This window comes from Chlorocebus sabaeus, chromosome 5 (assembly GCF_047675955.1).
Source record: "Chlorocebus sabaeus isolate Y175 chromosome 5, mChlSab1.0.hap1, whole genome shotgun sequence".
Classification (NCBI taxonomy): Eukaryota; Metazoa; Chordata; class Mammalia; order Primates; family Cercopithecidae; genus Chlorocebus; species Chlorocebus sabaeus.
The window spans coordinates 32769832-32914010 of record NC_132908.1 but is presented as its reverse complement, the minus strand read 5'-3'; positions in this window follow the sequence as shown (position 1 = coordinate 32914010).

The window sequence follows — 144179 nt, the reverse complement described above, 5'->3', positions numbered from 1 at the left end:
TTCACCTTAGCCCTCTATGGGCTTCCAAATATCACTTTGCCAATTACTTAAGAACAGCCTTAGCGAAAGGCTGCTTGAAGGGAAAGATGTAACTCTGTGAGATGAATTAAGAGAACACAGAGCAGTTTCTCAGAAAGCTTCTTTCCAGTTTTGAACGGAGGATATTTCCTTTTCACCATAGCCCTCTATGGGCTTCCAAATATCCCTTTGCCAATTCCACAAGAACAGCCTTAGCGAAAGGCTTCTTGAAGGGAAAGATGTAACTCTGTGAGATGAATTAACAGAACACAGAGCAGTTTCTCAGAAATCTTCTTTCCAGTTTTGAACGGAAGATATTTCCTTTTTCACCATAGCCCTCTATGGGCTTCCAAATATCACTTTGTGAATTCCACAAGAACAGCCTTAGCGAAAGGCTTCTTGAAGGGAAAGATGTAACTCGGTGAGATGAATTAACAGGACACAGAGCAGTTTCTCAGAAAGCTTCTTTCCAGTTTTGAACGGAAGATATTTCCTTTTTCACCGTAGCCCTCTATGGGCTTCCAAATATCCCTTTGCCAATTCCACAAGAACAGCCTTAGCGAAAGGCTTCTTGAAGGGAAAGATGTAACTCTGTGAGATGAATTAAGAGAACACAGAGCAGTTTCTCAGAAAGCTTCTTTCCAGTTTTGAACGGAAGATATTTCCTTTTTCACCATAGCCCTCTAAGGGCTTCCAAATATCCCTTTGCCAATTCCACAAGAACAGCCTTAGTGAAAGGCTTCTTGAAGGGAAAATGGAACTCTGTGAGATGAATTAACAGAACACAGAGCACTTTCTGAGAAAGCTTCTTTCCAGTTTTGAACGGAAGATACTTCCTTTTTCACCGTAGCTCTCTATAGGCTTCCAAATATCACTTTGCGAATTCCAAAATAACAGCCTTAGCGAAAGGCTTCTTGAAGGGAAAGATGTAACTCTGTGAGATGAATTAACAGAACACAGAGCACTTTCTCAGAAAGCTTCTTTCCAGTTTTGAACGGAAGATATTTCCTTTTTCACCATAGCCCTCTATGGGCTTCCAAATATCCCTTTGCCAATACCACAAGAACAGCTTTAGCGAAAGGCTTGTTGAATGGAAAGATGTAACCCGGTGAGATGAATTAATAGAACACAGAGCAGTTTCTCAGAAAGCTTCTTTCCAGTTTTGAACGGAAGATATTTCCTTTTTCACCATAGCCCTCTATGGGCTTCCAAATATCCCTTTGCCAATTCCACAAGAACAGCCTTAGTGAAAGGCTTCTTGAAGGGAAAATGTAACTCTGTGAGATGAATTAACAGAACATAGAGCACTTTCTGAGAAAGCTTCTTTCCAGTTTTGAACGGAAGATACTTCCTTTTTCACCGTAGTTCTCTATGGGCTTCCAAATATCACTTTGCCGATTCCACAATAACAGCCTTAGCGAAAGGCTTCTTGAAGGGAAAGATGTAACTCTGTGAGATGAATTAACAGAACACAGAGCACTTTCTCAGAAAGCTTCTTTCCAGTTTTGAACGGAAGATATTTCCTTTTTCACCATAGCCCTCTATGGGCTTCCAAATATCCCGTTGCCAATACCACAAGAACAGCCTTAGCGAAAGGCTTGTTGAACGGAAAGATGTAACCAGGTGAGATGAATTAACAGAACACAGAGCAGTTTCTCAGAAAGCTTCTTTCCAGTTTTGAACGGAAGATATTTCCTTTTTCACCATAGCCCTCTAAGGGCTTCCAAATATCCCTTTGTCAATTCCACAAGAACAGCCTTAGTGAAAGGCTTCTTGAAGGGAAAATGTAACGCTGTGAGATGAATTAACAGAACACAGAGCACTTTCTGAGAAAGCTTCTTTCCAGTTTTGAACGGAAGATACTTCCTTTTTCACCGTAGCTCTCTATGGGCTTCCAAATATCACTTTGCCAATTCCACAATAACAGCCTTAGCGAAAGGCTTCTTGAAGGGAAAGATGTAACTCTGTGAGATGAATTAACAGAACACAGAGCACTTTCTCAGAAAGCTTCTTTCCAGTTTTGAACGGAAGATATTTCCTTTTTCACCATAGCCCTCTATGGGCTTCCAAATATCCCTTTGCCAATTCCACAAGAACAGCCTTAGCGAAAGGCTTCTTGAAGGGAAAGATGTAACTCGGTGAGATGAATTAACAGAACACAGAGCAGTTTCTCAGAAAGCTTCTTTCCAGTTTTGAACGGAAGATATTTCCTTTTTCACCATAGGCCTCTATGGGGTTCCAAATATCCCTTTGCCAATTCCACAAGAACAGCCTTAGCGAAAGGCTTCTTGAATGGAAAGATGTAACTCTGTGAGATGAATTAACAGAACACAGAGCAGTTTCTCAGAAAGCTTCTTTCCAGTTTTGAACGGAAGTTATTTCCTTTTTCACCGTAGCCCTCTATGGGCTTCCAAATATCCCTTTGCCAATTCCACAAGAACAGCCTTAGCGAAAGGCTTCTTGAAGGGAAAGATGTAACTCTGTGAGATGAATTAACAGAACACAGAGCAGTTTCTCAGAAAGCTTCTTTCCAGTTTTGAACGGAAGATATTTCCTTTTTCACCATAGCCTTCTATGGGCTTCCAAATATCACTTTGCCAATTCCACAAGAACAGCCTTAGCGAAAGGCTTCTTGAAGGGAAAGATGTAACTCTGTGAGATGAATTAAGAGGACACCGAGCAGTTTCTCAGAAAGCTTCTTTCCAGTTTTGAACGGAAGATATTTCCTTTTTCACCATAGCCCTCTAAGGGCTTCCAAATATCCCTTTGCCAATTCCACAAGAACAGCCTTAGCGAAAGGCTTCTTGAAGGGAAAGATGTAACTCTGTGAGATGAATTAACAGAACACAGAGCAGTTTCTCAGAAAGCTTCTTTCCAGTTTTGAACGGAAGATATTTCCTTTTTCACCATAGCCCTCTATGGGCTTCCAAATATCCCTTTGCCAATTTCTTAAGAACAGCCTTAGCGAAAGGGTTTTGAAGGGAAAGATGTAACTCTGTGAGATGAATTAACAGAACACAGAGCAGTTTCTCCGAAAGCTTCTTTCCACTTTTGAACGGAAGATTTTTCCTTTTTCACCATAGCCCTCTATTTGCTTCCAAATATCCCTTTGCGAATTCCACAAGAACAGCCTTAGCGAAAGGCTTCTTGAAGGGAAAGATGTAACTCTGTGAGATGAATTAACAGAACACAGAGCAGTTTCTCAGAAAGTTTCTTTCCAGTTTTGAACGGAAGATATTTCCTTTTTCACCATAGCCCTCTATGGGCTTCCAAATATCACTTTGCCAATTACTTAAGAACAGCCTTAGCGAAAGGCTTCTTGAAGGGAAAGATGTAACTCTGTGAGATGAATTAAGAGAACACAGAGCAGTTTCTCAGAAAGCTTCTTTCCAGTTTTGAACGGAAGATATTTCCTTTTTCACCATAGCCCTCTATGGGCTTCCAAATATCCCTTTGCCAATTCCACAAGAACAGCCTTAGCGAAAGGCTTCTTGAAGGGAAAGATGTAACTCTGGGAGATGAATTAACAGAACACAGAGCAGTTTCTCAGAAAGCTTCTTTCCATTTTTGAACGGAAGATATTTCCTTTTTCACCATAGCCCTCTAGGGGCTTCCAAATATCCCTTTGCCAATTCCACAAGAACAGCCTTAGCGAAAGGCTTGTTGAAGGGAAAGATGTAACTCGGTGAGATGAATTAACAGAACACAGAGCAGTTTCTCAGAAAGCTTCTTTCCAGTTTTGAACGGAGGATATTTCCTTTTTCACCATAGCCCTCTATGGGCTTCCAAATATACCTTTGCCAATTCCACAAGAACAGCCTTAGCGAAAGGCTTCTTGAAGGGAAAGATGTAACTCGGTGAGATGAATTAAGAGAACACAGAGCAGTTTCTCAGAAAGGTTCTTTACAGTTTTGAACGGAAGATATTTCCTTTTTCACCATAGCCCTCTATGAGCTTCCAAATATCCCTTTGCCAATTCCACAAGAACAGCCTTAGCGAAAGGCTTCTTGAAGGGAAAGATGTAACTCTGTGAGATGAATTAACAGAACACAGAGCAGTTTCTCAGAAAGCTTCTTTCCAGTTTTGAACGGAAGATATTTCCTTTTTCACCTTAGCCCTCTATGGGCTTCCAAATATCACTTTGCCAATTACTTAAGAACAGCCTTAGCGAAAGGCTGCTTGAAGGGAAAGATGTAACTCTGTGAGATGAATTAAGAGAACACAGAGCAGTTTCTCAGAAAGCTTCTTTCCAGTTTTGAACGGAGGATATTTCCTTTTCACCATAGCCCTCTATGGGCTTCCAAATATCCCTTTGCCAATTCCACAAGAACAGCCTTAGCGAAAGGCTTCTTGAAGGGAAAGATGTAACTCTGTGAGATGAATTAACAGAACACAGAGCAGTTTCTCAGAAATCTTCTTTCCAGTTTTGAACGGAAGATATTTCCTTTTTCACCATAGCCCTCTATGGGCTTCCAAATATCACTTTGTGAATTCCACAAGAACAGCCTTAGCGAAAGGCTTCTTGAAGGGAAAGATGTAACTCGGTGAGATGAATTAACAGGACACAGAGCAGTTTCTCAGAAAGCTTCTTTCCAGTTTTGAACGGAAGATATTTCCTTTTTCACCGTAGCCCTCTATGGGCTTCCAAATATCCCTTTGCCAATTCCACAAGAACAGCCTTAGCGAAAGGCTTCTTGAAGGGAAAGATGTAACTCTGTGAGATGAATTAAGAGAACACAGAGCAGTTTCTCAGAAAGCTTCTTTCCAGTTTTGAACGGAAGATATTTCCTTTTTCACCATAGCCCTCTAAGGGCTTCCAAATATCCCTTTGCCAATTCCACAAGAACAGCCTTAGTGAAAGGCTTCTTGAAGGGAAAATGTAACTCTGTGAGATGAATTAACAGAACACAGAGCACTTTCTGAGAAAGCTTCTTTCCAGTTTTGAACGGAAGATACTTCCTTTTTCACCGTAGCTCTCTATAGGCTTCCAAATATCACTTTGCGAATTCCACAATAACAGCCTTAGCGAAAGGCTTCTTGAAGGGAAAGATGTAACTCTGTGAGATGAATTAACAGAACACAGAGCACTTTCTCAGAAAGCTTCTTTCCAGTTTTGAACGGAAGATATTTCCTTTTTCACCATAGCCCTCTATGGGCTTCCAAATATCCCTTTGCCAATACCACAAGAACAGCTTTAGCGAAAGGCTTGTTGAATGGAAAGATGTAACCCGGTGAGATGAATTAATAGAACACAGAGCAGTTTCTCAGAAAGCTTCTTTCCAGTTTTGAACGGAAGATATTTCCTTTTTCACCATAGCCCTCTATGGGCTTCCAAATATCCCTTTGCCAATTCCACAAGAACAGCCTTAGTGAAAGGCTTCTTGAAGGGAAAATGTAACTCTGTGAGATGAATTAACAGAACATAGAGCACTTTCTGAGAAAGCTTCTTTCCAGTTTTGAACGGAAGATACTTCCTTTTTCACCGTAGTTCTCTATGGGCTTCCAAATATCACTTTGCCGATTCCACAATAACAGCCTTAGCGAAAGGCTTCTTGAAGGGAAAGATGTAACTCTGTGAGATGAATTAACAGAACACAGAGCACTTTCTCAGAAAGCTTCTTTCCAGTTTTGAACGGAAGATATTTCCTTTTTCACCATAGCCCTCTATGGGCTTCCAAATATCCCGTTGCCAATACCACAAGAACAGCCTTAGCGAAAGGCTTGTTGAACGGAAAGATGTAACCAGGTGAGATGAATTAACAGAACACAGAGCAGTTTCTCAGAAAGCTTCTTTCCAGTTTTGAACGGAAGATATTTCCTTTTTCACCATAGCCCTCTAAGGGCTTCCAAATATCCCTTTGTCAATTCCACAAGAACAGCCTTAGTGAAAGGCTTCTTGAAGGGAAAATGTAACGCTGTGAGATGAATTAACAGAACACAGAGCACTTTCTGAGAAAGCTTCTTTCCAGTTTTGAACGGAAGATACTTCCTTTTTCACCGTAGCTCTCTATGGGCTTCCAAATATCACTTTGCCAATTCCACAATAACAGCCTTAGCGAAAGGCTTCTTGAAGGGAAAGATGTAACTCTGTGAGATGAATTAACAGAACACAGAGCACTTTCTCAGAAAGCTTCTTTCCAGTTTTGAACGGAAGATATTTCGTTTTTCACCATAGCCCTCTATGGGCTTCCAAATATCCCTTTGCCAATACCACAAGAACAGCCTTAGCGAAAGGCTTGTTGAACGGAAAGATGTAACCCGGTGAGATGAATTAACAGAACACAGAGCAGTTTCTCAGAAAGCTTCTTTCCAGTTTTGAACGGAAGATATTTCCTTTTTCACCGTAGCCCTCTATGGGCTTCCAAATATCCCTTTGCAAATTCCACAAGAACAGCCTTAGCGAAAGGCTTCTTGAAGGGAAAGATGTAACTCTGTGAGATGAATTAAGAGAACACAGAGCAGTTTCTCAGAAAGCTTCTTTCCAGTGTTGAACGGAAGATATTTCCTTTTTCACCATAGCCCTCTATGGGCTTCCAAATATCCCTTTGCCAATTCCACAAGAACAGCCTTAGCGAAAGGCTTCTTGAAGGGAAAGATGTAACTCTGTGAGATGAATGAACTGAACACAGAGCAGTTTCTCAGAAAGCTTCTTTCCAGTTTTGAACGGAAGATATTTCCTTTTTCACCATAGCCCTCTATGGGCTTCCAAATATCCCTTTGCCAATTCCACAAGAACAGCCTTAGCGAAAGGCTTCTTGAAGGGAAAGATGTAACTCGGTGAGATGAATTAACAGAACACAGAGCAGTTTCTCAGAAAGCTTCTTTCCAGTTTTGAACGGAAGATATTTCCTTTTTCACCATAGGCCTCTATGGGGTTCCAAATATCCCTTTGCCAATTCCACAAGAACAGCCTTAGCGAAAGGCTTCTTGAATGGAAAGATGTAACTCTGTGAGATGAATTAACAGAACACAGAGCAGTTTCTCAGAAAGCTTCTTTCCAGTTTTGAACGGAAGTTATTTCCTTTTTCACCGTAGCCCTCTATGGGCTTCCAAATATCCCTTTGCCAATTCCACAAGAACAGCCTTAGCGAAAGGCTTCTTGAAGGGAAAGATGTAACTCTGTGAGATGAATTAACAGAACACAGAGCAGTTTCTCAGAAAGCTTCTTTCCAGTTTTGAACGGAAGATATTTCCTTTTTCACCATAGCCTTCTATGGGCTTCCAAATATCACTTTGCCAATTCCACAAGAACAGCCTTAGCGAAAGGCTTCTTGAAGGGAAAGATGTAACTCTGTGAGATGAATTAAGAGGACACCGAGCAGTTTCTCAGAAAGCTTCTTTCCAGTTTTGAACGGAAGATATTTCCTTTTTCACCATAGCCCTCTAAGGGCTTCCAAATATCCCTTTGCCAATTCCACAAGAACAGCCTTAGCGAAAGGCTTCTTGAAGGGAAAGATGTAACTCTGTGAGATGAATTAACAGAACACAGAGCAGTTTCTCAGAAAGCTTCTTTCCAGTTTTGAACGGAAGATATTTTCTTTTTCACCATAGCCCTCTATGGGCTTCCGAATATTACTTTGCCAATTCCACAAGAACAGCCTTAGCGAAAGGTTTCTTGAAGGAAAAGATGTAACTCTGTGAGATGAATTAACAGAACACAGAGCAGTTTCTCAGAAAGCTTCTTTACAGTTTTGAACGGAAGATATTTCCTTTTTCACCGTAGCCCTCTATGGGCTTTCAAATATCCCTTTGCCAATTCCACAAGAACAGCCTTAGCGAAAGGCTTGTTGAAGGGAAAGATGTAACTCGGTGAGATGAATTAACAGAACACAGAGCAGTTTCTCAGAAAGCTTCTTTCCAGTTTTGAACGGAAGATATTTCCTTTTTCACCATAGCCCTCTATGAGCTTCCAAATATCCCTTTGCCAATTCCACAAGAACAGCCTTAGCGAAAGGGTTCTTGAAGGGAAAGATGTAACTCGGTGAGATGAATTAACAGAACACAGAGCAGTTTCTCAGAAAGCTTCTTTCCAGTTTTGAACGGAAGACATTTCCTTTTTCACCGTAGCCCTCTATGGGCTTCCAAATATCCCTTGGCCAATTCCACAAGAACAGCCTTAGCGAAAGGCTTGTTGAAGGGAAAGATGTAACTCTGTGAGATGAAATAACAGAACACAGAGCAGTTTCTCAGAAAGCTTCTTTCCAGTTTTGAACGGAATATATTTCCTTTTTCACTATAGCCCTCTATGGGCTTCCAAATATCCCTTTGCCAACCACTTAAGAACAGCCTTTGCGAAAGGCTTCTTGAAGGGAAAGATGTAACTCGGTGAGATGAATTAACAGAACACAGAGCAGTTTCTCCGAAAGCTTTTTCCAGTCTTGAACGGAAGATATTTCCTTTTTCACCGTAGCCCTCTATGGGCTTCCAAATATCCCTTTGCCAATTCCACAAGAACAGCCTTAGCGAAAGGCTTGTTGAATTGAAAGATGTAACTCTGTGAGGTGAATTAACAGAACACAGAGCACTTTCTCAGAAAGCTTCTTTCCAGTTTTGAACGGAAGATATTTCCTTTTTCACCGTAGCCCTCTATGGGCTTCCAAATATACCTTTGCCAATTCCACAAGAACAGCCTTAGCGAACGGCTTGTTGAACGGAAAGATGTAACTCGGTGAGATGAATTAACAGAACACAGAGCAGTTTCTCAGAAAGCTTCTTTCCAGTTTTGAACGGAAGATATTTCCTTTTTCACCATAGCCCTCTATGGGCTTCCAAATATCCCTTTGCCAATTCCACAAGAACAGCCTTAGCGAAAGGCTTCTTGAAGGGAAAGATGTAACTCGGTGAGATGAATGAACAGAACACAGAGCAGTTTCTCAGAAAGCTTCTTTCCAGTTTTGAACGGAAGATATTTCCTTTTTCACCATAGCCCTCTATGGGCTTCCAAATATCCCTTTGCCAATTCCACAAGAACAGCCTTAGCGAAAGGCTTCTTGAAGGGAAAGATGTAACTCTGTGAGATGAATGAACAGAACACAGAGCAGTTTCTCAGAAAGCTTCTTTCCCGTTTTGAACGGAAGATATTTCTTTTTTCACCATAGCCCTCTATGGGGTTCCAAATATCCCTTTGCAAATTCCACAAGAACAGCCTTAGCGAAAGGCTTCTTGAAGGGAAAGATGCAACTCGGTGAGATGAATTAACAGAACACAGAGCAGTTTCTCAGAAAGCTTCTTTCCAGTTTTGAACGGAAGATATTTCCTTTTTCACCATAGCCCTCTATGGGCTTCCAAATATCCCTTTGACAATTCCACAAGAACAGCCTTAGCGAAAGGCTTCTTGAAGGGAAATATGAAACTCTGTGAGATGAATTAACAGAACACAGAACAGTTTCTCAGAAAGCTTCTTTCCAGTTTTGAACGGAAGATATTTCCTTTTTCACCATAGCCCTCTATGGGCTTCCAAATATCCCTTTTCCAATGCCACAAGAACAGCCTTAGCGAAAGGTTTCTTGAAGGAAAAGATGTAACTCTGTGAGATGAATTAACAGAACACAGAGCAGTTTCTCAGAAAGCTTCTTTCCAGTTTTGAACGGAAGATATTTCCTTTTTCACCGTAGCCCTCTATGGGCTTCCAAATATCCCTTTGCCAATTCCACAAGAACAGCCTTAGCGAAAGGCTTGTTGAACGGAAAGATGTAACCCGGTGAGATGAATTAACAGAACCCAGAGCAGTTTCTCAGAAAGCTTCTTTCCAGTTTTGAACGGAAGATATTTCCTTTTTCACCATAGCCCTCTATGAGCTTCCAAATATCCGTTTGCAATTCCACAAGAACAGCCTTAGCGAAAGGCTTCTTGAAGGGAAAGATGTAACTCTGTGAGATGAATTAAGAGAACACAGAGCAGTTTCTCAGAAAGCTTCTTTCCTGTTTTGAACGGAAGATATTTCCTTTTTCACCATAGCCCTCTATGGGCTTCCAAATATCCCTTTGCCAATTCCACAAGAACAGCCTTAGCGAAAGGCTTCTTGAAGGGAAAGATGTAACTCTGTGAGATGAATGAACAGAACACAGAGCAGTTTCTCAGAAAGCTTCTTTCCAGTTTTGAACGGAAGATATTTCCTTTTTCACCATAGCCCTCTATGGGCTTCCAAATATCCCTTTGCCAATTACTTAAGAACAGCCTTAGCGAAAAGCTTCTTGAAGGGAAAGATGTAACTCGGTGAGATGAATTAAGAGAACACAGAGCAGTTTCTCAGAAAGCTTCTTTCCCGTTTTGAACGGAAGATATTTCCTTTCTCACCATAGCCCTCTAAGGGCTTCCAAATATCCCTTTGCCAATTCCACAAGAACAGCCTTAGCGAAAGGCTTCTTGAAGGGAAAGATGTAACTCTGTGACATGAATTAAGAGAACACAGAGCAGTTTCTCAGAAAGCTTCTTTCCAGTTTTGAACGGAAGATATTTCCTTTTTCACCATAGCCCTCTATGGGCTTCCAAATATTCCTTTGCCAATTCCACAAGAACAGCCTTAGCGAAAGGCTTCTTGAAGGGAAAGATGTAACTCTGTGAGATGAATGAACAGAACACAGAGCAGTTTCTCAGAAAGCTTATTTCCAGTTTTGAACGCAAGTTATTTCCTTTTTCACCATAGCCCTCTATGGGCTTCCAAATATCCCTTTGCCAATTTCACAAGAACAGCCTTAGCGAAAGGCTTCTTGAAGGGAAAGATGTAACTCTGTGAGATGAATTAACAGAACACAGAGCAGTTTCTCAGAAAGCTTCTTTCCAGTTTTGAACGGAAGATATTTCCTTTTTCACCATAGCCCTCTATGGGCTTCCAAATATCCCTTTGCCAATTTCTTAAGAACAGCCTTAGCGAAAGGGTTTTGAAGGGAAAGATGTAACTCTGTGAGATGAATTAACAGAACACAGAGCAGTTTCTCCGAAAGCTTCTTTCCACTTTTGAACGGAAGATTTTTCCTTTTTCACCATAGCCCTCTATTTGCTTCCAAATATCCCTTTGCGAATTCCACAAGAACAGCCTTAGCGAAAGGCTTCTTGAAGGGAAAGATGTAACTCTGTGAGATGAATTAACAGAACACAGAGCAGTTTCTCAGAAAGTTTCTTTCCAGTTTTGAACGGAAGATATTTCCTTTTTCACCATAGCCCTCTATGGGCTTCCAAATATCACTTTGCCAATTACTTAAGAACAGCCTTAGCGAAAGGCTTCTTGAAGGGAAAGATGTAACTCTGTGAGATGAATTAAGAGAACACAGAGCAGTTTCTCAGAAAGCTTCTTTCCAGTTTTGAACGGAAGATATTTCCTTTTTCACCATAGCCCTCTAAGGGCTTCCAAATATCCCTTTGCCAATTCCACAAGAACAGCCTTAGCGAAAGGCTTCTTGAAGGGAAAGATGTAACTCTGGGAGATGAATTAACAGAACACAGAGCAGTTTCTCAGAAAGCTTCTTTCCATTTTTGAACGGAAGATATTTCCTTTTTCACCATAGCCCTCTAGGGGCTTCCAAATATCCCTTTGCCAATTCCACAAGAACAGCCTTAGCGAAAGGCTTGTTGAAGGGAAAGATGTAACTCGGTGAGATGAATTAACAGAACACAGAGCAGTTTCTCAGAAAGCTTCTTTCCAGTTTTGAACGGAGGATATTTCCTTTTTCACCATAGCCCTCTATGGGCTTCCAAATATCCCTTTGCCAATTCCACAAGAACAGCCTTAGCGAAAGGCTTCTTGAAGGGAAAGATGTAACTCGGTGAGATGAATTAAGAGAACACAGAGCAGTTTCTCAGAAAGGTTCTTTACTGTTTTGAACGGAAGATATTTCCTTTTTCACCATAGCCCTCTATGAGCTTCCAAATATCCCTTTGCCAATTCCACAAGAACAGCCTTAGCGAAAGGCTTCTTGAAGGGAAAGATGTAACTCTGTGAGATGAATTAACAGAACACAGAGCAGTTTCTCAGAAAGCTTCTTTCCAGTTTTGAACGGAAGATATTTCCTTTTTCACCTTAGCCCTCTATGGGCTTCCAAATATCACTTTGCCAATTACTTAAGAACAGCCTTAGCGAAAGGCTGCTTGAAGTGAAAGATGTAACTCTGTGAGATGAATTAAGAGAACACAGAGCAGTTTCTCAGAAAGCTTCTTTCCAGTTTTGAACGGAGGATATTTCCTTTTCACCATAGCCCTCTATGGGCTTCCAAATATCCCTTTGCCAATTCCACAAGAACAGCCTTAGCGAAAGGCTTCTTGAAGGGAAAGATGTAACTCTGTGAGATGAATTAACAGAACACAGAGCAGTTTCTCAGAAATCTTCTTTCCAGTTTTGAACGGAAGATATTTCCTTTTTCACCATAGCCCTCTATGGGCTTCCAAATATCACTTTGTGAATTCCACAAGAACAGCCTTAGCGAAAGGCTTCTTGAAGGGAAAGATGTAACTCGGTGAGATGAATTAACAGGACACAGAGCAGTTTCTCAGAAAGCTTCTTTCCAGTTTTGAACGGAAGATATTTCCTTTTTCACCGTAGCCCTCTATGGGCTTCCAAATATCCCTTTGCCAATTCCACAAGAACAGCCTTAGCGAAAGGCTTCTTGAAGGGAAAGATGTAACTCTGTGAGATGAATTAAGAGAACACAGAGCAGTGTCTCAGAAAGCTTCTTTCCAGTTTTGAACGGAAGATATTTCCTTTTTCACCATAGCCCTCTAAGGGCTTCCAAATATCCCTTTGCCAATTCCACAAGAACAGCCTTAGTGAAAGGCTTCTTGAAGGGAAAATGTAACTCTGTGAGATGAATTAACAGAACACAGAGCACTTTCTGAGAAAGCTTCTTTCCAGTTTTGAACGGAAGATACTTCCTTTTTCACCGTAGCTCTCTATAGGCTTCCAAATATCACTTTGCGCATTCCACAATAACAGCCTTAGCGAAAGGCTTCTTGAAGGGAAAGATGTAACTCTGTGAGATGAATTAACAGAACACAGAGCACTTTCTCAGAAAGCTTCTTTCCAGTTTTGAACGGAAGATATTTCCTTTTTCACCATAGCCCTCTATGGGCTTCCAAATATCCCTTTGCCAATACCACAAGAACAGCTTTAGCGAAAGGCTTGTTGAATGGAAAGATGTAACCCGGTGAGATGAATTAATAGAACACAGAGCAGTTTCTCAGAAAGCTTCTTTCCAGTTTTGAACGGAAGATATTTCCTTTTTCACCATAGCCCTCTATGGGCTTCCAAATATCCCTTTGCCAATTCCACAAGAACAGCCTTAGTGAAAGGCTTCTTGAAGGGAAAATGTAACTCTGTGAGATGAATTAACAGAACATAGAGCACTTTCTGAGAAAGCTTCTTTCCAGTTTTGAACGGAAGATACTTCCTTTTTCACCGTAGTTCTCTATGGGCTTCCAAATATCACTTTGCCGATTCCACAATAACAGCCTTAGCGAAAGGCTTCTTGAAGGGAAAGATGTAACTCTGTGAGATGAATTAACAGAACACAGAGCACTTTCTCAGAAAGCTTCTTTCCAGTTTTGAACGGAAGATATTTCCTTTTTCACCATAGCCCTCTATGGGCTTCCAAATATCCCGTTGCCAATACCACAAGAACAGCCTTAGCGAAAGGCTTGTTGAACGGAAAGATGTAACCAGGTGAGATGAATTAACAGAACACAGAGCAGTTTCTCAGAAAGCTTCTTTCCAGTTTTGAACGGAAGATATTTCCTTTTTCACCATAGCCCTCTAAGGGCTTCCAAATATCCCTTTGTCAATTCCACAAGAACAGCCTTAGTGAAAGGCTTCTTGAAGGGAAAATGTAACGCTGTGAGATGAATTAACAGAACACAGAGCACTTTCTGAGAAAGCTTCTTTCCAGTTTTGAACGGAAGATACTTCCTTTTTCACCGTAGCTCTCTATGGGCTTCCAAATATCACTTTGCCAATTCCACAATAACAGCCTTAGCGAAAGGCTTCTTGAAGGGAAAGATGTAACTCTGTGAGATGAATTAACAGAACACAGAGCACTTTCTCAGAAAGCTTCTTTCCAGTTTTGAACGGAAGATATTTCGTTTTTCACCATAGCCCTCTATGGGCTTCCAAATATCCCTTTGCCAATACCACAAGAACAGCCTTAGCGAAAGGCTTGTTGAACGGAAAGATGTAACCCGGTGAGATGAATTAACAGAACACAGAGCAGTTTCTCAGAAAGCTTCTTTCCAGTTTTGAACGGAAGATATTTCCTTTTTCACCGTAGCCCTCTATGGGCTTCCAAATATCCCTTTGCAAATTCCACAAGAACAGCCTTAGCGAAAGGCTTCTTGAAGGGAAAGATGTAACTCTGTGAGATGAATTAAGAGAACACAGAGCAGTTTCTCAGAAAGCTTCTTTCCAGTGTTGAACGGAAGATATTTCCTTTTTCACCATAGCCCTCTATGGGCTTCCAAATATCCCTTTGCCAATTCCACAAGAACAGCCTTAGCGAAAGGCTTCTTGAAGGGAAAGATGTAACTCTGTGAGATGAATGAACTGAACACAGAGCAGTTTCTCAGAAAGCTTCTTTCCAGTTTTGAACGGAAGATATTTCCTTTTTCACCATAGCCCTCTATGGGCTTCCAAATATCCCTTTGCCAATTCCACAAGAACAGCCTTAGCGAAAGGCTTCTTGAAGGGAAAGATGTAACTCGGTGAGATGAATTAACAGAACACAGAGCAGTTTCTCAGAAAGCTTCTTTCCAGTTTTGAACGGAAGATATTTCCTTTTTCACCATAGGCCTCTATGGGGTTCCAAATATCCCTTTGCCAATTCCACAAGAACAGCCTTAGCGAAAGGCTTCTTGAATGGAAAGATGTAACTCTGTGAGATGAATTAACAGAACACAGAGCAGTTTCTCAGAAAGCTTCTTTCCAGTTTTGAACGGAAGTTATTTCCTTTTTCACCGTAGCCCTCTATGGGCTTCCAAATATCCCTTTGCCAATTCCACAAGAACAGCCTTAGCGAAAGGCTTCTTGAAGGGAAAGATGTAACTCTGTGAGATGAATTAACAGAACACAGAGCAGTTTCTCAGAAAGCTTCTTTCCAGTTTTGAACGGAAGATATTTCCTTTTTCACCATAGCCTTCTATGGGCTTCCAAATATCACTTTGCCAATTCCACAAGAACAGCCTTAGCGAAAGGCTTCTTGAAGGGAAAGATGTAACTCTGTGAGATGAATTAAGAGGACACCGAGCAGTTTCTCAGAAAGCTTCTTTCCAGTTTTGAACGGAAGATATTTCCTTTTTCACCATAGCCCTCTAAGGGCTTCCAAATATCCCTTTGCCAATTCCACAAGAACAGCCTTAGCGAAAGGCTTCTTGAAGGGAAAGATGTAACTCTGTGAGATGAATTAACAGAACACAGAGCAGTTTCTCAGAAAGCTTCTTTCCAGTTTTGAACGGAAGATATTTTCTTTTTCACCATAGCCCTCTATGGGCTTCCGAATATCACTTTGCCAATTCCACAAGAACAGCCTTAGCGAAAGGTTTCTTGAAGGAAAAGATGTAACTCTGTGAGATGAATTAACAGAACACAGAGCAGTTTCTCAGAAAGCTTCTTTACAGTTTTGAACGGAAGATATTTCCTTTTTCACCGTAGCCCTCTATGGGCTTTCAAATATCCCTTTGCCAATTCCACAAGAACAGCCTTAGCGAAAGGCTTGTTGAAGGGAAAGATGTAACTCGGTGAGATGAATTAACAGAACACAGAGCAGTTTCTCAGAAAGCTTCTTTCCAGTTTTGAACGGAAGATATTTCCTTTTTCACCATAGCCCTCTATGAGCTTCCAAATATCCCTTTGCCAATTCCACAAGAACAGCCTTAGCGAAAGGGTTCTTGAAGGGAAAGATGTAACTCGGTGAGATGAATTAACAGAACACAGAGCAGTTTCTCAGAAAGCTTCTTTCCAGTTTTGAACGGAAGACATTTCCTTTTTCACCGTAGCCCTCTATGGGCTTCCAAATATCCCTTGGCCAATTCCACAAGAACAGCCTTAGCGAAAGGCTTGTTGAAGGGAAAGATGTAACTCTGTGAGATGAAATAACAGAACACAGAGCAGTTTCTCAGAAAGCTTCTTTCCAGTTTTGAACGGAATATATTTCCTTTTTCACTATAGCCCTCTATGGGCTTCCAAATATCCCTTTGCCAACTACTTAAGAACAGCCTTTGCGAAAGGCTTCTTGAAGGGAAAGATGTAACTCGGTGAGATGAATTAACAGAACACAGAGCAGTTTCTCCGAAAGCTTTTTCCAGTCTTGAACGGAAGATATTTCCTTTTTCACCGTAGCCCTCTATGGGCTTCCAAATATCCCTTTGCCAATTCCACAAGAACAGCCTTAGCGAAAGGCTTGTTGAATTGAAAGATGTAACTCTGTGAGGTGAATTAACAGAACACAGAGCACTTTCTCAGAAAGCTTCTTTCCAGTTTTGAACGGAAGATATTTCCTTTTTCACCGTAGCCCTCTATGGGCTTCCAAATATACCTTTGCCAATTCCACAAGAACAGCCTTAGCGAACGGCTTGTTGAACGGAAAGATGTAACTCGGTGAGATGAATTAACAGAACACAGAGCAGTTTCTCAGAAAGCTTCTTTCCAGTTTTGAACGGAAGATATTTCCTTTTTCACCATAGCCCTCTATGGGCTTCCAAATATCCCTTTGCCAATTCCACAAGAACAGCCTTAGCGAAAGGCTTCTTGAAGGGAAAGATGTAACTCGGTGAGATGAATGAACAGAACACAGAGCAGTTTCTCAGAAAGCTTCTTTCCAGTTTTGAACGGAAGATATTTCCTTTTTCACCATAGCCCTCTATGGGCTTCCAAATATCCCTTTGCCAATTCCACAAGAACAGCCTTAGCGAAAGGCTTCTTGAAGGGAAAGATGTAACTCTGTGAGATGAATGAACAGAACACAGAGCAGTTTCTCAGAAAGCTTCTTTCCCGTTTTGAACGGAAGATATTTCTTTTTTCACCATAGCCCTCTATGGGGTTCCAAATATCCCTTTGCAAATTCCACAAGAACAGCCTTAGCGAAAGGCTTCTTGAAGGGAAAGATGCAACTCGGTGAGATGAATTAACAGAACACAGAGCAGTTTCTCAGAAAGCTTCTTTCCAGTTTTGAACGGAAGATATTTCCTTTTTCACCATAGCCCTCTATGGGCTTCCAAATATCCCTTTGACAATTCCACAAGAACAGCCTTAGCGAAAGGCTTCTTGAAGGGAAATATGAAACTCTGTGAGATGAATTAACAGAACACAGAACAGTTTCTCAGAAAGCTTCTTTCCAGTTTTGAACGGAAGATATTTCCTTTTTCACCATAGCCCTCTATGGGCTTCCAAATATCCCTTCAAGAACAGCCTTAGCGAAAGGTTTCTTGAAGGAAAAGATGTAACTCTGTGAGATGAATTAACAGAACACAGAGCAGTTTCTCAGAAAGCTTCTTTCCAGTTTTGAACGGAAGATATTTCCTTTTTCACCGTAGCCCTCTATGGGCTTCCAAATATCCCTTTGCCAATTCCACAAGAACAGCCTTAGCGAAAGGCTTGTTGAACGGAAAGATGTAACCCGGTGAGATGAATTAACAGAACACAGAGCAGTTTCTCAGAAAGCTTCTTTCCAGTTTTGAACGGAAGATATTTCCTTTTTCACCATAGCCCTCTATGAGCTTCCAAATATCCCTTTGCAATTCCACAAGAACAGCCTTAGCGAAAGGCTTCTTGAAGGGAAAGATGTAACTCGGTGAGATGAATTAAGAGAACACAGAGCAGTTTCTCAGAAAGCTTCTTTCCCGTTTTGAACGGAAGATATTTCCTTTCTCACCATAGCCCTCTAAGGGCTTCCAAATATCCCTTTGCCAATTCCACAAGAACAGCCTTAGCGAAAGGCTTCTTGAAGGGAAAGATGTAACTCTGTGGCATGAATTAAGAGAACACAGAGCAGTTTCTCAGAAAGCTTCTTTCCAGTTTTGAACGGAAGATATTTCCTTTTTCACCATAGCCCTCTATGGGCTTCCAAATATTCCTTTGCCAATTCCACAAGAACAGCCTTAGCGAAAGGCTTCTTGAAGGGAAAGATGTAACTCTGTGAGATGAATGAACAGAACACAGAGCAGTTTCTCAGAAAGCTTATTTCCAGTTTTGAACGCAAGATATTTCCTTTTTCACCATAGCCCTCTATGGGCTTCCAAATATCCCTTTGCCAATTTCACAAGAACAGCCTTAGCGAAAGGCTTCTTGAAGGGAAAGATGTAACTCTGTGAGATGAATTAACAGAACACAGAGCAGTTTCTCAGAAAGCTTCTTTCCAGTTTTGAACGGAAGATATTTCCTTTTTCACCATAGCCCTCTATGGGCTTCCAAATATCCCTTTGCCATTTCTTAAGAACAGCCTTAGCGAAAGGGTTTTGAAGGGAAAGATGTAACTCTGTGAGATGAATTAACAGAACACAGAGCAGTTTCTCCGAAAGCTTCTTTCCACTTTTGAACGGAAGATTTTTCCTTTTTCACCATAGCCCTCTATTTGCTTCCAAATATCCCTTTGCGAATTCCACAAGAACAGCCTTAGCGAAAGGCTTCTTGAAGGGAAAGATGTAACTCTGTGAGATGAATTAACAGAACACAGAGCAGTTTCTCAGAAAGTTTCTTTCCAGTTTTGAACGGAGGATATTTCCTTTTTCACCATAGCCCTCTAGGGGCTTCCAAATATCCCTTTGCCAATTCCACAAGAACAGCCTTAGCGAAAGGCTTGTTGAAGGGAAAGATGTAACTCGGTGAGATGAATTAACAGAACACAGAGCAGTTTCTCAGAAAGCTTCTTTCCATTTTTGAACGGAAGATATTTCCTTTTTCACCATAGCCCTCTAGGGGCTTCCAAATATCCCTTTGCCAATTCCACAAGAACAGCCTTAGCGAAAGGCTTGTTGGAAGGTGGGTAAGGAAGGGAAGATGTACTCGGTGAGATGAATTAACAGAACACAGAGCAGTTTCTCAGAAAGCTTCTTTCCAGTTTTGAACGGAGGATATTTCCTTTTTCACCATAGCCCTCTATGGGCTTCCAAATATCCCTTTGCCAATTCCACAAGAACAGCCTTAGCGAAAGGCTTCTTGAAGGGAAGATGTAACTCGGTGAGATGAATTAAGAGAACACAGAGCAGTTTCTCAGAAAGGTTCTTTACAGTTTTGAACGGAAGATATTTCCTTTTTCACCATAGCCCTCTATGAGCTTCCAAATATCCCTTTGCCAATTCCACAAGAACAGCCTTAGCGAAAGGCTTCTTGAAGGGAAAGATGTAACTCTGTGAGATGAATTAACAGAACACAGAGCAGTTTCTCAGAAAGCTTCTTTCCAGTTTTGAACGGAAGATATTTCCTTTTTCACCTTAGCCCTCTATGGGCTTCCAAATATCACTTTGCCAATTACTTAAGAACAGCCTTAGCGAAAGGCTGCTTGAAGGGAAAGATGTAACTCTGTGAGATGAATTAAGAGAACACAGAGCAGTTTCTCAGAAAGCTTCTTTCCAGTTTTGAACGGAGGATATTTCCTTTTCACCATAGCCCTCTATGGGCTTCCAAATATCCCTTTGCCAATTCCACAAGAACAGCCTTAGCGAAAGGCTTCTTGAAGGGAAAGATGTAACTCTGTGAGATGAATTAACAGAACACAGAGCAGTTTCTCAGAAATCTTCTTTCCAGTTTTGAACGGAAGATATTTCCTTTTTCACCATAGCCCTCTATGGGCTTCCAAATATCACTTTGTGAATTCCACAAGAACAGCCTTAGCGAAAGGCTTCTTGAAGGGAAAGATGTAACTCGGTGAGATGAATTAACAGGACACAGAGCAGTTTCTCAGAAAGCTTCTTTCCAGTTTTGAACGGAAGATATTTCCTTTTTCACCGTAGCCCTCTATGGGCTTCCAAATATCCCTTTGCCAATTCCACAAGAACAGCCTTAGTGAAAGGCTTCTTGAAGGGAAAGATGTAACTCTGTGAGATGAATTAACAGAACACAGAGCACTTTCTGAGAAAGCTTCTTTCCAGTTTTGAACGGAAGATACTTCCTTTTTCACCGTAGCTCTCTATAGGCTTCCAAATATCACTTTGCGAATTCCACAATAACAGCCTTAGCGAAAGGCTTCTTGAAGAGAAAGATGTAACTCTGTGAGATGAATTAACAGAACACAGAGCACTTTCTCAGAAAGCTTCTTTCCAGTTTTGAACGGAAGATATTTCCTTTTTCACCATAGCCCTCTATGGGCTTCCAAATATCCCTTTGCCAATACCACAAGAACAGCTTTAGCGAAAGGCTTGTTGAATGGAAAGATGTAACCCGGTGAGATGAATTAATAGAACACAGAGCAGTTTCTCAGAAAGCTTCTTTCCAGTTTTGAACGGAAGATATTTCCTTTTTCACCATAGCCCTCTATGGGCTTCCAAATATCCCTTTGCCAATTCCACAAGAACAGCCTTAGTGAAAGGCTTCTTGAAGGGAAAATGTAACTCTGTGAGATGAATTAACAGAACATAGAGCACTTTCTGAGAAAGCTTCTTTCCAGTTTTGAACGGAAGATACTTCCTTTTTCACCGTAGTTCTCTATGGGCTTCCAAATATCACTTTGCCAATTCCACAATAACAGCCTTAGCGAAAGGCTTCTTGAAGGGAAAGATGTAACTCTGTGAGATGAATTAACAGAACACAGAGCACTTTCTCAGAAAGCTTCTTTCCAGTTTTGAACGGAACATATTTCCTTTTTCACCATAGCCCTCTATGGGCTTCCAAATATCCCGTTGCCAATACCACAAGAACAGCCTTAGCGAAAGGCTTGTTGAACGGAAAGATGTAACCAGGTGAGATGAATTAACAGAACACAGAGCAGTTTCTCAGAAAGCTTCTTTCCAGTTTTGAACGGAAGATATTTCCTTTTTCACCATAGCCCTCTAAGGGCTTCCAAATATCCCTTTGTCAATTCCACAAGAACAGCCTTAGTGAAAGGCTTCTTGAAGGGAAAATGTAACGCTGTGAGATGAATTAACAGAACACAGAGCACTTTCTGAGAAAGCTTCTTTCCAGTTTTGAACGGAAGATACTTCCTTTTTCACCGTAGCTCTCATTGGGCTTCCAAATATCACTTTGCCAATTCCACAATAACAGCCTTAGCGAAAGGCTTCTTGAAGGGAAAGATGTAACTCTGTGAGATGAATTAACAGAACACAGAGCACTTTCTCAGAAAGCTTCTTTCCAGTTTTGAACGGAAGATATTTCGTTTTTCACCATAGCCCTCTATGGGCTTCCAAATATCCCTTTGCCAATACCACAAGAACAGCCTTAGCGAAAGGCTTGTTGAACGGAAAGATGTAACCCGGTGAGATGAATTAACAGAACACAGAGCAGTTTCTCAGAAAGCTTCTTTCCAGTTTTGAACGGAAGATATTTCCTTTTTCACCGTAGCCCTCTATGGGCTTCCAAATATCCCTTTGCAAATTCCACAAGAACAGCCTTAGCGAAAGGCTTCTTGAAGGGAAAGATGTAACTCTGTGAGATGAATTAAGAGAACACAGAGCAGTTTCTCAGAAAGCTTCTTTCCAGTGTTGAACGGAAGATATTTCCTTTTTCACCATAGCCCTCTATGGGCTTCCAAATATCCCTTTGCCAATTCCACAAGAACAGCCTTAGCGAAAGGCTTCTTGAAGGGAAAGATGTAACTCTGTGAGATGAATGAACTGAACACAGAGCAGTTTCTCAGAAAGCTTCTTTCCAGTTTTGAACGGAAGATATTTCCTTTTTCACCATAGCCCTCTATGGGCTTCCAAATATCCCTTTGCCAATTCCACAAGAACAGCCTTAGCGAAAGGCTTCTTGAAGGGAAAGATGTAACTCGGTGAGAAGAATTAACAGAACACAGAGCAGTTTCTCAGAAAGCTTCTTTCCAGTTTTGAACGGAAGATATTTCCTTTTTCACCATAGGCCTCTATGGGGTTCCAAATATCCCTTTGCCAATTCCACAAGAACAGCCTTAGCGAAAGGCTTCTTGAATGGAAAGATGTAACTCTGTGAGATGAATTAACAGAACACAGAGCAGTTTCTCAGAAAGCTTCTTTCCAGTTTTGAACGGAAGTTATTTCCTTTTTCACCGTAGCCCTCTATGGGCTTCCAAATATCCCTTTGCCAATTCCACAAGAACAGCCTTAGCGAAAGGCTTCTTGAAGGGAAAGATGTAACTCTGTGAGATGAATTAACAGAACACAGAGCAGTTTCTCAGAAAGCTTCTTTCCAGTTTTGAACGGAAGATATTTCCTTTTTCACCATAGCCTTCTATGGGCTTCCAAATATCACTTTGCCAATTCCACAAGAACAGCCTTAGCGAAAGGCTTCTTGAAGGGAAAGATGTAACTCTGTGAGATGAATTAAGAGGACACCGAGCAGTTTCTCAGAAAGCTTCTTTCCAGTTTTGAACGGAAGATATTTCCTTTTTCACCATAGCCCTCTAAGGGCTTCCAAATATCCCTTTGCCAATTCCACAAGAACAGCCTTAGCGAAAGGCTTCTTGAAGGGAAAGATGTAACTCTGTGAGATGAATTAACAGAACACAGAGCAGTTTCTCAGAAAGCTTCTTTCCAGTTTTGAACGGAAGATATTTTCTTTTTCACCATAGCCCTCTATGGGCTTCCAAATATCACTTTGCCAATTCCACAAGAACAGCCTTAGCGAAAGGTTTCTTGAAGGAAAAGATGTAACTCTGTGAGATGAATTAACAGAACACAGAGCAGTTTCTCAGAAAGCTTCTTTACAGTTTTGAACGGAAGATATTTCCTTTTTCACCGTAGCCCTCTATGGGCTTCCAAATATCCCTTTGCCAATTCCACAAGAACAGCCTTAGCGAAAGGCTTGTTGAAGGGAAAGATGTAACTCGGTGAGATGAATTAACAGAACACAGAGCAGTTTCTCAGAAAGCTTCTTTCCAGTTTTGAACGGAAGATATTTCCTTTTTCACCATAGCCCTCTATGAGCTTCCAAATATCCCTTTGCCAATTCCACAAGAACAGCCTTAGCGAAAGGGTTCTTGAAGGGAAAGATGTAACTCGGTGAGATGAATTAACAGAACACAGAGCAGTTTCTCAGAAAGCTTCTTTCCAGTTTTGAACGGAAGACATTTCCTTTTTCACCGTAGCCCTCTATGGGCTTCCAAATATCCCTTGGCCAATTCCACAAGAACAGCCTTAGCGAAAGGCTTGTTGAAGGGAAAGATGTAACTCTGTGAGATGAAATAACAGAACACAGAGCAGTTTCTCAGAAAGCTTCTTTCCAGTTTTGAACGGAATATATTTCCTTTTTCACCATAGCCCTCTATGGGCTTCCAAATATCCCTTTGCCAACTACTTAAGAACAGCCTTAGCGAAAGGCTTCTTTAAGGGAAAGATGTAACTCGGTGAGATGAATTAACAGAACACAGAGCAGTTTCTCCGAAAGCTTTTTCCAGTCTTGAACGGAAGATATTTCCTTTTTCACCGTAGCCCTCTATGGGCTTCCAAATATCATTTTGCCAATTCCACAAGAACAGCCTTAGCGAAAGGCTTGTTGAATTGAAAGATGTAACTCTGTGAGGTGAATTAACAGAACACAGAGCAGTTTCTCAGAAAGCTTCTTTCCAGTTTTGAACGGAAGATATTTCCTTTTTCACCGTAGCCCTCTATGGGCTTCCAAATATACCTTTGCCAATTCCACAAGAACAGCCTTAGCGAACGGCTTGTTGAACGGAAAGATGTAACTCGGTGAGATGAATTAACAGAACACAGAGCAGTTTCTCAGAAAGCTTCTTTCCAGTTTTGAACGGAAGATATTTCCTTTTTCACCATAGCCCTCTATGGGCTTCCAAATATCCCTTTGCCAATTCCACAAGAACAGCCTTAGCGAAAGGCTTCTTGAAGGGAAAGATGTAACTCGGTGAGATGAATGAACAGAACACAGAGCAGTTTCTCAGAAAGCTTCTTTCCAGTTTTGAACGGAAGATATTTCCTTTTTCACCATAGCCCTCTATGGGCTTCCAAATATCCCTTTGCCAATTCCACAAGAACAGCCTTAGCGAAAGGCTTCTTGAAGGGAAAGATGTAACTCTGTGAGATGAATGAACAGAACACAGAGCAGTTTCTCAGAAAGCTTCTTTCCAGTTTTGAACGGAAGATATTTAATTTTTCACCATAGCCCTCTATGGGCTTCCAAATATCCCTTTGCCAATTCCACAAGAACAGCCTTAGCGAAAGGCTTCTTGAAGGGAAAGATGTAACTCGGTGAGATGAATTAGCAGAACACAGAGCAGTTTCTCAGAAAGCTTCTTTCCAGTTTTGAACGGAAGATATTTCCTTTTTCACCATAGGCCTCTATGGGGTTCCAAATATCCCTTTGCCAATTCCACAAAAACAGCCTTAGCGAAAGGCTTCTTGAAGGAAAAGATGTAACTCTGTGAGATGAATTAACAGAACACAGAGCAGTTTCTCAGAAAGCTTCTTTCCACTTTTGAACGGAAGATATTTCCTTTTTCACCATAGCCCTCTATTTGCTTCCAAATATCCCTTTGCCAATTCCACAAGAACAGCCTTAGCGAAAGGCTTCTTGAATGGAAAGATGTAACTCTGTGAGATGAATTAACAGAACACAGAGCAGTTTCTCAGAAAGCTTCTTTCCACTTTTGAACGGATATTTCCTTTTTCACCATAGCCCTCTAAGGGCTTCCAAATATCACTTTGCCAATTCCTTAAGAACAGCCTTAGCGAAAGGCTTGTTGAAGGGAAAGATGTAACTCTGTGAGATGAATTAACAGAACACAGAGCAGTTTCTCTGAAAGCTTCTTTCCACTATTGAACGGAAGATATTTCCTTTTTCACCATAGCCCTCTATGGGCTTCCAAATATCGCTTTGCCAATTCCACAAGAACAGCCTTAGCGAAAGGCTTCTTGAAGGGAAAGATGTAACTCTGTGAGATGAAATAAGAGAACACCGAGCAGTTTCTCAGAAAGCTTCTTTCCAGTTTTGAACGGAAGATATTTCCTTTTTCACCATAGCCCTCTAAGGGCTTCCAAATATCCCTTTGCCAATTCCACAAGAACAGCCTTAGCGAAAGTCTTCTTGAAGGGAAAGATGTAACTCTGTGAGATGAATTAACAGAACACAGAGCAGTTTCTCAGAAAGCTTCTTTCCAGTTTTGAACGGAAGTTATTTCCTTTTTCACAGTAGCCCTCTATGGGCTTCCAAATATCCCTTTGCCAATTCCACAAGAACAGCCTTAGCGAAAGGCTTCTTGAAGGGAAACATGTAACTCTGTGAGATGAATTAACAGAACACAGAGCAGTTTCTCAGAAAGCTTCTTTCCAGTTTTGAACGGAAGATATTTCCTTTTTCACCATAGCCCTCTATGGGCTTCCAAATATCCCTTTGCCAATTCCACAAGAACAGCCTTAGCGAAAGGCTTCTTGAAGGAAAAGATGTAACTCTGTGAGATGAATTAACAGAACACAGAGCAGTTTCTCGGAAATCTTCTTTCCACTTTTGAACGCAAGATATTTCCTTTTTCACCATAGACCTCTATTTGCTTCCAAATATCCCTTTGCCAATTCCACAAGATCAGCCTTAGCGAAAGGCTTCTTGAAGGGAAAGATGTAACTCTGCGAGATGAATTAAGAGAACACCGAGCAGTTTCTCAGAAAGCTTCTTTCCAGTTTTGAACGGAAGATATTTCCTTTTTCACCATAGCCCTCTAAGGGCTTCCAAATATCCCTTTGCCAATTCCACAAGAAGACCCTTAGCGAAAGACTTCTAGAGGGAAAGATGTAACTCTGTGAGATGAATTAACAGAACACAGAGCAGTTTTTCAGAAAGCTTCTTTCCAGTTTTGAACGGAAGTTATTTCCTTTTTCACCGTAGCCCTCTATGGGCTTCCAAATATCACTTTGCCAATTCCACAAGAACAGCCTTAGCCAAAGGCTTCTTGAAGGGAGAGATGTAACTCTGTAAGACGAATTAACAGAACACAGAGCAGTTTCTCAGAAAGCTTCTTTGCAGTTTTGAACGGAAGATATTTCCTTTTTCACCATAGCCCTCTATGGGCCTCCAAATATCCCTTTGCCAATTCCACAAGAACAGCCTTAGCGAAAGGCTTCTTGAAGGGAAAGATGTAACTCGGTGATATGAATTAACAGAACACAGAGCAGTTTCTCTGAAAGCTTCTTTCCAGTTTTGAACGGAAGATATTTCCTTTTTCACCATAGCCCTCTATGGGCTTCCAAATATCCCTTTGCCAATTCCACAAGAACAGCAATAGCGAAAGGCTTGTTGAAGGGAAAGATGTAACTCGGTGCGATGAATTAACAGAACACAGAGCAGTTTCTCAGAAAGCTTCTTTCCAGTTTTGAACGGAAGATATTTCCTTTTTCACCATAGCCCTCTATGGGCTTCCAAATATCCCTTTGCCAATTCCACAAGAACAGCTTTAGCGAAAGGCTTCTTGAAGGGAAAGATGTAACTCTGTGAGATGAATTAAGAGAACACAGAGCAGTTTCTCAGAAAGCTTCTTTCAAGTTTTGAACGGAAGATATTTCCTTTTTCACCCTAGGCCTCTATGGGCTTCCTAATATCCCTTTGCCAATTCCACAAGAACAGCCTTAGCGAAAGGCTTCTTGAAGGGAAAGATGTAACTCGCTGAGATGAATGAACAGAACACTGAGCAGTTTCTCAGAAAGCTTCTTTCCAGTTTTGAACGGAAGATATTTCCTTTTTCACCGTAGCCCTCTATGGGCTTCCAAATATGCCTTTGCCAATTCCACAAGAACAGCCTTAGCGAAAGACTTCTTGAAGGGAAAGATGTAACTCTGTGAGATGAATTAAGAGAACACAGAGCAGTTTCTCAGAAAGCTTCTTTCTAGTTTTGAACGGAAGATATTTCCTTTTTCACCATAGACCTCTATGGGCTTAAAAATATCCCTTTGCCAATTCCACAAGAACAGCCTTAGCGAAAGGCTTCTTGAAGGGAAAGACGTAACTCTGTGAGATGAATGAACAGAACACAGAGCAGTTTCTCAGAAAGCTTCTTTCCCGTTTTGAACGGAAGATATTTCTTTTTTCACCATAGCCCTCTATGGGGTTCCAAATATCCCTTTGAAAATTCCACAAGAACAGCCTTAGCGAAAGGCTTCTTGAAGAGAAAGATGCAACTCGGTGAGATGAATTAACAGAACACAGAGCAGTTTCTCAGAAAGCTTCTTTCCAGTTTTGAACGGAAGATATTTCCTTTTTCACCATAGCCCTCTATCGGCTTCCAAATATCCCTTTGACAATTCCACAAGAACAGCCTTAGCGAAAGGCTTCTTGAAGGGAAATATGAAACTCTGTGAGATGAATTAACAGAACACAGAACAGTTTCTCAGAAAGCTTCTTTCCAGTTTTGAACGGAAGATATTTCCTTTTTCACCATAGCCCTCTATGGGCTTCCAAATATCCCTTTTCCAATGCCACAAGAACAGCCTTAGCGAAAGGTTTCTTGAAGGAAAAGATGTAACTCTGTGAGATGAATTAACAGAACACAGAGCGGTTTCTCAGAAAGCTTCTTTCCAGTTTTGAACGGAAGATATTTCCTTTTTCACCGTAGCCCTCTATGGGCTTCCAAATATCCCTTTGCCAATTCCACAAGAACAGCCTTAGCGAAAGGCTTCTTGAAGGGAAAGATGTAACTCTGTGAGATGAATTAAGAGAACACAGAGCAGTTTCTCAGAAAGCTTCTTTCCAGTTTTGAACGGAAGATATTTCCTTTTTCACCATAGGCCTCTATGGGCTTCCAAATATTCCTTTGCCAATTCCACAAGAACAGCCTTAGCGAAAGGCTTCTTCAAGGGAAAGATGTAACCTGGTGAGATGAATGAATAGAACACCGAGCAGTTTCTCAGAAAGCTTATTTCCAGTTTTGAACGGAAGATATTTCCTTTTTCACCATAGCCCTCTATGGGCTTCCAATTATCCCTTTGCCAATTCCACAAGAACAGCCTTAGAGAAAGGCTTCTTGAAGGGAAAGATGTAACTCTGTGAGATGAATTAACACAACACAGAGCAGTTTCTCAGAAAGCTTCTTTCCGGTTTTGAACGGAAGATATTTCCTTTTTCACCATAGCCCTCTATGGGCTTCCAAATATCCCTTTGCCAATTCCACAAGAATAGACTTAGGGAAAGGCTTCTTGAAGGGAAAGATGTAACTCTGTGAGTTGAATTAACAGAACACAGAGCAGTTTCTCAGAAAGCTTCTTTCCATTTTTGAACGGAAGATATTTCCTTTTTCACCGTAGCCCTCTATGGGCTTCCAAATATCCCTTTGCCAATTCCACAAGAACAGCCTTAGCGAAAGGCTTCTTGAAGGGAAAGATGAAACTCGGTGAGATGAATTAAGGAACACAGAGTAGTTTCTCAGAAAGCTTCTTTCCAGTTTTGAACGGAAGATGTTTCCTTTTTCACCATAGGTTTCTATGAGGTTCCAAATATCCCTTTGCCAATTCCACAAGAACAGCCTTAGCAAAAGGCTTCTTGAAATGAAAGATGTAACTCTGTGAGATGAATTAACAGAACACAGAGCAGTTTCTCAGAAAGCTTCTTTCCACTTTTGAACGGAAGATGTTTCCTTTTTCACCATAGCCCTCTATGGGCTTCCAAATATCACTTTGCCAATTCCACAAGAACAGCCTTAGCGAAAGGCTTCTAGAAGGGAAAGATGTAACTCGGTGAGATGAATTAAGAGAACACAGAGCAGTTTCTTAGAAAGCTTCTTTCCAGTTTTGAACGGAAGATATTTCCTTTTTCACCATAGCCCTCTAAGGGCTTCCAAATATCCCTTTGCCAATTCCACAAGAACCGCCTTAGCGAAAGGCTTCTTGAAGGGAAAATGTAACTCTGTGCGATGAATTAACAGAACACAGAGCTGTTTCTCAGAAAGCTTCTTTCCAGTTTTGAACGGAAGATATTTCCTTTTTCACCGTAGCCCTCTATGGGCTTCCAAATATCCCTTTGCCAATTCCACAAGAACAGCCTTAGCGAAAGGATTCTTGAAGGGAAAGATGTAACTCGGTGAGATGAATTAACAGAACACAGAGCAGTTTCTCAGAAAGCTTCTTTCCAGTTTTGAACGGAAGATATTTCCTTTTTCACCATAGGCCTCTAAGGGCTTCCAAATATCCCTTTGCCAATTCCACAGGAACAGCCTTAGCGAAAGGCTTCTTGAAGGGAAAGATGTAACTCTGTTAGATGAATTAACAGAACACAGAGCAGTTTCTCCGAAAGCTTCTTTCCAGTTTTGAACGGAAGATATTTCCTTTTTCACCATAGCTCTCTATGGGCTTCCAAATATCCCTTTGCCAATTCCACAAGAACAGCCTTAGCGAAAGGCTTCTTGAAGGGAAAGATGTAACTCTGTGAGATGAATTAAGAGAACACACAGCAGTTTCTCAGAAAGCTTCTTTCCAGTTTTGAACGGAAGATATTTCCTTTTTCACCATAGCCCTCTATGGGCTTCCAAATATCCCTTTGCCAATTCCACAAGAACAGCCTTAGCGAAAGGCTTCTTGAAGGGAAAGATGTAACTCTGTGAGATGAATTAACAGAACACAGAGCAGTTTCTCAGAAAGCTTCTTTCCAGTTTTGAACGGAAGATAGTTCCTTTTTCACCATAGGCCTCTATGGGGTTCCAAATATCCCTTTGCCAATTCCACAAGAACAGCCTTAGCGAAAGGCTTCTTGAAGGAAAAGATGTAACTCTGTGAGATGAATTAACAGAACACAGAGCAGTTTCTCAGAAAGATTCTTTCCACTTTTGAACGGAAGATATTTCCTTTTTCACCATAGCCCTGTATGGGCTTCCAAATATCACTTTGCCAATTCCTTAAGAACAGCCTTAGCGAAAGGCTTGTTGAAGGGAAAGATGTAACTCTGAGAGATGAATTAACAGAACACAGAGCAGTTTCTCTGAAAGCTTCTTTCCACTTTTGAACGGAAGATATTTCCTTTTTCACCATAGACGTCTATGGGCTTCCAAATATCCCTTTGCCAATTCCACAAGAACAGCCTTAGCGTAAGGCTTCTTGAAGGGAAAGATGTAACTCGGTGAGATGAATTAACAGAACACAGAGCAGTTTCTCAGAATGCTTCTTTCCAGTTTTGAACGGAAGATATTTCCTTTTTCACCTTAGTCCTCTATGGGCTTCCAAATATCCCTTTGCCAATTCCACAAGAACAGCCTTAGCGAAAGGCTTCTTGAAGGGAAAGATGTAACTCTGTGAGATGAATTAACAGAACACCGAGCAGTTTCTCAGAAAGCTTCTTTCCAATTTTGAACGGAAGATATTTCCTTTTTCACCATAGACCTCTATGGGCTTCCAAATATCCCTTTGCCAATTCCACAAGAATAGCCTTAGCAAAAGGCTTCTTGACGGGAAAGATGTAATTCTGTGAGATGAATTAACACAACACAGAGCAGTTTCTCAGAAAGCTTCTTTCCAGTTTTGAACGGAAGATATTTCCTTTTTCACCGTAGCCCTCTATGGGCTTCCAAATATCCCTTTGCCAATTCCACAAGAACAGCCTTAGCGAAAGGCTTCTTGAAGGGAAAGATGTAACTCTGTGAGATGAATTAACAGAACACAGAGCAGTTTCTCAGAAAGCTTCTTTCCAGTTTTGAACGGAAGATATTTCCTTTTTCACCATAGAACTCTATGGGCTTCCAAATATCCCTTTGCCAATTCCACAAGAATAGCCTTAGCGAAAGGCTTCTTGACGGGAAAGATGTAACTCTGTGAGATGAATTAACACAACACAGAGCAGTTTCTCAGAAAGCTTCTTTCCAGTTTTGAAAGGAAGATATTTCCTTTTTCACCGTAGCCCTCTATGGGCTTCCAAATATCCCTTTGCCAATTCCACAAGAACAGCCTTAGCGAAAGGCTTCTTGAAGGGAAAGATGTAACTCTGTGAGATGAATTAACAGAACACAGAGCAGTTTCTCAGAAAGCTTCTTTCCAGTTTTGAACGGAAGATATTTCCTTTTTCACCATAGCCCTCTATGGGCTTCCAAATATCCCTTTGCCAATTCCACAAGAATAGCCTTAGCGAAAGGCTTTTTGAAGTGAAATATGTAACTCTGTGAGATGAATTAACAGAACACAGAGCAGTTTCTCAGAAAGCTTCTTTCCAGTTTTGAACGGAAGATATTTCCTTTTTCACCATAGCCCTCTAGGGGCTTCCAAATATCCCTTTGCCAATTCCACAAGAACAGCCTTAGCGAAAGGCTTCTTGAAGGGAAAGATGTAACTCGGTGAGATGAAATAACAGAACACAGAGCAGTTTCTCCGAAAATTTCTGTCCACTTTTGAACGGAAGATATTTCCTTTTTCACCGTAGCCCTCTATGGGCTTCCAAATATCCCTTTGCCAATTCCACAAGAACAGCCTTAGCGAAAGGCTTCTTGAAGGGAAAGATGTAACTCTGTGAGATGAATTAGCAGAACACAGAGCAGTTTCTCAGAAAGCTTCTTTCCAGTTTTGAACGGAAGATATTTCCGTTTTCACCATAGCCCTCTATGGGCTTCCAAATATCACTTTGCTAATTAAACAAGAACAGCCTTAGCGAAAGGCTAGTTGAAGGGAAAGATGTAACTCTGTGAGATGAATTAACAGAACACAGAGCACTTTCTCAGAAAGCTTCTTTCCAGTTTTGAACGGAAGATATTTCCTTTTTCACCATAGCCCTCTATGGGCTTCCAAATATCCCTTTGCCAATTCCACAAGAACAGCCTTAGCGAAAGGGTTGTTGAACGGAAAGATGTAACTGTGTGAGATGAATTAACAGAACACAGAGCAGTTTCTCAGAAAGATTCTTTCCAGTTTTGAACGTAAGATATTTCTTTTTTCACCATAGCCCTCTATGGGCTTCCAAATATCCCTTTGCCAATTCCACAAGAACAGCCTTAACGAAAGGCTTCTTGAAGGGAAAGATGTATCTCTGTGAGATGAATTAAGAGAACACAGAGCAGTTTCTCAGAAGGCTTCTTTCCAGTTTTGAACGGAAGATATTTCCTTTTTCACCATAGCCCTCTATGGGCTTCCAAATATCCCTTTGCCAATTCCACAAGAACAGCCTTAGCGAAAGGCTTCTTGAAGGGAAAGATGTAACTCTGTGAGATGAATTAAGAGAACACAGAGCAGTTTCTCAGAAAGCTTCTTTCCAGTTTTGAACGGAAGATATTTCCTTTTTCACCATAGGCCTCTATGGGCTTCCAAATATCCCTTTGCCATTTCCACAAGAACAGCCTTAGCGAAAGGCTTCTTGAAGGGAAAGATGTAACTCTGTGTGATGAATTAACAGAACACAGAGCAGTTTCTCAGAAAGCTTCTTTCCAATTTTGAACGGAAGATATTTCCTTTTTCACCATAGCCCTCTATGGGCTTCCTAATATCCCTTTGCCAATTCCACAAGAACAGACTTAGCGAAAGGCTTCTTGAAGGGAAAGATCTAACTCTGTGAGATGCATTAACAGAACACAGAGCAGTTTCTCAGAAAGCTTCTTTCCAGTTTTGAACCGAAGATATTTCCATTTTCACCATAGCCCTCTATGGGCTTCCAAATATCCCTTTGCCATTTCCACAAGAATAGCCTTAGCGAGAGGCTTCTTGAAGGGAAAGATGTAACTCTGTGAGTTGAATTAACAGAACACAGAGCAGTTTCTCAGAAAGCTTCTTTCCAGTTTTGAACGGAAGATATTTCCTTTTTCACCGTAGCCCTCTATGGGGTTCCAAATATCCCTTTGCCAATTCCACAAGAACAGCCTTAGCGAAAGGCTTCTTGAAGGGAAAGATGTAACTCGGTGAGATGAATTAACAGAACACAGAGCAGTTTCTCAGAAAGCTTCTTTCCAGTTTTGAACGGAAGATAATTCCTTTTTCACCATAGGTCTCTATGAGGTTCCAAATATCCCTTTGCCAATTCCATAAGAACAGCCTTAGCGAAAGCCTTCTTGAAATGAAAGATGTAACTCTGTGAGATGAATTAACAGAACACAGAGCAGTTTCTCAGAAAGCTTCTTTCCACTTTTGAACGGAAGATATTTCCTTTTTCACCATAGCCCTCTATGGGTTTCCAAATATCACCTTGCCAATTCCACAAGAACAGCCTTAGCGAAAGGCTTCTTGAAGGGAGAGATGTAACTCTGTGAGATGAATTAACAGAATGCAGAGCAGTTTCTCAGAAAGCTTCTTTCCAGTTTTGAACGGAAGATGTCTCCTTTTTCACCATAGCCCTCTATGGGCTTCCAAATATCCCTTTGCCAATTACACAAGAACAGACTTTGCGAAAGGCTTCTTGAAGGGAAAGATGTAACTCGGTGAGATGAATTAACAGAACACAGAGCAGTTTCTCAGAAAGCTTCTTTCCACTTTTGAACGGAAGTTATTTCCTTTTTCACCAGAGCCCTCTATTTGCTTCCAAATATCCCTTTGCCAATTCCACAACAACAGCCTTAGCGAAAGGCTTCTTGAAGGGAAAGATGTAACTCTGAGAGATGAATTAACACAACACAGAGCAGTTTCTCAGAAAGCTTCTTTCCAGTTTTGAACGGAAGATATTTCCTTTTTCACCGTAGCCCTCTATGGGATTCCAAATATCCCTTTGCAAATTCCACAAGAACAGCCTTAGCGAAAGGCCTCTTGAAGGGAAAGATGTAACTCTGTGAGATGAATTAACAGAACACAGAGCAGTTTCTCAGAAAGCTTCTTTCCGCTTTTGAACGGAAGATATTTCCTTTTTCACCATAGCCCTCTATGGGCTTCCAAATATCCCTTTGCCAATTCCACAAGAATAGCCTTAGCAAAAGGCTTTTTGAAATGAAATATGTAACTCTGTGAGATGAATTAACAGAACACAGAGCAGTTTCTCAGAAAGCTTCTTTCCAGTTTTGAACGGAAGATATTTCCTTTTTCACCATAGCCCTCTATGGGCTTCCAAATATCCCTTTGCCAATTCCACAAGAACAGCCTTAGCGAAAGGCTTCTTGAAGGGAAAGATGTAACTCGGTGAGATGAATTAACACAACACATAGCAGTTTCTCCGAAAATTTCTGTCCACTTTTGAACGGAAGATAGTTCCTTTTTCACCGTAGCCCTCTATGGGCTTCCAAATATCCCTTTGCCAATTCCACAAGAACAGCCTTAGCGAAAGGCTTCTTGAAGGGAAAGATGTAACTCTGTGAGATGAATTAAGAGAACACAGAGCAGTTTCTCAGAAAGCTTCTTTCCAGTTTTGAACTGAAGATATTTCCTTTTTCACCATAGCCCTCTAATGGCTTCCAAATATCCCTTTGCCAATTCCACAAGAACAGCCTTAGTGAAAGGCTTCTTGAAGGGAAAGATGTAACTCTGAGAGATGAATTAACAGAACACAGAGCAGTTTCTCAGAAAGCTTCTTTCCACTTTTGAACGGAAGATATTTCCTTTTTCACCATAGCCCTCTATGGGCTTCCAAATATCACTTTGCCAATTCCTTAAGAACAGCCTTAGCGAAAGGCTTGTTGAAGGAAAAGATGTAACTCTGTGAGATAAATTAACAGAACACAGAGCAGTTTCTCTGAAAGCTTCTTTCCACTTTTGAACGGAAGATATTTCCTTTTTCACCATAGCCCTCTATGGGCTTCCAAATATCCCTTTGCCAATTCCACAAGAACAGCCTTAGCGAAAGGCTTCTTGAAGGGAAAGATGTAACTCGGTGAGATGAATTAACAGAACACAGAGCAGTTTCTCCGAAAATTTCTGTCCACTTTTGAACGGAAGATATTTCCTTTTTCACCGTAGCCCTCTATGGGCTTCCAAATATCCCTTTGCCAATTCCACAAGAACAGCCTTAGCGAAAGGCTTCTTGAAGGGAAAGATGTAACTCGGTGAGATGAATTAACAGAACACAGAGCAGTTTCTCAGAAAGCTTCTTTCCAGTTTTGAACGGAAGATATTTCCTTTTTCACCATAGGCCTCTATGGGGTTCCAAATATCCCTTTGCCATATCCACAAGAACAGCCTTAGCGAAAGGCTTCTTGAAGGGAAAGATGTAACTCGGTGAGATGAATTAACAGAACACAGAGCAGTTTCTCAGAAAGCTTCTTTCCAGTTTTGAACGGAAGATATTTCCTTTTTCACCATAGCCCTCTATGGGCTTCCAAATATCACTTTGCCAATTCCTTAAGAACAGCCTTAGCGAAAGGCTTGTTGAAGGGAAAGATGTAACTCTGTGAGATGAATTAACAGGACACAGAGCAGTTTCTCCGAAAACTTCTTTCCGCTTTTGAACGGAAGATATTTCCTTTTTCACCATAGCCCTCTATGGGCTTCCAAATATCCCTTTGCCAATTCCACAAGAACAGCCTTAGCGAAAGGCTTCTTGAAGGGAAAGATGTAACTCGGTGAGATGAATTAACAGAACACAGAGCAGTTTCTCAGAAAGCTTCTTTCCAGTTTTGAACGGAAGATATTTCCTTTTTCACCATAGCCCTCTAGGGGTTCCAAATATCCCTTTGCCAATTCCACAAGAACAGCCTTAGCGAAAGGCTTCTTGAAGGGAAAGATGTAACTCTGTGAGATGAATTAACAGAACACAGAGCAGTTTCTCAGAAAGCTTCTTTCCAGTTTTGAAGATAAGATATTTCCTTTTTCTCCATAGCCCTCTATGGGCTTCCAAATATCCCTTTGCCAATTCCACAAGAATAGCCTTAGCGAAAGGCTTCTTGACGGGAAAGATGTAACTCTGTGAGATGAATTAACAGAACACAGAGCAGTTTCTCAGAAAGCTTCTTTCCAGTTTTGAACGGAAGATATTTCCTTTTTCACCGTAGCCCTCTATGGGATTCCAAATATCCCTTTGCAAATTCCACAAGAACAGCCTTAGCGAAAGGCCTCTTGAAGGGAAAGATGTAACTCTGTGTGATGAATTAACAGAACACAGAGCAGTTTCTCAGAAAGCTTCTTTCCGGTTTTGAACGGAAGATATTTCCTTTTTCACCATAGCCCTCTATGGGCTTCCAAATATCCCTTTGCCAATTCCACAAGAATAGCCTTAGCAAAAGGCTTTTTGAAATGAAATATGTAACTCTGTGAGATGAATTAACAGAACACAGAGCAGTTTCTCAGAAAGCTTCTTTCCAGTTTTGAACGGAAGTTATTTCCTTTTTCACCATAGCCCTCTATGGGCTTCCAAATATCCCTTTGCCAATTCCACAAGAACAGCCTTAGCGAAAGGCTTCTTGAAGGGAAAGATGTAACTCGGTGAGATGAATTAACACAACACATAGCAGTTTCTCCGAAAATTTCTGTCCACTTTTGAACGGAAGATAGTTCCTTTTTCACCGTAGCCCTCTATGGGCTTCCAAATATCCCTTTGCCAATTCCACAAGAACAGCCTTAGCGAAAGGCTTCTTGAAGGGAAAGATGTAACTCTGTGAGATGAATTAAGAGAACACAGAGCAGTTTCTCAGAAAGCTTCTTTCCAGTTTTGAACTGAAGATATTTCCTTTTTCACCATAGCCCTCTAATGGCTTCCAAATATCCCTTTGCCAATTCCACAAGAACAGCCTTAGTGAAAGGCTTCTTGAAGGGAAAGATGTAACTCTGAGAGATGAATTAACAGAACACAGAGCAGTTTCTCAGAAAGCTTCTTTCCACTTTTGAACGGAAGATATTTCCTTTTTCACCATAGCCCTCTATGGGCTTCCAAATATCACTTTGCCAATTCCTTAAGAACAGCCTTAGCGAAAGGCTTGTTGAAGGAAAAGATGTAACTCTGTGAGATAAATTAACAGAACACAGAGCAGTTTCTCTGAAAGCTTCTTTCCACTTTTGAACGGAAGATATTTCCTTTTTCACCATAGCCCTCTATGGGCTTCCAAATATCCCTTTGCCAATTCCACAAGAACAGCCTTAGCGAAAGGCTTCTTGAAGGGAAAGATGTAACTCGGTGAGATGAATTAACAGAACACAGAGCAGTTTCTCCGAAAATTTCTGTCCACTTTTGAACGGAAGATATTTCCTTTTTCACCGTAGCCCTCTATGGGCTTCCAAATATCCCTTTGCCAATTCCACAAGAACAGCCTTAGCGAAAGGCTTCTTGAAGGGAAAGATGTAACTCGGTGAGATGAATTAACAGAACACAGAGCAGTTTCTCAGAAAGCTTCTTTCCAGTTTTGAACGGAAGATATTTCCTTTTTCACCATAGGCCTCTATGGGGTTCCAAATATCCCTTTGCCATATCCACAAGAACAGCCTTAGCCAAAGGCTTCTTGAAGGGAAAGATGTAACTCGGTGAGATGAATTAACAGAACACAGAGCAGTTTCTCAGAAAGCTTCTTTCCAGTTTTGAACGGAAGATATTTCCTTTTTCACCATAGCCCTCTATGGGCTTCCAAATATCACTTTGCCAATTCCTTAAGAACAGCCTTAGCGAAAGGCTTGTTGAAGGGAAAGATGTAACTCTGTGAGATGAATTAACAGGACACAGAGCAGTTTCTCCGAAAACTTCTTTCCGCTTTTGAACGGAAGATATTTCCTTTTTCACCATAGCCCTCTATGGGCTTCCAAATATCCCTTTGCCAATTCCACAAGAACAGCCTTAGCGAAAGGCTTCTTGAAGGGAAAGATGTAACTCGGTGAGATGAATTAACAGAACACAGAGCAGTTTCTCAGAAAGCTTCTTTCCAGTTTTGAACGGAAGATATTTCCTTTTTCACCATAGCTCTCTAGGGGTTCCAAATATCCCTTTGCCAATTCCACAAGAACAGCCTTAGCGAAAGGCTTCTTGAAGGGAAAGATGTAACTCTGTGAGATGAATTAACAGAACACAGAGCAGTTTCTCAGAAAGCTTCTTTCCAGTTTTGAAGATAAGATATTTCCTTTTTCTCCATAGCCCTCTATGGGCTTCCAAATATCCCTTGGCCAATTCCACAAGAATAGCCTTAGCGAAAGGCTTCTTGACGGGAAAGATGTAACTCTGTGAGATGAATTAACAGAACACAGAGCAGTTTCTCAGAAAGCTTCTTTCCAGTTTTGAACGGAAGATATTTCCTTTTTCACCGTAGCCCTCTATGGGATTCCAAATATCCCTTTGCAAATTCCACAAGAACAGCCTTAGCGAAAGGCCTCTTGAAGGGAAAGATGTAACTCTGTGTGATGAATTAACAGAACACAGAGCAGTTTCTCAGAAAGCTTCTTTCCGGTTTTGAACGGAAGATATTTCCTTTTTCACCATAGCCCTCTATGGGCTTCCAAATATCCCTTTGCCAATTCCACAAGAATAGCCTTAGCAAAAGGCTTTTTGAAATGAAATATGTAACTCTGTGAGATGAATTAACAGAACACAGAGCAGTTTCTCAGAAAGCTTCTTTCCAGTTTTGAACGGAAGATATTTCTTTTTTCACCATAGCCCTCTATGGGCTTCCAAATATCCCTTTGCCAATTCCACAAGAACAGCCTTAGCGAAAGGCTTCTTGAAGGGAAAGATGTAACTCGGTGAGATGAATTAACACAACACATAGCAGTTTCTCCGAAAATTTCTGTCCAATTTTGAACGGAAGATATTTCCTTTTTCACCGTAGCCCTCTATGGGCTTCCAAATATCCCTTTGCCAATTCCACAAGAACAGCCTTAGCGAAAGGCTTCTTGAAGGGAAAGATGTAACTCTGTGAGATGAATTAAGAGAACACAGAGCAGTTTCTCAGAAAGCTTCTTTCCAGTTTTGAACTGAAGATATTTCCTTTTTCACCATAGCCCTCTAAGGGCTTCCAAATATCCCTTTGCCAATTCCACAAGAACAGCCTTAGTGAAAGGCTTCTTGAAGGGAAAGATGTAACTCTGTGAGATGAATTAACAGAACACAGAGCAGTTTCTCAGAAAGCTTCTTTCCAGTTTTGAACGGAAGATATTTCCTTTTTCACCATAGCCCTCTATGGGCTTCCAAATATCCCTTTGCCAATTCCACAAGAACAGCCTTAGCGAAAGGCTTCTTGAAGGGAAAGATGTAACTCTGTGAGATGAATTAACAGAACACAGAGCAGTTTCTCAGAAAGCTTCTTTCCAGTTTTGAACGGAAGATATTTCCTTTTTCACCATAGCCCTCTATGGGCTTCCAAATATCACTTTGCCAATTAAACAAGAACAGCCTTAGTGAAAGGCTTCTTGAAGGGAAAGATGTAACTCTGTGAGATTAATTAACAGAACACAGAGCACTTTCTCAGAAAGCTTCTTTCCAGTTTTGAACGGAAGATATTTCCTTTTTCACCGTAGCCCTCTATGGGCTTCCAAATATCCCTTTGCCAATTCCACAAGAACAGCCTTAGCGAAAGGCTTGTTGAACAGAAAGATGTAACTCGGTGAGATGAATTAACAGAACACAGAGCAGTTTCTCAGAAAGTTTCTTTCCAATTTTGAACGGAAGATATTTCCTTTTTCACCATAGCCCTCTATGGGCTTCCAAATATCACTTTGCCAATTCCATAAGAACAGCCTTAGCGAAAGGCTTGTTGAAGGGAAAGATGTAACTCTGTGAGATGAATTAACACAACACAGAGCAGTTTCTCTGAAAGCTTCTTTCCACTTTTGAACGGAAGATATTTCCTTTTTCACCATAGCCCTCTATGGGCTTCCAAATATCCCTTTGCCATTTCCACAAGAACAGCCTTAGCGAAAGGCTTCTTGAAGGGAAAGATGTAACTCGGTGAGATGAATTAACACAACACAGAGCAGTTTCTCCGAAAATTTCTGTCCACTTTTGAACGGAAGATATTTCCTTTTTCACCGTAGCCCTCTATGGGCTTCCAAATATCCCTTTGCCAATTCCACAAGAACAGCCTTAGCGAAAGGCTTCTTGAAGGGAAAGATGTAACTCTGTGAGATGAATTAAGAGAACACAGAGCAGTTTCTCAGAAAGCTTCTTTCCAGTTTTGAACGGAAGATATTTCCTTTTTCACCATAGCCCTCTAAGGGCTTCCAAATATCCCTTTGCCAATTCCACAAGAACAGCCTTAGTGAAAGGCTTCTTGAAGGGAAAGATGTAACTCTGTGAGATGAATTAACAGAACACAGAGCAGTTTCTCAGAAAGCTTCTTTACAGTTTTGAACGGAAGATATTTCCTTTTTCACCGTAGCCCTCTATGGGCTTCCAAATATCCCTTTGCCAATTCCACAAGAACAGCCTTAGCGAAAGTCTTCTTGAAGGGAAAGATGTAACTCTGTGAGATGAATTAACAGAACACAGAGCAGTTTCTCAGAAAGCTTCTTTCCAGTTTTGAACGGAAGATATTTCCTTTTTCACCAGAGGCCTCTATGGGCTTCCAAATATCCCTTTGCGAATTCCACAAGAACAGCCTTAGCGAAAGGCTTCTTGAAGGGAAAGATGTAACTCTGTGAGATGAATTAACAGAACACAGAGCACTTTCTCAGAAAGCTTCTTTCCAGTTTTGAACGGAAGATATTTCCTTTTTCACCATAGCCCTCTATGGGCTTCCAAATATCCCTTTGCCAATTCCACAAGAACAGCCTTAGCGAAAGGCTTGTTGAACGGAAACATGTAAGTCGGTGAGATGAATTAACAGAACACAGAACAGTTTCTCAGAAAGCTTCTTTCCAGTTTTGAACGTAAGATATTTCCTTTTTCACCATAGCCCTCTATGGGCTTCCAAATATCCCTTTGCCAATTCCACAAGAACAGCCTTAGCGAAAGGCTTCTTGAAGGGAAAGATGTATCTCTGTGAGATGAATTAAGAGAACACATAGCAGTTTCTCAGAAGGCTTCTTTCCAGTTTTGAACGGAAGATATTTCCTTTTTCACCATAGCCCTCTATGGGCTTCCAAATATCCCTTTGCCAATTCCACAAGAACAGCCTTAGCGAAAGGCTTCTTGAAGGGAAAGATGTAACTCGGTGAGATGAATGAACAGAACACAGAGCAGTTTCTCAGAAAGCTTCTTTCCAGTTTTGAACGGAAGATATTTCCTTTTTCACCATAGGCCTCTATGGGGTTCCAAATATCCCTTTCCCAATTCCACAAGAACAGCCTTAGTGAAAGGCTTCTTGAAGGAAAAGATGTAACTCTGTGAGATGAATTAACAGAACACAGAGCAGTTTCTCAGAAAGATTCTTTCCACTTTTGAACCGAAGATATTTCCTTTTTCACCATAGCCCTCTATGGGCTTCCTAATATCCCTTTGCCAATTCCACAAGAACAGACTTAGCGAGAGGCTTCTTGAAGGGAAAGATGTAACTCTGTGAGTTGAATTAACACAACACAGAGCAGTTTCTCAGAAAGCTTCTTTCCAGTTTTGAACGGAAGATATTTCCTTTTTCACCGTAGCCCTCTATGGGGTTCCAAATATCCCTTTGCCAATTCCACAAGAACAGCCTTAGCGAAAGGCTTCTTGAAGGGAAAGATGTAACTCGGTGAGATGAATTAACAGAACACAGAGCAGTTTCTCAGAAAGCTTCTTTCCAGTTTTGAACGGAAGATAATTCCTTTTTCACCATAGGTCTCTATGAGGTTCCAAATATCCCTTTGCCAATTCCATAAGAACAGCCTTAGCGAAAGCCTTCTTGAAATGAAAGATGTAACTCTGTGAGATGAATTAACAGAACACAGAGCAGTTTCTCAGAAAGCTTCTTTCCACTTTTGAACGGAAGATATTTCCTTTTTCACCATAGCCCTCTATGGGTTTCCAAATATCACCTTGCCAATTCCACAAGAACAGCCTTAGCGAAAGGCTTCTTGAAGGGAGAGATGTAACTCTGTGAGATGAATTAACAGAATGCAGAGCAGTTTCTCAGAAAGCTTCTTTCCAGTTTTGAACGGAAGATGTCTCCTTTTTCACCATAGCCCTCTATGGGCTTCCAAATATCCCTTTGCCAATTACACAAGAACAGACTTTGCGAAAGGCTTCTTGAAGGGAAAGATGTAACTCGGTGAGATGAATTAACAGAACACAGAGCAGTTTCTCAGAAAGCTTCTTTCCACTTTTGAACGGAAGTTATTTCCTTTTTCACCAGAGCCCTCTATTTGCTTCCAAATATCCCTTTGCCAATTCCACAACAACAGCCTTAGCGTAAGGCTTCTTGAAGGGAAAGATGTAACTCTGAGAGATGAATTAACACAACACAGAGCAGTTTCTCAGAAAGCTTCTTTCCAGTTTTGAACGGAAGATATTTCCTTTTTCACCGTAGCCCTCTATGGGATTCCAAATATCCCTTTGCAAATTCCACAAGAACAGCCTTAGCGAAAGGCCTTTTGAAGGGAAAGATGTAACTCTGTGAGATGAATTAACAGAACACAGAGCAGTTTCTCAGAAAGCTTCTTTCCGCTTTTGAACGGAAGATATTTCCTTTTTCACCATAGCCCTCTATGGGCTTCCAAATATCCCTTTGCCAATTCCACAAGAATAGCCTTAGCAAAAGGCTTTTTGAAATGAAATATGTAACTCTGTGAGATGAATTAACAGAACACAGAGCAGTTTCTCAGAAAGCTTCTTTCCAGTTTTGAACGGAAGATATTTCCTTTTTCACCATAGCCCTCTATGGGCTTCCAAATATCCCTTTGCCAATTCCACAAGAACAGCCTTAGCGAAAGGCTTCTTGAAGGGAAAGATGTAACTCGGTGAGATGAATTAACACAACACATAGCAGTTTCTCCGAAAATTTCTGTCCACTTTTGAACGGAAGATAGTTCCTTTTTCACCGTAGCCCTCTATGGGCTTCCAAATATCCCTTTGCCAATTCCACAAGAACAGCCTTAGCGAAAGGCTTCTTGAAGGGAAAGATGTAACTCTGTGAGATGAATTAAGAGAACACAGAGCAGTTTCTCAGAAAGCTTCTTTCCAGTTTTGAACTGAAGATATTTCCTTTTTCACCATAGCCCTCTAATGGCTTCCAAATATCCCTTTGCCAATTCCACAAGAACAGCCTTAGTGAAAGGCTTCTTGAAGGGAAAGATGTAACTCTGAGAGATGAATTAACAGAACACAGAGCAGTTTCTCAGAAAGCTTCTTTCCACTTTTGAACGGAAGATATTTCCTTTTTCACCATAGCCCTCTATGGGCTTCCAAATATCACTTTGCCAATTCCTTAAGAACAGCCTTAGCGAAAGGCTTGTTGAAGGAAAAGATGTAACTCTGTGAGATAAATTAACAGAACACAGAGCAGTTTCTCTGAAAGCTTCTTTCCACTTTTGAACGGAAGATATTTCCTTTTTCACCATAGCCCTCTATGGGCTTCCAAATATCCCTTTGCCAATTCCACAAGAACAGCCTTAGCGAAAGGCTTCTTGAAGGGAAAGATGTAACTCGGTGAGATGAATTAACAGAACACAGAGCAGTTTCTCCGAAAATTTCTGTCCACTTTTGAACGGAAGATATTTCCTTTTTCACCGTAGCCCTCTATGGGCTTCCAAATATCCCTTTGCCAATTCCACAAGAACAGCCTTAGCGAAAGGCTTCTTGAAGGGAAAGATGTAACTCGGTGAGATGAATTAACAGAACACAGAGCAGTTTCTCAGAAAGCTTCTTTCCAGTTTTGAACGGAAGATATTTCCTTTTTCACCATAGGCCTCTATGGGGTTCCAAATATCCCTTTGCCATATCCACAAGAACAGCCTTAGCGAAAGGCTTCTTGAAGGGAAAGATGTAACTCGGTGAGATTAATTAACAGAACACAGAGCAGTTTCTCAGAAAGCTTCTTTCCAGTTTTGAACGGAAGATATTTCCTTTTTCACCATAGCCCTCTATGGGCTTCCAAATATCACTTTGCCAATTCCTTAAGAACAGCCTTAGCGAAAGGCTTGTTGAAGGGAAAGATGTAACTCTGTGAGATGAATTAACAGGACACAGAGCAGTTTCTCCGAAAACTTCTTTCCGCTTTTGAACGGAAGATATTTCCTTTTTCACCATAGCCCTCTATGGGCTTCCAAATATCCCTTTGCCAATTCCACAAGAACAGCCTTAGCGAAAGGCTTCTTGAAGGGAAAGATGTAACTCGGTGAGATGAATTAACAGAACACAGAGCAGTTTCTCAGAAAGCTTCTTTCCAGTTTTGAACGGAAGATATTTCCTTTTTCACCATAGCCCTCTAGGGGTTCCAAATATCCCTTTGCCAATTCCACAAGAACAGCCTTAGCGAAAGGCTTCTTGAAGGGAAAGATGTAACTCTGTGAGATGAATTAACAGAACACAGAGCAGTTTCTCAGAAAGCTTCTTTCCAGTTTTGAAGATAAGATATTTCCTTTTTCTCCATAGCCCTCTATGGGCTTCCAAATATCCCTTTGCCAATTCCACAAGAATAGCCTTAGCGAAAGGCTTCTTGACGGGAAAGATGTAACTCTGTGAGATGAATTAACAGAACACAGAGCAGTTTCTCAGAAAGCTTCTTTCCAGTTTTGAACGGAAGATATTTCCTTTTTCACCGTAGCCCTCTATGGGATTCCAAATATCCCTTTGCAAATTCCACAAGAACAGCCTTAGCGAAAGGCCTCTTGAAGGGAAAGATGTAACTCTGTGTGATGAATTAACAGAACACAGAGCAGTTTCTCAGAAAGCTTCTTTCCGGTTTTGAACGGAAGATATTTCCTTTTTCACCATAGCCCTCTATGGGCTTCCAAATATCCCTTTGCCAATTCCACAAGAATAGCCTTAGCAAAAGGCTTTTTGAAATGAAATATGTAACTCTGTGAGATGAATTAACAGAACACAGAGCAGTTTCTCAGAAAGCTTCTTTCCAGTTTTGAACGGAAGATATTTCCTTTTTCACCATAGCCCTCTATGGGCTTCCAAATATCCCTTTGCCAATTCCACAAGAACAGCCTTAGCGAAAGGCTTCTTGAAGGGAAAGATGTAACTCGGTGAGATGAATTAACACAACACATAGCAGTTTCTCCGAAAATTTCTGTCCACTTTTGAACGGAAGATAGTTCCTTTTTCACCGTAGCCCTCTATGGGCTTCCAAATATCCCTTTGCCAATTCCACAAGAACAGCCTTAGCGAAAGGCTTCTTGAAGGGAAAGATGTAACTCTGTGAGATGAATTAAGAGAACACAGAGCAGTTTCTCAGAAAGCTTCTTTCCAGTTTTGAACTGAAGATATTTCCTTTTTCACCATAGCCCTCTAATGGCTTCCAAATATCCCTTTGCCAATTCCACAAGAACAGCCTTAGTGAAAGGCTTCTTGAAGGGAAAGATGTAACTCTGAGAGATGAATTAACAGAACACAGAGCAGTTTCTCAGAAAGCTTCTTTCCACTTTTGAACGGAAGATATTTCCTTTTTCACCATAGCCCTCTATGGGCTTCCAAATATCACTTTGCCAATTCCTTAAGAACAGCCTTAGCGAAAGGCTTGTTGAAGGAAAAGATGTAACTCTGTGAGATAAATTAACAGAACACAGAGCAGTTTCTCTGAAAGCTTCTTTCCACTTTTGAACGGAAGATATTTCCTTTTTCACCATAGCCCTCTATGGGCTTCCAAATATCCCTTTGCCAATTCCACAAGAACAGCCTTAGCGAAAGGCTTCTTGAAGGGAAAGATGTAACTCGGTGCGATGAATTAACAGAACACAGAGCAGTTTCTCCGAAAATTTCTGTCCACTTTTGAACGGAAGATATTTCCTTTTTCACCGTAGCCCTCTATGGGCTTCCAAATATCCCTTTGCCAATTCCACAAGAACAGCCTTAGCGAAAGGCTTCTTGAAGGGAAAGATGTAACTCGGTGAGATGAATTAACAGAACACAGAGCAGTTTCTCAGAAAGCTTCTTTCCAGTTTTGAACGGAAGATATTTCCTTTTTCACCATAGGCCTCTATGGGGTTCCAAATATCCCTTTGCCATATCCACAAGAACAGCCTTAGCCAAAGGCTTCTTGAAGGGAAAGATGTAACTCGGTGAGATGAATTAACAGAACACAGAGCAGTTTCTCAGAAAGCTTCTTTCCAGTTTTGAACGGAAGATATTTCCTTTTTCACCATAGCCCTCTATGGGCTTCCAAATATCACTTTGCCAATTCCTTAAGAACAGCCTTAGCGAAAGGCTTGTTGAAGGGAAAGATGTAACTCTGTGAGATGAATTAACAGGACACAGAGCAGTTTCTCCGAAAACTTCTTTCCGCTTTTGAACGGAAGATATTTCCTTTTTCACCATAGCCCTCTATGGGCTTCCAAATATCCCTTTGCCAATTCCACAAGAACAGCCTTAGCGAAAGGCTTCTTGAAGGGAAAGATGTAACTCGGTGAGATGAATTAACAGAACACAGAGCAGTTTCTCAGAAAGCTTCTTTCCAGTTTTGAACGGAAGATATTTCCTTTTTCACCATAGCCCTCTAGGGGTTCCAAATATCCCTTTGCCAATTCCACAAGAACAGCCTTAGCGAAAGGCTTCTTGAAGGGAAAGATGTAACTCTGTGAGATGAATTAACAGAACACAGAGCAGTTTCTCAGAGAGCTTCTTTCCAGTTTTGAAGATAAGATATTTCCTTTTTCTCCATAGCCCTCTATGGGCTTCCAAATATCCCTTTGCCAATTCCACAAGAATAGCCTTAGCGAAAGGCTTCTTGACGGGAAAGATGTAACTCTGTGAGATGAATTAACAGAACACAGAGCAGTTTCTCAGAAAGCTTCTTTCCAGTTTTGAACGGAAGATATTTCCTTTTTCACCGTAGCCCTCTATGGGATTCCAAATATCCCTTTGCAAATTCCACAAGAACAGCCTTAGCGAAAGGCCTCTTGAAGGGAAAGATGTAACTCTGTGTGATGAATTAACAGAACACAGAGCAGTTTCTCAGAAAGCTTCTTTCCGGTTTTGAACGGAAGATATTTCCTTTTTCACCATAGCCCTCTATGGGCTTCCAAATATCCCTTTGCCAATTCCACAAGAATAGCCTTAGCAAAAGGCTTTTTGAAATGAAATATGTAACTCTGTGAGATGAATTAACAGAACACAGAGCAGTTTCTCAGAAAGCTTCTTTCCAGTTTTGAACGGAAGATATTTCTTTTTTCACCATAGCCCTCTATGGGCTTCCAAATATCCCTTTGCCAATTCCACAAGAACAGCCTTAGCGAAAGGCTTCTTGAAGGGAAAGATGTAACTCGGTGAGATGAATTAACACAACACATAGCAGTTTCTCCGAAAATTTCTGTCCACTTTTGAACGGAAGATATTTCCTTTTTCACCGTAGCCCTCTATGGGCTTCCAAATATCCCTTTGCCAATTCCACAAGAACAGCCTTAGCGAAAGGCTTCTTGAAGGGAAAGATGTAACTCTGTGAGATGAATTAAGAGAACACAGAGCAGTTTCTCAGAAAGCTTCTTTCCAGTTTTGAACTGAAGATATTTCCTTTTTCACCATAGCCCTCTAAGGGCTTCCAAATATCCCTTTGCCAATTCCACAAGAACAGCCTTAGTGAAAGGCTTCTTGAAGGGAAAGATGTAACTCTGTGAGATGAATTAACAGAACACAGAGCAGTTTCTCAGAAAGCTTCTTTCCAGTTTTGAACGGAAGATATTTCCTTTTTCACCATAGCCCTCTATGGGCTTCCAAATATCCCTTTGCCAATTCCACAAGAACAGCCTTAGCGAAAGGCTTCTTGAAGGGAAAGATGTAACTCTGTGAGATGAATTAACAGAACACAGAGCAGTTTCTCAGAAAGCTTCTTTCCAGTTTTGAACGGAAGATATTTCCTTTTTCACCATAGCCCTCTATGGGCTTCCAAATATCACTTTGCCAATTAAACAAGAACAGCCTTAGTGAAAGGCTTCTTGAAGGGAAAGATGTAACTCTGTGAGATTAATTAACAGAACACAGAGCACTTTCTCAGAAAGCTTCTTTCCAGTTTTGAACGGAAGATATTTCCTTTTTCACCATAGCCCTCTATGGGCTTCCAAATATCCCTTTGCCAATTCCACAAGAACAGCCTTAGCGAAAGGCTTGTTGAACAGAAAGATGTAACTCGGTGAGATGAATTAACAGAACACAGAGCAGTTTCTCAGAAAGTTTCTTTCCAATTTTGAACGGAAGATATTTCCTTTTTCACCATAGCCCTCTATGGGCTTCCAAATATCACTTTGCCAATTCCTTAAGAACAGCCTTAGCGAAAGGCTTGTTGAAGGGAAAGATGTAACTCTGTGAGATGAATTAACACAACACAGAGCAGTTTCTCTGAAAGCTTCTTTCCACTTTTGAACGGAAGATATTTCCTTTTTCACCATAGCCCTCTATGGGCTTCCAAATATCCCTTTGCCATTTCCACAAGAACAGCCTTAGCGAAAGGCTTCTTGAAGGGAAAGATGTAACTCGGTGAGATGAATTAACACAACACAGAGCAGTTTCTCCGAAAATTTCTGTCCACTTTTGAACGGAAGATATTTCCTTTTTCACCGTAGCCCTCTATGGGCTTCCAAATATCCCTTTGCCAATTCCACAAGAACAGCCTTAGCGAAAGGCTTCTTGAAGGGAAAGATGTAACTCTGTGAGATGAATTAAGAGAACACAGAGCAGTTTCTCAGAAAGCTTCTTTCCAGTTTTGAACGGAAGATATTTCCTTTTTCACCATAGCCCTCTAAGGGCTTCCAAATATCCCTTTGCCAATTCCACAAGAACAGCCTTAGTGAAAGGCTTCTTGAAGGGAAAGATGTAACTCTGTGAGATGAATTAACAGAACACAGAGCAGTTTCTCAGAAAGCTTCTTTACAGTTTTGAACGGAAGATATTTCCTTTTTCACCGTAGCCCTCTATGGGCTTCCAAATATCCCTTTGCCAATTCCACAAGAACAGCCTTAGCGAAAGTCTTCTTGAAGGGAAAGATGTAACTCTGTGAGATGAATTAACAGAACACAGAGCAGTTTCTCAGAAAGCTTCTTTCCAGTTTTGAACGGAAGATATTTCCTTTTTCACCAGAGGCCTCTATGGGCTTCCAAATATCCCTTTGCGAATTCCACAAGAACAGCCTTAGCGAAAGGCTTCTTGAAGGGAAAGATGTAACTCTGTGAGATGAATTAACAGAACACAGAGCACTTTCTCAGAAAGCTTCTTTCCAGTTTTGAACGGAAGATATTTCCTTTTTCACCATAGCCCTCTATGGGCTTCCAAATATCCCTTTGCCAATTCCACAAGAACAGCCTTAGCGAAAGGCTTGTTGAACGGAAACATGTAAGTCGGTGAGATGAATTAACAGAACACAGAACAGTTTCTCAGAAAGCTTCTTTCCAGTTTTGAACGTAAGATATTTCCTTTTTCACCATAGCCCTCTATGGGCTTCCAAATATCCCTTTGCCAATTCCACAAGAACAGCCTTAGCGAAAGGCTTCTTGAAGGGAAAGATGTATCTCTGTGAGATGAATTAAGAGAACACATAGCAGTTTCTCAGAAGGCTTCTTTCCAGTTTTGAACGGAAGATATTTCCTTTTTCACCATAGCCCTCTATGGGCTTCCAAATATCCCTTTGCCAATTCCACAAGAACAGCCTTAGCGAAAGGCTTCTTGAAGGGAAAGATGTAACTCGGTGAGATGAATGAACAGAACACAGAGCAGTTTCTCAGAAAGCTTCTTTCCAGTTTTGAACGGAAGATATTTCCTTTTTCACCATAGGCCTCTATGGGGTTCCAAATATCCCTTTCCCAATTCCACAAGAACAGCCTTAGTGAAAGGCTTCTTGAAGGAAAAGATGTAACTCTGTGAGATGAATTAACAGAACACAGAGCAGTTTCTCAGAAAGATTCTTTCCACTTTTGAACGGAAGATATTTCCTTTTTCACCATAGCCCTCTATGGGCTTCCAAATATCACTTTGCCAATTCCTTAAGAACAGCCTTAGCGAAAGGCTTGTTGAAGGGAAAGATGTAACTCTGTGAGATGAATTAACAGAACACAGAGCAGTTTCTCTGAAAGCTTCTTTCCACTTTTGAACCGAAGATATTTCCTTTTTCACCATAGACGTCAATGGGCTTCCAAATATCCCTTTGCCAATTCCACAAGAACAGCCTTAGCGAAAGGCTTCTTGAAGGGAAAGATGTAACTCGGTGAGATGAATTAACAGGACACAGAGCAGTTTCTCCGAAAACTTCTTTCCAGTTTTGAACGGAAGATATTTCCTTTTTCACCATAGCCCTCTATGGGCTTCCAATTATCCCTTTGCCAATTCCACAAGAACAGCCTTAGCGAAAGGCTTCTTGAAGGGAAAGATGTAACTCTGTGAGATGAATTGACAGAACACAGAGCAGTTTCTCAGAAAGCTTCTTTCCAGTTTTGAACGGAAGATATTTCCTTTTTCACCGTAGCCCTCTATGGGCTTCCAAATATCCCTTTGCCAATTCCACAAGAACAGCCTTAGCGAAAGGCTTCTTGAAGGGAAAGATGAAACTCGGTGAGATGAATTAACAGAACACAGAGCAGTTTCTCAGAAAGCTTCTTTCCAGTTTTGAACGGAAGATGTTTCCTTTTTCACCATAGGTTTCTATGAGGTTCCAAATATCCCTTTGCCAATTCCACAAGAACAGCCTTAGCAAAAGGCTTCTTGAAATGAAAGATGTAACTCTGTGAGATGAATTAAGAGAACACAGAGCAGTTTCTCAGAAAGCTTCTTTCCAGTTTTGAACGGAAGATATTTCCTTTTTCACCATAGCCCTCTAAGGGCTTCCAAATATCCCTTTGCCAATTCCACAAGAACAGCCTTAGTGAAAGGCTTCTTGAAGGGAAAGATGTAACTCTGTGAGATGAATTAACAGAACACAGAGCAGTTTCTCAGAAAGCTTCTTTCCAGTTTTGAACGGAAGATATTTCCTTTTTCACCGTAGCCCTCTATGGGCTTCCAAATATCCCTTTGCCAATTCCACAAGAACAGCCTTAGCGAAAGGCTTCTTGAAGGGAAAGATGTAACTCTGTGAGATGAATTAACAGAACACAGAGCAGTTTCTCAGAAAGCTTCTTTCCAGTTTTGAACAGAAGATATTTCCTTTTTCACCATAGCCCTCTATGGGCTTCCAAATATCACTATGCCAATTAAACAAGAACAGCCTTAGCGAAAGGCTTCTTGAAGGGAAAGATGTAACTCTGTGAGATTAATTAACAGAACACAGAGCAGTTTCTCAGAAAGCTTCTTTCCAGTTTTGAACGTAAGATATTTCCTTTTTCACCATAGCCCTCTATCGGCTTCCAAATATCCCTTTGCCAATTCCACAAGAATAGCCTTAGCGAAAGGCTTCTTGACGGGAAAGATGTAACTCTGTGAGATGAATTAACACAACACAGAGCAGTTTCTCAGAAAGCTTCTTTCCAGTTTTGAACGGAAGATATTTCCTTTTTCACCGTAGCCCTCTATGGGATTCCAAATATCCCTTTGCAAATTCCACAAGAACAGCCTTAGCGAAAGGCCTCTTGAAGGGAAAGATGTAACTCTGTGAGATGAATTAACAGAACACAGAGCAGTTTCTCAGAAAGCTTCTTTCCGGTTTTGAACGGAAGATATTTCCTTTTTCACCGTAGCCCTCTATGGGCTTCCAAATATCCCTTTGCCAATTCCACAAGAATAGCCTTAGCAAAAGGCTTTTTGAAATGAAATATGTAACTCTGTGAGATGAATTAACAGAACACAGAGCAGTTTCTCAGAAAGCTTCTTTCCAGTTTTGAACGGAAGATATTTCCTTTTTCACCATAGCCCTCTATGGGCTTCCAAATATCCCTTTGCCAATTCCACAAGAACAGCCTTAGCGAAAGGCTTCTTGAAGGGAAAGATGTAACTCGGTGAGATGAATTAACACAACACATAGCAGTTTCTCCGAAAATTTCTGTCCACTTTTGAACGGAAGATATTTCCTTTTTCACCGTAGCCCTCTATGGGCTTCCAAATATCCCTTTGCCAATTCCACAAGAACAGCCTTAGCGAAAGGCTTCTTGAAGGGAAAGATGTAACTCTGTGAGATGAATTAAGAGAACACAGAGCAGTTTCTCAGAAAGCTTCTTTCCAGTATAGAACTGAAGATATTTCCTTTTTCACCATAGCCCTCTAAGGGCTTCCAAATATCCCTTTGCCAATTCCACAAGAACAGCCTTAGTGAAAGGCTTCTTGAAGGGAAAGATGTAACTCTGTGAGATGAATGAACAGAACACAGAGTAGTTTCTCAGAAAGCTTCTTTCCAGTTTTGAACGGAAGATATTTCCTTTTTCACCATAGGCCTCTATGGGCTTCCAAATATCCCTTTGCCATTTCCACAAGAACAGCCTTAGCGAAAGGCTTCTTGAAGGGAAAGATGTAACTCTGTGAGATGAATTAAGAGAACACAGAGCAGTTTCTCCGAAAGCTTCTTTCCAATTTTGAACGGAAGATATTTCCTTTTTCACCATAGCCCTCTATGGGCTTCCTAAAATCCCTTTGCCAATTCCACAAGAACAGACTTAGCGAAAGGCTTCTTGAAGGGAAAGATGTAACTCTGTGAGATGCATTAACAGAACACAGAGCAGTTTCTCAGAAAGCTTCTTTCCAGTTTTGAACGGAAGATATTTCCTTTTTCACCATAGCCCTCTATGGGCTTCCAAATATCCCTTTGCCATTTCCACAAGAATAGCCTTAGCGAAAGGCTTCTTGAAGGGAAAGACGTAACTCTGTGAGATGAATTAACACAACACAGAGCAGTTTCTCAGAAAGCTTCTTTATAGTTTTGAACGGAAGATATTTCCTTTTCCACCGTAGCCCTCTATGGGGTTCCAAATATCCCTTTGCCAATTCCACAAGAACAGCCTAAGCGAAAGGCTTCTTGAAGGGATAGATGTAACTCGGTGAGATGAATTAACAGAACACAGAGCAGTTTCTCAGAAAGCTTCTTTCCAGTTTTGAACGGAAGATATTTCCTTTTTCACCATAGGTCTCTATGAGGTTCCAAATATCCCTTTGCCAATTCCACAAGAACAGACTTAGCGAAAGCCTTCTTGAAATGAAAGATGTAACTCTGTGAGATGAATTAACAGAACACAGAGCAGTTTCTCAGAAAGCTTCTCTCCACTTTTGAACGGAAGATATTTCCTTTTTCACCGTAGCCCTCTATGGGTTTCCAAATATCACTTTGCCAATTCCACAAGAACAGCCTTAGCGAAAGGCTTCTTGAAGGGAGAGATGTAACTCTGTGAGATGAATTAACAGAATGCAGAGCAGTTTCTCAGAAAGCTTCTTTCCAGTTTTGAACGGAAGATATTTCCTTTTTCACCATAGCCCTCTATGGGCTTCCAAATATCCCTTTGCCAATTCCACAAGAACAGCCTTAGCGAAAGGCTTCTTGAAGGGAAAGATGTAACTCGGTGAGATGAATTAACAGAACACAGAGCAGTTTCTCAGAAAGCTTCTTTCCACTTTTGAACGGAAGATATTTCCTTTTTCACCATAGCCCTCTATTTGCTTCCAAATATCCCTTTGCCAATTCCACAACAACAGCCTTAGCGAAAGGCTTCTTGAATGGAAAGATGTAACTCTGAGAGATGAATTAACAGAACACAGAGCAGTTTCTCAGAAAGCTTCTTTCCACTTTTGAACGGAAGATATTTCCTTTTTCACCATAGCCCTCTATGGGCTTCCAAATATCACTTTGCCAATTCCTTAAGAACAGCCTTAGCGAAAGGCTTGTTGAAGGGAAAGATGTAACTCTGTGAGATGAATTAACAGAACACAGAGCAGTTTCTCTGAAAGCTTCTTTCCACTTTTGAACGGAAGATATTTCCTTTTTCACCATAGCCCTCTATGGGCTTCCAAATATCCCTTTGCCAATTCCACAAGAACAGCCTTAGCGAAAGGCTTCTTGAAGGGAAAGATGTAACTCGGTGAGATGAATTAACACAACACAGAGCAGTTTCTCCGAAAATTTCTGTCCACTTTTGAACGGAAGATATTTCCTTTTTCACCGTAGCCCTCTATGGGCTTCCAAATATCCCTTTGCCAATTCCACAAGAACAGCCTTAGTGAAAGGCTTCTTGAAGGGAAAGATGTAACTCTGTGAGATGAATTAACAGAACACAGAGCAGTTTCTCAGAAAGCTTCTTTCCAGTTTTGAACGGAAGATATTTCCTTTTTCACCATAGCCCTCTATGGGCTTCCAAATATCCCTTTGCCAATTCCACAAGAACAGCCTTAGCGAAAGTCTTCTTGAAGGGAAAGATGTAACTCTGTGAGATGAATTAACAGAACACAGAGCAGTTTCTCAGAAAGCTTCTTTCCAGTTTTGCACGGAAGATATTTCCTTTTTCACCAGAGGCCTCTATGGGCTTCCAAATATCCCTTTGCGAATTCCACAAGAACAGCCTTAGCGAAAGGCTTCTTGAAGGGAAAGATGTAACTCTGTGAGATGAATTAACAGAACAAAGAGCACTTTCTCAGAAAGCTTCTTTCCAGTTTTGAACGGAAGATATTTCCTTTTTCACCATAGCCCTCTATGGGCTTCCAAATATCCCTTTGCCAATTCCACAAGAACAGCCTTAGCGAAAGGCTTGTTGAACGGAAAGATGTAAGTCGGTGAGATGAATTAACAGAACACAGAGCAGTTTCTAAGAAAGCTTCTTTCCAGTTTTGAACGGAAGATATTTCCTTTTTCACCATAGCCCTCTATGGGCTTCCAAATATCCCTTTGCCAATTCCACAAGTACAGCCTTAGCGAAAGGCTTCTTGAAGGGAAAGATGTAACTCGGTGAGATGAATTAACACAACACATAGCAGTTTCTCCGAAAATTTCTGTCCACTTTTGAACGGAAGATATTTCCTTTTTCACCGTAGCCCTCTATGGGCTTCCAAATATCCCTTTGCCAATTCCACAAGAACAGCCTTAGCGAAAGGCTTCTTGAAGGGAAAGATGTAACTCTGTGAGATGAATTAAGAGAACACAGAGCAGTTTCTCAGAAAGCTTCTTTCCAGTATAGAACTGAAGATATTTCCTTTTTCACCATAGCCCTCTAAGGGCTTCCAAATATCCCTTTGCCAATTCCACAAGAACAGCCTTAGTGAAAGGCTTCTTGAAGGGAAAGATGTAACTCTGTGAGATGAATTAACAGAACACAGAGCTGTTTCTCAGAAAGCTTCTTTCCAGTTTTGAACGGAAGATATTTCCTTTTTCACCATAGCCCTCTATGGGCTTCCAAATATCCCTTTGCCAATTCCACAAGAACAGCCTTAGCGAAAGGCTTGTTGAAGGGAAAGATGTAACTCTGTGAGATGAATTAACAGAACACAGAGCAGTTTCTCAGAAAGCTTCTTTCCAGTTTTGAACGGAAGATATTTCCTTTTTCACCATAGCCCTCTGGGGGCTTCCAAATATCACTTTGCCAATTAAACAAGAACAGCCTTAGCGAAAGGCTTCTTGAAGGGAAAGATGTAACTCTGTGAGATGAATTAAGAGAACACAGAGCAGTTTCTCCGAAAGCTTCTTTCCAATTTTGAACGGAAGATATTTCCTTTTTCACCATAGCCCTCTATGGGCTTCCTAATATCCCTTTGCCAATTCCACAAGAACAGACTTAGCGAAAGGCTTCTTGAAGGGAAAGATGTAACTCTGTGAGATGCATTAACAGAACACAGAGCAGTTTCTCAGAAAGCTTCTTTCCAGTTTTGAACCGAAGATATTTCCTTTTTCACCATAGCCCTCTATGGGCTTCCAAATATCCCTTTGCCATTTCCACAAGAATAGCCTTAGCGAAAGGCTTCTTGAAGGGAAAGATGTAACTCTGTGAGATGAATTAACACAACACAGAGCAGTTTCTCAGAAAGCTTCTTTATAGTTTTGAACGGAAGATATTTCCTTTTCCACCGTAGCCCTCTATGGGGTTCCAAATATCTCTTTGCCAATTCCACAAGAACAGCCTAAGCGAAAGGCTTCTTGAAGGGATAGATGTAACTGGGTGAGATGAATTAACAGAACACAGAGCAGTTTCTCAGAAAGCTTCTTTCCAGTTTTGAACGGAAGATATTTCCTTTTTCACCATAGGTCTCTATGAGGTTCCAAATATCCCTTTGCCAATTCCACAAGAACAGACGTAGCGAAAGCCTTCTTGAAATGAAAGATGTAACTCTGTGAGATGAATTAACAGAACACAGAGCAGTTTCTCAGAAAGCTTCTCTCCACTTTTGAACGGAAGATATTTCCTTTTTCACCGTAGCCCTCTATGGGTTTCCAAATATCACTTTGCCAATTCCACAAGAACAGCCTTAGCGAAAGGCTTCTTGAAGGGAGAGATGTAACTCTGTGAGATGAATTAACAGAATGCAGAGCAGTTTCTCAGAAAGCTTCTTTCCAGTTTTGAACGGAAGATATTTCCTTTTTCACCATAGCCCTCTATGGGCTTCCAAATATCCCTTTGCCAATTCCACAAGAACAGCCTTAGCGAAAGGCTTCTTGAAGGGAAAGATGTATCTCGGTGAGATGAATTAACAGAACACAGAGCAGTTTCTCAGAAAGCTTCTTTCCACTTTTGAACGGAAGATATTTCCTTTTTCACCATAGCCCTCTATTTGCTTCCAAATATCCCTTTGCCAATTCCACAACAACAGCCTTAGCGAAAGGCTTCTTGAATGGAAAGATGTAACTCTGAGAGATGAATTAACAGAACACAGAGCAGTTTTTCAGAAAGCTTCTTTCCACTTTTGAACGGAAGATATTTCCTTTTTCACCATAGCCCTCTATGGGCTTCCAAATATCACTTTGCCAATTCCTTAAGAACAGCCTTAGCGAAAGGCTTGTTGAAGGGAAAGATGTAACTCTGTGAGATGAATTAACAGAACACAGAGCAGTTTCTCTGAAAGCTTCTTTCCACTTTTGAACGGAACATATTTCCTTTTTCACCACAGCCCTCTATGGGCTTCCAAATATCCCTTTGCCAATTCCACAAGAACAGCCTTAGCGAAAGGCTTCTTGAAGGGAAAGATGTAACTCTGTGAGATGAATTAAGAGAACACAGAGCAGTTTCTCAGAAAGCTTCTTTCCAGTTTTGAACGGAAGATATTTCCTTTTTCACCATAGCCCTCTAAGGGCTTCCAAATATCCCTTTGCCAATTCCACAAGAACAGCCTTAGTGAAAAGCTTCTTGAAGGGAAAGATGTAACTCTGTGAGATGAATTAACAGAACACAGAGCAGTTTCTCAGAAAGCTTCTTTCCAGTTTTGAACGGAAGATATTTCCTTTTTCACCAGAGGCCTCTATGGGCTTCCAAATATCCCTTTGCGAATTCCACAAGAACAGCCTTAGCGAAAGGCTTCTTGAAGGGAAAGATGTAACTCTGTGAGATGAATTAACAGAACACAGAGCACTTTCTCAGAAAGCTTCTTTCCAGTTTTAAACGGAAGATATTTCCTTTTTCACCATAGCCCTCTATGGGCTTCCAAATATCCCTTTGCCAATTCCACAAGAACAGCCTTAGCGAAAGGCTTGTTGAACGGAAAGATGTAAGTCGGTGAGATGAATTAACAGAACACAGAGCAGTTTCTCAGAAAGCTTCTTTCCAGTTTTGAACGTAAGATATTTCCTTTTTCACCATAGCCCTCTATGGGCTTCCAAATATCCCTTTGCCAATTCCACAAGAACAGCCTTAGCGAAAGGCTTCTTGAAGGGAAAGATGTAACTCTGTGAGATGAATTAAGAGAACACAGAGCAGTTTCTCAGAAAGCTTCTTTCCAGTATTGAACGGAAGATATTTCCTTTTTTACCATTGGCCTCTATGGGCTTCCAAATATCCCTTTGCCAATTCCACAAGAACAGCCTTAGCGAAAGGCTTCTTGAAGGGAAAGATGTAACTCTGAGAGATGAATTAACAGAACACAGAGCAGTTTCTCAGAAAGCTTCATTCCACTTTTGAACGGAAGACATTTCCTTTTTCACCATAGCCCTCTATGGGCTTCCAAATATCACTTTGCCAATTCCTTAAGAACAGCCTTAGCGAAAGGCTTGTTGAAGGGAATGATGTAACTCTGTGAGATGAATTAACAGAACACAGAGCACTTTCTCAGAAAGCTTCTTTCCAGTTTTGAACGGAAGATATTTCCTTTTTCACCATAGCCCTCTATGGGCTTCCAAATATCCCTTTGCCAATTCCACAAGAACAGCCTTAGCGAAAGGCTTGTTGAACAGAAAGATGTAACTCGGTGAGATGAATTAACAGAACACAGAGCAGTTTCTCAGAAAGCTTCTTTCCAGTTTTGGACGTAAGATATTTCCTTTTTCACCATAGCCCTCTATGGGCTTCCTAATATCCCTGTGCCAATTCCACAAGAACAGACTTAGCGAAAGGCTTCTTGAAGGGAAAGATGTAACTCTGTGAGATGCATTAACAGAACACAGAGCAGTTTCTCAGAAAGCTTCTTTCCAGTTTTGAACCGAAGATATTTCCTTTTTCACCATAGCCCTCTATGGGCTTCCAAATATCCCTTTGCCATTTCCACAAGAATAGCCTTAGCGAAAGGCTTCTTGAAGGGAAAGATGTAACTCTGTGAGATGAATTAACACAACACAGAGCAGTTTCTCATAAAGCTTCTTTATAGTTTTGAACGGAAGATATTTCCTTTTCCACCGTAGCCCTCTATGGGGTTCCAAATATCTCTTTGCCAATTCCACAAGAACAGCCTAAGCGAAAGGCTTCTTGAAGGGATAGATGTAACTCGGTGAGATGAATTAACAGAACACAGAGCAGTTTCTCAGAAAGCTTCTTTCCACTTTTGAACGGAACATATTTCCTTTTTCACCACAGCCCTCTATGGGCTTCCAAATATCCCTTTGCCAATTCCACAAGAACAGCCTTAGCGAAAGGCTTCTTGAAGGGAAAGATGTAACTCTGTGAGATGAATTAAGAGAACACAGAGCAGTTTCTCAGAAAGCTTCTTTCCAGTTTTGAACGGAAGATATTTCCTTTTTCACCATAGCCCTCTAAGGGCTTCCAAATATCCCTTTGCCAATTCCACAAGAACAGCCTTAGTGAAAAGCTTCTTGAAGGGAAAGATGTAACTCTGTGAGATGAATTAACAGAACACAGAGCAGTTTCTCAGAAAGCTTCTTTCCAGTTTTGAACGGAAGATATTTCCTTTTTCACCAGAGGCCTCTATGGGCTTCCAAATATCCCTTTGCGAATTCCACAAGAACAGCCTTAGCGAAAGGCTTCTTGAAGGGAAAGATGTAACTCTGTGAGATGAATTAACAGAACACAGAGCACTTTCTCAGAAAGCTTCTTTCCAGTTTTAAACGGAAGATATTTCCTTTTTCACCATAGCCCTCTATGGGCTTCCAAATATCCCTTTGCCAATTCCACAAGAACAGCCTTAGCGAAAGGCTTGTTGAACGGAAAGATGTAAGTCGGTGAGATGAATTAACAGAACACAGAGCAGTTTCTCAGAAAGCTTCTTTCCAGTTTTGAACGTAAGATATTTCCTTTTTCACCATAGCCCTCTATGGGCTTCCAAATATCCCTTTGCCAATTCCACAAGAACAGCCTTAGCGAAAGGCTTCTTGAAGGGAAAGATGTAACTCTGTGAGATGAATTAAGAGAACACAGAGCAGTTTCTCAGAAAGCTTCTTTCCAGTATTGAACGGAAGATATTTCCTTTTTTACCATTGGCCTCTATGGGCTTCCAAATATCCCTTTGCCAATTCCACAAGAACAGCCTTAGCGAAAGGCTTCTTGAAGGGAAAGATGTAACTCTGAGAGATGAATTAACAGAACACAGAGCAGTTTCTCAGAAAGCTTCATTCCACTTTTGAACGGAAGACATTTCCTTTTTCACCATAGCCCTCTATGGGCTTCCAAATATCACTTTGCCAATTCCTTAAGAACAGCCTTAGCGAAAGGCTTGTTGAAGGGAATGATGTAACTCTGTGAGATGAATTAACAGAACACAGAGCACTTTCTCAGAAAGCTTCTTTCCAGTTTTGAACGGAAGATATTTCCTTTTTCACCATAGCCCTCTATGGGCTTCCAAATATCCCTTTGCCAATTCCACAAGAACAGCCTTAGCGAAAGGCTTGTTGAACAGAAAGATGTAACTCGGTGAGATGAATTAACAGAACACAGAGCAGTTTCTCAGAAAGCTTCTTTCCAGTTTTGGACGTAAGATATTTCCTTTTTCACCATAGCCCTCTATGGGCTTCCTAATATCCCTGTGCCAATTCCACAAGAACAGACTTAGCGAAAGGCTTCTTGAAGGGAAAGATGTAACTCTGTGAGATGCATTAACAGAACACAGAGCAGTTTCTCAGAAAGCTTCTTTCCAGTTTTGAACCGAAGATATTTCCTTTTTCACCATAGCCCTCTATGGGCTTCCAAATATCCCTTTGCCATTTCCACAAGAATAGCCTTAGCGAAAGGCTTCTTGAAGGGAAAGATGTAACTCTGTGAGATGAATTAACACAACACAGAGCAGTTTCTCATAAAGCTTCTTTATAGTTTTGAACGGAAGATATTTCCTTTTCCACCGTAGCCCTCTATGGGGTTCCAAATATCTCTTTGCCAATTCCACAAGAACAGCCTAAGCGAAAGGCTTCTTGAAGGGATAGATGTAACTCGGTGAGATGAATTAACAGAACACAGAGCAGTTTCTCAGAAAGCTTCTTTCCAGTTTTGAACGGAAGATATTTCCTTTTTCACCATAGGTCTCTATGAGGTTCCAAATATCCCTTTGCCAATTCCACAAGAACAGCCTTAGCGAAAGCCTTCTTGAAATGAAAGATGTAACTCTGTGAGATGAATTAACAGAACACAGAGCAGTTTCTCAGAAAGCTTCTTTCCACTTTTGAACGGAAGATATTTCCTTTTTCACCATAGCCCTCTATGGGCTTCCAAATATCACTTTGCCAATTCCTTAAGAACAGCCTTAGCGAAAGGCTTGTTGAAGGGAAAGATGTAACTCGGTGAGATGAATTAACACAACACAGAGCAGTTTCTCTGAAAGCTTCTTTCCACTTTTGAACGGAAGATATTTCCTTTTTCACCGTAGCCCTCTATGGGCTTCCAAATATCCCTTTGCCAATTCCACAAGAACAGCCTTAGCGAAAGGCTTCTTGAATGGAAAGATGTAACTCTGTGAGATGAATTAAGAGAACACAGAGCAGTTTCTCAGAAAGCTTCTTTCCACTTTTGAACGGAAGATATTTCCTTTTTCACCATAGCCCTCTAAGGGCTTCCAAATATCCCTTTGCCAATTCCACAAGAACAGCCTTAGTGAAAGGCTTCTTGAAGGGAAAGATGTAACTCTGTGAGATGAATTAACAGAACACAGAGCAGTTTCTCAGAAAGCTTCTTTCCAGTTTTGAACGGAAGATATTTCCTTTTTCACCATAGCCCTCTATGGGCTTCCAAATATCACTTTGCCAATTCCACAAGAACAGCCTTAGCGAAAGTCTTCTTGAAGGGAAAGATGTAACTCTGTGAGATGAATTAACAGAACACAGAGCAGTTTCTCAGAAAGCTTCTTTCCAGTTTTGAACGGAAGATATTTCCTTTTTCACCAGAGGCCTCTATGGGCTTTCAAATATCCCTTTGCGAATTCCACAAGAACAGCCTTAGCGAAAGGCTTCTTGAAGGGAAAGATGTAACTCTGTGAGATGAATTAACAGAACACAGAGCACTTTCTCAGAAAGCTTCTTTCCAGTTTTGAACGGAAGATATTTCCTTTTTCACCATAGCCCTCTATGGGCTTCCAAATATCCCTTTGCCAATTCCACAAGAACAGCCTTAGCGAAAGGCTTGTTGAACGGAAAGGTGTAAGTCGGTGAGATGAATTAACAGAACACAGAGCAGTTTCTCAGAAAGCTTCTTTCCAGTTTTGAACGTAAGATATTTCCTTTTTCACCATAGCCCTCTATGGGCTTCCAAATATCCCTTTGCCAATTACACAAGAACAGCCTTAGCGAAAGGCTTCTTGAAGGGAACGATGTAACTCTGTGAGATGAATTAACAGAACACAGAGCAGTTTCTCAGAAAGCTTCTTTCCAGTATTGAACGGAAGATATTTCCTTTTTTACCATTGGCCTCTATGGGCTTCCAAATATGCCTTTGCCAATTCCACAAGAACAGCCTTAGCGAAAGGCTTCTTGAAGGGAAAGATGTAACTCTGAGAGATGAATTAACAGAACACAGAGCAGTTTCTCAGAAAGCTTCATTCCACTTTTGAACGGAAGACATTTCCTTTTTCACCATAGCCCTCTATGGGCTTCCAAATATCACTTTGCCAATTCCTTAAGAACAGCCTTAGCGAAAGGCTTGTTGAAGGGAAAGATGTAACTCTGTGAGATGAATTAACAGAACACAGAGCAGTTTCTCTGAAAGCTTCTTTCCACTTTTGAACGGAAGATATTTCCTTTTTCACCATAGCCCTCTATGGGCTTCCAAATATCCCTTGGCCAATTCCACAAGAATAGCCTTAGCGAAAGGTTTCTTGAAGGGAAAGATGTAACTCTGTGAGATGAATTAAGAGAACACCGAGCACTTTCTCAGAAAGGTTCTTTCCAGTTTTGAACGGAAGATATTTCCTTTTTCACCATAGCCCTCTAAGGGCTTCCAAATATCCCTTTGCCAATTCCACAAGAACAGCCTTAGCGAAAGGCTTCTTGAAGGGAAAGATGTAACTCTGTGAGATGAATTAACAGAACACAGAGCAGTTTCTCAGAAAGCTTCTTTCCAGTTTTGAACGGAAGTTATTTCCTTTTTCACCGTAGCCCTCTATGGGCTTCCAAATATCCCTTTGCCAATTCCACAAGAACAGCCTTAGCGAAAGGCTTCTTGAGGGGAAACATGTAACTCTGTGACATGAATTAACAGAACACAGAGCAGTTTCTTAGAAAGCTTCTTTCCACTTTTGAACGGAAGATATTCCCTTTTTCACCGTAGCCCTCTGTGGGCTTCCAAATATCACTTTGCCAATTCCACAAGAACAGCCTTAGCGAAAGCCTTCTTGAAGGGAAAGATGTAACTCTGTGAGATGAATTAACAGAACACAGAGCAGTTTCTCAGAAAGCTTTTATCCAGTTTTGAACGGAAGATATTTCCTTTTTCACCATAGCCCTCTATGGGCTTCCAAATATCACTTTGCCAATTCCTTAAGAACAGCCTTAGAGAAAGGCTTGTTGAAGGGAAAGATGTAACTCTGTGAGATGAATTAATAGAACACAGAGCAGTTTCTCCGAAAGCTTCTTTCCACTTTTGAACGGAAGATATTTCCTTTTTCACCATAGCCCTCTATGGGCTTCCAAATATCCCTTTGCGAATTCCACAAGAACAGCCTTAGCGAAAGGCTTCTTGAAGGGAAAGATGTAACTCTGTGAGATGAATTAAGAGAACACAGAGCAGTTTCTCAGAAAGCTTCTTTCCAGTTTTGAACGGAAGATATTTCCTTTTTCACCATAGCCCTCTATGGGCTTCCAAATATCCCTTTGCCAATTCCACAAGAACAGCCTTAGCGAAAGGCTTCTTGAAGGGAAAGATGTAACTCTGTGAGATGAATTAACAGAACACAGAGCCGTTTCTCAGAAAGCTTCTTTCCACTTTTGAACGGAAGATATTTCCTTTTTCACCATAGCTCTCTATTGGCTTCCAAATATCCCTTTGCCAATTACACAAAACAGCCTTAGCGAAAGGCTTCTTGAAGGGAAACATGTAACTCGGTGAGATGAATTAACAGAACACAGAGCAGTTTCTCAGAAAGCTTGTTTCCAGTTTTGAACGGAAGATATTTCCTTTTACATCATAGCCCTCTATGGGCTTCCAAATATCACTTTGCCAATTCCAGAAGAACAGCCTTAGCGAAAGGCTTCTTGAAGGGAAAGATGTAACTCTGTGAGATGAATTAACAGAACACAGAGCAGTTTCTCAGAAAGGTTCTTTCCAGTTTTGAACGGAAGATATTTCCTTTTTCACCATAGTCCTCTATGGGCTTCCAAATATCCCTTTGCCAATTCCACAAGAACAGCTTTAGCTAAAGGCTTCTTGAAGGGAAAGATGTAACTCGGTGAGATGAATTAACAGAACACAGAGCAGTTTCTCAGAAAGATTCTTTCCAGTTTTGGACGGAAGATATTTCCTTTTTCACCATAGCCCTCTATGGGCTTCCAAATATCCCTTTGCCAATTCCACAAGAACAGCCTTAGCGAAAGGCTTCTTGAAGTGAAATATGTAACTCTGTGAGATGAATTAAGAGAACACAGAGCAGTTTCTCAGAAAGATTCCTTCCAGTTTTGAACGGAAGATATTTCCTTTTTCACCATAGGCCTCTATGGGCTTCCAAATATCCCTTTGCCAATTCCACAAGAACAGCCATAGAGAAAGGCTTCTTGAAGGGAAAGATGTAACTCTGTGAGACGAATTAACAGAACACAGAGCAGTTTCTCAGAAAGCTTCTTTCCAGTTTTGAACGGAAGATATTTCCTTTTTCACCATAGCCCTCTATGGGCTTCCAAATATCCCTTTGCCAATTCCACAAGAACAGCCTTAGCGAAAGGCTTCTTGAAGGGAAAGATGTAACTCTGTGAGATGAATTAACAGAACACAGAGCAGTTTCTCAGAAAGCTTCTTTCCAGTTTTGAACGGAAGATATTTCCTTTTTCACCATAGCCCTCTAAGGGCTTCCAAATATCCCTTTGCCATTTCCACAAGAATAGCCTTAGCGAAAGCCTTCTTGAAGGGAAAGATGTAACTCTGTGAGATGAATTAACAGAACACAGAGCAGTTTCTCAGAAAGCTTCTTTCCAGTTTTGAACGGAAGATATTTCCTTTTTCACCATAGCCCTCTAAGGGCTTCCAAATATCCCTTTGCCATTTCCACAAGAACAGCCTTAGCGAAAGGCTTCTTGAAGGGAAAGATGTAACCCTGTGAGATGAATTAACAGAACACAGAGCGGTTTCTCAGAAAGCTTGTTTCCAGTTTTGAACGGAAGATATTTCCTTTTTCATCATAGCCCTCTATGGGCTTCCAAATATCACTTTGCCAATTCCAGAAGAACAGCCTTAGCGAAAGGCTTCTTGAAGGGAAAGATGTAACTCTGTGAGATGAATTAACAGAACACAGAGCAGTTTCTCAGAAAGGTTCTTTCCAGTTTTGAACGGAAGATATTTCCTTTTTCACCATAGTCCTCTATGGGCTTCCAAATATCCCTTTGCCAATTCCACAAGAACAGCTTTAGCTAAAGGATTCTTGAAGGGAAAGATGTAACTCGGTGAGATGAATTAACAGAACACAGAACAGTTTCTCAGAAAGCTTCTTTCCAGTTTTGAACGGAAGATATTTCCTTTTTCACCATAGCCCTCTATGGGCTTCCAAATATCCCTTTGCCAATTCCACAAGAACAGCCTTAGCGAAAGGCTTCTTGAAGGGAAAGATGTAACTCGGTGAGATGAATTAACAGAACACAGAGCAGTTTCTCAGAAAGCTTCTTTCCACTTTTGAACGGAAGATATTTCCTTTTTCACCATAGCCCTCTATTTGCTTCCAAATATCCCTTTGCCAATTCCACAACAACAGCCTTAGCGAAAGGCTTCTTGAATGGAAAGATGTAACTCTGAGAGATGAATTAACAGAACCCAGAGCAGTTTCTCAGAAAGCTTCTTTCCACTTTTGAACGGAAGATATTTCCTTTTTCACCATAGCCCTCTATGGGCTTCCAAATATCACTTTGCCAATTCCTTAAGAACAGCCTTAGCGAAAGGCTTGTTGAAGGGAAAGATGTAACTCTGTGAGATGAATTAACAGAACACAGAGCAGTTTCTCTGAAAGCTTCTTTCCACTTTTGAACGGAAGATATTTCCTTTTTCACCATAGCCCTCTATGGGCTTCCAAATATCCCTTTGCCAATTCCACAAGAACAGCCTTAGCGAAAGGCTTCTTGAAGGGAAAGATGTAACTCGGTGAGATGAATTAACACAACACAGAGCAGTTTCTCCGAAAATTTCTGTCCACTTTTGAAAGGAAGATATTTCCTTTTTCACCGTAGCCCTCTATGGGCTTCCAAATATCCCTTTGCCAATTCCACAAGAACAGACTTAGCGAAAGGCTTCTTGAAGGGAAAGATGTAACTCTGTGAGATGCATTAACAGAACACAGAGCAGTTTCTCAGAAAGCTTCTTTCCAGTTTTGAACCGAAGATATTTCCTTTTTCACCATAGCCCTCTATGGGCTTCCAAATATCCCTTTGCCATTTCCACAAGAATAGCCTTAGCGAAAGGCTTCTTGAAGGGAAAGATGTAACTCTGTGAGATGAATTAACACAACACAGAGCAGTTTCTCAGAAAGCTTCTTTCCAGTTTTGAACGGAAGATATTTCCTTTTTCACCGTAGCCCTCTATGGGGTTCCAAATATCCCTTTGCCAATTCCACAAGAACAGCCTTAGCGAAAGGCTTCTTGAAGGGAAAGATGTAGCTCGGTGAGATCAATTAACAGAACACAGAGCAGTTTCTCAGAAAGCTTCTTTCCAGTTTTGAACGGAAGATATTTCCTTTTTCACCATAGGTCTCTATGAGGTTCCAAATATCCCTTTGCCAATTCCACAAGAACAGCCTTAGCGAAAGCCTTCTTGAAATGAAAGATGTAACACTGTGAGATGAATTAACAGAACACAGAGCAGTTTCTCAGAAAGCTTCTTTCCACTTTTGAACGGAAGATATTTCCTTTTTCACCATAGCCCTCTATGGGTTTCCAAATATCACTTTGCAAATTCCACAAGAACAGCCTTAGCGAAAGGCTTCTTGAAGGGAGAGATGTAACTCTGTGAGATGAATTAACAGAATGCAGAGCAGTTTCTCAGAAAGCTTCTTTCCAGTTTTGAACGGAAGATATTTCCTTTTTCACCATAGCCATCTATCGGCTTCCAAATATCCCTTTGCGAATTCCACAAGAACAGCCTTAGCGAAAGGCTTCTTGAAGGGAAAGATGTAACACGGTGAGATGAATTAACAGAACAAAGAGCAGTTTCTCAGAAAGCTTCTTTCCACTTTTGAACGGAAGATATTTCCTTTTTCACCATAGCCCTCTATTTGCTTCCAAATATCCCTTTGCCAATTCCACAACAACAGCCTTAGCGAAAGGCTTCTTGAAGGGAAAGATGTAACTCTGTGAGATGAATTAACAGAACACAGAGCAGTTTCTCTGAAAGCTTCTTTCCACTTTTGAACGGAAGATATTTCCTTTTTCACCATAGCCCTCTAAGGGCTTCCAAATATCCCTTGGCCAATTCCACAAGAATAGCCTTAGCGAAAGGTTTCTTGAAGGGAAAGATGTAACTCTGTGAGATGAATTAAGAGAACACCGAGCACTTTCTCAGAAAGGTTCTTTCCAGTTTTGAACGGAAGATATTTCCTTTTTCACCATAGCCCTCTAAGGGCTTCCAAATATCCCTTTGCCAATTCCACAAGAACATCCTTAGCGAAAGGCTTCTTGAAGGGAAAGATGTAACTCTGTGAGATGAATTAACAGAACACAGAGCAGTTTCTCAGAAAGCTTCTTTCCAGTTTTGAACGGAAGTTATTTCCTTTTTCACCGTAGCCCTCTATGGGCTTCCAAATATCCCTTTGCCAATTCCACAAGAACAGCCTTAGCGAAAGGCTTCTTGAGGGGAAACATGTAACTCTGTGAGATGAATTAACAGAACACAGAGCAGTTTCTTAGAAAGCTTCTTTCCACTTTTGAACGGAAGATATTCCCTTTTTCACCGTAGCCCTCTGTGGGCTTCCAAATATCCCTTTGCCAATTCCACAAGAACAGCCTTAGCGAAAGGCTTCTTGAAGGGAAAGATGTAACTCTGTGAGATGAATTAACAGAACACAGAGCAGTTTCTCAGAAAGCTTTTATCCAGTTTTGAACGGAAGATATTTCCTTTTTCACCATAGCCCTCTATGGGCTTCCAAATATCACTTTGCCAATTCCTTAAGAACAGCCTTAGCGAAAGGCTTGTTGAAGGGAAAGATGTAACTCTGTGAGAAGAATTAATAGAACACAGAGCAGTTTCTCCGAAAGCTTCTTTCCACTTTTGAACGGAAGATATTTCCTTTTTCACCATAGCCCTCTATGGGCTTCCAAATATCCCTTTGCGAATTCCACAAGAACAGCCTTAGCGAAAGGCTTCTTGAAGGGAAAGATGTAACTCTGTGAGATGAATTAAGAGAACACAGAGCAGTTTCTCAGAAAGCTTCTTTCCAGTTTTGAACGGAAGATATTTCCTTTTTCACCATAGCCCTCTATGGGATTCCAAGTATCCCTTTGCCAATTCCACAAGAACAGCCTTAGCGAAAGGCTTCTTGAAGGGAAAGATGTAACTCTGTGAGATGAATTAACAGAACACAGAGCATTTTCTCAGAAAGCTTCTTTCCAGTTTTGAACGGAAGATATTTCCTTTTTCACCATAGCCCTCTATGGGCTTCCAAATATCCCTTTGCCATTTCCACAAGAATAGCCTTAGCGAAAGGCTTCTTGAAGGGAAAGATGTAACTCTGTGAGATGAATTAACACAACACAGAGCAGTTTCTCAGAAAGCTTGTTTCCGGTTTTGAACGGAAGATATTTCCTTTTTCATCATAGCCCTCTATGGGCTTCCAAATATCACTTTGCCAATTCCAGAAGAATAGCCTTAGCGAAAGGCTTCTTGAAGGGAAAGATGTAACTCTGTGAGATGAATTAACAGAACACAGAGCAGTTTCTCAGAAAGGTTCTTTCCAGTTTTGAACGGAAGATATTTCCTTTTTCACCATAGTCCTCTATGGGCTTCCAAATATCCCTTTGCCAATTCCACAAGAGCAGCTTTAGCTAAAGGCTTCTTGAAGGGAAAGATGTAAGTCTGTGAGATGAATTTACAGAACACAGAGCAGTTTCTCCGAAAGCTTCTTTCCACTTTTGAACGGAAGATATTTCCTTTTTCACCATAGCCCTCTATGGGCTTCCAAATATCACTTTGCCAATTCCACAAGAACAGCCTTAGCGAAAGGCTTCTTGAAGGGAAAGATGTAACTCGGTGAGATGAATTAACAGAACACAGAGCAGTTTCTCAGAAAGCTTCTTTCCACTTTTGAACGGAAGATATTTCCTTTTTCACCATAGTCCTCTAGGGGTTCCAAATATCCCTTTGCCAATTAAACAAGAACAGCCTTAGCGAAAGGATTGCTGAACGGAAAGATGTAACTCGGTGAGATGAATTAACAGAACACAGAGCAGTTTCTCAGAAACCTTCTTTCCAATTTTGAACGTAAGATATTTCCTTTTTCACCATAGCCCTCTATGGGCTTCCAAATATCCCTTTGCCAATTCCACAAGAACAGCCTTAGCGAAAGGCTTCTTGAAGGGAAAGATGTAACTCTGTGAGAAGAATTAAGAGAACACAGATTAGTTTCTCAGAAAGCTTCTTTCCAGTTTTGAACGGAAGATATTTCCTTTTTCACCATAGCCCTCTATGGGCTTCCAAATATCCCTTTGCCAATTCCACAAGAACAGCCTTACCGAAAGGCTTCTTGAAGGGAAAGATGTAACTCTGTGAGATGAATGAACAGAACACAGAGCAGTTTCTCAGAAAGCTTCTTTCCAGTTTTGAACGGAAGATATTTCCTTTTTCACCATAGCCCTCTAGGGGCTTCCAAATATCCCTTTGCCAATTCCACAAGAACAGCCTTAGCGAAAGGCTTCTTGAAGGGAAAGATGTAACTCGGTGAGATGAATTAACAGAACACAGAGCAGTTTCTCAGAAAGCTTCTTTCCAGTTTTGAACGGAAGATATTTCCTTTTTCACCATAGGCCTCTATGGGGTTCCAAATATCCCTTTGCCAATTCCACAAGAACAGCCTTAGCGAAAGGCTTCTTGAAGGAAAAGATGTAACTCTGTGAGATGAATTAATAGAACACAGAGCAGTTTCTCAGAAAGCTTCTTTCCACTTTTGAACGGAAGATATTTCCTTTTTCACCATAGCCCTCTATGGGCTTCCAAATATCACTTTGCCAATTCCTTAAGAACAGCCTTAGCGAAAGGCTTGATGAAGGGAAAGATGTAACTCTGTGAGATGAATTAACAGAACACAGAGCAGTTTCTCTGAAAGTTTCTTTCCACTTTTGAACGGAAGATATTTCCTTTTTCACCATCGCCCTCTATTTGCTTCCAAACATCCCTTTGCCAATTCCCCAAGAACAGCCTTAGCGAAAGGCTTCTTGAATGGAAACATGTAACTCTGTGAGATGAATGAACAGAACACAGAGCAGTTTCTCAGAAAGCTTCTTTCCAGTTTTGAACGGAAGATATTTCCTTTTTCACCATAGCCCTCTATGGGCTTCCAAATATCACTTTGCCAATTCCTTAAGAACAGCCTTAGCGAAAGGCTTTTGAAGGGAAAGATGTAACTCTGTGAGATGAATTAACAGAACACAGAGCAGTTTCTCTGAAAGCTTCTTTCCACTATTGAACGGAAGATATTTCCTTTTTCACCATAGCCCTCTATGGGCTTCCAAATATCCCTTTGCCAATTCCACAAGAACAGCCTTAGCGAAAGGCTTCTTGAAGGGAAAGATGTAACTCTGTGAGATGAATTAACACAACACAGAGCAGTTTCTCACAAAGCTTCCTTCCAGTTTTGAACGGAAGTTATTTCCTTTTTCAACATAGACCTCTATGGGCTTCCAAATATCCCTTTGCCAATTCCACAAGAACAGCCTTAGCGAAAGGCTTCTTGAAGGGAAAGATGTAACTCGGTGAGATGAATTAACACAACACAGAGCAGTTTCTCCGAAAATTTCTGTCCACTTTTGAACGGAAGATATTTCCTTTTTCACCGTAGCCCTCTATGGGCTTCCAAATATCTCTTTGCCAATTCCACAACAACAGCCTTAGCGAAAGGCTTCTTGAAGGGAAAGATGTAACTCTGTGAGATGAATTAACAGAACACAGAGCACTTTCTCAGAAAGCTTCTTTCCAGTTTTGAACGGAAGATATTTCCTTTTTCACCATAGCCCTCTATGGGCTTCCAAATATCCCTTTGCCAATTCCACAAGAACAGCCTTAGCGAAAGGCTTCTTGAAGGGAAAGATGTAACTCTGTGAGATGAATTAACAGAACACAGAGCCGTTTCTCAGAAAGCTTCTTTCCACTTTTGAACGGAAGATATTTCCTTTTTCACCATAGCTCTCTATTGGCTTCCAAATATCCCTTTGCCAATTACACAAAACAGCCTTAGCGAAAGGCTTCTTGAAGGGAAAGATGTAACTCGGTGAGATGAATTAACAGAACACAGAGCAGTTTCTCAGAAAGCTTGTTTCCAGTTTTGAACGGAAGATATTTCCTTTTTCATCATAGCCCTCTAAGGGCTTCCAAATATCACTTTGCCAATTCCAGAAGAACAGCCTTAGCGAAAGGCTTCTTGAAGGGAAAGATGTAACTCTGTGAGATGAATTAACAGAACACAGAGCAGTTTCTCAGAAAGGTTCTTTCCAGTTTTGAACGGAAGATATTTCCTTTTTCACCATAGTCCTCTATGGGCTTCCAAATATCCCTTTGCCAATTCCACAAGAACAGCTTTAGCTAAAGGCTTCTTGAAGGGAAAGATGTAACTCGGTGAGATGAATTAACAGAACACAGAACAGTTTTTCAGAAAGCTTCTTTCCAGTTTTGAACGGAAGATATTTCCTTTTTCACCATAGCCCTCTATGGGCTTCCAAATATCCCTTTGCCAATTCCACAAGAACAGCCTTAGCGAAAGGCTTGTTGAAGGGAAAGATGTAACTCTGTGAGATGAATTAACAGAACACAGAGCAGTTTCTCAGAAAGGTTCTTTCCAGTTTTGGACGGAAGATATTTCCTTTTTCACCATAGCCCTCTATGGGCTTCCAAATATCCCTTTGCCAATTCCACAAGAACAGCCTTAGCGAAAGGCTTCTTGAAGTGAAATATGTAACTCTGTGAGATGAATTAAGAGAACACAGAGCAGTTTCTCAGAAAGATTCCTTCCAGTTTTGAACGGAAGATATTTCCTTTTTCACCATAGGCCTCTATGGGCTTCCAAATATCCCTTTGCCAATTCCACAAGAACAGCCTTAGCGAAAGGCTTCTTGAAGGGAAAAATGTAACTCTGTGAGATGAATTAACAGAACACAGAGCAGTTTCTCAGAAAGCTTCTTTCCAGTTTTGAACGGAAGATATTTCCTTTTTCACCATAGCCCTCTATGGGCTTCCAAATATCCCTTTGCCAATTCCACAAGAACAGCCTTAGCGAAAGGCTTCTTGAAGGGAAAGATGTAACTCTGTGAGATGAATTAACAGAACACAGAGCAGTTTCTCAGAAAGCTTCTTTCCAGTTTTGAACGGAAGATATTTCCTTTTTCACCATAGCCCTCTATGGGCTTCCAAATATCCCTTTGCCATTTCCACAAGAATAGCCTTAGCGAAAGGCTTCTTGAAGGGAAAGATGTAACTCTGTGAGATGAATTAACACAACACAGAGCAGTTTCTCAGAAAGCTTGTTTCCAGTTTTGAACGGAAGATATTTCCTTTTTCATCATAGCCCTCTATGGGCTTCCAAATATCACTTTGCCAATTCCAGAAGAACAGCCTTAGCGAAAGGCTTCTTGAAGGGAAAGATGTAACTCTGTGAGATGAATTAACAGAACACAGAGCAGTTTCTCAGAAAGGTTCTTTCCAGTTTTGAACGGAAGATATTTCCTTTTTCACCATAGTCCTCTATGGGCTTCCAAATATCCCTTTGCCAATTCCACAAGAGCAGCTTTAGCTAAAGGCTTCTTGAAGGGAAAGATGTAAGTCTGTGAGATGAATTTACAGAACACAGAGCAGTTTCTCCGAAAGCTTCTTTCCACTTTTGAACGGAAGATATTTCCTTTTTCACCATAGCCCTCTATGGGCTTCCAAATATCACTTTGCCAATTCCACAAGAACATCCTTAGCGAAAGGCTTCTTGAAGGGAAAGATGTAACTCGGTGAGATGAATTAACAGAACACAGAGCAGTTTCTCAGAAAGCTTCTTTCCAGTTTTGAACGGAAGATATTTCCTTTTTCACGATAGCCCTCTAAGGGCTTCCAAATATCCCTTTGCCAATTCCACAAGAACAGCCTTAGTGAAAGGCTTCTTGAAGGGAAAGATGTAACTCTGTGAGATGAATTAACAGAACACAGAGCAGTTTCTCAGAAAGCTTCTTTCCAGTTTTGAACGGAAGATATTTCCTTTTTCACCGTAGCCCTCTATGGGCTTCCAAATATCCCTTTGCCAATTCCACAAGAACAGCCTTAGCGAAAGGCTTCTTGAAGGGAAAGATGTAACTCTGTGAGATGAATGAACAGAACACAGAGCAGTTTCTCAGAAAGCTTCTTTCCAGTTTTGAACGGAAGATATTTCCTTTTTCACCATAGGCCTCTATGGGGTTCCAAATATCCCTTTGCCAATTCCACAAGAACAGCCTTAGCGAAAGGCTTCTTGAAGGAAAAGATGTAACTCTGTGAGATGAATTAATAGAACACAGAGCAGTTTCTCAGAAAGCTTCTTTCCACTTTTGAACGGAAGATATTTCCTTTTTCACCATAGCCCTCTATGGGCTTCCAAATATCACTTTGCCAATTCCTTAAGAACAGCCTTAGCGAAAGGCTTGATGAAGGGAAAGATGTAACTCTGTGAGATGAATTAACAGAACACAGAGCAGTTTCTCTGAAGGTTTCTTTCCACTTTTGAACGGAAGATATTTCCTTTTTCACCATCGCCCTCTATTTGCTTCCAAACATCCCTTTGCCAATTCCCCAAGAACAGCCTTAGCGAAAGGCTTCTTGAATGGAAACATGTAACTCTGTGAGATGAATGAACAGAACACAGAGCAGTTTCTCAGAAAGCTTCTTTCCAGTTTTGAACGGAAGATATTTCCTTTTTCACCATAGCCCTCTATGGGCTTCCAAATATCACTTTGCCAATTCCTTAAGAACAGCCTTAGCGAAAGGCTTTTGAAGGGAAAGATGTAACTCTGTGAGATGAATTAACAGAACACAGAGCAGTTTCTCTGAAAGCTTCTTTCCACTATTGAACGGAAGATATTTCCTTTTTCACCATAGCCCTCTATGGGCTTCCAAATATCCCTTTGCCAATTCCACAAGAACAGCCTTAGCGAAAGGCTTCTTGAAGGGAAAGATGTAACTCGGTGAGATGAATTAACACAACACAGAGCAGTTTCTCCGAAAATTTCTGTCCACTTTTGAACGGAAGATATTTCCTTTTTCACCGTAGCCCTCTATGGGCTTCCAAATATCCCTTTGCCAATTCCACAACAACAGCCTTAGCGAAAGGCTTCTTGAAGGGAAAGATGTAACTCTGTGAGATGAATTAAGAGAACACAGAGCAGTTTCTCAGAAAGCTTCTTTCCAGTTTTGAACGGAAGATATTTCCTTTTTCACGATAGCCCTCTAAGGGCTTCCAAATATCCCTTTGCCAATTCCACAAGAACAGCCTTAGTGAAAGGCTTCTTGAAGGGAAAGGTGTAACTCTGTGAGATGAATTAACAGAACACAGAGCAGTTTCTCAGAAAGCTTCTTTCCAGTTTTGAACGGAAGATATTTCCTTTTTCACCGTAGCCCTCTATGGGCTTCCAAATATCCCTTTGCCAATTCCACAAGAACTGCCTTAGCGAAAGGCTTCTTGAAGGGAAAGATGTAACTCTGTGAGATGAATGAACAGAACACAGAGCAGTTTCTCAGAAAGCTTCTTTCCAGTTTTGAACGGAAGATATTTCCTTTTTCACCAGAGGCCTCTATGGGCTTCCAAATATCCCTTTGCGAATTCCACAAGAACAGCCTTAGCGAAAGGCTTCTTGAAGGGAAAGATGTAACTCTGTGAGATGAATTAACAGAACACAGAGCACTTTCTCAGAAAGCTTCTTTCCAGTTTTGAACGGAAGATATTTCCTTTTTCACCATAGCCCTCTATGGGCTTCCAAATATCCCTTTGCCAATTCCACAAGAACAGCCTTAGCGAAAGGCTTGTTGAACGGAAAGATGTAACTCGGTGAGATGAATTAACAGAACACAGAGCAGTTTCTCAGAAAGCTTCTTTCCAGTTTTGAACGTAAGATATTTCCTTTTTCACCATAGCCCTCTATGGGCTTCCAAATATCCCTTTGCCAATTCCACAAGAACAGCCTTAGCGAAAGGCTTCTTGAAGGGAAAGATGTAACTCTGTGAGATGAATTAAGAGAACACAGAGCAGTTTCTCAGAAAGCTTCTTTCCAGTATTGAACGGAAGATATTTCCTTTTTTACCATTGGCCTCTAAGGGCTTCCAAATATCCCTTTGCCAATTCCACAAGAACAGCCTTAGCGAAAGGCTTCTTGAAGGGAAAGATGTAACTCTGTGAGATGAATTAACAGAACACAGAGCAGTTTCTCAGAAAGCTTCTTTCCAGTTTTGAACGGAAGATATTTCCTTTTTCACCATCGCCCTCTATTTGCTTCCAAACATCCCTTTGCCAATTCCCCAAGAACAGCCTTAGCGAAAGGCTTCTTGAATGGAAACATGTAACTCTGTGAGATGAATGAACAGAACACAGAGCAGTTTCTCAGAAAGCTTCTTTCCAGTTTTGAACGGAAGATATTTCCTTTTTCACCATAGCCCTCTATGGGCTTCCAAATATCACTTTGCCAATTCCTTAAGAACAGCCTTAGCGAAAGGCTTTTGAAGGGAAAGATGTAACTCTGTGAGATGAATTAACAGAACACAGAGCAGTTTCTCTGAAAGCTTCTTTCCACTATTGAACGGAAGATATTTCCTTTTTCACCATAGCCCTCTATGGGCTTCCAAATATCCCTTTGCCAATTCCACAAGAACAGCCTTAGCGAAAGGCTTCTTGAAGGGAAAGATGTAACTCTGTGAGATGAATTAACACAACACAGAGCAGTTTCTCAGAAAGCTTCTTTCCAGTTTTGAACGGAGGATATTTCCTTTTTCAACATAGCCCTCTATGGGATTCCAAATATCCCTTTGCCAATTCCACAAGAACAGCCTTAGCGAAAGGCTTCTTGAAGGGAAAGATGTAACTCGGTGAGATGAATTAACACAACACAGAGCAGTTTCTCCGAAAATTTCTGTCCACTTTTGAACGGAAGATATTTTCTTTTTCACCGTAGCCCTCTATGGGCTTCCAAATATCCCTTTGCCAATTCCACAACAACAGCCTTAGCGAAAGGCTTCTTGAAGGGAAAGATGTAACTCTGTGAGATGAATTAAGAGAACACAGAGCAGTTTCTCAGAAAGCTTCTTTCCAGTTTTGAACGGAAGATATTTCCTTTTTCACCATAGCCCTCTAAGGGCTTCCAAATATCCCTTTGCCAATTCCACAAGAACAGCCTTAGTGAAAGGCTTCTTGAAGGGAAAGATGTAACTCTGTGAGATGAATTAACATAACACAGAGCAGTTTCTCAGAAAGCTTCTTTCCAGTTTTGAACGGAAGATATTTCCTTTTTCACCGTAGCCCTCTATGGGCTTCCAAATATCCCTTTGCCAATTCCACAAGAACAGCCTTAGCGAAAGGCTTCTTGAAGGGAAAGATGTAACTCTGTGAGATGAATTAACAGAACACAGAGCAGTTTCTCAGAAAGCTTCTTTCCAGTTGTGAACGGAAGATATTTCCTTTTTCACCAGAGGCCTCTATGGGCTTCCAAATATCCCTTTGCGAATTCCACAAGAACAGCCTTAGCGAAAGGCTTCTTGAAGGGAAAGATGTAACTCTGTGAGATGAATTAACAGAACACAGAGCACTTTCTCAGAAAGCTTCTTTCCAGTTTTGAACGGAAGATATTTCCTTTTTCACCATAGCCCTCTATGGGCTTCCAAATATCCCTTTGCGAATTACACAAGAACAGCCTTAGCGAAAGGCTTGTTGAACGGAAAGATGTAACTCGGTGAGATGAATTAACAGAACACAGAGCAGTTTCTCAGAAAGCTTCTTTCCAGTTTTGAACGGAAGATATTTCCTTTTTCACCATAGCCCTCTATGGGCTTCCAAATATCCCTTTGCCAATTCCACAAGAACAGCCTTAGCGAAAGGCTTCTTGAAGGGAAAGATGTAACTCTGTGAGATGAATTAAGAGAACACAGAGCAGTTTCTCAGAAAGCTTCTTTCCAGTATTGAACGGAAGATATTTCCTTTTTTACCATTGGCCTCTATGGGCTTCCAAATATCCCTTTGCCAATTCCACAAGAACAGCCTTAGCGAAAGGCTTCTTGAAGGGAAAGATGTAACTCTGTGAGATGAATTAACAGAACACAGAGCAGTTTCTCAGAAAGCTTCTTTCCAGTTTTGAACGGAAGATATTTCCTTTTTCACCATAGCCCTCTATGGGCTTCCAAAGATCCCTTTGCCAATTCCACAAGAACAGACTTAGCGAAAGGCTTCTTGAAGGGAAAGATGTAACTCTGTGAGATGCATTAACAGAACACAGAGCAGTTTCTCAGAAAGCTTCTTTCCAGTTTTGAACGGAAGATATTTCCTTTTTCACCATAGCCATCTATGGGCTTCCAAATATCCCTTTGCGAATTCCACAAGAACAGCCTTAGCGAAAGGCTTCTTGAAGGGAAAGATGTAACTCGGTGAGATGAATTAACAGAACAAAGAGCAGTTTCTCAGAAAGCTTCTTTCCACTTTTGAACGGAAGATATTTCCTTTTTCACCGTAGCCCTCTATTTGCTTCCAAATATCCCTTTGCCAATTCCACAACAACAGCCTTAGCGAAAGGCTTCTTGAAGGGAGAGATGTAACTCTGTGAGATGAATTAACAGAATGCAGAGCAGTTTCTCAGAAAGCTTCTTTCCAGTTTTGAACGGAAGATATTTCCTTTTTCACCATAGCCCTCTAAGGGCTTCCAAATATCCCTTTGCGAATTCCACAAGAACAGCCTTAGCGAAAGGCTTCTTGAAGGGAGAGATGTAACTCGGTGAGATGAATTAACAGAACAAAGAGCAGTTTCTCAGAAAGCTTCTTTCCAGTTTTGAACGGAAGATATTTCCTTTTTCACCATAGCCCTCTATTTGCTTCCAAATCTCCCTTTGCGAATTCCACAAGAACAGCCTTAGCGAAAGGCTTCTTGAAGGGAAAGATGTAACTCTGTGAGATGAATTAACAGAACACAGAGCAGTTTCTCTGAAAGCTTCTTTCCACTTTTGAACGGAAGATATTTCCTTTTTCACCATAGCCCTCTAAGGGCTTCCAAATATCCCTTGGCCAATTCCACAAGAATAGCCTTAGCGAAAGGTTTTTTGAAGGGAGAGATGTAACTCTGTGAGATGAATTAAGAGAACACCGAGCACTTTCTCAGAAAGCTTCTTTCCAGTTTTGAACGGAAGATATTTCCTTTTTCACCATAGCCCTCTAAGGGCTTCCAAATATCCCTTTGCCAATTCCACAAGAACATCCTTAGCGAAAGGCTTCTTGAAGGGAAAGATGTAACTCTGTGAGATGAATTAACAGAACACAGAGCAGTCTCTCAGAAAGCTTCTTTCCAGTTTTGAACGGAAGTTATTTCCTTTTTCACCGTAGCCCTCTATTTGCTTCCAAATATCCCTTTGCCAATTCCACAAGAACAGCCTTAGCGAAAGGCTTCTTGAGGTGAAACATGTAACTCTGTGAGATGAATTAACAGAACACAGAGCAGTTTCTTAGAAAGCTTCTTTCCGCTTTTGAACGGAAGATATTCCCTTTTTCACCGTAGCCCTCTGTGGGCTTCCAAATATCCCTTTGCCAATTCCACAAGAACAGCCTTAGCGAAAGGCTTCTTGAAGGGAAAGATGTAACTCTGTGAGATGAATTAACAGAACACAGAGCAGTTTCTCAGAAAGCTTTTATCCAGTTTTGAACGGAAGATATTTCCTTTTTCACCATAGCCCTCTATGGGCTTCCAAATATCACTTTGCCAATTCCTTAAGAACAGCCTTAGCGAAAGGCTTGTTGAAGGGAAAGATGTAACTCTGTGAGAAGAATTAATAGAACACAGAGCAGTTTCTCCGAAAGCTTCTTTCCACTTTTGAACGGAAGATATTTCCTTTTTCACCATAGCCCTCTATGGGCTTCCAAATATCCCTTTGCGAATTCCACAAGAACAGCCTTAGCGAAAGGCTTCTTGAAGGGAAAGATGTAACTCTGTGAGATGAATTAAGAGAACACAGAGCAGTTTCTCAGAAAGCTTCTTTCCAGTTTTGAACGGAAGATATTTCCTTTTTCACCATAGCCCTCTATGGGCTTCCAAATATCCCTTTGCCAATTCCACAAGAACAGCCTTAGCGAAAGGCTTCTTGAAGGGAAAGATGTAACTCTGTGAGATGAATTAACAGAACACAGAGCAGTTTCTCAGAAAGCTTTTATCCAGTTTTGAACGGAAGATATTTCCTTTTTCACCATAGACCTCTATGGGCTTCCAAATATCACTTTGCCAATTCCTTAAGAACAGCCTTAGAGAAAGGCTTGTTGAACGGAAAGATGTAACTCTGTGAGATGAATTAATAGAACACAGAGCAGTTTCTCCGAAAGCTTCTTTCCACTTTTGAACGGAAGATATTTCCTTTTTCACCATAGCCCTCTATGGGCTTCCAAATATCCCTTTGCGAATTCCACAAGAACAGCCTTAGCGAAAGGCTTCTTGAAGGGAAAGATGTAACTCTGTGAGATGAATTAAGAGAACACAGAGCAGTTTCTCAGAAAGCTTCTTTCCAGTTTTGAACGGAAGATATTTCCTTTTTCACCATAGCCCTCTATGGGCTTCCAAATATCCCTTTGCCAATTCCACAAGAACAGCCTTAGCGAAAGGCTTCTTGAAGGGAAAGATGTAACTCTGTGAGATGAATTAACAGAACACAGAGCCGTTTCTCAGAAAGCTTCTTTCCACTTTTGAACGGAAGATATTTCCTTTTTCACCATAGCTCTCTATTGGCTTCCAAATATCCCTTTGCCAATTACACAAAACAGCCTTAGCGAAAGGCTTCTTGAAGGGAAAGATGTAAATCGGTGAGATGAATTAACAGAACACAGAGCAGTTTCTCAGAAAGCTTGTTTCCAGTTTTGAACGGAAGATATTTCCTTTTACATCATAGCCCTCTATGGGCTTCCAAATATCACTTTGCCAATTCCAGAAGAACAGCCTTAGCGAAAGGCTTCTTGAAGGGAAAGATGTAACTCTGTGAGATGAATTAACAGAACACAGAGCAGTTTCTCAGAAAGGTTCTTTCCAGTTTTGAACGGAAGATATTTCCTTTTTCACCATAGTCCTCTATGGGCTTCCAAATATCCCTTTGCCAATTCCACAAGAACAGCTTTAGCTAAAGGCTTCTTGAAGGGAAAGATGTAACTCTGTGAGTTGAATTAACAGAACACAGAACAGTTTCTCAGAAAGCTTCTTTCCAGTTTTGAACGGAAGATATTTCCTTTTTCACCATAGCCCTCTATGGGCTTCCAAATATCCCTTTGCCAATTCCACAAGAACAGCCTTAGCGAAAGGCTTGTTGAAGAGAAAGATGTAACTCTGTGAGATGAATTAAGAGAACACAGAGCAGTTTCTCAGAAAGATTCTTTCCAGTTTTGGACGGAAGATATTTCCTTTTTCACCATAGCCCTCTATGGGCTTCCAAATATCCCTTTGCCAATTCCACAAGAACAGCCTTAGCGAAAGGCTTCTTGAAGTGAAATATGTAACTCTGTGAGATGAATTAAGAGAACACAGAGCAGTTTCTCAGAAAGATTCCTTCCAGTTTTGAACGGAAGATATTTCCTTTTTCACCATAGGCCTCTATGGGCTTCCAAATATCCCTTTGCCAATTCCACAAGAACAGCCTTAGAGAAAGGCTTCTTGAAGGGAAAGATGTAACTCTGTGAGATGAATTAACAGAACACAGAGCAGTTTCTCAGAAAGCTTCTTTCCAGTTTTGAACGGAAGATATTTCCTTTTTCACCATAGCCCTCTAAGGGCTTCCAAATATCCCTTTGCCATTTCCACAAGAATAGCCTTAGCGAAAGGCTTCTTGAAGGGAAAGATGTAACTCTGTGAGATGAATTAACAGAACACAGAGCAGTTTCTCAGAAAGCTTCTTTCCAGTTTTGAACGGAAGATATTTCCTTTTTCACCATAGCCCTCTATTTGCTTCCAAATCTCCCTTTGCGAATTCCACAAGAACAGCCTTAGCGAAAGGCTTCTTGAAGGGAAAGATGTAACTCTGTGAGATGAATTAACAGAACACAGAGCAGTTTCTCAGAAAGCTTTCATCCAGTTTTGAACGGAAGATATTTCCTTTTTCACCATAGCCCTCTATGGGCTTCCAAATATCACTTTGCCAATTCCTTAAGAACAGCCTTAGCGAAAGGCTTGTTGAAGGGAAAGATGTAACTCTGTGAGAAGAATTAATAGAACACAGAGCAGTTTCTCCGAAAGCTTCTTTCCACTTTTGAACGGAAGATATTTCCTTTTTCACCATAGCCCTCTATGGGCTTCCAAATATCCCTTTGCGAATTCCACAAGAACAGCCTTAGCGAAAGGCTTCTTGAAGGGAAAGATGTAACTCTGTGAGATGAATTAACAGAACACAGAGCAGTTTCTCAGAAAGGTTCTTTCCAGTTTTGAACGGAAGATATTTCCTTTTTCACCATAGTCCTCTATGGGCTTCCAAATATCCCTTTGCCAATTCCACAAGAACAGCTTTAGCTAAAGGCTTCTTGAAGGGAAAGATGTAACTCGGTGAGATGAATTAACAGAACACAGAACAGTTTCTCAGAAAGCTTCTTTACAGTTTTGAACGGAAGATATTTCCTTTTTCACCATAGCCCTCTATGGGCTTCCAAATATCCCTTTGCCAATTCCACAAGAACAGCCTTAGCGAAAGGCTTGTTGAAGGGAAAGATGTAACTCTGTGAGATGAATTAACAGAACACAGAGCAGTTTCTCAGAAAGGTTCTTTCCAGTTTTGGACGGAAGATATTTCCTTTTTCACCATAGCCCTCTATGGGCTTCCAAATATCCCTTTGCCAATTCCACAAGAACAGCCTTAGCGAAAGGCTTCTTGAAGTGAAATATGTAACTCTGTGAGATGAATTAAGAGAACACAGAGCAGTTTCTCAGAAAGATTCCTTCCAGTTTTGAACGGAAGATATTTCCTTTTTCACCATAGGCCTCTATGGGCTTCCAAATATCCCTTTGCCAATTCCACAAGAACAGCCTTAGCGAAAGGCTTCTTGAAGGGAAAAATGTAACTCTGTGAGATGAATTAACAGAACACAGAGCCGTTTCTCAGAAAGCTTCTTTCCACTTTTGAACGGAAGATATTTCCTTTTTCACCATAGCTCTCTATTGGCTTCCAAATATCCCTTTGCCAATTACACAAAACAGCCTTAGCGAAAGGCTTCTTGAAGGGAAAGATGTAACTCGGTGACATGAATTAACAGAACACAGAGCAGTTTCTCAGAAAGCTTGTTTCTAGTTTTGAACGGAAGATATTTCCTTTTTCATCATAGCCCTCTAAGGGCTTCCAAATATCACTTTGCCAATTCCAGAAGAACAGCCTTAGCGAAAGGCTTCTTGAAGGGAAAGATGTAACTCTGTGAGATGAATTAACAGAACACAGAGCAGTTTCTCAGAAAGGTTCTTTCCAGTTTTGAACGGAAGATATTTCCTTTTTCACCATAGTCCTCTATGGGCTTCCAAATATCCCTTTGCCAATTCCACAAGAACAGCTTTAGCTAAAGGCTTCTTGAAGGGAAAGATGTAACTCGGTGAGATGAATTAACAGAACACAGAACAGTTTCTCAGAAAGCTTCTTTCCAGTTTTGAACGGAAGATATTTCCTTTTTCACCATAGCCCTCTATGGGCTTCCAAATATCCCTTTGCCAATTCCACAAGAACAGCCTTAGCGAAAGGCTTGTTGAAGGGAAAGATGTAACTCTGTGAGATGAATTAACAGAACACAGAGCAGTTTCTCAGAAAGGTTCTTTCCAGTTTTGGACGGAAGATATTTCCTTTTTCACCATAGCCCTCTATGGGCTTCCAAATATCCCTTTGCCAATTCCACAAGAACAGCCTTAGCGAAAGGCTTCTTGAAGGGAAATATGTAACTCTGTGAGATGAATTAAGAGAACACAGAGCAGTTTCTCAGAAAGATTCCTTCCAGTTTTGAACGGAAGATATTTCCTTTTTCACCATAGCCCTCTATGGGCTTCCAAATATCACTATGCCAATTAAACAAGAACAGCCTTAGCGAAAGGCTTCTTGAAGGGAAAGATGTAACTCTGTGAGATTAATTAACAGAACACAGAGCAGTTTCTCAGAAAGCTTCTTTCCAGTTTTGAACGTAAGATATTTCCTTTTTCACCATAGCCCTCTATCGGCTTCCAAATATCCCTTTGCCAATTCCACAAGAATAGCCTTAGCGAAAGGCTTCTTGACGGGAAAGATGTAACTCTGTGAGATGAATTAACACAACACAGAGCAGTTTCTCAGAAAGCTTCTTTCCAGTTTTGAACGGAAGATATTTCCTTTTTCACCGTAGCCCTCTATGGGATTCCAAATATCCCTTTGCAAATTCCACAAGAACAGCCTTAGCGAAAGGCCTCTTGAAGGGAAAGATGTAACTCTGTGAGATGAATTAACAGAACACAGAGCAGTTTCTCATAAAGCTTCTTTCCGGTTTTGAACGGAAGATATTTCCTTTTTCACCGTAGCCCTCTATGGGCTTCCAAATATCCCTTTGCCAATTCCACAAGAATAGCCTTAGCAAAAGGCTTTTTGAAATGAAATATGTAACTCTGTGAGATGAATTAACAGAACACAGAGCAGTTTCTCAGAAAGCTTCTTTCCAGTTTTGAACGGAAGATATTTCCTTTTTCACCATAGCCCTCTATGGGCTTCCAAATATCCCTTTGCCAATTCCACAAGAACAGCCTTAGCGAAAGGCTTCTTGAAGGGAAAGATGTAACTCGGTGAGATGAATTAACACAACACATAGCAGTTTCTCCGAAAATTTCTGTCCACTTTTGAACGGAAGATATTTCCTTTTTCACCGTAGCCCTCTATGGGCTTCCAAATATCCCTTTGCCAATTCCACAAGAACAGCCTTAGCGAAAGGCTTCTTGAAGGGAAAGATGTAACTCTGTGAGATGAATTAAGAGAACACAGAGCAGTTTCTCAGAAAGCTTCTTTCCAGTATAGAACTGAAGATATTTCCTTTTTCACCATAGCCCTCTAAGGGCTTCCAAATATCCCTTTGCCAATTCCACAAGAACAGCCTTAGTGAAAGGCTTCTTGAAGGGAAAGATGTAACTCTGTGAGATGAATGAACAGAACACAGAGTAGTTTCTCAGAAAGCTTCTTTCCAGTTTTGAACGGAAGATATTTCCTTTTTCACCATAGGCCTCTATGGGCTTCCAAATATCCCTTTGCCATTTCCACAAGAACAGCCTTAGCGAAAGGCTTCTTGAAGGGAAAGATGTAACTCTGTGAGATGAATTAAGAGAACACAGAGCAGTTTCTCCGAAAGCTTCTTTCCAATTTTGAACGGAAGATATTTCCTTTTTCACCATAGCCCTCTATGGGCTTCCTAATATCCCTTTGCCAATTCCACAAGAACAGACTTAGCGAAAGGCTTCTTGAAGGGAAAGATGTAACTCTGTGAGATGCATTAACAGAACACAGAGCAGTTTCTCAGAAAGCTTCTTTCCAGTTTTGAACGGAAGATATTTCCTTTTTCACCATAGCCCTCTATGGGCTTCCAAATATCCCTTTGCCATTTCCACAAGAATAGCCTTAGCGAAAGGCTTCTTGAAGGGAAAGACGTAACTCTGTGAGATGAATTAACACAACACAGAGCAGTTTCTCAGAAAGCTTCTTTATAGTTTTGAACGGAAGATATTTCCTTTTCCACCGTAGCCCTCTATGGGGTTCCAAATATCCCTTTGCCAATTCCACAAGAACAGCCTAAGCGAAAGGCTTCTTGAAGGGATAGATGTAACTCGGTGAGATGAATTAACAGAACACAGAGCAGTTTCTCAGAAAGCTTCTTTCCAGTTTTGAACGGAAGATATTTCCTTTTTCACCATAGGTCTCTATGAGGTTCCAAATATCCCTTTGCCAATTCCACAAGAACAGACTTAGCGAAAGCCTTCTTGAAATGAAAGATGTAACTCTGTGAGATGAATTAACAGAACACAGAGCAGTTTCTCAGAAAGCTTCTCTCCACTTTTGAACGGAAGATATTTCCTTTTTCACCGTTGCCCTCTATGGGTTTCCAAATATCACTTTGCCAATTCCACAAGAACAGCCTTAGCGAAAGGCTTCTTGAAGGGAGAGATGTAACTCTGTGAGATGAATTAACAGAATGCAGAGCAGTTTCTCAGAAAGCTTCTTTCCAGTTTTGAACGGAAGATATTTCCTTTTTCACCATAGCCCTCTATGGGCTTCCAAATATCCCTTTGCCAATTCCACAAGAACAGCCTTAGCGAAAGGCTTCTTGAAGGGAAAGATGTAACTCGGTGAGATGAATTAACAGAACACAGAGCAGTTTCTCAGAAAGCTTCTTTCCACTTTTGAACGGAAGATATTTCCTTTTTCACCATAGCCCTCTATTTGCTTCCAAATATCCCTTTGCCAATTCCACAACAACAGCCTTAGCGAAAGGCTTCTTGAATGGAAAGATGTAACTCTGAGAGATGAATTAACAGAACACAGAGCAGTTTCTCAGAAAGCTTCTTTCCACTTTTGAACGGAAGATATTTCCTTTTTCACCATAGCCCTCTATGGGCTTCCAAATATCACTTTGCCAATTCCTTAAGAACAGCCTTAGCGAAAGGCTTGTTGAAGGGAAAGATGTAACTCTGTGAGATGAATTAACAGAACACAGAGCAGTTTCTCTGAAAGCTTCTTTCCACTTTTGAACGGAAGATATTTCCTTTTTCACCATAGCCCTCTATGGGCTTCCAAATATCCCTTTGCCAATTCCACAAGAACAGCCTTAGCGAAAGGCTTCTTGAAGGGAAAGATGTAACTCGGTGAGATGAATTAACACAACACAGAGCAGTTTCTCCGAAAATTTCTGTCCACTTTTGAACGGAAGATATTTCCTTTTTCACCGTAGCCCTCTATGGGCTTCCAAATATCCCTTTGCCAATTCCACAAGAACAGCCTTAGTGAAAGGCTTCTTGAAGGGAAAGATGTAACTCTGTGAGATGAATTAACAGAACACAGAGCAGTTTCTCAGAAAGCTTCTTTCCAGTTTTGAACGGAAGATATTTCCTTTTTCACCATAGCCCTCTATGGGCTTCCAAATATCCCTTTGCCAATTCCACAAGAACAGCCTTAGCGAAAGTCTTCTTGAAGGGAAAGATGTAACTCTGTGAGATGAATTAACAGAACACAGAGCAGTTTCTCAGAAAGCTTCTTTCCAGTTTTGCACGGAAGATATTTCCTTTTTCACCAGAGGCCTCTATGGGCTTCCAAATATCCCTTTGCGAATTCCACAAGAACAGCCTTAGCGAAAGGCTTCTTGAAGGGAAAGATGTAACTCTGTGAGATGAATTAACAGAACAAAGAGCACTTTCTCAGAAAGCTTCTTTCCAGTTTTGAACGGAAGATATTTCCTTTTTCACCATAGCCCTCTATGGGCTTCCAAATATCCCTTTGCCAATTCCACAAGAACAGCCTTAGCGAAAGGCTTGTTGAACGGAAAGATGTAAGTCGGTGAGATGAATTAACAGAACACAGAGCAGTTTCTAAGAAAGCTTCTTTCCAGTTTTGAACGGAAGATATTTCCTTTTTCACCATAGCCCTCTATGGGCTTCCAAATATCCCTTTGCCAATTCCACAAGTACAGCCTTAGCGAAAGGCTTCTTGAAGGGAAAGATGTAACTCGGTGAGATGAATTAACACAACACATAGCAGTTTCTCCGAAAATTTCTGTCCACTTTTGAACGGAAGATATTTCCTTTTTCACCGTAGCCCTCTATGGGCTTCCAAATATCCCTTTGCCAATTCCACAAGAACAGCCTTAGCGAAAGGCTTCTTGAAGGGAAAGATGTAACTCTGTGAGATGAATTAAGAGAACACAGAGCAGTTTCTCAGAAAGCTTCTTTCCAGTATAGAACTGAAGATATTTCCTTTTTCACCATAGCCCTCCAAGGGCTTCCAAATATCCCTTTGCCAATTCCACAAGAACAGCCTTAGTGAAAGGCTTCTTGAAGGGAAAGATGTAACTCTGTGAGATGAATTAACAGAACACAGAGCTGTTTCTCAGAAAGCTTCTTTCCAGTTTTGAACGGAAGATATTTCCTTTTTCACCATAGCCCTCTATGGGCTTCCAAATATCCCTTTGCCAATTCCACAAGAACAGCCTTAGCGAAAGGCTTGTTGAAGGGAAAGATGTAACTCTGTGAGATGAATTAACAGAACACAGAGCAGTTTCTCAGAAAGCTTCTTTCCAGTTTTGAACGGAAGATATTTCCTTTTTCACCATAGCCCTCTGGGGGCTTCCAAATATCACTTTGCCAATTAAACAAGAACAGCCTTAGCGAAAGGCTTCTTGAAGGGAAAGATGTAACTCTGTGAGATGAATTAAGAGAACACAGAGCCGTTTCTCCGAAAGCTTCTTTCCAATTTTGAACGGAAGATATTTCCTTTTTCACCATAGCCCTCTATGGGCTTCCTAATATCCCTTTGCCAATTCCACAAGAACAGACTTAGCGAAAGGCTTCTTGAAGGGAAAGATGTAACTCTGTGAGATGCATTAACAGAACACAGAGCAGTTTCTCAGAAAGCTTCTTTCCAGTTTTGAACCGAAGATATTTCCTTTTTCACCATAGCCCTCTATGGGCTTCCAAATATCCCTTTGCCATTTCCACAAGAATAGCCTTAGCGAAAGGCTTCTTGAAGGGAAAGATGTAACTCTGTGAGATGAATTAACACAACACAGAGCAGTTTCTCAGAAAGCTTCTTTATAGTTTTGAACGGAAGATATTTCCTTTTCCACCGTAGCCCTCTATGGGGTTCCAAATATCTCTTTGCCAATTCCACAAGAACAGCCTAAGCGAAAGGCTTCTTGAAGGGATAGATGTAACTCGGTGAGATGAATTAACAGAACACAGAGCAGTTTCTCAGAAAGCTTCTTTCCAGTTTTGAACGGAAGATATTTCCTTTTTCACCATAGGTCTCTATGAGGTTCCAAATATCCCTTTGCCAATTCCACAAGAACAGACGTAGCGAAAGCCTTCTTGAAATGAAAGATGTAACTCTGTGAGATGAATTAACAGAACACAGAGCAGTTTCTCAGAAAGCTTCTCTCCACTTTTGAGCGGAAGATATTTCCTTTTTCACCGTAGCCCTCTATGGGTTTCCAAATATCACTTTGCCAATTCCACAAGAACAGCCTTAGCGAAAGGCTTCTTGAAGGGAGAGATGTAACTCTGTGAGATGAATTAACAGAATGCAGAGCAGTTTCTCAGAAAGCTTCTTTCCAGTTTTGAACGGAAGATATTTCCTTTTTCACCATAGCCCTCTATGGGCTTCCAAATATCCCTTTGCCAATTCCACAAGAACAGCCTTAGCGAAAGGCTTCTTGAAGGGAAAGATGTAACTCGGTGAGATGAATTAACAGAACACAGAGCAGTTTCTCAGAAAGCTTCTTTCCACTTTTGAACGGAAGATATTTCCTTTTTCAAAATAGCCCTCTATTTGCTTCCAAATATCCCTTTGCCAATTCCACAACAACAGCCTTAGCGAAAGGCTTCTTGAATGGAAAGATGTAACTCTGAGAGATGAATTAACAGAACACAGAGCAGTTTTTCAGAAAGCTTCTTTCCACTTTTGAACGGAAGATATTTCCTTTTTCACCATAGCCCTCTATGGGCTTCCAAATATCACTTTGCCAATTCCTTAAGAACAGCCTTAGCGAAAGGCTTGTTGAAGGGAAAGATGTAACTCTGTGAGATGAATTAACAGAACACAGAGCAGTTTCTCTGAAAGCTTCTTTCCACTTTTGAACGGAACATATTTCCTTTTTCACCACAGCCCTCTATGGGCTTCCAAATATCCCTTTGCCAATTCCACAAGAACAGCCTTAGCGAAAGGCTTCTTGAAGGGAAAGATGTAACTCGGTTAGATGAATTAACACAACACAGAGCAGTTTCTCCGAAAATTTCTGTCCACTTTTGAACGGAAGATATTTCCTTTTTCACCGTAGCCCTCTATGGGCTTCCAAATATCCCTTTGCCAATTCCACAAGAACAGCCTTAGCGAAAGGCTTCTTGAAGGGAAAGATGTAACTCTGTGAGATGAATTAAGAGAACACAGAGCAGTTTCTCAGAAAGCTTCTTTCCAGTTTTGAACGGAAGATATTTCCTTTTTCACCATAGCCCTCTAAGGGCTTCCAAAATCCCTTTGCCAATTCCACAAGAACAGCCTTAGTGAAAGGCTTCTTGAAGGGAAAGATGTAACTCTGTGAGATGAATTAACAGAACACAGAGCAGTTTCTCAGAAAGCTTCTTTCCAGTTTTGAACGGAAGATATTTCCTTTTTCACCAGAGGCCTCTATGGGCTTCCAAATATCCCTTTGCGAATTCCACAAGAACAGCCTTAGCGAAAGGCTTCTTGAAGGGAAAGATGTAACTCTGTGAGATGAATTAACAGAACACAGAGCACTTTCTCAGAAAGCTTCTTTCCAGTTTTAAACGGAAGATATTTCCTTTTTCACCATAGCCCTCTATGGGCTTCCAAATATCCCTTTGCCAATTCCACAAGAACAGCCTTAGCGAAAGGCTTGTTGAACGGAAAGATGTAAGTCGGTGAGATGAATTAACAGAACACAGAGCAGTTTCTCAGAAAGCTTCTTTCCAGTTTTGAACGTAAGATATTTCCTTTTTCACCATAGCCCTCTATGGGCTTCCAAATATCCCTTTGCCAATTCCACAAGAACAGTCTTAGCGAAAGCCTTCTTGAAATGAAAGATGTAACTCTGTGAGATGAATTAACAGAACACAGAGCAGTTTCTCAGAAAGCTTCTTTCCACTTTTGAACGGAAGATATTTCCTTTTTCACCATAGCCCTCTATGGGCTTCCAAATATCACTTTGCCAATTCCTTAAGAACAGCCTTAGCGAAAGGCTTGTTGAAGGGAAAGATGTAACTCGGTGAGATGAATTAACACAACACAGAGCAGTTTCTCTGAAAGCTTCTTTCCACTTTTGAACGGAAGATATTTCCTTTTTCACCGTAGCCCTCTATGGGCTTCCAAATATCCCTTTGCCAATTCCACAAGAACAGCCTTAGCGAAAGGCTTCTTGAATGGAAAGATGTAACTCTGTGAGATGAATTAAGAGAACACAGAGCAGTTTCTCAGAAAGCTTCTTTCCACTTTTGAACGGAAGATATTTCCTTTTTCACCATAGCCCTCTAAGGGCTTCCAAATATCCCTTTGCCAATTCCACAAGAACAGCCTTAGTGAAAGGCTTCTTGAAGGGAAAGATGTAACTCTGTGAGATGAATTAACAGAACACAGAGCAGTTTCTCAGAAAGCTTCTTTCCAGTTTTGAACGGAAGATATTTCCTTTTTCACCATAGCCCTCTATGGGCTTCCAAATATCACTTTGCCAATTCCACAAGAACAGCCTTAGCGAAAGTCTTCTTGAAGGGAAAGATGTAACTCTGTGAGATGAATTAACAGAACACAGAGCAGTTTCTCAGAAAGCTTCTTTCCAGTTTTGAACGGAAGATATTTCCTTTTTCACCAGAGGCCTCTATGGGCTTTCAAATATCCCTTTGCGAATTCCACAAGAACAGCCTTAGCGAAAGGCTTCTTGAAGGGAAAGATGTAACTCTGTGAGATGAATTAACAGAACACAGAGCACTTTCTCAGAAAGCTTCTTTCCAGTTTTGAACGGAAGATATTTCCTTTTTCACCATAGCCCTCTATGGGCTTCCAAATATCCCTTTGCCAATTCCACAAGAACAGCCTTAGCGAAAGGCTTGTTGAACGGAAAGGTGTAAGTCGGTGAGATGAATTAACAGAACACAGAGCAGTTTCTCAGAAAGCTTCTTTCCAGTTTTGAACGTAAGATATTTCCTTTTTCACCATAGCCCTCTATGGGCTTCCAAATATCCCTTTGCCAATTACACAAGAACAGCCTTAGCGAAAGGCTTCTTGAAGGGAAAGATGTAACTCTGTGAGATGAATTAACAGAACACAGAGCAGTTTCTCAGAAAGCTTCTTTCCAGTATTGAACGGAAGATATTTCCTTTTTTACCATTGGCCTCTATGGGCTTCCAAATATGCCTTTGCCAATTCCACAAGAACAGCCTTAGCGAAAGGCTTCTTGAAGGGAAAGATGTAACTCTGAGAGATGAATTAACAGAACACAGAGCAGTTTCTCAGAAAGCTTCATTCCACTTTTGAACGGAAGACATTTCCTTTTTCACCATAGCCCTCTATGGGCTTCCAAATATCACTTTGCCAATTCCTTAAGAACAGCCTTAGCGAAAGGCTTGTTGAAGGGAAAGATGTAACTCTGTGAGATGAATTAACAGAACACAGAGCAGTTTCTCTGAAAGCTTCTTTCCACTTTTGAACGGAAGATATTTCCTTTTTCACCATAGCCCTCTATGGGCTTCCAAATATCCCTTGGCCAATTCCACAAGAATAGCCTTAGCGAAAGGTTTCTTGAAGGGAAAGATGTAACTCTGTGAGATGAATTAAGAGAACACCGAGCACTTTCTCAGAAAGGTTCTTTCCAGTTTTGAACGGAAGATATTTCCTTTTTCACCATAGCCCTCTAAGGGCTTCCAAATATCCCTTTGCCAATTCCACAAGAACAGCCTTAGCGAAAGGCTTCTTGAAGGGAAAGATGTAACTCTGTGAGATGAATTAACAGAACACAGAGCAGTTTCTCAGAAAGCTTCTTTCCAGTTTTGAACGGAAGTTATTTCCTTTTTCACCGTAGCCCTCTATGGGCTTCCAAATATCCCTTTGCCAATTCCACAAGAACAGCCTTAGCGAAAGGCTTCTTGAGGGGAAACATGTAACTCTGTGACATGAATTAACAGAACACAGAGCAGTTTCTTAGAAAGCTTCTTTCCACTTTTGAACGGAAGATATTCCCTTTTTCACCGTAGCCCTCTGTGGGCTTCCAAATATCACTTTGCCAATTCCACAAGAACAGCCTTAGCGAAAGCCTTCTTGAAGGGAAAGATGTAACTCTGTGAGATGAATTAACAGAACACAGAGCAGTTTCTCAGAAAGCTTTTATCCAGTTTTGAACGGAAGATATTTCCTTTTTCACCATAGCCCTCTATGGGCTTCCAAATATCACTTTGCCAATTCCTTAAGAACAGCCTTAGAGAAAGGCTTGTTGAAGGGAAAGATGTAACTCTGTGAGATGAATTAATAGAACACAGAGCAGTTTCTCCGAAAGCTTCTTTCCACTTTTGAACGGAAGATATTTCCTTTTTCACCATAGCCCTCTATGGGCTTCCAAATATCCCTTTGCGAATTCCACAAGAACAGCCTTAGCGAAAGGCTTCTTGAAGGGAAAGATGTAACTCTGTGAGATGAATTAAGAGAACACAGAGCAGTTTCTCAGAAAGCTTCTTTCCAGTTTTGAACGGAAGATATTTCCTTTTTCACCATAGCCCTCTATGGGCTTCCAAATATCCCTTTGCCAATTCCACAAGAACAGCCTTAGCGAAAGGCTTCTTGAAGGGAAAGATGTAACTCTGTGAGATGAATTAACAGAACACAGAGCCGTTTCTCAGAAAGCTTCTTTCCACTTTTGAACGGAAGATATTTCCTTTTTCACCATAGCTCTCTATTGGCTTCCAAATATCCCTTTGCCAATTACACAAAACAGCCTTAGCGAAAGGCTTCTTGAAGGGAAACATGTAACTCGGTGAGATGAATTAACAGAACACAGAGCAGTTTCTCAGAAAGCTTGTTTCCAGTTTTGAACGGAAGATATTTCCTTTTACATCATAGCCCTCTATGGGCTTCCAAATATCACTTTGCCAATTCCAGAAGAACAGCCTTAGCGAAAGGCTTCTTGAAGGGAAAGATGTAACTCTGTGAGATGAATTAACAGAACACAGAGCAGTTTCTCAGAAAGGTTCTTTCCAGTTTTGAACGGAAGATATTTCCTTTTTCAACATAGTCCTCTATGGGCTTCCAAATATCCCTTTGCCAATTCCACAAGAACAGCTTTAGCTAAAGGCTTCTTGAAGGGAAAGATGTAACTCGGTGAGATGAATTAACAGAACACAGAACAGTTTCTCAGAAAGCTTCTTTCCAGTTTTGAACGGAAGATATTTCCTTTTTCACCATAGCCCTCTATGGGCTTCCAAATATCCCTTTGCCAATTCCACAAGAACAGCCTTAGCGAAAGGCTTGTTGAAGGGAAAGATGTAACTCTGTGAGATGAATTAAGAGAACACAGAGCAGTTTCTCAGAAAGATTCTTTCCAGTTTTGGACGGAAGATATTTCCTTTTTCACCATAGCCCTCTATGGGCTTCCAAATATCCCTTTGCCAATTCCACAAGAACAGCTTTAGCTAAAGGCTTCTTGAAGGGAAAGATGTAACTCGGTGAGATGAATTAACAGAACACAGAACAGTTTCTCAGAAAGCTTCTTTCCAGTTTTGAACGGAAGATATTTCCTTTTTCACCATAGCCCTCTATGGGCTTCCAAATATCCCTTTGCCAATTCCACAAGAACAGCCTTAGCGAAAGGCTTGTTGAAGGGAAAGATGTAACTCTGTGAGATGAATTAAGAGAACACAGAGCAGTTTCTCAGAAAGATTCTTTCCAGTTTTGGACGGAAGATATTTCCTTTTTCACCATAGCCCTCTATGGGCTTCCAAATATCCCTTTGCCAATTCCACAAGAACAGCCTTAGCGAAAGGCTTCTTGAAGTGAAATATGTAACTCTGTGAGATGAATTAAGAGAACACAGAGCAGTTTCTCAGAAAGATTCCTTCCAGTTTTGAACGGAAGATATTTCCTTTTTCACCATAGGCCTCTATGGGCTTCCAAATATCCCTTTGCCAATTCCACAAGAACAGCCATAGAGAAAGGCTTCTTGAAGGGAAAGATGTAACTCTGTGAGACGAATTAACAGAACACAGAGCAGTTTCTCAGAAAGCTTCTTTCCAGTTTTGAACGGAAGATATTTCCTTTTTCACCATAGCCCTCTATGGGCTTCCAAATATCCCTTTGCCAATTCCACAAGAACAGCCTTAGCGAAAGGCTTCTTGAAGGGAAAGATGTAACTCTGTGAGATGAATTAACAGAACACAGAGCAGTTTCTCAGAAAGCTTCTTTCCAGTTTTGAACGGAAGATATTTCCTTTTTCACCATAGCCCTCTAAGGGCTTCCAAATATCCCTTTGCCATTTCCACAAGAATAGCCTTAGCGAAAGCCTTCTTGAAGGGAAAGATGTAACTCTGTGAGATGAATTAACAGAACACAGAGCAGTTTCTCAGAAAGCTTCTTTCCAGTTTTGAACGGAAGATATTTCCTTTTTCACCATAGCCCTCTAAGGGCTTCCAAATATCCCTTTGCCATTTCCACAAGAACAGCCTTAGCGAAAGGCTTCTTGAAGGGAAAGATGTAACCCTGTGAGATGAATTAACAGAACACAGAGCGGTTTCTCAGAAAGCTTGTTTCCAGTTTTGAACGGAAGATATTTCCTTTTTCATCATAGCCCTCTATGGGCTTCCAAATATCACTTTGCCAATTCCAGAAGAACAGCCTTAGCGAAAGGCTTCTTGAAGGGAAAGATGTAACTCTGTGAGATGAATTAACAGAACACAGAGCAGTTTCTCAGAAAGGTTCTTTCCAGTTTTGAACGGAAGATATTTCCTTTTTCACCATAGTCCTCTATGGGCTTCCAAATATCCCTTTGCCAATTCCACAAGAACAGCTTTAGCTAAAGGATTCTTGAAGGGAAAGATGTAACTCGGTGAGATGAATTAACAGAACACAGAACAGTTTCTCAGAAAGCTTCTTTCCAGTTTTGAACGGAAGATATTTCCTTTTTCACCATAGCCCTCTATGGGCTTCCAAATATCCCTTTGCCAATTCCACAAGAACAGCCTTAGCGAAAGGCTTCTTGAAGGGAAAGATGTAACTCGGTGAGATGAATTAACAGAACACAGAGCAGTTTCTCAGAAAGCTTCTTTCCACTTTTGAACGGAAGATATTTCCTTTTTCACCATAGCCCTCTATTTGCTTCCAAATATCCCTTTGCCAATTCCACAACAACAGCCTTAGCGAAAGGCTTCTTGAATGGAAAGATGTAACTCTGAGAGATGAATTAACAGAACCCAGAGCAGTTTCTCAGAAAGCTTCTTTCCACTTTTGAACGGAAGATATTTCCTTTTTCACCATAGCCCTCTATGGGCTTCCAAATATCACTTTGCCAATTCCTTAAGAACAGCCTTAGCGAAAGGCTTGTTGAAGGGAAAGATGTAACTCTGTGAGATGAATTAACAGAACACAGAGCAGTTTCTCTGAAAGCTTCTTTCCACTTTTGAACGGAAGATATTTCCTTTTTCACCATAGCCCTCTATGGGCTTCCAAATATCCCTTTGCCAATTCCACAAGAACAGCCTTAGCGAAAGGCTTCTTGAAGGGAAAGATGTAACTCGGTGAGATGAATTAACACAACACAGAGCAGTTTCTCCGAAAATTTCTGTCCACTTTTGAAAGGAAGATATTTCCTTTTTCACCGTAGCCCTCTATGGGCTTCCAAATATCCCTTTGCCAATTCCACAAGAACAGACTTAGCGAAAGGCTTCTTGAAGGGAAAGATGTAACTCTGTGAGATGCATTAACAGAACACAGAGCAGTTTCTCAGAAAGCTTCTTTCCAGTTTTGAACCGAAGATATTTCCTTTTTCACCATAGCCCTCTATGGGCTTCCAAATATCCCTTTGCCATTTCCACAAGAATAGCCTTAGCGAAAGGCTTCTTGAAGGGAAAGATGTAACTCTGTGAGATGAATTAACACAACACAGAGCAGTTTCTCAGAAAGCTTCTTTCCAGTTTTGAACGGAAGATATTTCCTTTTTCACCGTAGCCCTCTATGGGGTTCCAAATATCCCTTTGCCAATTCCACAAGAACAGCCTTAGCGAAAGGCTTCTTGAAGGGAAAGATGTAGCTCGGTGAGATCAATTAACAGAACACAGAGCAGTTTCTCAGAAAGCTTCTTTCCAGTTTTGAACGGAAGATATTTCCTTTTTCACCATAGGTCTCTATGAGGTTCCAAATATCCCTTTGCCAATTCCACAAGAACAGCCTTAGCGAAAGCCTTCTTGAAATGAAAGATGTAACACTGTGAGATGAATTAACAGAACACAGAGCAGTTTCTCAGAAAGCTTCTTTCCACTTTTGAACGGAAGATATTTCCTTTTTCACCATAGCCCTCTATGGGTTTCCAAATATCACTTTGCAAATTCCACAAGAACAGCCTTAGCGAAAGGCTTCTTGAAGGGAGAGATGTAACTCTGTGAGATGAATTAACAGAATGCAGAGCAGTTTCTCAGAAAGCTTCTTTCCAGTTTTGAACGGAAGATATTTCCTTTTTCACCATAGCCATCTATCGGCTTCCAAATATCCCTTTGCGAATTCCACAAGAACAGCCTTAGCGAAAGGCTTCTTGAAGGGAAAGATGTAACACGGTGAGATGAATTAACAGAACAAAGAGCAGTTTCTCAGAAAGCTTCTTTCCACTTTTGAACGGAAGATATTTCCTTTTTCACCATAGCCCTCTATTTGCTTCCAAATATCCCTTTGCCAATTCCACAACAACAGCCTTAGCGAAAGGCTTCTTGAAGGGAAAGATGTAACTCTGTGAGATGAATTAACAGAACACAGAGCAGTTTCTCTGAAAGCTTCTTTCCACTTTTGAACGGAAGATATTTCCTTTTTCACCATAGCCCTCTAAGGGCTTCCAAATATCCCTTGGCCAATTCCACAAGAATAGCCTTAGCGAAAGGTTTCTTGAAGGGAAAGATGTAACTCTGTGAGATGAATTAAGAGAACACCGAGCACTTTCTCAGAAAGGTTCTTTCCAGTTTTGAACGGAAGATATTTCCTTTTTCACCATAGCCCTCTAAGGGCTTCCAAATATCCCTTTGCCAATTCCACAAGAACATCCTTAGCGAAAGGCTTCTTGAAGGGAAAGATGTAACTCTGTGAGATGAATTAACAGAACACAGAGCAGTTTCTCAGAAAGCTTCTTTCCAGTTTTGAACGGAAGTTATTTCCTTTTTCACCGTAGCCCTCTATGGGCTTCCAAATATCCCTTTGCCAATTCCACAAGAACAGCCTTAGCGAAAGGCTTCTTGAGGGGAAACATGTAACTCTGTGAGATGAATTAACAGAACACAGAGCAGTTTCTTAGAAAGCTTCTTTCCACTTTTGAACGGAAGATATTCCCTTTTTCACCGTAGCCCTCTGTGGGCTTCCAAATATCCCTTTGCCAATTCCACAAGAACAGCCTTAGCGAAAGGCTTCTTGAAGGGAAAGATGTAACTCTGTGAGATGAATTAACAGAACACAGAGCAGTTTCTCAGAAAGCTTTTATCCAGTTTTGAACGGAAGATATTTCCTTTTTCACCATAGCCCTCTATGGGCTTCCAAATATCACTTTGCCAATTCCTTAAGAACAGCCTTAGCGAAAGGCTTGTTGAAGGGAAAGATGTAACTCTGTGAGAAGAATTAATAGAACACAGAGCAGTTTCTCCGAAAGCTTCTTTCCACTTTTGAACGGAAGATATTTCCTTTTTCACCATAGCCCTCTATGGGCTTCCAAATATCCCTTTGCGAATTCCACAAGAACAGCCTTAGCGAAAGGCTTCTTGAAGGGAAAGATGTAACTCTGTGAGATGAATTAAGAGAACACAGAGCAGTTTCTCAGAAAGCTTCTTTCCAGTTTTGAACGGAAGATATTTCCTTTTTCACCATAGCCCTCTATGGGATTCCAAGTATCCCTTTGCCAATTCCACAAGAACAGCCTTAGCGAAAGGCTTCTTGAAGGGAAAGATGTAACTCTGTGAGATGAATTAACAGAACACAGAGCATTTTCTCAGAAAGCTTCTTTCCAGTTTTGAACGGAAGATATTTCCTTTTTCACCATAGCCCTCTATGGGCTTCCAAATATCCCTTTGCCATTTCCACAAGAATAGCCTTAGCGAAAGGCTTCTTGAAGGGAAAGATGTAACTCTGTGAGATGAATTAACACAACACAGAGCAGTTTCTCAGAAAGCTTGTTTCCGGTTTTGAACGGAAGATATTTCCTTTTTCATCATAGCCCTCTATGGGCTTCCAAATATCACTTTGCCAATTCCAGAAGAATAGCCTTAGCGAAAGGCTTCTTGAAGGGAAAGATGTAACTCTGTGAGATGAATTAACAGAACACAGAGCAGTTTCTCAGAAAGGTTCTTTCCAGTTTTGAACGGAAGATATTTCCTTTTTCACCATAGTCCTCTATGGGCTTCCAAATATCCCTTTGCCAATTCCACAAGAGCAGCTTTAGCTAAAGGCTTCTTGAAGGGAAAGATGTAAGTCTGTGAGATGAATTTACAGAACACAGAGCAGTTTCTCCGAAAGCTTCTTTCCACTTTTGAACGGAAGATATTTCCTTTTTCACCATAGCCCTCTATGGGCTTCCAAATATCACTTTGCCAATTCCACAAGAACAGCCTTAGCGAAAGGCTTCTTGAAGGGAAAGATGTAACTCGGTGAGATGAATTAACAGAACACAGAGCAGTTTCTCAGAAAGCTTCTTTCCACTTTTGAACGGAAGATATTTCCTTTTTCACCATAGTCCTCTAGGGGTTCCAAATATCCCTTTGCCAATTAAACAAGAACAGCCTTAGCGAAAGGATTGCTGAACGGAAAGATGTAACTCGGTGAGATGAATTAACAGAACACAGAGCAGTTTCTCAGAAACCTTCTTTCCAGTTTTGAACGTAAGATATTTCCTTTTTCACCATAGCCCTCTATGGGCTTCCAAATATCCCTTTGCCAATTCCACAAGAACAGCCTTAGCGAAAGGCTTCTTGAAGGGAAAGATGTAACTCTGTGAGAAGAATTAAGAGAACACAGATTAGTTTCTCAGAAAGCTTCTTTCCAGTTTTGAACGGAAGATATTTCCTTTTTCACCATAGCCCTCTATGGGCTTCCAAATATCCCTTTGCCAATTCCACAAGAACAGCCTTAGCGAAAGGCTTGTTGAAGGGAAAGATGTAACTCTGTGAGATGAATTAAGAGAACACAGAGCAGTTTCTCAGAAAGATTCTTTCCAGTTTTGGACGGAAGATATTTCCTTTTTCACCATAGCCCTCTATGGGCTTCCAAATATCCCTTTGCCAATTCCACAAGAACAGCTTTAGCTCAAGGCTTCTTGAAGGGAAAGATGTAACTCGGTGAGATGAATTAACAGAACACAGAACAGTTTCTCAGAAAGCTTCTTTCCAGTTTTGAACGGAAGATATTTCCTTTTTCACCATAGCCCTCTATGGGCTTCCAAATATCCCTTTGCCAATTCCACAAGAACAGCCTTAGCGAAAGGCTTGTTGAAGGGAAAGATGTAACTCTGTGAGATGAATTAAGAGAACACAGAGCAGTTTCTCAGAAAGATTCTTTCCAGTTTTGGACGGAAGATATTTCCTTTTTCACCATAGCCCTCTATGGGCTTCCAAATATCCCTTTGCCAATTCCACAAGAACAGCCTTAGCGAAAGGCTTCTTGAAGTGAAATATGTAACTCTGTGAGATGAATTAAGAGAACACAGAGCAGTTTCTCAGAAAGATTCCTTCCAGTTTTGAACGGAAGATATTTCCTTTTTCACCATAGGCCTCTATGGGCTTCCAAATATCCCTTTGCCAATTCCACAAGAACAGCCATAGAGAAAGGCTTCTTGAAGGGAAAGATGTAACTCTGTGAGACGAATTAACAGAACACAGAGCAGTTTCTCAGAAAGCTTCTTTCCAGTTTTGAACGGAAGATATTTCCTTTTTCACCATAGCCCTCTATGGGCTTCCAAATATCCCTTTGCCAATTCCACAAGAACAGCCTTAGCGAAAGGCTTCTTGAAGGGAAAGATGTAACTCTGTGAGATGAATTAACAGAACACAGAGCAGTTTCTCAGAAAGCTTCTTTCCAGTTTTGAACGGAAGATATTTCCTTTTTCACCATAGCCCTCTAAGGGCTTCCAAATATCCCTTTGCCATTTCCACAAGAATAGCCTTAGCGAAAGCCTTCTTGAAGGGAAAGATGTAACTCTGTGAGATGAATTAACAGAACACAGAGCAGTTTCTCAGAAAGCTTCTTTCCAGTTTTGAACGGAAGATATTTCCTTTTTCACCATAGCCCTCTAAGGGCTTCCAAATATCCCTTTGCCATTTCCACAAGAACAGCCTTAGCGAAAGGCTTCTTGAAGGGAAAGATGTAACCCTGTGAGATGAATTAACAGAACACAGAGCGGTTTCTCAGAAAGCTTGTTTCCAGTTTTGAACGGAAGATATTTCCTTTTTCATCATAGCCCTCTATGGGCTTCCAAATATCACTTTGCCAATTCCAGAAGAACAGCCTTAGCGAAAGGCTTCTTGAAGGGAAAGATGTAACTCTGTGAGATGAATTAACAGAACACAGAGCAGTTTCTCAGAAAGGTTCTTTCCAGTTTTGAACGGAAGATATTTCCTTTTTCACCATAGTCCTCTATGGGCTTCCAAATATCCCTTTGCCAATTCCACAAGAACAGCTTTAGCTAAAGGATTCTTGAAGGGAAAGATGTAACTCGGTGAGATGAATTAACAGAACACAGAACAGTTTCTCAGAAAGCTTCTTTCCAGTTTTGAACGGAAGATATTTCCTTTTTCACCATAGCCCTCTATGGGCTTCCAAATATCCCTTTGCCAATTCCACAAGAACAGCCTTAGCGAAAGGCTTCTTGAAGGGAAAGATGTAACTCGGTGAGATGAATTAACAGAACACAGAGCAGTTTCTCAGAAAGCTTCTTTCCACTTTTGAACGGAAGATATTTCCTTTTTCACCATAGCCCTCTATTTGCTTCCAAATATCCCTTTGCCAATTCCACAACAACAGCCTTAGCGAAAGGCTTCTTGAATGGAAAGATGTAACTCTGAGAGATGAATTAACAGAACCCAGAGCAGTTTCTCAGAAAGCTTCTTTCCACTTTTGAACGGAAGATATTTCCTTTTTCACCATAGCCCTCTATGGGCTTCCAAATATCACTTTGCCAATTCCTTAAGAACAGCCTTAGCGAAAGGCTTGTTGAAGGGAAAGATGTAACTCTGTGAGATGAATTAACAGAACACAGAGCAGTTTCTCTGAAAGCTTCTTTCCACTTTTGAACGGAAGATATTTCCTTTTTCACCATAGCCCTCTATGGGCTTCCAAATATCCCTTTGCCAATTCCACAAGAACAGCCTTAGCGAAAGGCTTCTTGAAGGGAAAGATGTAACTCGGTGAGATGAATTAACACAACACAGAGCAGTTTCTCCGAAAATTTCTGTCCACTTTTGAAAGGAAGATATTTCCTTTTTCACCGTAGCCCTCTATGGGCTTCCAAATATCCCTTTGCCAATTCCACAAGAACAGACTTAGCGAAAGGCTTCTTGAAGGGAAAGATGTAACTCTGTGAGATGCATTAACAGAACACAGAGCAGTTTCTCAGAAAGCTTCTTTCCAGTTTTGAACCGAAGATATTTCCTTTTTCACCATAGCCCTCTATGGGCTTCCAAATATCCCTTTGCCATTTCCACAAGAATAGCCTTAGCGAAAGGCTTCTTGAAGGGAAAGATGTAACTCTGTGAGATGAATTAACACAACACAGAGCAGTTTCTCAGAAAGCTTCTTTCCAGTTTTGAACGGAAGATATTTCCTTTTTCACCGTAGCCCTCTATGGGGTTCCAAATATCCCTTTGCCAATTCCACAAGAACAGCCTTAGCGAAAGGCTTCTTGAAGGGAAAGATGTAGCTCGGTGAGATCAATTAACAGAACACAGAGCAGTTTCTCAGAAAGCTTCTTTCCAGTTTTGAACGGAAGATATTTCCTTTTTCACCATAGGTCTCTATGAGGTTCCAAATATCCCTTTGCCAATTCCACAAGAACAGCCTTAGCGAAAGCCTTCTTGAAATGAAAGATGTAACACTGTGAGATGAATTAACAGAACACAGAGCAGTTTCTCAGAAAGCTTCTTTCCACTTTTGAACGGAAGATATTTCCTTTTTCACCATAGCCCTCTATGGGTTTCCAAATATCACTTTGCAAATTCCACAAGAACAGCCTTAGCGAAAGGCTTCTTGAAGGGAGAGATGTAACTCTGTGAGATGAATTAACAGAATGCAGAGCAGTTTCTCAGAAAGCTTCTTTCCAGTTTTGAACGGAAGATATTTCCTTTTTCACCATAGCCATCTATCGGCTTCCAAATATCCCTTTGCGAATTCCACAAGAACAGCCTTAGCGAAAGGCTTCTTGAAGGGAAAGATGTAACACGGTGAGATGAATTAACAGAACAAAGAGCAGTTTCTCAGAAAGCTTCTTTCCACTTTTGAACGGAAGATATTTCCTTTTTCACCATAGCCCTCTATTTGCTTCCAAATATCCCTTTGCCAATTCCACAACAACAGCCTTAGCGAAAGGCTTCTTGAAGGGAAAGATGTAACTCTGTGAGATGAATTAACAGAACACAGAGCAGTTTCTCTGAAAGCTTCTTTCCACTTTTGAACGGAAGATATTTCCTTTTTCACCATAGCCCTCTAAGGGCTTCCAAATATCCCTTGGCCAATTCCACAAGAATAGCCTTAGCGAAAGGTTTCTTGAAGGGAAAGATGTAACTCTGTGAGATGAATTAAGAGAACACCGAGCACTTTCTCAGAAAGGTTCTTTCCAGTTTTGAACGGAAGATATTTCCTTTTTCACCATAGCCCTCTAAGGGCTTCCAAATATCCCTTTGCCAATTCCACAAGAACATCCTTAGCGAAAGGCTTCTTGAAGGGAAAGATGTAACTCTGTGAGATGAATTAACAGAACACAGAGCAGTTTCTCAGAAAGCTTCTTTCCAGTTTTGAACGGAAGTTATTTCCTTTTTCACCGTAGCCCTCTATGGGCTTCCAAATATCCCTTTGCCAATTCCACAAGAACAGCCTTAGCGAAAGGCTTCTTGAGGGGAAACATGTAACTCTGTGAGATGAATTAACAGAACACAGAGCAGTTTCTTAGAAAGCTTCTTTCCACTTTTGAACGGAAGATATTCCCTTTTTCACCGTAGCCCTCTGTGGGCTTCCAAATATCCCTTTGCCAATTCCACAAGAACAGCCTTAGCGAAAGGCTTCTTGAAGGGAAAGATGTAACTCTGTGAGATGAATTAACAGAACACAGAGCAGTTTCTCAGAAAGCTTTTATCCAGTTTTGAACGGAAGATATTTCCTTTTTCACCATAGCCCTCTATGGGCTTCCAAATATCACTTTGCCAATTCCTTAAGAACAGCCTTAGCGAAAGGCTTGTTGAAGGGAAAGATGTAACTCTGTGAGAAGAATTAATAGAACACAGAGCAGTTTCTCCGAAAGCTTCTTTCCACTTTTGAACGGAAGATATTTCCTTTTTCACCATAGCCCTCTATGGGCTTCCAAATATCCCTTTGCGAATTCCACAAGAACAGCCTTAGCGAAAGGCTTCTTGAAGGGAAAGATGTAACTCTGTGAGATGAATTAAGAGAACACAGAGCAGTTTCTCAGAAAGCTTCTTTCCAGTTTTGAACGGAAGATATTTCCTTTTTCACCATAGCCCTCTATGGGATTCCAAGTATCCCTTTGCCAATTCCACAAGAACAGCCTTAGCGAAAGGCTTCTTGAAGGGAAAGATGTAACTCTGTGAGATGAATTAACAGAACACAGAGCATTTTCTCAGAAAGCTTCTTTCCAGTTTTGAACGGAAGATATTTCCTTTTTCACCATAGCCCTCTATGGGCTTCCAAATATCCCTTTGCCATTTCCACAAGAATAGCCTTAGCGAAAGGCTTCTTGAAGGGAAAGATGTAACTCTGTGAGATGAATTAACACAACACAGAGCAGTTTCTCAGAAAGCTTGTTTCCGGTTTTGAACGGAAGATATTTCCTTTTTCATCATAGCCCTCTATGGGCTTCCAAATATCACTTTGCCAATTCCAGAAGAATAGCCTTAGCGAAAGGCTTCTTGAAGGGAAAGATGTAACTCTGTGAGATGAATTAACAGAACACAGAGCAGTTTCTCAGAAAGGTTCTTTCCAGTTTTGAACGGAAGATATTTCCTTTTTCACCATAGTCCTCTATGGGCTTCCAAATATCCCTTTGCCAATTCCACAAGAGCAGCTTTAGCTAAAGGCTTCTTGAAGGGAAAGATGTAAGTCTGTGAGATGAATTTACAGAACACAGAGCAGTTTCTCCGAAAGCTTCTTTCCACTTTTGAACGGAAGATATTTCCTTTTTCACCATAGCCCTCTATGGGCTTCCAAATATCACTTTGCCAATTCCACAAGAACAGCCTTAGCGAAAGGCTTCTTGAAGGGAAAGATGTAACTCGGTGAGATGAATTAACAGAACACAGAGCAGTTTCTCAGAAAGCTTCTTTCCACTTTTGAACGGAAGATATTTCCTTTTTCACCATAGTCCTCTAGGGGTTCCAAATATCCCTTTGCCAATTAAACAAGAACAGCCTTAGCGAAAGGATTGCTGAACGGAAAGATGTAACTCGGTGAGATGAATTAACAGAACACAGAGCAGTTTCTCAGAAACCTTCTTTCCAGTTTTGAACGTAAGATATTTCCTTTTTCACCATAGCCCTCTATGGGCTTCCAAATATCCCTTTGCCAATTCCACAAGAACAGCCTTAGCGAAAGGCTTCTTGAAGGGAAAGATGTAACTCTGTGAGAAGAATTAAGAGAACACAGATTAGTTTCTCAGAAAGCTTCTTTCCAGTTTTGAACGGAAGATATTTCCTTTTTCACCATAGCCCTCTATGGGCTTCCAAATATCCCTTTGCCAATTCCACAAGAACAGCCTTACCGAAAGGCTTCTTGAAGGGAAAGATGTAACTCTGTGAGATGAATGAACAGAACACAGAGCAGTTTCTCAGAAAGCTTCTTTCCAGTTTTGAACGGAAGATATTTCCTTTTTCACCATAGCCCTCTAGGGGCTTCCAAATATCCCTTTGCCAATTCCACAAGAACAGCCTTAGCGAAAGGCTTCTTGAAGGGAAAGATGTAACTCGGTGAGATGAATTAACAGAACACAGAGCAGTTTCTCAGAAAGCTTCTTTCCAGTTTTGAACGGAAGATATTTCCTTTTTCACCATAGGCCTCTATGGGGTTCCAAATATCCCTTTGCCAATTCCACAAGAACAGCCTTAGCGAAAGGCTTCTTGAAGGAAAAGATGTAACTCTGTGAGATGAATTAATAGAACACAGAGCAGTTTCTCAGAAAGCTTCTTTCCACTTTTGAACGGAAGATATTTCCTTTTTCACCATAGCCCTCTATGGGCTTCCAAATATCACTTTGCCAATTCCTTAAGAACAGCCTTAGCGAAAGGCTTGATGAAGGGAAAGATGTAACTCTGTGAGATGAATTAACAGAACACAGAGCAGTTTCTCTGAAAGTTTCTTTCCACTTTTGAACGGAAGATATTTCCTTTTTCACCATCGCCCTCTATTTGCTTCCAAACATCCCTTTGCCAATTCCCCAAGAACAGCCTTAGCGAAAGGCTTCTTGAATGGAAACATGTAACTCTGTGAGATGAATGAACAGAACACAGAGCAGTTTCTCAGAAAGCTTCTTTCCAGTTTTGAACGGAAGATATTTCCTTTTTCACCATAGCCCTCTATGGGCTTCCAAATATCACTTTGCCAATTCCTTAAGAACAGCCTTAGCGAAAGGCTTTTGAAGGGAAAGATGTAACTCTGTGAGATGAATTAACAGAACACAGAGCAGTTTCTCTGAAAGCTTCTTTCCACTATTGAACGGAAGATATTTCCTTTTTCACCATAGCCCTCTATGGGCTTCCAAATATCCCTTTGCCAATTCCACAAGAACAGCCTTAGCGAAAGGCTTCTTGAAGGGAAAGATGTAACTCTGTGAGATGAATTAACACAACACAGAGCAGTTTCTCACAAAGCTTCCTTCCAGTTTTGAACGGAAGTTATTTCCTTTTTCAACATAGACCTCTATGGGCTTCCAAATATCCCTTTGCCAATTCCACAAGAACAGCCTTAGCGAAAGGCTTCTTGAAGGGAAAGATGTAACTCGGTGAGATGAATTAACACAACACAGAGCAGTTTCTCCGAAAATTTCTGTCCACTTTTGAACGGAAGATATTTCCTTTTTCACCGTAGCCCTCTATGGGCTTCCAAATATCTCTTTGCCAATTCCACAACAACAGCCTTAGCGAAAGGCTTCTTGAAGGGAAAGATGTAACTCTGTGAGATGAATTAACAGAACACAGAGCACTTTCTCAGAAAGCTTCTTTCCAGTTTTGAACGGAAGATATTTCCTTTTTCACCATAGCCCTCTATGGGCTTCCAAATATCCCTTTGCCAATTCCACAAGAACAGCCTTAGCGAAAGGCTTCTTGAAGGGAAAGATGTAACTCTGTGAGATGAATTAACAGAACACAGAGCCGTTTCTCAGAAAGCTTCTTTCCACTTTTGAACGGAAGATATTTCCTTTTTCACCATAGCTCTCTATTGGCTTCCAAATATCCCTTTGCCAATTACACAAAACAGCCTTAGCGAAAGGCTTCTTGAAGGGAAAGATGTAACTCGGTGAGATGAATTAACAGAACACAGAGCAGTTTCTCAGAAAGCTTGTTTCCAGTTTTGAACGGAAGATATTTCCTTTTTCATCATAGCCCTCTAAGGGCTTCCAAATATCACTTTGCCAATTCCAGAAGAACAGCCTTAGCGAAAGGCTTCTTGAAGGGAAAGATGTAACTCTGTGAGATGAATTAACAGAACACAGAGCAGTTTCTCAGAAAGGTTCTTTCCAGTTTTGAACGGAAGATATTTCCTTTTTCACCATAGTCCTCTATGGGCTTCCAAATATCCCTTTGCCAATTCCACAAGAACAGCTTTAGCTAAAGGCTTCTTGAAGGGAAAGATGTAACTCGGTGAGATGAATTAACAGAACACAGAACAGTTTCTCAGAAAGCTTCTTTCCAGTTTTGAACGGAAGATATTTCCTTTTTCACCATAGCCCTCTATGGGCTTCCAAATATCCCTTTGCCAATTCCACAAGAACAGCCTTAGCGAAAGGCTTGTTGAAGGGAAAGATGTAACTCTGTGAGATGAATTAACAGAACACAGAGCAGTTTCTCAGAAAGGTTCTTTCCAGTTTTGGACGGAAGATATTTCCTTTTTCACCATAGCCCTCTATGGGCTTCCAAATATCCCTTTGCCAATTCCACAAGAACAGCCTTAGCGAAAGGCTTCTTGAAGTGAAATATGTAACTCTGTGAGATGAATTAAGAGAACACAGAGCAGTTTCTCAGAAAGATTCCTTCCAGTTTTGAACGGAAGATATTTCCTTTTTCACCATAGGCCTCTATGGGCTTCCAAATATCCCTTTGCAAATTCCACAAGAACAGCCTTAGCGAAAGGCTTCTTGAAGGGAAAAATGTAACTCTGTGAGATGAATTAACAGAACACAGAGCAGTTTCTCAGAAAGCTTCTTTCCAGTTTTGAACGGAAGATATTTCCTTTTTCACCATAGCCCTCTATGGGCTTCCAAATATCCCTTTGCCAATTCCACAAGAACAGCCTTAGCGAAAGGCTTCTTGAAGGGAAAGATGTAACTCTGTGAGATGAATTAACAGAACACAGAGCAGTTTCTCAGAAAGCTTCTTTCCAGTTTTGAACGGAAGATATTTCCTTTTTCACCATAGCCCTCTATGGGCTTCCAAATATCCCTTTGCCATTTCCACAAGAATAGCCTTAGCGAAAGGCTTCTTGAAGGGAAAGATGTAACTCTGTGAGATGAATTAACACAACACAGAGCAGTTTCTCAGAAAGCTTGTTTCCAGTTTTGAACGGAAGATATTTCCTTTTTCATCATAGCCCTCTATGGGCTTCCAAATATCACTTTGCCAATTCCAGAAGAACAGCCTTAGCGAAAGGCTTCTTGAAGGGAAAGATGTAACTCTGTGAGATGAATTAACAGAACACAGAGCAGTTTCTCAGAAAGGTTCTTTCCAGTTTTGAACGGAAGATATTTCCTTTTTCACCATAGTCCTCTATGGGCTTCCAAATATCCCTTTGCCAATTCCACAAGAGCAGCTTTAGCTAAAGGCTTCTTGAAGGGAAAGATGTAAGTCTGTGAGATGAATTTACAGAACACAGAGCAGTTTCTCCGAAAGCTTCTTTCCACTTTTGAACGGAAGATATTTCCTTTTTCACCATAGCCCTCTATGGGCTTCCAAATATCACTTTGCCAATTCCACAAGAACATCCTTAGCGAAAGGCTTCTTGAAGGGAAAGATGTAACTCGGTGAGATGAATTAACAGAACACAGAGCAGTTTCTCAGAAAGCTTCTTTCCACTTTTGAACGGAAGATATTTCCTTTTTCACCATAGTCCTCTAGGGGTTCCAAATATCCCTTTGCCAATTCCACAAGAACAGCCTTAGCGAAAGGCTTCTTGAAAGGAAAGATGTAACTCGGTGAGATGAATTAACACAACACAGAGCAGTTTCTCCGAAAATTTCTGTCCACTTTTGAACGGAAGATATTTCCTTTTTCACCGTAGCCCTCTATGGGCTTCCAAATATCCCTTTGCCAATTCCACAACAACAGCCTTAGCGAAAGGCTTCTTGAAGGGAAAGATGTAACTCTGTGAGATGAATTAAGAGAACACAGAGCAGTTTCTCAGAAAGCTTCTTTCCAGTTTTGAACGGAAGATATTTCCTTTTTCACGATAGCCCTCTAAGGGCTTCCAAATATCCCTTTGCCAATTCCACAAGAACAGCCTTAGTGAAAGGCTTCTTGAAGGGAAAGATGTAACTCTGTGAGATGAATTAACAGAACACAGAGCAGTTTCTCAGAAAGCTTCTTTCCAGTTTTGAACGGAAGATATTTCCTTTTTCACCGTAGCCCTCTATGGGCTTCCAAATATCCCTTTGCCAATTCCACAAGAACAGCCTTAGCGAAAGGCTTCTTGAAGGGAAAGATGTAACTCTGTGAGATGAATGAACAGAACACAGAGCAGTTTCTCAGAAAGCTTCTTTCCACTTTTGAACGGAAGATATTTCCTTTTTCACCATAGGCCTCTATGGGGTTCCAAATATCCCTTTGCCAATTCCACAAGAACAGCCTTAGCGAAAGGCTTCTTGAAGGAAAAGATGTAACTCTGTGAGATGAATTAATAGAACACAGAGCAGTTTCTCAGAAAGCTTCTTTCCACTTTTGAACGGAAGATATTTCCTTTTTCACCATAGCCCTCTATGGGCTTCCAAATATCACTTTGCCAATTCCTTAAGAACAGCCTTAGCGAAAGGCTTGATGAAGGGAAAGATGTAACTCTGTGAGATGAATTAACAGAACACAGAGCAGTTTCTCTGAAGGTTTCTTTCCACTTTTGAACGGAAGATATTTCCTTTTTCACCATCGCCCTCTATTTGCTTCCAAACATCCCTTTGCCAATTCCCCAAGAACAGCCTTAGCGAAAGGCTTCTTGAATGGAAACATGTAACTCTGTGAGATGAATGAACAGAACACAGAGCAGTTTCTCAGAAAGCTTCTTTCCACTTTTGAACGGAAGATATTTCCTTTTTCACCATAGTCCTCTAGGGGTTCCAAATATCCCTTTGCCAATTCCACAAGAACAGCCTTAGCGAAAGGCTTCTTGAAAGGAAAGATGTAACTCGGTGAGATGAATTAACACAACACAGAGCAGTTTCTCCGAAAATTTCTGTCCACTTTTGAACGGAAGATATTTCCTTTTTCACCGTAGCCCTCTATGGGCTTCCAAATATCCCTTTGCCAATTCCACAACAACAGCCTTAGCGAAAGGCTTCTTGAAGGGAAAGATGTAACTCTGTGAGATGAATTAAGAGAACACAGAGCAGTTTCTCAGAAAGCTTCTTTCCAGTTTTGAACGGAAGATATTTCCTTTTTCACGATAGCCCTCTAAGGGCTTCCAAATATCCCTTTGCCAATTCCACAAGAACAGCCTTAGTGAAAGGCTTCTTGAAGGGAAAGATGTAACTCTGTGAGATGAATTAACAGAACACAGAGCAGTTTCTCAGAAAGCTTCTTTCCAGTTTTGAACGGAAGATATTTCCTTTTTCACCGTAGCCCTCTATGGGCTTCCAAATATCCCTTTGCCAATTCCACAAGAACAGCCTTAGCGAAAGGCTTCTTGAAGGGAAAGATGTAACTCTGTGAGATGAATGAACAGAACACAGAGCAGTTTCTCAGAAAGCTTCTTTCCACTTTTGAACGGAAGATATTTCCTTTTTCACCATAGGCCTCTATGGGGTTCCAAATATCCCTTTGCCAATTCCACAAGAACAGCCTTAGCGAAAGGCTTCTTGAAGGAAAAGATGTAACTCTGTGAGATGAATTAATAGAACACAGAGCAGTTTCTCAGAAAGCTTCTTTCCACTTTTGAACGGAAGATATTTCCTTTTTCACCATAGCCCTCTATGGGCTTCCAAATATCACTTTGCCAATTCCTTAAGAACAGCCTTAGCGAAAGGCTTGATGAAGGGAAAGATGTAACTCTGTGAGATGAATTAACAGAACACAGAGCAGTTTCTCTGAAGGTTTCTTTCCACTTTTGAACGGAAGATATTTCCTTTTTCACCATCGCCCTCTATTTGCTTCCAAACATCCCTTTGCCAATTCCCCAAGAACAGCCTTAGCGAAAGGCTTCTTGAATGGAAACATGTAACTCTGTGAGATGAATGAACAGAACACAGAGCAGTTTCTCAGAAAGCTTCTTTCCAGTTTTGAACGGAAGATATTTCCTTTTTCACCATAGCCCTCTATGGGCTTCCAAATATCACTTTGCCAATTCCTTAAGAACAGCCTTAGCGAAAGGCTTTTGAAGGGAAAGATGTAACTCTGTGAGATGAATTAACAGAACACAGAGCAGTTTCTCTGAAAGCTTCTTTCCACTATTGAACGGAAGATATTTCCTTTTTCACCATAGCCCTCTATGGGCTTCCAAATATCCCTTTGCCAATTCCACAAGAACAGCCTTAGCGAAAGGCTTCTTGAAGGGAAAGATGTAACTCGGTGAGATGAATTAACACAACACAGAGCAGTTTCTCCGAAAATTTCTGTCCACTTTTGAACGGAAGATATTTCCTTTTTCACCGTAGCCCTCTATGGGCTTCCAAATATCCCTTTGCCAATTCCACAACAACAGCCTTAGCGAAAGGCTTCTTGAAGGGAAAGATGTAACTCTGTGAGATGAATTAAGAGAACACAGAGCAGTTTCTCAGAAAGCTTCTTTCCAGTTTTGAACGGAAGATATTTCCTTTTTCACGATAGCCCTCTAAGGGCTTCCAAATATCCCTTTGCCAATTCCACAAGAACAGCCTTAGTGAAAGGCTTCTTGAAGGGAAAGGTGTAACTCTGTGAGATGAATTAACAGAACACAGAGCAGTTTCTCAGAAAGCTTCTTTCCAGTTTTGAACGGAAGATATTTCCTTTTTCACCGTAGCCCTCTATGGGCTTCCAAATATCCCTTTGCCAATTCCACAAGAACAGCCTTAGCGAAAGGCTTCTTGAAGGGAAAGATGTAACTCTGTGAGATGAATGAACAGAACACAGAGCAGTTTCTCAGAAAGCTTCTTTCCAGTTTTGAACGGAAGATATTTCCTTTTTCACCAGAGGCCTCTATGGGCTTCCAAATATCCCTTTGCGAATTCCACAAGAACAGCCTTAGCGAAAGGCTTCTTGAAGGGAAAGATGTAACTCTGTGAGATGAATTAACAGAACACAGAGCACTTTCTCAGAAAGCTTCTTTCCAGTATTGAACGGAAGATATTTCCTTTTTCACCATAGCCCTCTATGGGCTTCCAAATATCCCTTTGCCAATTCCACAAGAACAGCCTTAGCGAAAGGCTTGTTGAACGGAAAGATGTAACTCGGTGAGATGAATTAACAGAACACAGAGCAGTTTCTCAGAAAGCTTCTTTCCAGTTTTGAACGTAAGATATTTCCTTTTTCACCATAGCCCTCTATGGGCTTCCAAATATCCCTTTGCCAATTCCACAAGAACAGCCTTAGCGAAAGGCTTCTTGAAGGGAAAGATGTAACTCTGTGAGATGAATTAAGAGAACACAGAGCAGTTTCTCAGAAAGCTTCTTTCCAGTATTGAACGGAAGATATTTCCTTTTTTACCATTGGCCTCTAAGGGCTTCCAAATATCCCTTTGCCAATTCCAAAAGAACAGCCTTAGCGAAAGGCTTCTTGAAGGGAAAGATGTAACTCTGTGAGATGAATTAACAGAACACAGAGCAGTTTCTCAGAAAGCTTCTTTCCAGTTTTGAACGGAAGATATTTCCTTTTTCACCATCGCCCTCTATTTGCTTCCAAACATCCCTTTGCCAATTCCCCAAGAACAGCCTTAGCGAAAGGCTTCTTGAATGGAAACATGTAACTCTGTGAGATGAATGAACAGAACACAGAGCAGTTTCTCAGAAAGCTTCTTTCCAGTTTTGAACGGAAGATATTTCCTTTTTCACCATAGCCCTCTATGGGCTTCCAAATATCACTTTGCCAATTCCTTAAGAACAGCCTTAGCGAAAGGCTTTTGAAGGGAAAGATGTAACTCTGTGAGATGAATTAACAGAACACAGAGCAGTTTCTCTGAAAGCTTCTTTCCACTATTGAACGGAAGATATTTCCTTTTTCACCATAGCCCTCTATGGGCTTCCAAATATCCCTTTGCCAATTCCACAAGAACAGCCTTAGCGAAAGGCTTCTTGAAGGGAAAGATGTAACTCTGTGAGATGAATTAACACAACACAGAGCAGTTTCTCAGAAAGCTTCTTTCCAGTTTTGAACGGAGGATATTTCCTTTTTCAACATAGCCCTCTATGGGATTCCAAATATCCCTTTGCCAATTCCACAAGAACAGCCTTAGCGAAAGGCTTCTTGAAGGGAAAGATGTAACTCGGTGAGATGAATTAACACAACACAGAGCAGTTTCTCCGAAAATTTCTGTCCACTTTTGAACGGAAGATATTTTCTTTTTCACCGTAGCCCTCTATGGGCTTCCAAATATCCCTTTGCCAATTCCACAACAACAGCCTTAGCGAAAGGCTTCTTGAAGGGAAAGATGTAACTCTGTGAGATGAATTAAGAGAACACAGAGCAGTTTCTCAGAAAGCTTCTTTCCAGTTTTGAACGGAAGATATTTCCTTTTTCACCATAGCCCTCTAAGGGCTTCCAAATATCCCTTTGCCAATTCCACAAGAACAGCCTTAGTGAAAGGCTTCTTGAAGGGAAAGATGTAACTCTGTGAGATGAATTAACATAACACAGAGCAGTTTCTCAGAAAGCTTCTTTCCAGTTTTGAACGGAAGATATTTCCTTTTTCACCGTAGCCCTCTATGGGCTTCCAAATATCCCTTTGCCAATTCCACAAGAACAGCCTTAGCGAAAGGCTTCTTGAAGGGAAAGATGTAACTCTGTGAGATGAATTAACAGAACACAGAGCAGTTTCTCAGAAAGCTTCTTTCCAGTTGTGAACGGAAGATATTTCCTTTTTCACCAGAGGCCTCTATGGGCTTCCAAATATCCCTTTGCGAATTCCACAAGAACAGCCTTAGCGAAAGGCTTCTTGAAGGGAAAGATGTAACTCTGTGAGATGAATTAACAGAACACAGAGCACTTTCTCAGAAAGCTTCTTTCCAGTTTTGAACGGAAGATATTTCCTTTTTCACCATAGCCCTCTATGGGCTTCCAAATATCCCTTTGCCAATTACACAAGAACAGCCTTAGCGAAAGGCTTGTTGAACGGAAAGATGTAACTCGGTGAGATGAATTAACAGAACACAGAGCAGTTTCTCAGAAAGCTTCTTTCCAGTTTTGAACGTAAGATATTTCCTTTTTCACCATAGCCCTCTATGGGCTTCCAAATATCCCTTTGCCAATTCCACAAGAACAGCCTTAGCGAAAGGCTTCTTGAAGGGAAAGATGTAACTCTGTGAGATGAATTAAGAGAACACAGAGCAGTTTCTCAGAAAGCTTCTTTCCAGTATTGAACGGAAGATATTTCCTTTTTTACCATTGGCCTCTATGGGCTTCCAAATATCCCTTTGCCAATTCCACAAGAACAGCCTTAGCGAAAGGCTTCTTGAAGGGAAAGATGTAACTCTGTGAGATGAATTAACAGAACACAGAGCAGTTTCTCAGAAAGCTTCTTTCCAGTTTTGAACGGAAGATATTTCCTTTTTCACCATAGCCCTCTATGGGCTTCCAAAGATCCCTTTGCCAATTCCACAAGAACAGACTTAGCGAAAGGCTTCTTGAAGGGAAAGATGTAACTCTGTGAGATGCATTAACAGAACACAGAGCAGTTTCTCAGAAAGCTTCTTTCCAGTTTTGAACGGAAGATATTTCCTTTTTCACCATAGCCATCTATGGGCTTCCAAATATCCCTTTGCGAATTCCACAAGAACAGCCTTAGCGAAAGGCTTCTTGAAGGGAAAGATGTAACTCGGTGAGATGAATTAACAGAACAAAGAGCAGTTTCTCAGAAAGCTTCTTTCCACTTTTGAACGGAAGATATTTCCTTTTTCACCGTAGCCCTCTATTTGCTTCCAAATATCCCTTTGCCAATTCCACAACAACAGCCTTAGCGAAAGGCTTCTTGATGGGAGAGATGTAACTCTGTGAGATGAATTAACAGAATGCAGAGCAGTTTCTCAGAAAGCTTCTTTCCAGTTTTGAACGGAAGATATTTCCTTTTTCACCATAGCCCTCTAAGGGCTTCCAAATATCCCTTTGCGAATTCCACAAGAACAGCCTTAGCGAAAGGCTTCTTGAAGGGAGAGATGTAACTCGGTGAGATGAATTAACAGAACAAAGAGCAGTTTCTCAGAAAGCTTCTTTCCAGTTTTGAACGGAAGAGATTTCCTTTTTCACCATAGCCCTCTATTTGCTTCCAAATCTCCCTTTGCGAATTCCACAAGTACAGCCTTAGCGAAAGGCTTCTTGAAGGGAAAGATGTAACTCTGTGAGATGAATTAACAGAACACAGAGCAGTTTCTCTGAAAGCTTCTTTCCACTTTTGAACGGAAGATATTTCCTTTTTCACCATAGCCCTCTAAGGGCTTCCAAATATCCCTTGGCCAATTCCACAAGAATAGCCTTAGCGAAAGGTTTTTTGAAGGGAAAGATGTAACTCTGTGAGATGAATTAAGAGAACACCGAGCACTTTCTCAGAAAGCTTCTTTCCAGTTTTGAACGGAAGATATTTCCTTTTTCACCATAGCCCTCTAAGGGCTTCCAAATATCCCTTTGCCAATTCCACAAGAACATCCTTAGCGAAAGGCTTCTTGAAGGGAAAGATGTAACTCTGTGAGATGAATTAACAGAACACAGAGCAGTCTCTCAGAAAGCTTCTTTCCAGTTTTGAACGGAAGTTATTTCCTTTTTCACCGTAGCCCTCTATTTGCTTCCAAATATCCCTTTGCCAATTCCACAAGAACAGCCTTAGCGAAAGGCTTCTTGAGGTGAAACATGTAACTCTGTGAGATGAATTAACAGAACACAGAGCAGTTTCTTAGAAAGCTTCTTTCCGCTTTTGAACGGAAGATATTCCCTTTTTCACCGTAGCCCTCTGTGGGCTTCCAAATATCCCTTTGCCAATTCCACAAGAACAGCCTTAGCGAAAGGCTTCTTGAAGGGAAAGATGTAACTCTGTGAGATGAATTAACAGAACACAGAGCAGTTTCTCAGAAAGCTTTTATCCAGTTTTGAACGGAAGATATTTCCTTTTTCACCATAGCCCTCTATGGGCTTCCAAATATCACTTTGCCAATTCCTTAAGAACAGCCTTAGCGAAAGGCTTGTTGAAGGGAAAGATGTAACTCTGTGAGAAGAATTAATAGAACACAGAGCAGTTTCTCCGAAAGCTTCTTTCCACTTTTGAACGGAAGATATTTCCTTTTTCACCATAGCCCTCTATGGGCTTCCAAATATCCCTTTGCGAATTCCACAAGAACAGCCTTAGCGAAAGGCTTCTTGAAGGGAAAGATGTAACTCTGTGAGATGAATTAAGAGAACACAGAGCAGTTTCTCAGAAAGCTTCTTTCCAGTTTTGAACGGAAGATATTTCCTTTTTCACCATAGCCCTCTATGGGCTTCCAAATATCCCTTTGCCAATTCCACAAGAACAGCCTTAGCGAAAGGCTTCTTGAAGGGAAAGATGTAACTCTGTGAGATGAATTAACAGAACACAGAGCAGTTTCTCAGAAAGCTTTTATCCAGTTTTGAACGGAAGATATTTCCTTTTTCACCATAGACCTCTATGGGCTTCCAAATATCACTTTGCCAATTCCTTAAGAACAGCCTTAGAGAAAGGCTTGTTGAACGGAAAGATGTAACTCTGTGAGATGAATTAATAGAACACAGAGCAGTTTCTCCGAAAGCTTCTTTCCACTTTTGAACGGAAGATATTTCCTTTTTCACCATAGCCCTCTATGGGCTTCCAAATATCCCTTTGCGAATTCCACAAGAACAGCCTTAGCGAAAGGCTTCTTGAAGGGAAAGATGTAACTCTGTGAGATGAATTAAGAGAACACAGAGCAGTTTCTCAGAAAGCTTCTTTCCAGTTTTGAACGGAAGATATTTCCTTTTTCACCATAGCCCTCTATGGGCTTCCAAATATCCCTTTGCCAATTCCACAAGAACAGCCTTAGCGAAAGGCTTCTTGAAGGGAAAGATGTAACTCTGTGAGATGAATTAACAGAACACAGAGCCGTTTCTCAGAAAGCTTCTTTCCACTTTTGAACGGAAGATATTTCCTTTTTCACCATAGCTCTCTATTGGCTTCCAAATATCCCTTTGCCAATTACACAAAACAGCCTTAGCGAAAGGCTTCTTGAAGGGAAAGATGTAAATCGGTGAGATGAATTAACAGAACACAGAGCAGTTTCTCAGAAAGCTTGTTTCCAGTTTTGAACGGAAGATATTTCCTTTTACATCATAGCCCTCTATGGGCTTCCAAATATCACTTTGCCAATTCCAGAAGAACAGCCTTAGCGAAAGGCTTCTTGAAGGGAAAGATGTAACTCTGTGAGATGAATTAACAGAACACAGAGCAGTTTCTCAGAAAGGTTCTTTCCAGTTTTGAACGGAAGATATTTCCTTTTTCACCATAGTCCTCTATGGGCTTCCAAATATCCCTTTGCCAATTCCACAAGAACAGCTTTAGCTAAAGGCTTCTTGAAGGGAAAGATGTAACTCTGTGAGATGAATTAACAGAACACAGAACAGTTTCTCAGAAAGCTTCTTTCCAGTTTTGAACGGAAGATATTTCCTTTTTCACCATAGCCCTCTATGGGCTTCCAAATATCCCTTTACCAATTCCACAAGAACAGCCTTAGCGAAAGGCTTGTTGAAGAGAAAGATGTAACTCTGTGAGATGAATTAAGAGAACACAGAGCAGTTTCTCAGAAAGATTCTTTCCAGTTTTGGACGGAAGATATTTCCTTTTTCACCATAGCCCTCTATGGGCTTCCAAATATCCCTTTGCCAATTCCACAAGAACAGCCTTAGCGAAAGGCTTCTTGAAGTGAAATATGTAACTCTGTGAGATGAATTAAGAGAACACAGAGCAGTTTCTCAGAAAGATTCCTTCCAGTTTTGAACGGAAGATATTTCCTTTTTCACCATAGGCCTCTATGGGCTTCCAAATATCCCTTTGCCAATTCCACAAGAACAGCCTTAGAGAAAGGCTTCTTGAAGGGAAAGATGTAACTCTGTGAGATGAATTAACAGAACACAGAGCAGTTTCTCAGAAAGCTTCTTTCCAGTTTTGAACGGAAGATATTTCCTTTTTCACCATAGCCCTCTAAGGGCTTCCAAATATCCCTTTGCCATTTCCACAAGAATAGCCTTAGCGAAAGCCTTCTTGAAGGGAAAGATGTAACTCTGTGAGATGAATTAACAGAACACAGAGCAGTTTCTCAGAAAGCTTCTTTCCAGTTTTGAACGGAAGATATTTCCTTTTTCACCATAGCCCTCTATTTGCTTCCAAATCTCCCTTTGCGAATTCCACAAGAACAGCCTTAGCGAAAGGCTTCTTGAAGGGAAAGATGTAACTCTGTGAGATGAATTAACAGAACACAGAGCAGTTTCTCTGAAAGCTTCTTTCCACTTTTGAACGGAAGATATTTCCTTTTTCACCATAGCCCTCTAAGGGCTTCCAAATATCCCTTGGCCAATTCCACAAGAATAGCCTTAGCGAAAGGTTTTTTGAAGGGAAAGATGTAACTCTGTGAGATGAATTAAGAGAACACCGAGCACTTTCTCAGAAAGCTTCTTTCCAGTTTTGAACGGAAGATATTTCCTTTTTCACCATAGCCCTCTAAGGGCTTCCAAATATCCCTTTGCCAATTCCACAAGAACATCCTTAGCGAAAGGCTTCTTGAAGGGAAAGATGTAACTCTGTGAGATGAATTAACAGAACACAGAGCAGTCTCTCAGAAAGCTTCTTTCCAGTTTTGAACGGAAGTTATTTCCTTTTTCACCGTAGCCCTCTATTTGCTTCCAAATATCCCTTTGCCAATTCCACAAGAACAGCCTTAGCGAAAGGCTTCTTGAGGTGAAACATGTAACTCTGTGAGATGAATTAACAGAACACAGAGCAGTTTCTTAGAAAGCTTCTTTCCGCTTTTGAACGGAAGATATTCCCTTTTTCACCGTAGCCCTCTGTGGGCTTCCAAATATCCCTTTGCCAATTCCACAAGAACAGCCTTAGCGAAAGGCTTCTTGAAGGGAAAGATGTAACTCTGTGAGATGAATTAACAGAACACAGAGCAGTTTCTCAGAAAGCTTTTATCCAGTTTTGAACGGAAGATATTTCCTTTTTCACCATAGCCCTCTATGGGCTTCCAAATATCACTTTGCCAATTCCTTAAGAACAGCCTTAGCGAAAGGCTTGCTGAAGGGAAAGATGTAACTCTGTGAGAAGAATTAATAGAACACAGAGCAGTTTCTCCGAAAGCTTCTTTCCACTTTTGAACGGAAGATATTTCCTTTTTCACCATAGCCCTCTATGGGCTTCCAAATATCCCTTTGCGAATTCCACAAGAACAGCCTTAGCGAAAGGCTTCTTGAAGGGAAAGATGTAACTCTGTGAGATGAATTAAGAGAACACAGAGCAGTTTCTCAGAAAGCTTCTTTCCAGTTTTGAACGGAAGATATTTCCTTTTTCACCATAGCCCTCTATGGGCTTCCAAATATCCCTTTGCCAATTCCACAAGAACAGCCTTAGCGAAAGGCTTCTTGAAGGGAAAGATGTAACTCTGTGAGATGAATTAACAGAACACAGAGCAGTTTCTCAGAAAGCTTTTATCCAGTTTTGAACGGAAGATATTTCCTTTTTCACCATAGACCTCTATGGGCTTCCAAATATCACTTTGCCAATTCCTTAAGAACAGCCTTAGAGAAAGGCTTGTTGAACGGAAAGATGTAACTCTGTGAGATGAATTAATAGAACACAGAGCAGTTTCTCCGAAAGCTTCTTTCCACTTTTGAACGGAAGATATTTCCTTTTTCACCATAGCCCTCTATGGGCTTCCAAATATCCCTTTGCGAATTCCACAAGAACAGCCTTAGCGAAAGGCTTCTTGAAGGGAAAGATGTAACTCTGTGAGATGAATTAAGAGAACACAGAGCAGTTTCTCAGAAAGCTTCTTTCCAGTTTTGAACGGAAGATATTTCCTTTTTCACCATAGCCCTCTATGGGCTTCCAAATATCCCTTTGCCAATTCCACAAGAACAGCCTTAGCGAAAGGCTTCTTGAAGGGAAAGATGTAACTCTGTGAGATGAATTAACAGAACACAGAGCCGTTTCTCAGAAAGCTTCTTTCCAGTTTTGAACGGAAGATATTTCCTTTTTCACCATAGCCCTCTAAGGGCTTCCAAATATCCCTTTGCCATTTCCACAAGAACAGCCTTAGCGAAAGGCTTCTTGAAGGGAAAGATGTAACCCTGTGAGATGAATTAACAGAACACAGAGCGGTTTCTCAGAAAGCTTGTTTCCAGTTTTGAACGGAAGATATTTCCTTTTTCATCATAGCCCTCTATGGGCTTCCAAATATCACTTTGCCAATTCCAGAAGAACAGCCTTAGCGAAAGGCTTCTTGAAGGGAAAGATGTAACTCTGTGAGATGAATTAACAGAACACAGAGCAGTTTCTCAGAAAGGTTCTTTCCAGTTTTGAACGGAAGATATTTCCTTTTTCACCATAGTCCTCTATGGGCTTCCAAATATCCCTTTGCCAATTCCACAAGAACAGCTTTAGCTAAAGGCTTCTTGAAGGGAAAGATGTAACTCGGTGAGATGAATTAACAGAACACAGAACAGTTTCTCAGAAAGCTTCTTTCCAGTTTTGAACGGAAGATATTTCCTTTTTCACCATAGCCCTCTATGGGCTTCCAAATATCCCTTTGCCAATTCCACAAGAACAGCCTTAGCGAAAGGCTTCTTGAAGGGAAAGATGTAACTCGGTGAGATGAATTAACAGAACACAGAGCAGTTTCTCAGAAAGCTTCTTTCCAGTTTTGAACGGAAGATATTTCCTTTTTCACCATAGGTCTCTATGAGGTTCCAAATATCCCTTTGCCAATTCCACAAGAACAGCCTCAGCGAAAGCCTTCTTGAAATGAAAGATGTAACACTGTGAGATGAATTAACAGAACACAGAGCAGTTTCTCAGAAAGCTTCTTTCCACTTTTGAACGGAAGATATTTCCTTTTTCACCATAGCCCTCTATGGGTTTCCAAATATCACTTTGCAAATTCCACAAGAACAGCCTTAGCGAAAGGCTTCTTGAAGGGAGAGATGTAACTCTGTGAGATGAATTAACAGAATGCAGAGCAGTTTCTCAGAAAGCTTCTTTCCAGTTTTGAACGGAAGATATTTCCTTTTTCACCATAGCCATCTATGGGCTTCCAAATATCCCTTTGCGAATTCCACAAGAACAGCCTTAGCGAAAGGCTTCTTGAAGGGAAAGATGTAACACGGTGAGATGAATTAACAGAACAAAGAGCAGTTTCTCAGAAAGCTTCTTTCCACTTTTGAACGGAAGATATTTCCTTTTTCACCATAGCCCTCTATTTGCTTCCAAATATCCCTTTGCCAATTCCACAACAACAGCCTTAGCGAAAGGCTTCTTGAAGGGAAAGATGTAACTCTGTGAGATGAATTAACAGAACACAGAGCAGTTTCTCTGAAAGCTTCTTTCCACTTTTGAACGGAAGATATTTCCTTTTTCATCATAGCCCTCTATGGGCTTCCAAATATCACTTTGCCAATTCCAGAAGAACAGCCTTAGCGAAAGGCTTCTTGAAGGGAAAGATGTAACTCTGTGAGATGAATTAACAGAACACAGAGCAGTTTCTCAGAAAGGTTCTTTCCAGTTTTGAACGGAAGATATTTCCTTTTTCACCATAGTCCTCTATGGGCTTCCAAATATCCCTTTCCCAATTCCACAAGAACAGCTTTAGCTAAAGGCTTCTTGAAGGGAAAGATGTAACTCGGTGAGATGAATTAACAGAACACAGAACAGTTTCTCAGAAAGCTTCTTTCCAGTTTTGAACGGAAGATATTTCCTTTTTCACCATAGCCCTCTATGGGCTTCCAAATATCCCTTTGCCAATTCCACAAGAACAGCCTTAGCGAAAGGCTTCTTGAAGGGAAAGATGTAACTCGGTGAGATGAATTAACAGAACACAGAGCAGTTTCTCAGAAAGCTTCTTTCCAGTTTTGAACGGAAGATATTTCCTTTTTCACCATAGGTCTCTATGAGGTTCCAAATATCCCTTTGCCAATTCCACAAGAACAGCCTTAGCGAAAGCCTTCTTGAAATGAAAGATGTAACACTGTGAGATGAATTAACAGAACACAGAGCAGTTTCTCAGAAAGCTTCTTTCCACTTTTGAACGGAAGATATTTCCTTTTTCACCATAGCCCTCTATGGGTTTCCAAATATCACTTTGCAAATTCCACAAGAACAGCCTTAGCGAAAGGCTTCTTGAAGGGAGAGATGTAACTCTGTGAGATGAATTAACAGAATGCAGAGCAGTTTCTCAGAAAGCTTCTTTCCACTTTTGAACGGAAGATATTTCCTTTTTCACCATAGCCATCTATGGGCTTCCAAATATCACTTTGCGAATTCCACAAGAACAGCCTTAGCGAAAGGCTTCTTGAAGGGAAAGATGTAACACGGTGAGATGAATTAACAGAACAAAGAGCAGTTTCTCAGAAAGCTTCTTTCCACTTTTGAACGGAAGATATTTCCTTTTTCACCATAGCCCTCTATTTGCTTCCAAATATCCCTTTGCCAATTCCACAACAACAGCCTTAGCGAAAGGCTTCTTGAAGGGAAAGATGTAACTCTGTGAGATGAATTAACAGAACACAGAGCAGTTTCTCTGAAAGCTTCTTTCCACTTTTGAACGGAAGATATTTCCTTTTTCACCATAGCCCTCTAAGGGCTTCCAAATATCCCTTGGCCAATTCCACAAGAATAGCCTTAGCGAAAGGTTTCTTGAAGGGAAAGATGTAACTCTGTGAGATGAATTAAGAGAACACCGAGCACTTTCTCAGAAAGGTTCTTTCCAGTTTTGAACGGAAGATATTTCCTTTTTCACCATAGCCCTCTAAGGGCTTCCAAATATCCCTTTGCCAATTCCACAAGAACATCCTTAGCGAAAGGCTTCTTGAAGGGAAAGATGTAACTCTGTGAGATGAATTAACAGAACACAGAGCAGTTTCTCAGAAAGCTTCTTTCCAGTTTTGAACGGAAGTTATTTCCTTTTTCACCGTAGCCCTCTATGGGCTTCCAAATATCCCTTTGCCAATTCCACAAGAACAGCCTTAGCGAAAGGCTTCTTGAGGGGAAACATGTAACTCTGTGAGATGAATTAACAGAACACAGAGCAGTTTCTTAGAAAGCTTCTTTCCACTTTTGAACGGAAGATATTCCCTTTTTCACCGTAGCCCTCTGTGGGCTTCCAAATATCCCTTTGCCAATTCCACAAGAACAGCCTTAGCGAAAGGCTTCTTGAAGGGAAAGATGTAACTCTGTGAGATGAATTAACAGAACACAGAGCAGTTTCTCAGAAAGCTTTTATCCAGTTTTGAACGGAAGATATTTCCTTTTTCACCATAGCCCTCTATGGGCTTCCAAATATCACTTTGCCAATTCCTTAAGAACAGCCTTAGCGAAAGGCTTGTTGAAGGGAAAGATGTAACTCTGTGAGAAGAATTAATAGAACACAGAGCAGTTTCTCCGAAAGCTTCTTTCCACTTTTGAACGGAAGATATTTCCTTTTTCACCATAGCCCTCTATGGGCTTCCAAATATCCCTTTGCGAATTCCACAAGAACAGCCTTAGCGAAAGGCTTCTTGAAGGGAAAGATGTAACTCTGTGAGATGAATTAAGAGAACACAGAGCAGTTTCTCAGAAAGCTTCTTTCCAGTTTTGAACGGAAGATATTTCCTTTTTCACCATAGCCCTCTATGGGCTTCCAAATATCCCTTTGCCAATTCCACAAGAACAGCCTTAGCGAAAGGCTTCTTGAAGGGAAAGATGTAACTCTGTGAGATGAATTAACAGAACACAGAGCCGTTTCTCAGAAAGCTTCTTTCCACTTTTGAACGGAAGATATTTCCTTTTTCACCATAGCTCTCTATTGGCTTCCAAATATCCCTTTGCCAATTACACAAAACAGCCTTAGCGAAAGGCTTCTTGAAGGGAAAGATGTAACTCGGTGAGATGAATTAACAGAACAAAGAGCAGTTTCTCAGAATGCTTGTTTCCAGTTTTGAACGGAAGATATTTCCTTTTTCATCATAGCCCTCTAAGGGCTTCCAAATATCACTTTGCCAATTCCAGAAGAACAGCCTTAGCGAAAGGCTTCTTGAAGGGAAAGATGTAACTCTGTGAGATGAATTAACAGAACACAGAGCAGTTTCTCAGAAAGGTTCTTTCCAGTTTTGAACGGAAGATATTTCCTTTTTCACCATAGTCCTCTATGGGCTTCCAAATATCCCTTTGCCAATTCCACAAGAACAGCTTTAGCTAAAGGCTTCTTGAAGGGAAAGATGTAACTCGGTGAGATGAATTAACAGAACACAGAACAGTTTCTCAGAAAGCTTCTTTCCAGTTTTGAACGGAAGATATTTCCTTTTTCACCATAGCCCTCTATGGGCTTCCAAATATCCCTTTGCCAATTCCACAAGAACAGCCTTAGCGAAAGGCTTGTTGAAGGGAAAGATGTAACTCTGTGAGATGAATTAACAGAACACAGAGCAGTTTCTCAGAAAGGTTCTTTCCAGTTTTGGACGGAAGATATTTCCTTTTTCACCATAGCCCTCTATGGGCTTCCAAATATCCCTTTGCCAATTCCACAAGAACAGCCTTAGCGAAAGGCTTCTTGAAGTGAAATATGTAACTCTGTGAGATGAATTAAGAGAACACAGAGCAGTTTCTCAGAAAGATTCCTTCCAGTTTTGAACGGAAGATATTTCCTTTTTCACCATAGGCCTCTATGGGGTTCCAAATATCCCTTTGCCAATTCCACAAGAACAGCCTTAGCGAAAGGCTTCTTGAAGGGAAAAATGTAACTCTGTGAGATGAATTAACAGAACACAGAGCAGTTTCTCAGAAAGCTTCTTTCCAGTTTTGAACGGAAGATATTTCCTTTTTCACCATAGCCCTCTATGGGATTCCAAATATCCCTTTGCCAATTCCACAAGAACAGCCTTAGCGAAAGGCTTCTTGAAGGGAAAGATGTAACTCTGTGAGATGAATTAACAGAACACAGAGCAGTTTCTCAGAAAGCTTCTTTCCAGTTTTGAACGGAAGATATTTCCTTTTTCACCATAGCCCTCTATGGGCTTCCAAATATCCCTTTGCCATTTCCACAAGAATAGCCTTAGCGAAAGGCTTCTTGAAGGGAAAGATGTAACTCTGTGAGATGAATTAACACAACACAGAGCAGTTTCTCAGAAAGCTTGTTTCCGGTTTTGAACGGAAGATATTTCCTTTTTCATCATAGCCCTCTATGGGCTTCCAAATATCACTTTGCCAATTCCAGAAGAATAGCCTTAGCGAAAGGCTTCTTGAAGGGAAAGATGTAACTCTGTGAGATGAATTAACAGAACACAGAGCAGTTTCTCAGAAAGGTTCTTTCCAGTTTTGAACGGAAGATATTTCCTTTTTCACCATAGTCCTCTATGGGCTTCCAAATATCCCTTTGCCAATTCCACAAGAGCAGCTTTAGCTAAAGGCTTCTTGAAGGGAAAGATGTAAGTCTGTGAGATGAATTTACAGAACACAGAGCAGTTTCTCCGAAAGCTTCTTTCCACTTTTGAACGGAAGATATTTCCTTTTTCACCATAGCCCTCTATGGGCTTCCAAATATCACTTTGCCAATTCCACAAGAACAGCCTTAGCGAAAGGCTTCTTGAAGGGAAAGATGTAACTCGGTGAGATGAATTAACAGAACACAGAGCAGTTTCTCAGAAAGCTTCTTTCCACTTTTGAACGGAAGATATTTCCTTTTTCACCATAGTCCTCTAGGGGTTCCAAATATCCCTTTGCCAATTAAACAAGAACAGCCTTAGCGAAAGGATAGCTGAACGGAAAGATGTAACTCGGTGAGATGAATTAACAGAACACAGAGCAGTTTCTCAGAAACCTTCTTTCCAGTTTTGAACGTAAGATATTTCCTTTTTCACCATAGCCCTCTATGGGCTTCCAAATATCCCTTTGCCAATTCCACAAGAACAGCCTTAGCGAAAGGCTTCTTGAAGGGAAAGATGTAACTCTGTGAGAAGAATTAAGAGAACACAGATTAGTTTCTCAGAAAGCTTCTTTCCAGTTTTGAACGGAAGATATTTCCTTTTTCACCATAGCCCTCTATGGGCTTCCAAATATCCCTTTGCCAATTCCACAAGAACAGCCTTAGCGAAAGGCTTCTTGAAGGGAAAGATGTAACTCTGTGAGATGAATGAACAGAACACAGAGCAGTTTCTCAGAAAGCTTCTTTCCAGTTTTGAACGGAAGATATTTCCTTTTTCACCATAGCCCTCTATGGGCTTCCAAATATCCCTTTGCCAATTCCACAAGAACAGCCTTAGCGAAAGGCTTCTTGAAGGGAAAGATGTAACTCGGTGAGATGAATTAACAGAACACAGAGCAGTTTCTCAGAAAGCTTCTTTCCAGTTTTGAACGGAAGATATTTCCTTTTTCACCATAGGCCTCTATGGGGTTCCAAATATCCCTTTGCCAATTCCACAAGAACAGCCTTAGCGAAAGGCTTCTTGAAGGAAAAGATGTAACTCTGTGAGATGAATTAATAGAACACAGAGCAGTTTCTCAGAAAGCTTCTTTCCACTTTTGAACGGAAGATATTTCCTTTTTCACCATAGCCCTGTATGGGCTTCCAAATATCACTTTGCCAATTCCTTAAGAACAGCCTTAGCGAAAGGCTTGATGAAGGGAAAGATGTAACTCTGTGAGATGAATTAACAGAACACAGAGCAGTTTCTCTGAAAGTTTCTTTCCACTTTTGAACGGAAGATATTTCCTTTTTCACCATCGCCCTCTATTTGCTTCCAAACATCCCTTTGCCAATTCCCCAAGAACAGCCTTAGCGAAAGGCTTCTTGAATGGAAACATGTAACTCTGTGAGATGAATGAACAGAACACAGAGCAGTTTCTCAGAAAGCTTCTTTCCAGTTTTGAACGGAAGATATTTCCTTTTTCACCATAGCCCTCTATGGGCTTCCAAATATCACTTTGCCAATTCCTTAAGAACAGCCTTAGCGAAAGGCTTTTGAAGGGAAAGATGTAACTCTGTGAGATGAATTAACAGAACACAGAGCAGTTTCTCTGAAAGCTTCTTTCCACTATTGAACGGAAGATATTTCCTTTTTCACCATAGCCCTCTATGGGCTTCCAAATATCCCTTTGCCAATTCCACAAGAACAGCCTTAGCGAAAGGCTTCTTGAAGGGAAAGATGTAACTCTGTGAGACGAATTAACACAACACAGAGCAGTTTCTCAGAAAGCTTCTTTCCAGTTTTGAACGGAAGATATTTCCTTTTTCAACATAGACCTCTATGGGCTTCCAAATATCCCTTTGCCAATTCCACAAGAACAGCCTTAGCGAAAGGCTTCTTGAAGGGAAAGATGTAACTCTGTGAGATGAATTAAGAAAACACAGAGCAGTTTCTCAGACAGCTTCTTTCCAGTTTTCAACGGAAGATATTTCCTTTTTCACCATAGCCCTCTATGGGCTTCCAAATATCCCTTTGCCAACTCCACAAGAACAGCCTTAGCGAAAGGCTTGTTGAACAGAAAGATGTAACTCGGTGAGATGAATTAACAGAACACAGAGCAGTTTCTCAGAAAGCTTCTTTCCAGTTTTGAACGTAAGATATTTCCTTTTTCACCATAGCCCTCTATGGGCTTCCAAATATCCCTTTGCCAATTCCACAAGAACAGCCTTAGCGAAAGGCTTCTTGAAGGGAAAGATGTAACTCTGTGAGATGAATTAAGAGAACACAGAGCAGTTTCTCAGAAAGCTTCTTTCCAGTATTGAACGGAAGATATTTCCTTTTTTACCATTGGCCTCTATGGGCTTCCAAATATCCCTTTGCCAATTCCACAAGAACAGCCTTAGCGAAAGGCTTCTTGAAGGGAAAGATGTAACTCTGTGAGATGAATTAACAGAACACAGAGCAGTTTCTCAGAAAGCTTCTTTCCAGTTTTGAACGGAAGATATTTCCTTTTTCACCATAGCCCTCTATGGGCTTCCAAAGATCCCTTTGCCAATTCCACAAGAACAGACTTAGCGAAAGGCTTCTTGAAGGGAAAGATGTAACTCTGTGAGATGCATTAAAAGAACACAGAGCAGTTTCTCAGAAAGCTTCTTTCCAGTTTTGAACGGAAGATATTTCCTTTTTCACCATAGCCCTCTATGGGCTTCCAAATATCCCTTTGCGAATTCCACAAGAACAGCCTTAGCGAAAGGCTTCTTGAAGGGAAAGATGTAACTCGGTGAGATGAATTAACGGAACAAAGAGCAGTTTCTCAGAAAGCTTCTTTCCACTTTTGAACGGAAGATATTTCCTTTTTCACCGTAGCCCTCTATTTGCTTCCAAATATCCCTTTGCCAATTCCACAACAACAGCCTTAGCGAAAGGCTTCTTGAAGGGAGAGATGTAACTCTGTGAGATGAATTAACAGAATGCAGAGCAGTTTCTCAGAAAGCTTCTTTCCAGTTTTGAACGGAAGATATTTCCTTTTTCACCATAGCCCTCTAAGGGCTTCCAAATATCCCTTTGCGAATTCCACAAGAACAGCCTTAGCGAAAGGCTTCTTGAAGGGAGAGATGTAACTCGGTGAGATGAATTAACAGAACAAAGAGCAGTTTCTCAGAAAGCTTCTTTCCAGTTTTGAACGGAAGATATTTCCTTTTTCACCATAGCCCTCTATTTGCTTCCAAATATCCCTTTGCGAATTCCACAAGAACAGCCTTAGCGAAAGGCTTCTTGAAGGGAAAGATGTAACTCTGTGAGATGAATTAACAGAACACAGAGCAGTTTCTCTGAAAGCTTCTTTCCACTTTTGAACGGAAGATATTTCCTTTTTCACCATAGCCCTCTAAGGGCTTCCAAATATCCCTTGGCCAATTCCACAAGAATAGCCTTAGCGAAAGGTTTTTTGAAGGGAAAGATGTAACTCTGTGAGATGAATTAAGAGAACACCGAGCACTTTCTCAGAAAGCTTCTTTCCAGTTTTGAACGGAAGATATTTCCTTTTTCACCATAGCCCTCTAAGGGCTTCCAAATATCCCTTTGCCAATTCCACAAGAACATCCTTAGCGAAAGGCTTCTTGAAGGGAAAGATGTAACTCTGTGAGATGAATTAACAGAACACAGAGCAGTTTCTCAGAAAGCTTCTTTCCAGTTTTGAACGGAAGTTATTTCCTTTTTCACCGTAGCCCTCTATTTGCTTCCAAATATCCCTTTGCCAATTCCACAAGAACAGCCTTAGCGAAAGGCTTCTTGAGGGGAAACATGTAACTCTGTGAGATGAATTAACAGAACACAGAGCAGTTTCTTAGAAAGCTTCTTTCCGCTTTTGAACGGAAGATATTCCCTTTTTCACCGTAGCCCTCTGTGGGCTTCCAAATATCCCTTTGCCAATTCCACAAGAACAGCCTTAGCGAAAGGCTTCTTGAAGGGAAAGATGTAACTCTGTGAGATGAATTAACAGAACACAGAGCAGTTTCTCAGAAAGCTTTCATCCAGTTTTGAACGGAAGATATTTCCTTTTTCACCATAGCCCTCTATGGGCTTCCAAATATCACTTTGCCAATTCCTTAAGAACAGCCTTAGCGAAAGGCTTGTTGAAGGGAAAGATGTAACTCTGTGAGAAGAATTAATAGAACACAGAGCAGTTTCTCCGAAAGCTTCTTTCCACTTTTGAACGGAAGATATTTCCTTTTTCACCATAGCCCTCTATGGGCTTCCAAATATCCCTTTGCGAATTCCACAAGAACAGCCTTAGCGAAAGGCTTCTTGAAGGGAAAGATGTAACTCTGTGAGATGAATTAAGAGAACACAGAGCAGTTTCTCAGAAAGCTTCTTTCCAGTTTTGAACGGAAGATATTTCCTTTTTCACCATAGCCCTCTATGGGCTTCCAAATATCCCTTTGCCAATTCCACAAGAACAGCCTTAGCGAAAGGCTTCTTGAAGGGAAAGATGTAACTCTGTGAGATGAATTAACAGAACACAGAGCCGTTTCTCAGAAAGCTTCTTTCCACTTTTGAACGGAAGATATTTCCTTTTTCACCATAGCTCTCTATTGGCTTCCAAATATCCCTTTGCCAATTACACAAAACAGCCTTAGCGAAAGGCTTCTTGAAGGGAAAGATGTAACTCGGTGAGATGAATTAACAGAACACAGAGCAGTTTCTCAGAAAGCTTGTTTCCAGTTTTGAACGGAAGATATTTCCTTTTTCATCATAGCCCTCTAAGGGCTTCCAAATATCACTTTACCAATTCCAGAAGAACAGCCTTAGCGAAAGGCTTCTTGAAGGGAAAGATGTAACTCTGTGAGATGAATTAACAGAACACAGAGCAGTTTCTCAGAAAGGTTCTTTCCAGTTTTGAACGGAAGATATTTCCTTTTTCACCATAGTCCTCTATGGGCTTCCAAATATCCCTTTGCCAATTCCACAAGAACAGCTTTAGCTAAAGGCTTCTTGAAGGGAAAGATGTAACTCGGTGAGATGAATTAACAGAACACAGAACAGTTTCTCAGAAAGCTTCTTTACAGTTTTGAACGGAAGATATTTCCTTTTTCACCATAGCCCTCTATGGGCTTCCAAATATCCCTTTGCCAATTCCACAAGAACAGCCTTAGCGAAAGGCTTGTTGAAGGGAAAGATGTAACTCTGTGAGATGAATTAACAGAACACAGAGCAGTTTCTCAGAAAGGTTCTTTCCAGTTTTGGACGGAAGATATTTCCTTTTTCACCATAGCCCTCTATGGGTTTCCAAATATCCCTTTGCCAATTCCACAAGAACAGCCTTAGCGAAAGGCTTCTTGAAGTGAAATATGTAACTCTGTGAGATGAATTAAGAGAACACAGAGCAGTTTCTCAGAAAGATTCCTTCCAGTTTTGAACGGAAGATATTTCCTTTTTCACCATAGGCCTCTATGGGCTTCCAAATATCCCTTTGCCAATTCCACAAGAACAGCCTTAGCGAAAGGCTTCTTGAAGGGAAAAATGTAACTCTGTGAGATGAATTAACAGAACACAGAGCCGTTTCTCAGAAAGCTTCTTTCCACTTTTGAACGGAAGATATTTCCTTTTTCACCATAGCTCTCTATTGGCTTCCAAATATCCCTTTGCCAATTACACAAAACAGCCTTAGCGAAAGGCTTCTTGAAGGGAAAGATGTAACTCGGTGACATGAATTAACAGAACACAGAGCAGTTTCTCAGAAAGCTTGTTTCTAGTTTTGAACGGAAGATATTTCCTTTTTCATCATAGCCCTCTAAGGGCTTCCAAATATCACTTTGCCAATTCCAGAAGAACAGCCTTAGCGAAAGGCTTCTTGAAGGGAAAGATGTAACTCTGTGAGATGAATTAACAGAACACAGAGCAGTTTCTCAGAAAGGTTCTTTCCAGTTTTGAACGGAAGATATTTCCTTTTTCACCATAGTCCTCTATGGGCTTCCAAATATCCCTTTGCCAATTCCACAAGAACAGCTTTAGCTAAAGGCTTCTTGAAGGGAAAGATGTAACTCGGTGAGATGAATTAACAGAACACAGAACAGTTTCTCAGAAAGCTTCTTTCCAGTTTTGAACGGAAGATATTTCCTTTTTCACCATAGCCCTCTATGGGCTTCCAAATATCCCTTTGCCAATTCCACAAGAACAGCCTTAGCGAAAGGCTTCTTGAAGGGAAATATGTAACTCTGTGAGATGAATTAAGAGAACACAGAGCAGTTTCTCAGAAAGATTCCTTCCAGTTTTGAACGGAAGATATTTCCTTTTTCACCATAGGCCTCTATGGGCTTCCAAATATCCCTTTGCCAATTCCACAAGAACAGCCTTTGCGAAAGGCTTCTTGAAGGGAAAAATGTAACTCTGTGAGATGAATTAACAGAACACAGAGCAGTTTCTCAGAAAGCTTCTTTCCAGTTTTGAACGGAAGATATTTCCTTTTTCACCATAGCCCTCTATGGGCTTCCAAATATCCCTTTGCCAATTCCACAAGAACAGCCTTAGCGAAAGGCTTCTTGAAGGGAAAGATGTAACTCTGTGAGATGAATTAACAGAACACAGAGCAGTTTCTCAGAAAGCATCTTTCCAGTTTTGAACGGAAGATATTTCCTTTTTCACCATAGCCCTCTATGGGCTTCCAAATATCCCTTTGCCATTTCCACAAGAATAGCCTTAGCGAAAGGCTTCTTGAAGGGAAAGATGTAACTCTGTGAGATGAATTAACACAACACAGAGCAGTTTCTCAGAAACCTTGTTTCCAGTTTTGAACGGAAGATATTTCCTTTTTCATCATAGCCCTCTATGGGCTTCCAAATATCACTTTGCCAATTCCAGAAGAACAGCCTTAGCGAAAGGCTTCTTGAAGGGAAAGATGTAACTCTGTGAGATGAATTAACAGAACACAGAGCACTTTCTCAGAAAGGTTCTTTCCAGTTTTGAACGGAAGATATTTCCTTTTTCACCATAGTCCTGTATGGGCTTCCAAATATCCCTTTGCCAATTCCACAAGAGCAGCTTTAGCTAAAGGCTTCTTGAAGGGAAAGATGTAACTCGGTGAGATGAATTAACAGAACACAGAACAGTTTCTCAGAAAGGTTCTTTCCAGTTTTGAACGGAAGATATTTCCTTTTTCACCATAGCCCTCTATGGGCTTCCAAATATCACTTTGCCAATTCCTTAAGAACAGCCTTAGCGAAAGGCTTGTTGAAGGGAAAGATGTAACTCGGTGAGATGAATTTACAGAACACAGAGCAGTTTCTCCGAAAGCTTCTTTCCACTTTTGAACGGAAGATATTTCCTTTTTCACCATAGCCCTCTATGGGCTTCCAAATATCACTTTGCCAATTCCACAAGAACAGCCTTAGCGAAAGGCTTCTTGAAGGGAAAGATGTAACTCGGTGAGATGAATTAACAGAACACAGAGCAGTTTCTCAGAAAGCTTCTTTCCACTTTTGAACGGAAGATATTTCCTTTTTCACCATAGTCCTCTAGGGGTTCCAAATATCCCTTTGCCAATTAAACAAGAACAGCCTTAGCGAAAAGATTGCTGAACGGAAAGATGTAACTCGGTGAGATGAATTAACAGAACACAGAGCAGTTTCTCAGAAACCTTCTTTCCAGTTTTGAACGTAAGATATTTCCTTTTTCACCATAGCCCTCTATGGGCTTCCAAATATCCCTTTGCCAATTCCACAAGAACAGCCTTAGCGAAAGGCTTCTTGAAGGGAAAGATGTAACTCTGTGAGAAGAATTAAGAGAACACAGATTAGTTTCTCAGAAAGCTTCTTTCCAGTTTTGAACGGAAGATATTTCCTTTTTCACCATAGCCCTCTATGGGCTTCCAAATATCCCTTTGCCAATTCCACAAGAACAGCCTTACCGAAAGGCTTCTTGAAGGGAAAGATGTAACTCTGTGAGATGAATGAACAGAACACAGAGCAGTTTCTCAGAAAGCTTCTTTCCAGTTTTGAACGGAAGATATTTCCTTTTTCACCATAGCCCTCTATGGGCTTCCAAATATAACTTTGCCAATTCCACAAGAACAGCCGTAGCGAAAGGCTTGTTGAACAGAAAGATGTAACTCGGTGAGATGAATTAACAGAACACAGAGCAGTTTCTCAGAAAGCTTCTTTCCAGTTTTGAACGTAAGATATTTCCTTTTTCACCATAGCCCTCTATGAGCTTCCAAATATCCCTTTGCCATTTCCACAAGAATAGCCTTAGCGAAAGGCTTCTTGAAGGGAAAGATGTAACTCTGTGAGATGAATTAACAGAACACAGAGCAGTTTCTCAGAAAGCTTCTTTCCAGTTTTGAACGGAAGATATTTCCTTTTTCACCGTAGCCCTCTATGGGGTTCCAAATATGTCTTTGCCAATTCCACAAGAACAGCCTTAGCGAAAGGCTTCTTGAAGGGAAAGATGTAACTCGGTGAGATGAATTAACAGAACACAGAGCAGTTTCTCAGAAAGCTTCTTTCCAGTTTTGAACGGAAGATATTTCCTTTTTCACCATAGGTCTCTATGAGGTTCCAAATATCCCTTTGCCAATTCCACAAGAACAGCCTTAGCGAAAGCCTTCTTGAAATGAAAGATGTAACTCTGTGAGATGAATTAACAGAACACAGAGCAGTTTCTCAGAAAGCTTCTTTCCACTTTTGAACGGAAGATATTTCCTTTTTCACCATGGCCCTCTATGGGTTTCCAAATATCACTTTGCCAATTCCACAAGAACAGCCTTAGCGAAAGGCTTCTTGAAGGGAAAGATGTAACTCGGTGAGATGAATTAACAGAACACAGAGCAGTTTCTCAGAAAGCTTCTTTCCACTTTTGAACGGAAGATATTTCCTTTTTCACCATAGTCCTCTAGGGGTTCCAAATATCCCTTTGCCAATTAAACAAGAACAGCCTTAGCGAAAAGATTGCTGAACGGAAAGATGTAACTCGGTGAGATGAATTAACAGAACACAGAGCAGTTTCTCAGAAACCTTCTTTCCAGTTTTGAACGTAAGATATTTCCTTTTTCACCATAGCCCTCTATGGGCTTCCAAATATCCCTTTGCCAATTCCACAAGAACAGCCTTAGCGAAAGGCTTCTTGAAGGGAAAGATGTAACTCTGTGAGAAGAATTAAGAGAACACAGATTAGTTTCTCAGAAAGCTTCTTTCCAGTTTTGAACGGAAGATATTTCCTTTTTCACCATAGCCCTCTATGGGCTTCCAAATATCCCTTTGCCAATTCCACAAGAACAGCCTTACCGAAAGGCTTCTTGAAGGGAAAGATGTAACTCTGTGAGATGAATGAACAGAACACAGAGCAGTTTCTCAGAAAGCTTCTTTCCAGTTTTGAACGGAAGATATTTCCTTTTTCACCATAGCCCTCTATGGGCTTCCAAATATAACTTTGCCAATTCCACAAGAACAGCCTTAGCGAAAGGCTTGTTGAACAGAAAGATGTAACTCGGTGAGATGAATTAACAGAACACAGAGCAGTTTCTCAGAAAGCTTCTTTCCAGTTTTGAACGTAAGATATTTCCTTTTTCACCATAGCCCTCTATGAGCTTCCAAATATCCCTTTGCCATTTCCACAAGAATAGCCTTAGCGAAAGGCTTCTTGAAGGGAAAGATGTAACTCTGTGAGATGAATTAACACAACACAGAGCAGTTTCTCAGAAAGCTTCTTTCCAGTTTTGAACGGAAGATATTTCCTTTTTCACCGTAGCCCTCTATGGGGTTCCAAATATGTCTTTGCCAATTCCACAAGAACAGCCTTAGCGAAAGGCTTCTTGAAGGGAAAGATGTAACTCGGTGAGATGAATTAACAGAACACAGAGCAGTTTCTCAGAAAGCTTCTTTCCAGTTTTGAACGGAAGATATTTCCTTTTTCACCATAGGTCTCTATGAGGTTCCAAATATCCCTTTGCCAATTCCACAAGAACAGCCTTAGCGAAAGCCTTCTTGAAATGAAAGATGTAACTCTGTGAGATGAATTAACAGAACACAGAGCAGTTTCTCAGAAAGCTTCTTTCCACTTTTGAACGGAAGATATTTCCTTTTTCACCATGGCCCTCTATGGGTTTCCAAATATCACTTTGCCAATTCCACAAGAACAGCCTTAGCGAAAGGCTTCTTGAAGGGAGAGATGCAACTCTGTGAGATGAATTAACAGAATGCAGAGCAGTTTCTCAGAAAGCTTCTTTCCAGTTTTGAACGGAAGATATTTCCTTTTTCACCATAGCCCTCTATGGGCTTCCAAATATCCCTTTGCCAATTCCACAAGAACAGCCTTAGCGAAAGGCTTCTTGAAGGGAAAGATGTAACTCGGTGAGATGAATTAACAGAACACAGAGCAGTTACTCAGAAAGCTTCTTTCCACTTTTGAACGGAAGATATTTCCTTTTTCACCATAGCCCTCTATTTGCTTCCAAATATCCCTTTACTAATTCCACAACAACAGCCTTAGCGAAAGGCTTCTTGAATGGAAAGATGTAACTCTGAGAGATGAATTAACAGAACACAGAGCAGTTTCTCAGAAAGCTTCTTTCCACTTTTGAACGGAAGATATTTCCTTTTTCACCATAGCCCTCTATGGGCTTCCAAATATCACTTTGCCAATTCCTTAAGAACAGCCTTAGCGAAAGGCTTGTTGAAGGGAAAGATGTAACTCTGTGAGATGAATTAACAGAACACAGAGCAGTTTCTCTGAAAGCTTCTTTCCACTTTTGAACGGAAGATATTTCCTTTTTCACCATAGCCCTCTATGGGCTTCCAAATATCCCTTTGCCAATTCCACAAGAACAGCCTTAGCGAAAGGCTTCTTGAAGGGAAAGATGTAACTCGGTGAGATGAATTAACACAACACAGAGCAGTTTCTCCGAAAATTTCTGTCCACTTTTGAACGGAAGATATTTCCTTTTTCACCGTAGCCCTCTATGGGCTTCCAAATATCCCTTTGCCAATTCCACAAGAACAGCCTTAGCGAAAGGTTTCTTGAAGGGAAAGATGTAACTCTGTGAGATGAATTAAGAGAACACAGAGGAGTTTCTCAGAAAGCTTCTTTCCAGTTTTGAACGGAAGATATTTCATTTTTCACCATAGCCCTCTAAGGGCTTCCAAATATCCCTTTGCCAATTCCACAAGAACAGCCTTAGTGAAAGGCTTCTTGAAGGGAAAGATGTAACACTGCGAGATGAATTAACAGAACACAGAGCAGTTTCTCAGAAAGCTTCTTTCCAGTTTTGAACGGAAGATATTTCCTTTTTCACCGTAGCCCTCTATGGGCTTCCAAATATCCCTTTGCCAATTCCACAAGAACAGCCTTAGCGAAAGGCTTCTTGAAGGGAAAGATGTAACTCTGTGAGATGAATTAACAGAACACAGAGCAGTTTCTCAGAAAGCTTCTTTCCAGTTTTGAACGGAAGATATTTCCTTTTTCACCAGAGGCCTCTATGGGCTTCCAAATATCCCTTTGCGAATTCCACAAGAACAGCCTTAGCGAAAGGTTATTTGAAGGGAAAGATGTGACTCTGTGAGATGAATGAACAGAACACAGAGCAGTTTCTCAGAAAGCTTCTTTCCACTTTTGAACGGAAGATATTTCCTTTTTCACCGTAGCCCTCTATGGGCTTCCAAATATCCCTTTGCCAATTCCACAAGAACAGCCTTAGCGAAAGGCTTCTTGAAGGGAAAGATGTAACTCTGTGAGATGAATTAACAGAACACAGAGCAGTTTCTCAGAAAGCTTCTTTCCAGTTTTGAACGGAAGATATTTCCTTTTTCACCATAGCCCTCTATGGGCTTCCAAAGATCCCTTTGCCAATTCCACAAGAACAGACATAGCGAAAGGCTTCTTGAAGGGACAGATGTAACTCTGTGAGGTGCATTAACAGAACACAGAGCAGTTTCTCAGAAAGCTTCTTTCCAGTTTTGAACCGAAGATATTTCCTTTTTCACCATAGCCCTCTATGGGCTTCCAAATATCCCTTTGCCATTTCCACAAGAATAGCCTTAGCGAAAGGCTTCTTGAAGGGAAAGATGTAACTCTGTGAGATGAATTAACACAACACAGAGCAGTTTCTCAGAAAGTTTCTTTCCAGTTTTGAACGGAAGATATTTCCTTTTTCACCGTAGCCCTCTATGGGGTTCCAAATATCCCTTTGCCAATTCCACAAGAACAGACTTAGCGAAAGGCTTCTTGAAGGGAAAGATGTAACTCGTTGAGATGAATTAACAGAACACAGAGCAGTTTCTCAGAAAGCTTCTTTCCAGTTTTGAACGGAGGATATTTCCTTTTTCACCATAGGCCTCTATGGGGTTCCAAATATCCCTTTGCCAATTCCACAAGAACAGCCTTAGCGAAAGGCTTCTTGAAGGAAAAGATGTAACTCTGTGAGATGAATTAATAGAACACAGAGCAGTTTCTCAGAAAGCTTCTTTCCACTTTTGAACGGAAGATATTTCCTTTTTCACCATAGCCCTCTATGGGCTTCCAAATATCACTTTGCCAATTCCTTAAGAACAGCCTTAGCGAAAGGCTTGTTGTAGGGAAAGATGTAACTCTGTGAGATGAAGTAACAGAACACAGAGCAGTTTCTCTGAAAGTTTCTTTCCACTTTTGAACGGAAGATATTTCCTTTTTCACCATCGCCCTCTTTTTGCTTCCAAACATCCCTTTGCCAATTCCCCAAGAACAGCCTTAGCGAAAGGCTTCTTGAATGGAAACATGTAACTCTGTGAGATGAATGAACAGAACACAGAGCAGTTTCTCAGAAAGCTTTTTCCAGTTTTGAACGGAAGATATTTCCTTTTTCACCATAGCCCTCTATGGGCTTCCAAATATCACTTTGCCAATTCCTTAAGAACAGCCTTAGCGAAAGGCTTTTGAAGGGAAAGATGTAACTCTGTGAGATGAATTAACAGAACACAGAGCAGTTTCTCTGAAAGCTTCTTTCCACTATTGAACGGAAGATTTTTCCTTTTTCACCATAGCCCTCTATGGGCTTCCAAATATCCCTTTGCCAATTCCACAAGAACAGCCTTAGCGAAAGGCTTCTTGAAGGGAAAGATGTAACTCTGTGAGATGAATTAACACAACACAGAGCAGTTTCTCAGAAAGCTTCTTTCCAGTTTTGAACGGAAGATATTTCCTTTTTCAACATAGCCCTCTATGGGCTTCCAAATATCACTTTGCCAATTAAACAAGAACAGCCTTAGCGAAAGGCTTCTTGAAGGGAAAGATGTAACTCTGTGAGATTAATTAACAGAACACAGAGCACTTTTTCAGAAAGCTTCTTTCCAGTTTTGAACGGAAGATATTTCCTTTTTCACCATAGCCCTCTATGGGCTTCCAAATATCCCTTTGCCAATTCCACAAGAACAGCCTTAGCGAAAGGTTTGTTGAACAGAAAGATGTAACTCGGTGAGATGAATTAACAGAACACAGAGCAGTTTCTCAGAAAGCTTCTTTCCAGTTTTGAACGTAAGATATTTCCTTTTTCACCATAGCCCTCTATGGGCTTCCTAATATCCCTTTGCCAATTCCACAAGAACAGACTTAGCGAAAGGCTTCTTGAAGGGAAAGATGTAACTCTGTGAGATGCATTAACAGAACACAGAGCAGTTTCTCAGAAAGCTTCTTTCCAGTTTTGAACCGAAGATATTTCCTTTTTCACCATAGCCCTCTATGGGCTTCCAAATATCCCTTTGCCATTTCCACAAGAATAGCCTTAGCGAAAGGCTTCTTGAAGGGAAAGATGTAACTCTGTGAGATGAATTAACACAACACAGAGCAGTTTCTCAGAAAGCTTCTTTCCAGTTTTGAACGGAAGATATTTCCTTTTTCACCGTAGCCCTCTATGGGGTCCCAAATATCTCTTTGCCAATTCCACAAGAACAGCCTTAGCGAAAGGCTTCTTGAAGGGAAAGATGTAACTCGGTGAGATGAATTAACAGAACACAGAGCAGTTTCTCAGAAAGCTTCTTTCCAGTTTTGAACGGAAGATATTTCCTTTTTCACCATAGGTCTCTAAGAGGTTCCAAATATCCCTTTGCCAATTCCACAAGAACAGCCTTAGCGAAAGCCTTCTTGAAATGAAAGATGTAACTCTGTGAGATGAATTAACAGAACACAGAGCAGTTTCTCAGAAAGCTTCTTTCGACTTTTGAACGGAAGATATTTCCTTTTTCACCATAGCCCTCTATGGGTTTCCAAATATCACTTTGCCAATTCCACAAGAACAGCCTTAGCGAAAGGCTTCTTGAAGGGAGAGATGTAACTCTGTGAGATGAATTAACAGAATGCAGAGCAGTTTCTCAGAAAGCTTCTTTCCAGTTTTGAACGGAAGATATTTCCTTTTTCACCGTAGCCCTCTATGGGCTTCCAAATATCCCTTTGCCAATTCCACAAGAACAGCCTTAGCGAAAGGCTTCTTGAAGGGAAAGATGTAACTCGGTGAGATGAATTAACAGAACACAGAGCAGTTTTTCAGAAAGCTTCTTTCCACTTTTGAACGGAAGATATTTCCTTTTTCACCATAGCCTTCTATTTGCTTCCAAATATCCCTTGGCCAATTCCACAACAACAGCCTTAGCGAAAGGCTTCTTGAATGGAAAGATGTAACTCTGAGAGATGAATTAACAGAACACAGAGCAGTTTCTCAGAAAGCTTTTATCCAGTTTTGAACGGAAGATATTTCCTTTTTCACCATAGCCCTCTATGGGTTTCCAAATATCACTTTGCCAATTCCTGAAGAACAGCCTTAGCGAAAGGCTTGTTGAAGGGAAAGATGTAACTCTGTGAGAAGAATTAATAGAACACAGAGCAGTTTCTCCGAAAGCTTCTTTCCACTTTTGAACGGAAGATATTTCCTTTTTCACCATAGCCCTCTATGGGCTTCCAAATATCCCTTTGCGAATTCCACAAGAACAGCCTTAGCGAAAGGCTTCTTGAAGGGAAAGATGTAACTCTGTGAGATGAATTAAGAGAACACAGAGCAGTTTCTCAGAAAGCTTCTTTCCAGTTTTGAACGGAAGATATTTCCTTTTTCACCATAGCCCTCTATGGGCTTCCAAATATCCCTTTGCCAATTCCACAAGAACAGCCTTAGCGAAAGGCTTCTTGAAGGGAAAGATGTAACTCTGTGAGATGAATTAACAGAACACAGAGCCGTTTCTCAGAAAGCTTCTTTCCACTTTTGAACGGAAGATATTTCCTTTTTTACCATAGCTCTCTATTGGCTTCCAAATATCCCTTTGCCAATTACACAAAACAGCCTTAGCGAAAGGCTTCTTGAAGGGAAAGATGTAACTCGGTGAGATGAATTAACAGAACACAGAGCAGTTTCTCAGAAAGCTTGTTTCCAGTTTTGAACGGAAGATATTTCCTTTTTCATCATAGCCCTCTAAGGGCTTCCAAATATCACTTTGCCAATTCCAGAAGAACAGCCTTAGCGAAAGGCTTCTTGAAGGGAAAGATGTAACTCTGTGAGATGAATTAACAGAACACAGAGCAGTTTCTCAGAAAGGTTCTTTCCAGTTTTGAACGGAAGATATTTCCTTTTTCACCATAGTCCTCTATGGGCTTCCAAATATCCCTTTGCCAATTCCACAAGAACAGCTTTAGCTAAAGGCTTCTTGAAGGGAAAGATGTAACTCGGTGAGATGAATTAACAGAACACAGAACAGTTTCTCAGAAAGCTTCTTTCCAGTTTTGAACGGAAGATATTTCCTTTTTCACCATAGCCCTCTATGGGCTTCCAAATATCCCTTTGCCAATTCCACAAGAACAGCCTTAGCGAAAGGCTTGTTAAAGGGAAAGATGTAACTCTGTGAGATGAATTAACAGAACACAGAGCAGTTTCTCAGAAAGGTTCTTTCCAGTTTTGGACGGAAGATATTTCCTTTTTCACCATAGCCCTCTATGGGCTTCCAAATATCCCTTTGCCAATTCCACAAGAACAGCCTTAGCGAAAGGCTTCTTGAAGTGAAATATGTAACTCTGTGAGATGAATTAAGAGAACACAGAGCAGTTGCTCAGAAAGATTCCTTCCAGTTTTGAACGGAAGATATTTCCTTTTTCACCATAGGCCTCTATGGGCTTCCAAATATCCCTTTGCCAATTCCACAAGAACAGCCTTAGCGAAAGGCTTCTTGAAGGGAAAAATGTAACTCTGTGAGATGAATTAACAGAACACAGAGCCGTTTCTCAGAAAGCTTCTTTCCACTTTTGAACGGAAGATATTTCCTTTTTCACCATAGCTCTCTATTGGCTTCCAAATATCCCTTTGCCAATTACACAAAACAGCCTTAGCGAAAGGCTTCTTGAAGGGAAAGATGTAACTCGGTGACATGAATTAACAGAACACAGAGCAGTTTCTCAGAAAGCTTGTTTCTAGTTTTGAACGGAAGATATTTCCTTTTTCATCATAGCCCTCTAAGGGCTTCCAAATATCACTTTGCCAATTCCAGAAGAACAGCCTTAGCGAAAGGCTTCTTGAAGGGAAAGATGTAACTCTGTGAGATGAATTAACAGAACACAGAGCAGTTTCTCAGAAAGGTTCTTTCCAGTTTTGAACGGAAGATATTTCCTTTTTCACCATAGTCCTCTATGGGCTTCCAAATATCCCTTTGCCAATTCCACAAGAACAGCTTTAGCTAAAGGCTTCTTGAAGGGAAAGATGTAACTCGGTGAGATGAATTAACAGAACACAGAACAGTTTCTCAGAAAGCTTCTTTCCAGTTTTGAACGGAAGATATTTCCTTTTTCACCATAGCCCTCTATGGGCTTCCAAATATCCCTTTGCCAATTCCACAAGAACAGCCTTAGCGAAAGGCTTGTTGAAGGGAAAGATGTAACTCTGTGAGATGAATTAACAGAACACAGAGCAGTTTCTCAGAAAGGTTCTTTCCAGTTTTGGACGGAAGATATTTCCTTTTTCACCATAGCCCTCTATGGGCTTCCAAATATCCCTTTGCCAATTCCACAAGAACAGCCTTAGCGAAAGGCTTCTTGAAGGGAAATATGTAACTCTGTGAGATGAATTAAGAGAACACAGAGCAGTTTCTCAGAAAGATTCCTTCCAGTTTTGAACGGAAGATATTTCCTTTTTCACCATAGGCCTCTATGGGCTTCCAAATATCCCTTTGCCAATTCCACAAGAACAGCCTTAGCGAAAGGCTTCTTGAAGGGAAAAATGTAACTCTGTGAGATGAATTAACAGAACACAGAGCAGTTTCTCAGAAAGCTTCTTTCCAGTTTTGAACGGAAGATATTTCCTTTTTCACCATAGCCCTCTATGGGCTTCCAAATATCCCTTTGCCAATTCCACAAGAACAGCCTTAGCGAAAGGCTTCTTGAAGGGAAAGATGTAACTCTGTGAGATGAATTAACAGAACACAGAGCAGTTTCTCAGAAAGCATCTTTCCAGTTTTGAACGGAAGATATTTCCTTTTTCACCATAGCCCTCTATGGGCTTCCAAATATCCCTTTGCCATTTCCACAAGAATAGCCTTAGCGAAAGGCTTCTTGAAGGGAAAGATGTAACTCTGTGAGATGAATTAACACAACACAGAGCAGTTTCTCAGAAACCTTGTTTCCAGTTTTGAACGGAAGATATTTCCTTTTTCATCATAGCCCTCTATGGGCTTCCAAATATCACTTTGCCAATTCCAGAAGAACAGCCTTAGCGAAAGGCTTCTTGAAGGGAAAGATGTAACTCTGTGAGATGAATTAACAGAACACAGAGCACTTTCTCAGAAAGGTTCTTTCCAGTTTTGAACGGAAGATATTTCCTTTTTCACCATAGTCCTGTATGGGCTTCCAAATATCCCTTTGCCAATTCCACAAGAGCAGCTTTAGCTAAAGGCTTCTTGAAGGGAAAGATGTAACTCGGTGAGATGAATTAACAGAACACAGAACAGTTTCTCAGAAAGGTTCTTTCCAGTTTTGAACGGAAGATATTTCCTTTTTCACCATAGCCCTCTATGGGCTTCCAAATATCACTTTGCCAATTCCTTAAGAACAGCCTTAGCGAAAGGCTTGTTGAAGGGAAAGATGTAACTCTGTGAGATGAATTTACAGAACACAGAGCAGTTTCTCCGAAAGCTTCTTTCCACTTTTGAACGGAAGATATTTCCTTTTTCACCATAGCCCTCTATGGGCTTCCAAATATCACTTTGCCAATTCCACAAGAACAGCCTTAGCGAAAGGCTTCTTGAAGGGAAAGATGTAACTCGGTGAGATGAATTAACAGAACACAGAGCAGTTTCTCAGAAAGCTTCTTTCCACTTTTGAACGGAAGATATTTCCTTTTTCACCATAGTCCTCTAGGGGTTCCAAATATCCCTTTGCCAATTAAACAAGAACAGCCTTAGCGAAAGGATTGCTGAACGGAAAGATGTAACTCGGTGAGATGAATTAACAGAACACAGAGCAGTTTCTCAGAAACCTTCTTTCCAGTTTTGAACGTAAGATATTTCCTTTTTCACCATAGCCCTCTATGGGCTTCCAAACATCCCTTTGCCAATTCCACAAGAACAGCCTTAGCGAAAGGCTTCTTGAAGGGAAAGATGTAACTCTGTGAGAAGAATT